The 126,027-nt window shown below is 42.1% G+C and overlaps 2 protein-coding genes across 5 annotated transcripts; both read right to left on the bottom strand.

Moving 5' to 3' along the window:
• Positions 1 to 12,154: 12,154 nt before the first annotated feature.
• On the bottom strand, positions 12,155 to 19,306 carry ATP6V1F (ATPase H+ transporting V1 subunit F). Its single transcript, XM_072147542.1, has 2 exons — positions 19,035 to 19,306; positions 12,155 to 12,517 (listed from the first exon to the last, which is right to left on the bottom strand). Exons 1-2 carry the CDS (start codon positions 19,196 to 19,198, stop codon positions 12,316 to 12,318), a joined length of 366 nt encoding a protein of 121 aa, XP_072003643.1. The 5' UTR covers positions 19,199 to 19,306; the 3' UTR covers positions 12,155 to 12,315.
• A 5,683-nt stretch (positions 19,307 to 24,989) lies between these two features.
• Positions 24,990 to 69,908, bottom strand: FLNC (filamin C). 4 transcript variants are annotated; one of them, XM_072147537.1, is made up of 49 exons: positions 69,046 to 69,908; positions 53,133 to 53,381; positions 51,493 to 51,590; positions 49,626 to 49,776; positions 48,426 to 48,544; positions 48,200 to 48,277; positions 47,318 to 47,480; positions 46,917 to 47,117; positions 45,742 to 45,873; positions 44,738 to 44,875; positions 44,526 to 44,652; positions 44,100 to 44,236; positions 43,810 to 44,003; positions 43,048 to 43,161; positions 42,779 to 42,922; positions 42,557 to 42,680; positions 42,053 to 42,213; positions 41,780 to 41,870; positions 41,425 to 41,594; positions 41,172 to 41,289; positions 40,547 to 40,809; positions 38,992 to 39,589; positions 38,627 to 38,800; positions 38,253 to 38,415; positions 37,946 to 38,106; positions 37,691 to 37,858; positions 37,490 to 37,613; positions 37,252 to 37,408; positions 35,839 to 36,028; positions 35,626 to 35,649; positions 35,282 to 35,529; positions 35,083 to 35,178; positions 34,221 to 34,320; positions 33,942 to 34,082; positions 32,297 to 32,425; positions 31,985 to 32,158; positions 31,287 to 31,448; positions 30,797 to 31,000; positions 30,555 to 30,707; positions 30,188 to 30,310; positions 29,813 to 30,052; positions 29,442 to 29,711; positions 29,203 to 29,340; positions 28,912 to 29,027; positions 28,668 to 28,800; positions 28,408 to 28,584; positions 27,965 to 28,183; positions 27,666 to 27,875; positions 24,990 to 26,038 (listed from the first exon to the last, which is right to left on the bottom strand). In XM_072147537.1, the coding sequence occupies exons 1-49, from the start codon at positions 69,395 to 69,397 to the stop codon at positions 25,851 to 25,853; spliced, it is 8,304 nt and encodes a 2,767-aa protein (XP_072003638.1). In that variant the 5' UTR covers positions 69,398 to 69,908; the 3' UTR covers positions 24,990 to 25,850. The 4 variants fall into 4 exon arrangements, with proteins under 4 accessions (XP_072003638.1, XP_072003639.1, XP_072003640.1 ...); XM_072147538.1 differs by lacking the exon at positions 35,083 to 35,178; XM_072147539.1 differs by lacking the exon at positions 45,742 to 45,873.
• Positions 69,909 to 126,027: the final 56,119 nt, after the last annotated feature.

Here is a 126,027-nt window from a genome sequence, read left to right as displayed (position 1 = left end):
CTCCTTTGTTAGAAGGCATTGAAATATAACAGATACTCCATGCTTCACTGACTGATGTTGCTTCCAGTAAGAACAACATATTGAAGGACAGGCCTGGACATGAGTTATCCATGAGCCCTCTTGTGTATATATTGCTTTTACTGCATATAATCAGATGGCTGAAAACTTCCATCTTGCACAAGGTGCACCTAAAGTGGCTGGCTGTAAAACATGTAATATTAAAAAATAAATTAAAAAGGTGTTAAGTAGTATATTTGGGAGGGATAGGAACGGATTCTTCTAGCACCGTACCACAAAAAGCTGAACCCTTTATATGTTAAAGAGAACCCGTCACCCTGAGTAACAATGTCTGCTAATAAAGGGTTACAAGTCCTCCCCATATCCCCTAAAATTAGCTGCCAGTGGGTCACTGTACCTTAATTACAGATGTTTTTCTGATATGCAAATTAGCTTTTGTGACTCATGTCTGCTGGCTGTGACTCTTCTTTCTCTCAGGTTGCCAGTGAGCCACGCCTTATTATTCTGACTGACAACTCTGTGTCTCTTCAAATTACAACGGCCTCTGTACCCCCCCTTCCCCTATCTTCCAAGGCATACAAACATTTTTCCCCTGGACAACACCTTTAAAGTGCATTTAATTTGTACCTGCACCTTGTTGGAGTTAAATCTCTTTGATCCAGAAAAGGAGCATCAAAATATGTCACACTTCTGTTAGAGCTATATCCTAGTCTCACAGCTGGTATATAAGTGTTGAAATAGTGACAATATTATATCTATTATAAATAGAGATATTTCTGATCTAAGGATGGATGAGACATTGGGGCATATGTATTATCGCATCGGCGCAAAAAAAATGCCTGGATTTTAATTTTTTTTTGGCGCAGAACTGTTGCGGATCATTTATAATGAGTTTGCGCCAGAAAGAACAGATGTTTCCGACTATCCCGACACCTCAGTCAATTTTTGGCGCAAGTGGGCGTTTCCACATTATCCTCCACACTTATGTGTATTTTGCTGGCATTTTTAGGTGCAATTTTTGGCGCAGGATAGACCAGGAAAAAATGAGTCAGATAGCAAAATTAAGGCGTAGTCCATGTAAGATTTTGGCGCACATCTCATTGATGTTGGCATTTTTATGTATAATCAACGTTTATTAGACAAGACAAAGATGTATAACAGTACAGTACAATATAATGAAGAAATAACTGTACAAGGCTGATCACGCAGAATCAGAAATATTGGAAACATTTGGTAATGATAAGTTGTAGATTAGGGGTTGGAGTTAATTAGTATTACAATGAATAAGAAGCCCCAAGGTGACAGCTTGTACAGAGTAATTATCGCAATATGGCCAACATGGTCACATAAAAAAGGGGAATATAAACTAACAAACATGTACAGATAATATAAGAGAAAGGAAACGAAAAGGAGGGGGGGGAGGGAAGAAGGGGGAGGGAAAGGTGCGAGGATTGTAAGACCGAGTTCCAGTGACTGGGGAAGGGCTGTGGCATGTGCCCGCTTATGATAGGAGATCATGAAGTTCCTGAGAGTTCGAGAATGTTTCCCATGGGATCCAGGCTGTGTTTGCCTTGCCCGGGTCTGCTGAGTCATTGGCTACTAACTCCTCCATTCTACGAATAAACCCGAGCTCCTGAATCCATTCAACTATTGTAGGTGGATGAGGGCTCTTCCAATGTCTAGGAATGACTGTGCGAGCTGCGGTTAAGAAGTGGCGAAGGAGACCTTTTTTGATGGTGGAGATGGTACCGGGTATAATCGACAATAATGCTAACTGAGGAGAGGGAGTGGCATTTTTACCGGTAACCTGATGATAGACGTCAAAGACCTTGCTCCAAAATGGCTGGAGGATCGGACAGCTCCACCATATATGGAGCAAAGTACCCACTTCCGCACCACATCGCCAACACACGTCTGAAATCTCGGGAAAAATTCTATGAAGCCACGAAGGACATCTATACCACCTGGAGAGTATTTTATAGTTCTTTTCCTGAGCACTACATGGAAGTGGCATTTTGTGTGAGAATAGAAAGGCCTTATCTAGTTCCTCATCCGTTAGTTCCGTAGAGAGAGCTGTTTCCCAAGCTCCAATGTAGTTTGGCCTACCTGGAGTGGCATCCTCTAGCAACAGACCGTATATGGTTGAAAGAGCATGAGCTGGTGAGGAGGACAATCTGAACAATGCTTCTAGGGCCGTGGGAGACGACCCGAACGCAGTACGATCCGGGTCGGCCGCTATGTATGATGCTAATTGTCTATGCTCCAGCCATGATAATGAAATATCAGGGTGGGAGGCCCTCAGAGACTCCATGGAGGGTAAGGTCCCATCGACCACAACCTGGCCCAGACGGGTGTCAGAAGAGACCTCCCAACAGAGGAATCGCTGTCTACCCACGCCAGGAGGGAATGCAGGATTATGAAATAAAGGAGTCAAAGGGCCCCCCATCCTGAGTAATGTACTCTTGCTCATCAGTCCATCCCACGTGGAGAAAAAGTATGGGGAGAATAGTGAGTGAACGAGGTCCGGTGGCCTAGAGTTAGCCGGAATCCAGGGAAGGTAGTGTAGCGTAGGAGATACTAAATCACGTTCCAGCCGAACCCACTGTTTAGTCTCTGTATTGTAAGTCCAGTCTACCAACCGCTGAACGATGGCCGCTGTATGATATAGCCGTGGGTCAGGGAGTCCCACCCCCCCCCTAACCTTCGTTCGGGACAACACGGAGAAGCTAATGCGACTAGAACCGCCTCCCCAGATAAACCTCCGAAAAGCGCTACGGAGTTTTGAGAAAAAAAGACTGGGGGGTCGGATCGGCAATGTCTGAAAAAGGTACAGAAAGCGGGGCATTATGTCCATCTTTAAAACATTAACTCGGCCGAACCAGGAAAGGTGGCGGCCACGGTACAGGCTGAGGTCGCTAAGGGTTCTCTCTAAGAGAGGTTTGTAGTTCAGGGCATACAGAGAGGAAAGGTCTGCTGAGATGTCAATACCCAGGTAGCATATGTGGGAGCTCTTCCATTTAAAGGGGAATTGAGAGGCCAAATGGAGCGCTTCAGCCCCAGGGAGGGAAACATTTAAGATCTCAGATTTCGAGAGATTTACCTTAAAATTGCTAAGGGAGCCGAATTTTGTGAATTCTTCCAGAATATTGGGGAGAGTAATTCTAGGTTGCGAGACATATAAAAGGAGATCGTCCGCATAGAGGGCCATCTTATACTGGTGGGTTCCAATTTGGAGACCGTGTACACTGGGGTTCCGGCGGAGGGCAACAGCCAAGTGCTCCATAACTATAACATACAGGAGGGGCGATAGGGGGCAGCCCTGTCTGGTGCCATTCCTAATATGGAAGGGATCAGACAGGATACCATTAGTTCGGACCTGGGCCGTAGGGGCCGAGTATAAAGCCTGTACCAAGCCCAGGAAGCGAGGGCCAATGCCCAGCTGTTTCAGTGAGGTCCAGAGGAAACCCCAGTGTACACGGTCGAAAGCCTTCTCCGCGTCCACCGAGAGCAAGCACATCTGCTGTCTATTCGACTTAGCCCTGGAGATAAGAAGCAGAGTCTTATTAGTGTTATCGCGTGCTTCCCTCCCTTGGATAAAGCCCACCTGGTCGTTGTGGATAACGGCTGGAAGTAAAGGCCCCAAGCGGTTGGCCATTAATTTAGAGAGTATTTTTATATCCATGTTAATAATGGAAATTGGGCGGTAGCTAGCGCAGATGGAGTGATCCTTACCGGGTTTGGGGATCACGGAAATAGAAGCCTGTAACGATTGCGGTGGAAGGGGTGCCTGGGAGGAGATGCAATTGAACATACGCGTCAAGAATGGGGCTAATTCAGTCTTCAATATCTTATAGAAGCGGGGAGTAAAACCGTCGGGGCCTGGGGACTTTCCCGCCGGCGTGGTTTTGATGACCTCCATTACCTCTGCTTCAGAGAAGTCAGTCTCCAGGTCCTCACAACCCTCTTTAGTTAGTCTCGGAAGAGCATTATCCTTGATGTACGCTTGTATTCTCTCCAGCTCTCTGGCCCCAGCCGAGTCAGATAATGGGCCCTGCAAGTTATATAAACTTTCGTAGTAGCTTTGAAAAATGTTATTAATCTCGTTGGGGTCGTGAGTCAGTCTGTCTGAGCGGTCCTTAACCTGTGGAATATATGTACCAGTTGTACGGGGGTGGAGGTACCTAGCCAGGGCTCTCCCACATTTGTTAGAATACTCATAGAAGAAACGTTTGTTCCTGTCCACAGACCTCAAGTAGGTCTGGTTCAGTAATTCCTTCAGTTCCTCGCGGGTATTCAAGAGTTCATTCAATACCGCCTGGGACCCACCACTTTTGTGCTCCTGTTCTAGGGTACTAATCCTGGACAAAAGTGCTAGGGTTTTGGCCGATCTCTCCCGCTTCAGACGGGCCCCGTGCTTAATAAATACAAGTTGAAGCATACCCTTGAGGGCCTCCCACTGTATTGGAAGTGGAGGTTGTTGTCCGGAGTGAGTAGTAAGGAACTCGGCAATTTGCTTACGAATGTCCGCAAGACAAACAGAGTCCTTGAGCAAATTATCATTAAGACGCCATCGCCATGGCGAGGCATATGGGCCTGGGATATCTAAAGCGAGAGAGATCGGGGCATGGTCCGACCACAAGGAAGGAGCCACTGACGCTGCGGGCCTCCACGTAAGGGCATGATGGCTCAAAAAGAACATGTCCAGTCGGCTGTGAGACCGATGAGCCGGGGAATAATAAGTATAGTCTCTGGACTGCGGATGGAGGATTCTCCAAACGTCTATTAGTTGTGATTCCCACAAGGCTTTACGTAGCTTCCGCATTTGGGCTGGAGCCAGAGAGGGTCGTGTCACGGAACAGTCAACAGTCGGGTCCATCGGGAAATTAAAGTCCCCCCCCATAATCACTATGCCCTCCGAGAAGTCCCGCAGCCTAGTCAGAAATCTGCGGCAGACTCGTATCTGATCTCTATTAGGGAGGTACACTGAAGCCAGCGTCAGCAGGTGACCCCAAAGTTTTATTTTTACAAAAACATATCTACCCTTGGGGTCCGTCTGAGAGTCAATAACTTCGTGCTGTAGGCGCCTGTGGATAGCAATAGATGCCCCCCGGGATTTAGCCCCAGAGTGGGTGCTATGGAACCAGGTCGTATAGTATCTATCCCTGAGATTGGGTATGTTGTCGGTGCGGAAGTGGGTTTCCTGTAGGAATAGTAGGTCGGCCCTCAGTTTATGCATACGGAACAATATCTGGCTGCGTTTCTGAGGAATATTCAACCCCCTAGCATTGAGGGAGTAACAGGTGATCGGAGCCATAGTCGTGTCTAGTGCAAGGAAATGGGCTCAGTCCTAAGCGGATAGGTGCGCACTGGGGGGGGATAATAATGGGGTAGGGGGACAACAGTAGGAAAATTTCAAGGAAGGTTAAACGATGGGGAAGGGGATTCAAAAGCAACAAATAACACTATAATAGGCGGCTTCAAAGGCCGCTAAGGTTCTAGGGTCAAATTCTGGCAAAAATGACAGAAATTAGCCTATTGGGGTCAGGTTATACCACGAGTAGACCTGCTAGTCGTGGGGCCCACTGGGAAACGAGCTGTCTATGCAGGACGCCCCCGGGGGCCAGGGACCGCCAAGAGAAAAGAACATCAATGTACAATTATCCATGCCTTACTTTAAACAAAACACTGGCAGAGCGAACATGTATATAAGCAATCAATGTAACAGTGCAAAGTTGTAATTATATAACAAGGCAGCCAACACTGGGCCAACATAAAGGATACGTTTGAGGACCGGAGGCACTGTTCCTGAGTAGGGGGGTAGAGACCCAAGATGTCCTGGAGGATGAGTGCAAGTCCAATTAAAGGCAAAGAGTCCTCATCTCGGCTGGGGGGGACCCTGGACGTCGTCTCCTACTCTGTCAGGAGAGCGTCTCCTGCCCCTCCGGCGAGGGAATCTCTGAGGCCTTGCTGGTTGGAAGGGTAGATTGGGTGGGAGAAAAGAGGGCCAGTCCGATATAAGAACATCCGGTAAATTAAGAGCAGCAAGGAATGCAGGGAGGTCTCCAGGATGACGAAGTGCTGTTGTTAGGCCGTCGCGCCTGACCTGGAGGCGAAACGGGAAGCCCCATGAGTAAGGTATATTCCTGTCCTGTAGAATGTTCAGGAGGGGCTTAAGGGCCCTACGCTTCTGAAGTGTTAGGCGAGACAGGTCAGGCAGCAGCTGGATTTCTGCATCCCGGTAGCGTACTCTGCCGGCCTCCCGTGCTCTATTCATAATTTGCTCCTTGAGCTGGTATCTATGGACTCTGCAGATGATGTCCCTAGGTCGAGACGGATCGTTCGGACGAGGGCCCAGAGCTCGGTGGGCTCTGTCGAGCTCTAATGGAGAGTCCACAGGGACCCCAAGAATGTTGTTGAATATGGCTCTGAGGGTACTGTCGATCTGCTGGTTATCGATAGCTTCTGGTAGTCCCCGCACTCTGATATTATTCCTGCGGCCCCTATTCTCGGCATCATCCATCTGCTCAGAGAGGGCCAGGATTTGTTGTGAGTGAAGAGAGATCTGAGTATCATGGGCTGAGAGTCTTTCAGTAACGGTGCGATAGGAGGACTCGTTGGTGGATACTCTTTGTTCAATCTGTTGGACCTCCTCACGCAGGCCGGCCATCTCTACTCTGTACGATTGTTCAAGGCGAGCCACATAACTCTCCATATCCTCTCTGGTTGGGATGGCTCTGATATGGTTGCGGAGGGCCCGTATGTCTGCCAGCACACCTGCTTCAAGCGGGTTGCGTTGATAATTTGAAAAAGGCTGCGGAGAGATTGAAGCTGCCCTTGTGGGCGATTCACCAAGAGATTGATCAGGATCACTATCCTGGGTGCTGTTGTAGTATAAACGCGGGCTCCTTGATAAGGAGAACTCTGGAGGGCCAGGAGACTGTGCCATCGGTGCACTTTGATGCCAGGTACCAGGAGAGTCTGGAGAGGCTCCTGGGGGACCCCTGATGGTGCCAGCAGGTAAGTGTGGGGGCGATGAGCCTCTCTCGCCCCTCAGCGGAGGGGCCTTCAGGACCTTCACACTTGGGTATAACCCTGCATGGGGGGGAGGTGTATCTGCTGCTGACCCACAAGCAGTGGCCCCCTCAGTGCCTGGGGGGTAGAACTCAGGGGTCAAGGGACATAGGTCTATGGCCTTCCCTGGGTGGGTTCCTGTGGCCTCCTGCACTTGTGAGACCCTTATCGGGTCGAAGTCCAGAACCTCAGGGGGGATTTGCCTCTCACCTGTCGCCACTGGAGCTGTTGAAGGGCTGTGCTGTGGAGAGGCGTCACCCCGGACTGGAGTGAGGCATGTGCCGTTCAGTCCTGACCGGAGGGCAACAAGGCCAGGAGATACTGCGTGGGACCTTTCAGGGGGCCGCGGTGGGGCATTCCCGCTCAGGTCCCTCAGCACCGGAGCGTAGGCGGCCTCCTCTATGCCTTCTGGAGCCGGAGCAGGGTCGGGAGAGGATGGAGCCGCACCAGCACAGTGTGCGCGGTGTTTCGGAGGCCCGGCGGAAGTGCAGGCCCGCGTCTGAGTGTCAGAGGAGGCCGCGACATCCGCCATTATGGCGCGCTCACCTTGCCGCTCCGGGCTCCCGGTATCGAGTCCCTCTGCCGGCTGCGGACCATTTCCCGGTGTGCAGGGAAGGGCTGTGAGGATGGACCCTTGAGGTGAGTCGTCGGGGGGGGCCAGGTCAATCAGGTCCCTCGCGTCCGCTGGCGGAGGCCGCATGTCCTGGGAGGCCTGAGGGACCATGTACCGGTCTATTCCCTTCGGTATGGGCCTCGATGGGGTTGGGGCGGCAGGCCCTGTTCCCCTCTTCTTTCTGGGACCCATGTGGGGAGGAATCAGGCAGGATGGGAATGGATTCAGTGGCGGATTCCTGGCTAAACCCGGGAGCTAAGCAAGGTTGCTTCCTTACTCCTCCATAGCCAGGCCACGCCCCTTGATGTTGGCATTTTTATGGCGCCTGACTGATCAGTTCCGTCTACCCATTGATTACTAACAGCCTTGCCCCACTTAAATACATCGGGCTGTGCTTTGCCGACAGATGTGCTTGTGCCACAATTAGTAAATCCCCCCCATTATGTGAGAAGATCCTGCTGATACAGTGCAATGCATGATTTCGATCACAGAGGAGGACGCGTTCAGTGTTGAACTCTCCTTCTCCTTGACTTTATTCAACAAATTTACCGTATATCTCCCTTCAAAGTAGAGGATGCCACCACACTGGGACAAGAAAGAAACAATAACTAGAAGGTGTTACACATCTTGACATCTTTCTTTTCGTAGTTTATTAGGCCAATTCCTGATGACAGATTCCCTTTAATAGCAGCTAGTGGGGGCTTAATTTATTTATTATTGGTGCATAATAATCATTATTGATGGTCTATATAATTTATTTGTTATGCATATAATGCATTCTATAAATGTAATATATTATTAGATAATATCCAATCATTATGGGGGTACTAGATATATTATAATTCAGCAGGAAGGGTTCACTATGCATATTACAATTCATTATATCCACCCCCTCCATTGTTGGGGTGGCACCACAACTGATACTTGTGAAGTGGTAAATCAGGCTTACCAGTTCCAAGCTCCGATTTAGCGGCCCGCCGTCCACTAGGGAGCTAGCTTGCATAGAAGTTGTTGAATTTGCGGTGTGTTAAAATGGAGCAGCCTCGGCACTGGATTTCTAATGCCCAGGACATAATAAGGATGTAATAGTAAATGCAAATTTACATGAAGTCAGACAAATAAGTACATACTGTAACTTGACAGGGGCTGCAAGATCAAAGTGTCTGTTAAATTTTGTATTTCACGCAAATGTGAGCTGGCCTGCACATAACAACCAGATTACACCCAAAAGTGTTTAGATTTCTCAATTCAAGGCATAATGCAAATACCATAAGAGTTGTGCCTGGACGTACTATAAATGGCCTATACTGTGGTTAGTCCATGGAGACTTGATTGGTGGAGAACCAACCCCCAGACAATAACTTCTACACCAATCAGCTGTTAACACAAATCCAGAAACTGTGCAAGCCCCAACCCCAAATCATGAATCTATGGCCTAACCTCAATAATCTGTGTACTGTACATTGGGGGTCTGTAGTGTGACATGTCTCTTGTCTATTGGACTAACCAGCCAAGAATATGGTGCAGACAGACAGCTGGTGGCATTTTATAGAAATGAGGAGGCTCTAGTATCTACACATTACTCAGGTTTTTAGTTGCTTTATTTGGATGCTATGGGATTTTGTTTTGCTAACTATACCCTAACCTTGGTCAGCTTCAGTGAGATTTAGATTTCAGCTAAAACGAGATTTGTAGCTGAATTTTAAGTCTTGATCCTAGACATGATCTTCTTCAAGAGATGACAGCAAGTATATATTTGTGTAGACAAAGGTGAAGGAGGTGGAATAAGCCGGCATTGTCTACTGTATACACACTAATTGTTTTTAGTGTAAATCAAAGTCTATGTAAGATAAAACAAGAACAGACCAGTCATTCCCAGAGTTTGAGTCTCTACTGAAACTGAAGACCTCACAAGGTGAGACAAGATCACAAAATCCAAAGGAAGATATGAGGGGAAAAGTATAATCATAGAGCTGCCACACATCAGATCATTCAGTATACAACAAGTTCTTCTTATAGATTTGGGTCCTTTTTTTTAATTATTATAGTCACATTTTCTTTTCTGAATTTATGCAACATAGCAGCCATTTATCTACACAATAATTTACTTATAAATCAATGCACATGACGATACTTTCCAGTGACAAATGACATAAAAGTCGCAAATGATCATCACACATCCTAAGTCTTAAAGGGGTATTCTCGTCTTGGCATTCACATTAATTAATCTGCCATTAATAAACATTTCTTCAATTAGATGTTATTAAAAAAAATGTTCCTGTGTGAAGATAATTTTCCATAAATGTAGTGATATGGTCCCTTAGAAACGAGATAGCTTCCTCGGATACGGCCACCTTTGCTGAAGGGATTACACAAATAAACAAAAAGTTTTTGTATATGAAATATCTGAGAATTACTACATGTCCCACAGCCGTCCTGTAGTGATGATCGCTGAAGCCAGGTGGTCAGGGAGGGCTCAGTAGTACATGTCTGGCCACTGCTGCCTAAATGTGACGTGGTCGTAACCGAGGAAGCCATCTCGTTTCTAAGGGACAACATGGCTATGTTTATGGGAAATTATCTTCACACAGAAACATTTTTTTTAATAACATCCAATTGAAGAAATGTTTATATATGGAAGATTAATGAAACTGAATGTGAATGCCGAGACGAGAATACCCCTTTAAAGCGGTTGTCCGGGGTCAGGGCGTTTTGTTTTTAATATTAGTCCGGGAAGTATATACAAAAATCTAACATGCCATACTCACCCCTCTCCAGTGCTCCAGCTTCCCCTATTTGTCACTGCTGGTCTCCGTTTGTATAGAGCGGATCAGTGGTGACATCACATTGCAGGTGACACCCGCTACAGCCTGCAATGGAGAGAGGGACCAGTATAGCATATGTGTTATTTTATACCCCCTGGGTCTGGACAACCCCTTGAAGCTACATGCCGACTTTGTTCCTGCAACATCAAGTGCACGTTACTGAAAATGTATTATAATTTATCTGCGGCATACTGACCCATTAGAGCCTAGTGATGACTTTTTGGTGCAAATAGTTTTTTTTTACTTTCTCTCAATGCAGGCAGTCCCTGAGTTACGTACAGGATTGGTTCTTTAGGTTTGCACTTAAGTTGAATTCTTATGCAAGTTGGGACTGTAATTGTAACTACAGACAAAGTGTTTTGTTTTTTTGTCACTGTGAAAACTGCATTTTCAATATTTTGTGCTGTCATGGGAACAGTAAAGTTCATTACAGATGATCATTGCAGCCTGGGATTAAAGTATAGCAGCGGGCAGAGAGGTCTGTCTGTAAGTCGGGTGTCCTTAAAGGAGTATTCACATTTAGGCAATCAGATTGAATTAATCTGACATATACCATATACGCACACACATTTCTGTATTTTATTTTATTCCCAAAAATGTAGCCATGTTGTCCCTTAGAAACAAGATAGCTTCTTTGGATACAACCACTTCCGTACCCTGGCAGTGGTGGCAGCCCATGCACTGTTAAGTATTGCCTGACTATCTGGATTCAGCTGTCATTACCACACATCTCATATGTGGCATATTTATCAAGCTGTCTGAAAGTCAGAATATTCTTAGTTGCCCATGGCAACCAATCACAGCTCCCCTTTAAAATATTCATGAGCTCTGGTAAAATGAAAGCCAAGCTGTAATTGGTTGCCATGGGCAATTCAAAATATTCTGACTTTCAGACAGCTTGATAAATCTGCCCCAATTTGTTTCTTTGGGCAGTCACTCCAGCAGCTGTGGTCGTATCCAAGGACAACAATGTCATTTCTAAGGTACAACATGGCTTCATTTATGGGAAATTATCACCCAGGTACATTTTTCTTTGATAATATCTAATTGAATCAGATTCATTAAATGCCTAGATGAGAGTACCCCTTTAAGTTGGGGACCACCTGTATTTTAAAAGAAAACACTGACAAGCAAAATGCACATATACCAAATGTTGGCAACCATGTTTTTCAACTAAAAATTGTGCAGGTCTACTTGGTACATTAATCAAACAAGTTACCAATCTTTACTTATGATTGTTCTTAAAGGGGTTGTCTGAAGCTTGAAAAACATGCCACGCCTGACCATGGTTTGTGCTGGTATTGTGAAGAGATGAACGGAGTTTAGTTGCAATACCACGCACTACCCAAGGTCAAGAGAAAAGCCGTTTTGGAGGGAACTAATATGCGTTTGTAAACTTTTGAGTTGCCCCGTTGTCAAGTAATGTAGCAGATTCTTTAGAACTACTAAATGAACACAATTACTAACTGTACTAATACATTGTACATAGAAGAAGCAGAAGTGTTACATTGCTGTAGTCTCTTCTTTCCTTCCACTAATCTTCATCGATAAGGCCAGATTAACTTTCATTATAGAGAACTGATCACTACACATGGGTCAGAGTCGCAGAATGATAATAAGACAAACGTCACAGGAGAGATACTTTAATAAGACATCTCTGGCATAAATAACAAAATAAAAAGGAAAGACGAGAGGCGACATTTCTCTAATGCATACAGCACAATGTAGGGAGCAAGGTACACAACAGCATTATAGGACGATACCAGACAAGAGATGGGGTCAAGAAAATTATCGCAAGTCATCCGAGGTGAACATGCCCTTGGCTCTGCGCAGTATAGAGTCCTTGTTGGCGTCATAGGGGTGCTCCTTAGATGGGATTTCAAGCACAGCGGGAATGGAGAGGTTATGTGCATCAATAGCGTGCCGGATCATCTCAGCAATAAACTGGTTGATCAGTATAATGCCAATATCATCACGCTGAAGAAAACTCCTGGAGGAGAAAAAAAAAAAAAAAAGATTTAATAAAAACTACAATATTCCTACAGCTGCCACAGCCTAAACACAATGCAGCCTAGAAATGGTTTACCAATGCAGCTGAAAGACAATAGGAGTTATCATGAGGAGGTGTATTAACCAACATGAGCACACTCCTAGGGAAGACACCCCACGACACTGAACAGAGGCCATCAGCAAGGTGATCAGGTACATGGAAGCTCAAAGTCTTGGTTTACTACTACTCAAACTAGCAGCACTGTACAAAGACCTTTCCCTCCTAACAGCCAGGATTATGGGGGGTCTCCAAGATCAAAGGTTATGACCAAGGTGTTTATAATAACTGTTTGGTCTGTCAGGGCTGGGGCTCCCATATGTATGGTGGTCACATTCATCTCTATGGGAGACATCCTGGTGGTATTATATGATAGCGGTATGGTAATCTCCTTCCTGTTCTGGATATGGCAATGTCCTTCCTGTACTATGACAGTATTATATGATAGCTCTATGGTAATCTCCTCCTGTACTGGGTGCACCTCCCTCCACTATGTACACTATGGCGGTATTATATGATAGCTCTATGGTAATCTCCTCCTGTACTGGGTGCACCTCCCTCCACTATGTACACCATGGTGGTATTATATAATAGCTGTATGGTGATCTCCTCCTGTACTGTGTGCACCTCCCTCCACTATGGCGGTATTATATGCTAGCTGTGTGGTTACCTCCTGTGGTTACCTGTGTGGTTACCTCCTCCCTCAACTATGTATGATAGCTGTATGGTAATCTCCTCCCTCCATTATGTGCACTATGGCGGTATTATATGATAGCTGTATGGTTATCTCCTCCCTCCACTATGTACACTATGGCGGTATTATATAATAGCTGTATGGTTATCTCCTCCCTCCACTATGGCAGTATTCTATGATAGCTGTATGGTTATCTCCTCCCTCCACTATGTACACTATGGCAGTATTATATGATAGCTGTATGGTTATCTCCTCCTGTACTGTGTGCACCTCCCTCCAATATGTACGCTATGTCAGTATTATATGCTAGCTGTGTGGTTACCTCCTCCCTCAACTATGTACACTATGGCAGTATTATATGATAGCTGTATGGTTATCTCCTCCCTCCATTATGCACACTATGGCGGTATTATATGATAGCTGTATGGTTATCTCCTCCCTCCACTATGTACACTATGGCAGTATTATATGATAGCTGTATGGTAATCTCCTCCCTCCACTATGTACACTATGGCAGTATTATATGATAGCTGTATGGTAATCTCCTCCCTCCACTATGCACACTATGGCGGTATTATATGATAGCTGTATGGTTAACTCCTCCCTCCACTATGTGCACTATGGCAGTATTATATGATAGCTGTATGGTAATCTCCTCCCTCCACTATGTGCACTATGGCAGTATTATATAATAGCTGTATGGTGATCTCCTCCTGTACTGTGTGCACCTCCCTCCAATATGGTGGTATTATATGCTAGCTGTGTGGTTACCTCCTCCCTCCACTATGTACTCTATGGCAATATTCTATTATAGCTGTATGGTTATCTCCTCCCTCCACTATGCACACTATGGCAGTATTATATGATAGCTGTATGGTTATCTCCTCCCTCCACTATGTGCACTATGGCGGTATTATATGATAGCTGTATGGTTAACTCCTCCCTCCACTATGTGCACTATGGCAGTATTATATAATAGCTGTATGGTGATCTCCTCCTGTACTGTGTGCACCTCCCTCCACTATGGTGGTATTATATGCTAGCTGTGTGGTTACCTCCTCCCTCCACTATGTACTCTATGGCAATATTCTATTATAGCTGTCTGGTTATCTCCTCCATCCACTATGCACACTATGGCAGTATTATATGATAGCTGTATGGTTATCTCCTCCCTCCACTATGCACACTATGGCGGTATTATATGATAGCTGTATGTTAACTCCTCCCTCCACTATGTGCACTATGGCAGTATTATATAATAGCTGTATGGTGATCTCCTCCTGTACTGTGTGCACCTCCCTCCACTATGGTGGTATTATATGCTAGCTGTGTGGTTACCTCCTCCCTCCACTATGTACTCTATGGCAATATTCTATTATAGCTGTATGGTTATCTCCTCCATCCACTATGGAAGTATTATATGATAGCTGTATTGTTAACTCCTCCCTCCACTATGTACACTATGGCAGTATTATATGATAGCTGTATTGTTAACTCCTCCCTCCACTATGTACACTATGGCGGTATTATATGATAGCTGTATGGTAATCTCCTCCCTCCACTATGCACACTATGGCAGTATTATATGATAGCTGTATGGTTATCTCCTCCCTCCACTATGCACACTATGGCAGTATTATATAATAGCTGTATGGTTATCTCCTCCCTCCACTATGTACACTATGGCAGTATTATATGATAGCTGTATTGTTATCTCCTCCCTCCACTATGCACACTATGGCGGTATTATATGATAGCTGTATGGTTAACTCCTCCCTCCACTATGTGCACTATGGCAGTATTATATAATAGCTGTATGGTGATCTCCTCCTGTACTGTGTGCACCTCCCTCCACTATGGTGGTATTATATGCTAGCTGTATGGTTATCTCCTCCCTCCACTATGGCAGTATTATATGATAGCTGTATGGTTATCTCCTCCCTCCACTATGTACACTATGGCAGTATTATATAATAGCTGTATGGTGATCTCCTCCCTCCACTATGCACACTATGGCAGTATTATATAATAGCTGTATGGTTATCTCCTCCCTCCACTATGCACACTATGGCAGTATTATATGATAGCTGTATGGTTATCTCCTCCCTCCACTATGCACACTATGGCAGTATTATATGATAGCTGTATGGTAATCTCCTCCCTCCACTATGTGCACTATGGCAGTATTATATGATAGCTGTATGGTAATCTCCTCCCTCCACTATGTGCACTATGGCAGTATTATATGATAGCTGTATGGTTAACTCCTCCCTCCACTATGTGCACTATGGCAGTATTATATAATAGCTGTATGGTTATCTCCTCCCTCCACTATGTACACTATGGCAGTATTATATGATAGCTGTATGGTTAACTCCTCCCTCCACTATGTACACTATGGCAGTATTATATAATAGCTGTATGGTGATCTCCTCCTGTACTGTGTGCACCTCCCTCCACTATGGTGGTATTATATGCTAGCTGTGTGGTTACCTCCTCCCTCCACTATGTACTCTATGGCAATATTCTATGATAGCTGTATGGTAATCTCCTCCCTCTACTATGTACACTATGGCAGTATTATATGATAGCTGTATGGTTATCTCCTCCCTCCACTATGTACACTATGGCGGTATTATATGATATCTCTATGGTGATCTCCTCCCTGTACAGAGTGCACCCATCCTAATACAAATCCTATGAAGAAATAATGAGGTTAAACTTTGAGACAACCCCTTAAATAAGTCTTAGTAAAGTGGTAAAGCAAATGCTGAGCAAGTCTGCAATATATATATAACAATACTATATAGGAACGTGACAGAGGGAAATGTGTGGAGGCCATTGTCACAGGACAGATAACAACGGGGGCAGGAGGCACGGGATAACAACGGGGGCAGGAGGCACGGGATAACAACGGGGGCAGGAGGCACGGGATAACAACGGGGGCAGGAGGCACGGGATAACAACGGGGGCAGGAGGCACGGGATAACAACGGGGGCAGGAGGCACGGGATAACAACGGGGGCAGGAGGCACGGGATAACAACGGGGGCAGGAGGCACGGGATAACAACGGGGGCAGGAGGCACGGGATAACAACGGGGGCAGGAGGCACGGGATAACAACGGGGGCAGGAGGCACGGGATAACAACGGGGGCAGGAGGCACGGGATAACAACGGGGGCAGGAGGCACGGGATAACAACGGGGGCAGGAGGCACGGGATAACAACGGGGGCAGGAGGCACGGGATAACAACGGGGGCAGGAGGCACGGGATAACAACGGGGGCAGGAGGCACGGGATAACAACGGGGGCAGGAGGCACGGGATAACAACGGGGGCAGGAGGCACGGGATAACAACGGGGGCAGGAGGCACGGGATAACAACGGGGGCAGGAGGCACGGGATAACAACGGGGGCAGGAGGCACGGGATAACAACGGGGGCAGGAGGCACGGGATAACAACGGGGGCAGGAGGCACGGGATAACAACGGGGGCAGGAGGCACGGGATAACAACGGGGGCAGGAGGCACGGGATAACAACGGGGGCAGGAGGCACGGGATAACAACGGGGGCAGGAGGCACGGGATAACAACGGGGGCAGGAGGCACGGGATAACAACGGGGGCAGGAGGCACGGGATAACAACGGGGGCAGGAGGCACGGGATAACAACGGGGGCAGGAGGCACGGGATAACAACGGGGGCAGGAGGCACGGGATAACAACGGGGGCAGGAGGCACGGGATAACAACGGGGGCAGGAGGCACGGGATAACAACGGGGGCAGGAGGCACGGGATAACAACGGGGGCAGGAGGCACGGGATAACAACGGGGGCAGGAGGCACGGGATAACAACGGGGGCAGGAGGCACGGGATAACAACGGGGGCAGGAGGCACGGGATAACAACGGGGGCAGGAGGCACGGGATAACAACGGGGGCAGGAGGCACGGGATAACAACGGGGGCAGGAGGCACGGGATAACAACGGGGGCAGGAGGCACGGGATAACAACGGGGGCAGGAGGCACGGGATAACAACGGGGGCAGGAGGCACGGGATAACAACGGGGGCAGGAGGCACGGGATAACAACGGGGGCAGGAGGCACGGGATAACAACGGGGGCAGGAGGCACGGGATAGCAACGGGGGCAGGAGGCACGGGATAGCAACGGGGGCAGGAGGCACGGGATAGCAACGGGGGCAGGAGGCACGGGATAGCAACGGGGGCAGGAGGCACGGGATAGCAACGGGGGCAGGAGGCACGGGATAGCAACGGGGGCAGGAGGCACGGGATAGCAACGGGGGCAGGAGGCACGGGATAGCAACGGGGGCAGGAGGCACGGGATAGCAACGGGGGCAGGAGGCACGGGATAGCAACGGGGGCAGGAGGCACGGGATAGCAACGGGGGCAGGAGGCACGGGATAGCAACGGGGGCAGGAGGCACGGGATAGCAACGGGGGCAGGAGGCACGGGATAGCAACGGGGGCAGGAGGCACGGGATAGCAACGGGGGCAGGAGGCACGGGATAGCAACGGGGGCAGGAGGCACGGGATAGCAACGGGGGCAGGAGGCACGGGATAGCAACGGGGGCAGGAGGCACGGGATAGCAACGGGGGCAGGAGGCACGGGATAGCAACGGGGGCAGGAGGCACGGGATAGCAACGGGGGCAGGAGGCACGGGATAGCAACGGGGGCAGGAGGCACGGGATAGCAACGGGGGCAGGAGGCACGGGATAGCAACGGGGGCAGGAGGCACGGGATAGCAACGGGGGCAGGAGGCACGGGATAGCAACGGGGGCAGGAGGCACGGGATAGCAACGGGGGCAGGAGGCACGGGATAGCAACGGGGGCAGGAGGCACGGGATAGCAACGGGGGCAGGAGGCACGGGATAGCAACGGGGGCAGGAGGCACGGGATAGCAACGGGGGCAGGAGGCACGGGATAGCAACGGGGGCAGGAGGCACGGGATAGCAACGGGGGCAGGAGGCACGGGATAACAACGGGGGCAGGAGGCACGGGATAACAACGGGGGCAGGAGGCACGGGATAACAACGGGGGCAGGAGGCACGGGATAACAACGGGGGCAGGAGGCACGGGATAATAACGGGGGCAGGAGGCACAGGACACAGCACTCCAGTTCTGGGCAGATGATTCCTGGGCAGGATCTCTATGTTTTCAGTAAACATGTTCTCTGCTATGAATGGAAACACACAGCCATTGTCTGGACGGAAAATCAGCATTGCTGCCTGTGGTGACAACTTGTGACCGGCACAAAGGGGAACTGAGGAAATACCCAAATCTGAAGTCCTAACCTCAATGTCTCTTCTAGGTTCTCCCATCTGATCAGTTAGGGTCCAACTTCTGAGACCCCAATAATCACATGTACAGATGCGTCTAGGTCTCTCCCTGCTAGATCCCCCTTACCAAATAACTGCATTACAGGTCACTGACTCATGACATGACCCCTGCTCTGACAACCTGGATCTCTTTAAATGAAAACTATCACATGCACTTTTCTGGGTTTATTTTCACACACACTGCTGATTTTTTTGGCAGAAATTACTGCAGCAATCCCTGATGTGTGACTGCATCCTACAGGTGCAGAGGCGCCGCTGCACAGGACACTGCAGCCCTGAGGTCTGTGCTGTCATATAAGGTATGGGGGAGGGGGGAGGGGGCACAGCTCTTGTCTCCAGGAGCCCACTAAATGCTGCACACAGGGCACAGGCAAGACACCCCAGCACCGCACGGCTCCCCAGCACTGCCTCTCACCTGAAGGTCTCCTCAATCTCCGTAACACTCGTCTCCTTCTCCACAACCAGGAAATTTGGCTTACGGTTCTTGTTCAGTTCTCCAATCCCTCCCAGCAGGAATCCGGTGCAGGTGTCCTCATCCCCGATCACTGCGATCAGCTTACCACGTACCAGGCCCGCCATCTTCTCTCTGCGCTATCAGCTGGGAGCTCACACACACACAAGCACAGCTTCCTCAGGCCGAGCTCTGCTGTAGGTCATGTGACTGCGGGTAATATGTCAGCTGACACAGGGGGCGGGTCTCTGTCCTCCTGACTGGGCGGAGCTCAGTGTGGAGGATGTGAAGGTCACAGTTACAGATGGGTGGAGGTGCTGGAGGGCGGTGGTGGGAGATGTGCCGGGCTCTTCTCATCTGTGTACAACGCTGGTTCACACCATGAGGGAGGGCACCCCGTACAGGGAGGAGATCACCATACAGCTATCATATGATACTGCCATAGTGCACATAGTGGAGGGAGGAGATTACCATACAGCTATCATATAATACTGCCAAAGTGTGCATAGTGGAAGGAGCTACACCCAGTATAGGAGGAGATCACCATATAGCTATTATATAATACTGCCATAGTGTACATAGTGGAGGGAGGAGAAAGCCATACAGCTATCATATGATACTGCCATAGTGTACATAGTGGAAGGAGCTACACCCAGTATAGGAGGAGATCACCATACAGCTATTATATAATACTGCCATAGTGGAGGGAGGAGATTACCATACAGCTATCATATAATACTGCCATAGTGTACTTAATGGAGGGAGGAGATAACCATACAGCTATCATATGATACTGCCATAGTGTACATAGTGGAAGGAGCTACACCCAGTATAGGAGGAGATCACCATACAGCTATTATAAAATACTGCCATAGTGGAGGGAGGAGATTACCATACAGCTATCATATAATACCGCCATAGTGTGCATAGTGGAGGGAGGAGATAACCATACAGCTATCATATAATACTGACATAGCGTACATAGTGGAGGAAGGAGATAACCATACAGCTATCATATAATACTGCCATAGCGTACATAGTGGAGGGAGGAGATTACCATACAGCTATCATATAATACCGCCATAGTGTACATAGTGGAGGGAGGAGATTACCATACAGCTATCATATAATACTGCCATAGTGTACATAGTAGAGGGAGGAGATAACCATACAGCTATCATATAATACTGCCATAGTGTACATAGTGGAGGGAGGAGATAACCATACAGCTATCATATAATACTGCCATAGTGTGCATAGTGGAAGGAGCTACACCCAGTATAGAAGGAGATCACCATACAGCTATCATATAATACTGCCATAGTGGAGGGAGGAGATTACCATACAGCTATCATATAATACCGCCATAGTGTACATAGTGGAGGAAGGAGATCACCATACAGCTATCATATAATACCGCCATAGTATACATAATGGAGGGAGGAGATAACCATATAGCTATCATATAATACCGCCATAGTGAACATAAGGGAGGGAGGAGATAACCATACAGCTATCATATAATACAGCCATAGTGTACATAGTGGAGGGAGGAGATAACCATACAGCTATCATATAATACCACCATAGTGTACATAGTGGAGGAAGGTGCACCAAGTACAGGGAAGAGATAACCACACAGCTAGCATATAATACCGCCATAGTGTACATAGTGGAGGGAGGAGATAACCATACAGCTATCATATAATACTGCCATAGTGTACATAGTGGAGGGAGGAGATAACCATACAGCTATCATATAATACTGCCATAGTGTACATAGTGGAGGGAGGAGATAACCATACAGCTATCATATAATACTGCCATAGTGTACATAGTGGAGGGAGGAGATAACCATACAGCTATCATATAATACTGCCATAGTGTACATAGTGGCAGGAAGATATCACCATACAACTATCAAATAATTCTGCCATAGTGTACATAGTGAAGGGAGCCCTACCCAGTACAGGGAGGAGATTACCATACAGCTATCATATAATACCGCCATAGTGTACATAATGGAGGGAGAAGATTACCATACAGCTATCATATAATACTGTCATAGTGTATATAAGGGAGGGAGGAGCTAACCATACAGCTATCATATAATACTGCCATAGTGTGCATAGTGGAGGGAGGAGATAACCATACAGCTATCATATAATACCACCATAGTGTACATAGTGGAGGAAGGTGCACCAAGTACAGGGAAGAGATAACCACACAGCTAGCATATAATACCGCCATAGTGTACATAGTGGAGGGAGGAGATAACCATACAGCTATCATATAATACTGCCATAGTGTACATAGTGGAGGGAGGAGATAACCATACAGCTATCATATAATACTGCCATAGTGTACATAGTGGAGGGAGGAGATAACCATACAGCTATCATATAATACTGCCATAGTGTACATAGTGGAGGGAGGAGATAACCATACAGCTATCATATAATACTGCCATAGTGTACATAGTGGAGGGAGGAGATAACCATACAGCTATCATATAATACCGCCATAGTGTACTTAATGGAGGGAGGAGATAACCATACAGCTATCATATAATACTGTCATAGTGTACATAAGGGAGGGAGGAGATAACCATACAGCTATCATATAATACCAACTTAGCGAACATAGTGGAGGGAGGTGCACCAAGTACAGGGAAGAGATAACCACACAACTAGCATATAATACCGCCATAGTGTACATAGTAGAGGGAGGAGATAACCACACAGCTATCATATAATACCACCATAGTGTACATAATGGAGGGAGGTGCACCCAGTACAGGGAATAGATAACCACACAGCTAGCATATAATACCGCCATACTGTACATAGTAGAGGGAGCTGCACTCAGTACAGGAAGGAGATCACCATACAGCTATCATATAATACCGCCATAGTGTACATAGTGGAGGGAGGAGATAACCATACAGCTATCATATAATACCGCCATAGAGTACATAATGGAGGGAGGTGCACCCAGTACAGGGAGAAGTTAACCATACAACTATCAAATAATTCTGCCATAGTGTACATAGTTGAGGGAGCTGCACCCAGTACCCAGCTGGGGTGTTCAGGGAGAAGATAACTATACAGCTATCATATAATACCGCTATACTGTATAGTGGAGGGAGATGCACCAAGTACAGGCAGTCCCCGGGTTACATACAAGATAGGGTCTGTAGGTTTGTTCTTAAGTTGAATTTGTATGTAAGTCGGAACCGTATACTTTATCATTGTAATCCCAGACAGAACTTTTTTGGTCTCTGTGACAATTGCATTTTAAAAATGTTGGGTCATGTTGGTTGTCATAAGAACCAGGATTAACACTAAAGCTTCATTACAGACATATTTGATAACTGTTACCGCTGATCATTGTAGCCTAGGACTAAAGTACAATAAATTACCAAAATCCAGAGGTCCGTTTGTAATTAGGGGTTGTATGTAAGTCGTGTGTTCTTAAGTAGGGGACCGCCTGTACACGGAGGAGATTCCAATATAAAGTGGGAAAGTATTCAGACCCATTTATATTTTTCATTATGTGTTTCATTGCGGCCAATTGGTAAGATCAAAAATTCTTCTTTTCTATTGTTCCGTAATGTACACTCTGCTCCCCATCTTGAATGTACAGATATTGTTGCTAATTTATTAAACAAGAAAAACTTAAATATCACATGGCCATAAGTATTCAGCCCCTCTGCTCAGTACTGAGTAGAAGCATTTTTTGAGCTAGTACAGCCTTGAGTCTTCTTGGGAATAATATAACATGTTCTTCACACCTGGGTTTGGGGATCCTCTGCCTCTTCCTTGCAGATCCTCTGCACCTCCCTCAGGTTGGATGGTGAATACTGGTGGAAGCCATTTTGAAGTCTCTCCAGAGATGCTCAATTGGGTTTAGGTCAGGGCTCTGGCGGAATGGTCACAGAGTGGTTCTAAAGCCATGGCTTTATTTTAAGCTGTGTCCTTAGGGTCATTGGCCTGGATTTATCAGGTGTAGTGCAAACCGGACTACGTGCAGTTTGTCTGTGGAGTGTGCCAGATAATTGAATACTGGTGCACGTTCTGCAATAATCTGATATGCCCTGCATTGCCCGTGCACCATCTTTTTTTTTTTTTGCTGCACTTTTAACATACAGCGGCAACAATTCTGTTGAGTTGCAGTAAGCACAATGTAGCGCACAGTCCTAATTGGCACCAGAATGCCCTTTGCAGAGTTTTGTGGTACGGTGAACACAGTGCAGCTGCGACTGTGAACTGGCGCAGACACGTTATAAATACATGTGTAAGCAGTTTGCACATTCTTTTCAGTGCAAAGACAGTCAGAAAACTGGCGCAAACATTATATAAAAAAATAAATCAGGGTCATTGTCTTGTTGGAAGGTGAACATTCGGCCCAGTCTGTGGTCCAGAGCACTCTGGAAGAGGTTTTCATCCAGGATATCTCTGTACTTGGCTGCATTCATCTTTCTTTAATTACAATCAATCGTCCTGTCCCTACAGCTAAAAAACACCCCTATAAACTGATGCTGCCACCACCATGTTACACAGCTGGAATTGTGTTTTTCTCCACACATACCACTTAGAATTAAAACCAAAATATTTGTCTCAGCAGAGAATTTATTTCTCATAGTCTGGAAATCCTTCATGTTTCTTTTTGTAAACTGCATTCACGTTGCACTGAGGACGCTGCCATAAAGTCCTGACTTGTGGAGGGCTGCACCATCTCCCTACTGCATCTTTATCTCTCTCACCAAAGCTCTTTTCCAACAATTGCTTAGATTGGCTGGACGACCAGGTTGAGGAAGAGTTGCAGTCATCCCAAACTTTTTTCATTAAGGATTATGGAGGCCACTGCGCTCTTCGGGAACCTTGAGTGCTGCAGACATTCTTTTGTAACATTGGCCAGATCTGTGCCTTGCCACAATTCTGTCTCTGAGCTCCTTGGGTAGTTTTTCAGACCTTGTGATTCTCAGATAGATTATCATACATCTATCTTATAATACCACCATACTGTACATAGTGTTGGGAGGTGCAACCAGTACAGGAGGAGATTACCATACATCTATCTTATAATACCACCTTATTTGTACATAGTGGATGGATGTGCGCCCAGTAGAGGGAAGAGATTACCATACAGCTATCATATAATAACACCATACTGTACATAGTGGTGGGAGGTGCACCCAGTACAGGAGGAGATTACCATACATCTATCTTATAATACCACCTTATTTGTACATAGTGGATGGAGGTGCATCCAGTAGAGGGAAGAGATTACCATACAGCTATCATATAATACCACCATACTGTACATAGTGGTGGGAGGTGCACCCAGTACAGGAGGAGATTACCATACATCTATCTTATAATACCACCTTATTTGTACATAGTGGATGGAGGTGCATCCAGTAGAGGGAAGAGATTACCATACAGCTATCATATAATACCACCATACTGTACATAGTGGTGGGAGGTGCACCCAGTACAGGAGGAGATTACCATACATCTATCTTATAATACCACCTTATTTGTACATAGTGGATGGAGGTGCATCCAGTAGAGGGAAGAGATTACATACAGCTATCATATAATAACACCATACTGTACATAGTGGTGGGAGGTGCACCCAGTACAGGAGGAGATTACCATACATCTATCTTATAATACCACCTTATTTGTACATAGTGGATGGATGTGCGCCCAGTAGAGGGAAGAGATTACCATACAGCTACCATAGAGCTATAGAACTATAATTAAAGATGTAGTTTTTGGAAGAATGGCACGCTTTCAGATGTTGTTATTACAAGAAATGAATCCGATTTCTTTACAATGATGCTGTGGATGAGACCTACAAGTTGTAACGTAATATGGCCCATGCAGTAAGTAAATCACAGTAGACACCAGGCACATTAGCAATGCATTTTTATTTTCTTTAGTATGCACCAATCATTCATCTATAACAAATGACACATGTTTATGATCACCATTGATGCATAGAAAATATCTTCCTATAAAATGCAGTCACATAGTCAGTACCATGTGATATTGGCTCCGCCCTTATAACAGTGCTACGACAACCAATTATATTATTTAGAGACAGTTCTGATAGAGGTCATAGAGTTTGCATATTAATGGTTAACATCTAAATTTGTACGGTTTACAGGATCCTGCATTGGTTCACATGATGAGGATTTCCTGCATGTTTCCTGCAACGGGATGCTACTAAACTCCAATGGGAAGGTGCAACAAAAACCAAAAGAAACCTCTTGGTTGTTGTTTATCAGCAGCTTATGGCAATTTTTAATGCTAGCTGTCAGAAAATATAATCACGATTCAATATCAAAACCTAAAAGCAGTTTCCCAATAACCAAAACTGACCATGATTTGACTCCATGACCTCTATCGCCTACCCTAGACCTTTTACCCAAAAGTACCCTCCCCACAAATAAAAATAGAAAACAAAGCGCATATAAAACAAAACGGATAGCAACATTAGAAAATAAAACATCAACCATAATATATAGGAAGATTTTGTAAAAAGCAGAAAAGACATGGACATTGTGGGTGATGTGCACACTTGTTTTTCCTTTACCATGCCATTATCCTACAGGAAAGTCCTTAGGTTGGATGAACAAAGGCACTTTGTGAATTATTGCTATAACAGTTTTTTTTTATCAGTGCATTTGCATAAAAAATCATAAGAGCCTGTCCCTCACTGGCAAGTTAGTAGGCCTTTTACAAAGCCTATGGGGTTATGAATCATTTTTCAAGGAACAGAGACTTGGAAGGGACTTCCAGGAACATTCTGGTCACCCCACTTGACAATGAGGATATAATCCCCTTTGTCTTTTACAGTGTAGGTCACATTGTACAATCGATTTCCCATGTGCTTCACATATACTTCCTCACATGGTGTCTTGGGACCATGGACTCCTACCATCAGCATGTTGGTGCCTGTGGAATAGAAAGAAAAAAGTCACACATAGAACATAGAAATAAGTCACACTGTGATAAAGATTTTTGGAGCAGATGTATTGTTATAGACAGTGATTTCCTAGCAGTTGAGGTCAATATACTATCCAAAATTTAATTAACTTCTTGCCACTCATTCTTGTAACACATTACAGGAACAGACTTAAACTATAAAAAGTGTTTCTTTATGCCTCTGATGCTGAACCTTTTAGAGGTCGAGTGTCCAAATTACGATCAAAACCAACACAGCGATTTTAAGTGGTGGTCCTGGTAGTAATGTACTAGGGGTTTTGGATTAGGGTCCTTCCTACATCATTTCTCTTTTAAGGCCACCAAGCCTACTAAGCGGGTAATACTGCATATTTTTTTGGTCGCCAAGATTACAATTGCCCGCCAATGGAAATCTAAAATTAACTTTGGTCTGTTTAAAGCTAAGTTAGCCTACCACTTTAACCTACCACTTTAAAATCGTAGTCAGCCTTGTTCTTTTTTTTCATGTAGGTAATTGGGCTATGGGCATGGTTTCTTGTTTTCTTTATTAGAAGCACTTTTGTACTGTTTCTTATATGCTCAGGATTTGTTAAGTCTATGACGCATCTTTGTTTCTTGACTACAGTGTACAATTTTTTTCACTTGTTATAATATGCAATAAAAAGTTAAAGGGGTTGTCCTCTTTCAGCAAATAATTGATATTGTTTCTGTAAGGACGAGTTACACAATTTTCCAATATACTTTCTGTATCAATTCCTCACAGTTTTCTAGATCTCCGCTTGCTGTCCTGCTATAGAAAACTTCTATGTTTACTTTCACTGAATAGAAATGTATCCATGGTATGTGAAGGACAAGCTGTTACCATAAGCTCTGATTATGCCCTGTGATAATAACGTATCACGTACCTCCATGTCCATCACATTACCATGGGCAGATTTCAATCCACTGAAAGTAAACATAGAAGCTTTCTATAGCAGGACAGCAAGCAGAGATCTAGAAGACTGTGAGAAATTGATACATAAAGTATATTGGAAAATTGTGTAACTCGTCCTTACCATAACTTTTCCTTACACAAATTATATCTATTATTTGCTGAAAGTGGACAATCCCTCTGTGAAGTAACTGCTCTGCCACAACTTTCAATTGCATCAACTTTCTGAGGCTAACTATACAGCTTAAAGGAGGGAAAATTTTGATTATAATTTTTGTCCAGCAGTGAACACGGCATGTCCTTTGTTGCAAAAAAAGTGCAGGTTAATGCACTGAGTCTGGCAAACCCTGTGCTAAGGGGAGACAGCCTGGGTGTTTACATCGTGGGCACCGGTGCCATAGGTTTGCCACCACTGCTTTATGCATTCTTTATAAGGTCTAAAACATATAGTAAGCTGTTTTTTTTTCAATATTATGCATGTGTGCACTGAGAAAAAGACACATTTGGCTTATGTTATTGTAACAAGAGAAGGTCAATGGCTACATTACAGCATCTGCATCTGTATTTTTATTATATAAAGGTGTAAACACTGTAAATAGTGACACATTGTTAAACCATTGTTAATAAACTCTTGTTTATGTTAAAGGGGAAGTATTAATACGGCAGAGTTAGTACACTCATTCTTACCTGCTTTGCTGCAGTCCACAGTAAAGGTGTTTTTCTGTCCAACAAAAGCTTTTGAGAGACCAGGTCCTCTAGAGACTACTTTAGATGCATCAGATGCAAATTTGGGCACGGCCATTCCATAGCCTCCTACAGAGGCAGAGGACTTTGTAACAGTTTCTACCAGCACTGTAGAGGTTTCATGTAGACTGTGACCACCAGAGAGCCTTACTCCTATTTAGAGTAAAACAAAAATGTTTTGTGACTGACACATAATTGAGAAAAACTTGTTTTGGCTGAGGGTTTTATTAAGTACCCCTTACCTGTCACGCGGGCTTTGAATGGACTTCCAACTATGTGTTGGGGTCCTCCATATTTAATTGAGATCAGATAATTTCCAGGTGCCATTGGAGTATATGATACTTTATAACCCTCGGGAGAGTCTTGACAATCCAGCTTCACCTTTGAAGGTCCATCAATAGTCACAGATAAAGATCCAGATCCAGCATTCAAAGTATTTACTATAAATTCTGAAGGTCTGCCTGTATAAAGAACACAAAAGAGAAGGTTGGCGAGGATTAAGAAAGGCCAAGGACAATTTTATGATCCTCAAATTAGAACACAGAAAACATATTTTTATTACTCTGGAGTTGTACACCTATAACTACATCTAAGTGACCTAAGTGCTATAAATCTGACATCAATATAACAAAAGTTACAATCATCAAAAACAAAATAACTTTTTTTAATGCACAAAAACTCTTACCAGTGACTCCACCCTCAAGCCCAGGTCCATAGGCTGTAACCAGTCCAGGATCACCAGCCTGACTCTGCTCACCCACACGGATTTTGAAAGGACTTCCTGGAATATGACGTCCATTAAATTTGACATCAATAGAATGAACTCCATTTTCATGGGGAATGAAACGTATGGAGTATTTATCTAAGGATAATAGAAAAGTGATGGTTATTATCCACATTCACATTGTGTCAGGCTAAGTAAGGGTCTTTGCACAGTTATCTTACCACTGTCTACTTCTGACACATAGCATTCCTCTACAATGCCAGATGGTGTGTGTACTTTGGCTTCTATCACTCCACGGGCTCCATTTAACTGTACAGCAAAAGTGGCTGGTTGATTGACCTTCAACCCAGTCTCCTAGAATGACACATTGAAAATGTGGAAAAATTGAATTTTAGGAAAAGACCTCTAACTCTAATAAGAAGAAATTGCGCACAAATGTATTCATTGCAAGTAAGCATATTTTACCTGTAGGCTAGTGACAGTCAGTCTACGGGCATCATCTGAGCGGGAGGCTACTGGTACCACGAAGGGGCTGTCAGGGATGTGCTCATCATTGAATTTGATAGACACTTCATAGTCACCTGGATTAAGGATGTAATTATTTAGAATTGATATTTTAAATGTCTGTCATCAGATGAAAACAACTGATAAATGGAATCTAAGTGTTATCGATGTTTTAAGATATACTACAGAAAACAATAATAAATGTTGCAAAATATGCTCATTTATGTCTGTTTACTAAATGCATGAGCTTACCAGCTTCCTGTACAATGTAGGACACTCCACATGACCCATCCTTGCGATCTTCAAAAGAAATTTCTGCTTTACTAGGGCCTTCAACTGCAATGGACAGGCCACCAGCTCCAGCCTCTCGAGTCCATATGCTAAACTCAGCTATAAGATAAAATTACACACATACAAAAGCAAACTTTTAGGTATCACTTTCATAAAAAGTATTCTTGTACATTCATGTTCACTCTTTCGCGGCTGCTTACCAGGCACTCCGGCAACTCCACGCTCCAGGCCAGTGCCTCCTGCTCTTACTTTGTGGGCTCCTCCTTCACCCATAGGTCCTACTGTGAACTGAAAAGGGCTTCCGGGGACATGTTGGCCTCTGTACTTTACACTGACAGTGTGAGCTCCCATCTCTTGTGGAACAAAGCGAACACTGTATGTGCTGTCTTCTCCATCTATAATCTCTGCATCTGCTGTTTTTCCAGAAGGGCTGGTCACTTGAGCCGTCATATCCTGAGAACCTACTTCGCCTGGAACATTTAGTAATGTTTAGTTACATATATTTAAATAATTAATAATGAAGTGAATAAATCATTTTAGGAGCAATCTTTTATAATTCTGTGACACCTACCTTCTTGTCGGGCAATGCTGCTGAATGAACCTAGACTCTCTCGGCCAAGGAAGTCTCCAAAGACATTGTGAAAAGGGTCTCCACCAACTTGTGTAGATTCCTCCACCCGCACTTCACGCTTTGTTTCACCTCCCCGTGTCTTGCTGATCTCTGTGCGTTCAGTGCGTGTGTATGTATGACTGCTGCGTGTAAACGTGCGTGTGAGGCGTTCTTGGGCAGAGACCATCTGAAACCAGTTACCTAAAACACAACGTAGAAGGAAGATTATTTTTGGTAAAAGCTCATCTAAAAAATTAATTACACTGACATTCCATCAGATTGACTTGCAAGACTTTCAGCTGTTTATATACTATACGGGTCAATAAGACTCCATACCTGGAATTTTGAGGTTGAGATCACATGTGCTACCAATACTGGCAATAGAGGGAGCTTGACGTTTCCTGGTTATGCTTTCTTTTATACGTCCTTCACCTGTCACCTTCACCATAAAAGGACTTCCTGCAAGATAAATGGGGAACATTGATTAGCATCTACTTGTCACTATGATATTATGTATATGCTAGTCTATACATCTGAAGTACTCTTTCGGCATGTTTTTTTTTTTTTATTTAATACTGGGTTTTATCTCCACGCATATATCTTCAAATATCTCAGATACATTGAAATGGTGTGAAACAGGACATGGTACATAGGAGACAAGATATTATTAATGACAAGTATAAATGTTAAGACCTTAGCACACCTGGTACATGTTTCTCTGCAAACTTTATGTTTATAATGTATGTTCCAGGCTCAGTAGGACAATAAGACACTTTACATGTTCCATCTTCCACATCCTCACAGTTTATATCAACTTTACTTGGGCCTTCAATAGACAAACCTAAACCTCCATATCCTAAAACAGAAAAGATACTGTTAATTCACAAAAGATACCAAAAAGCCTAAACATATTAAAATAAATTCAGATAAACATATGAGACATACCTGCATTTCTGGTGTCCACAATGAATTCAGACACCTCAAATGTAATGCCTTCCAGCAGTCCTTTTCCTGACACTTTTACTCTGCTTGCATCACCGATCTCAGACTGTCCAACCATGATCTTGAATGGGCTGTTAGTAACGTGTTTTCCATTCTTCTTTACACTTACCACATGTTCTCCCACCTCTTTGGGTGTGAAGGAGATTCCTGCATGATACATAATTGCCAACAGTCAATATTTGGAATTTATTGGTAAAGCAATGTAGCAGGTAGGAAAATGAGAAGAGTCTTACATGTGTGTGTGAGCTAAAATATGTCTCGGGTCCTCTAATCATATTAAAATTTTATTTTCAATATTGAATATTAATATAATTTAGTGATTTGGGGCACTTTGTAAAAACATCATCATTGTTCTTGTATTAGAATGTTATTGTCAGTAGATCCTTTTATACTTAATTTTCTTTAACTTCCTTTAGGTAATTAGTTTCCTTACCAATATGTCTGTTAGGCAGTCTCTTTAGAAGACATGGCTCTTCGTTGCCAGATGGGGCTCTGATGCTGGCTGTTAACAGGCTTAGATCAGTCTCTGTGATCTTCAGGGACACATCTGTTGAGGTTCCGACATTGAGCTGGGATGTTCTCATGGAATCATCACCTATTAAGAGATATTATACAGTAGGTTTACAAAAGTTAGTCTCATATGAAAAAGGACAGATATACACCTATGTTAGATATTATGATTACCATTTACAGGTGGTCTCCAGCTTAAGGACACCCGATTTTCAGACAACTTCTAGTTACAAACAGACCTCTGTGTCCACTATGACCTCTGGTGAAGCTTTCTGGATGCGGACACTTTACTGAACTTTAGTCCCAGTTGATAAATGGGGTTATTAAAGGTGTCTGCGATAAAGCTTAATCTTTGTTCCCATGATAACCCAAAATTATAAAAAAGGGATGAAAACCCCTTTTTCTAGAGTAACACTTACAAAATATACCCGTACCAACTTACATACATATGTAACTTAGAACAAAGCAACAGAACCTATCTTGTACATGACCCAGGGACCCATTGTATATATAAAAGCTAATAATAAACCCGGAATACTAGAACTTATCAATTACCAATGCAAAATTCTACACAAGTTGTAATAATTTTTCGATTCTTGCCAAACACTCCATTAAAATCACCTGTAATTTTAGCAGTGAAAGGGCTGCCTGGAATGTGCTTGTCATCAAATCGCACAATGATGTTGTAGTCTCCGGGAGCAGTGGGAAGGTAGGATACAGTGCATGTCCCATCTTTATTGTCTTTGCATGTGATTTCAGCCTTTGATGGACCTTCAACAGCCAGTGATAAGCCACCTATGATAGGACAGCAATATATTTGATGATATTTGGATTATTAGTGTACGTTTTATAATATCATGTAACGTGAAATAAAATTGTGATCTCAACATATAGATAATCCAGAATGCAATTACTGCTTAGGGTGTCACTTACCTTCTCCAGCATCTTTTGTAACAATAGTAAATGTGGCAGGCTTGTTGACCATTCCATGACTAAGCCCTGGTCCATATGCACTCACATGGCGGCTGTTAATGGCATCTACATAAAACTGCAATGGACTGCCTAAAAGTAAAGTAAAGTTACATACATTGATGTAAACCTCTAGACTTGACAACATTTTAACAAATTGGTAAGTTGACTTAAAGGGGTATTCTCGTCTGGGCATTAACATTCAGTTTGATTAATCTGTCATTAATAAACATTTCTTCAATTAGATGTTATTAAAAAAAAAGTTCCTGTGTGAAGATAATTTTCCATAAATGTAGTGAATCTAGTCCCTTAGAAACGAGATAGCTTCCTCGGATACGGCCACCTCTGCTGGAGGGATTGCACAAACAAACAAAAGGTTTTTGTATATGAAATGTCCGAGAGTTACTGCAGGTCCCACATCAGTCCTGTGGTAATGATTACTGAATCCTGGTGGTCCGGCAGGACCCTATAGCGCAAGTCTGGCCACCGCTGCCAGAGTGCGACGTGGTCGTATCCGAGGAAGCCATCTCATTTCTAAGGGACAACATGACTACATTTATGAGAAATTATCTTCACACAGGATAATTTTTTTTAATAACATCCAATTGAAGAAATGTTTATATATGGCAGATTAATGAAACTGAATGTGAATGCCGAGACGAGAATACCCCTTTAAGAACATGGCAACAAAAGAGATTCTAAGGGCAAAATATTTATCTATACAGAACAAACACCTTTAACTTCATTGTAATCTTTTATTATTGTACACTAAGGACATATCACTATTTTCATTAGGATATTAAGCATAACTCCAATGTTAGAACAACAGGGGAGATCATGTACCTCACTATTATGTGTAGGAGAACTCTGCATCCACAGCACTGAAACCCCTCAGCTTTGCTAATCCTCTCAGCTACACACAGAGTTGTGATGGGTCATTCATGAACAAGCCGGCTCACGTAACCACACCACCAATAGTGTATCCCCGCCCATTACACAGTGACCAGAACCATTTTAACCCAAAATTGATTGAGTTCAAGTTGTAGTAGATATAGGCAGTTTGACGCCTGAAAATGATTCCCTATGTGAGATAGGGAGCCATTCAGGAGCCAGAAGAGCTGACACTTTTTAGTGTGAACCAAGTGATTGAGCTCACTGAGAATAGCCAGACGGACTTTTACATGACCTCCCCCTCCTTCCTCCTGTGTAAGCCGGAAGCAGAAGCCCCTGCCTGCTACTGCAGGAGTAGGCTAAAGTGAGGTGGATAGCATAGAAACTGCCGGACACAGGTAATCAAAATAATGGGCAAAATTGTTCCACATCCCAAGAGCCATTGAGTTGTGAAAAAAATGCTGGAGTTGCACTACAAGAAAAGACCCTAGTGACAAGTGACCCCCCCCCCCCCCAAGTCATAATGCAATAGTTTTATTCAAGATCTGTTTGTCCTGCAACTATTTCAGAATCATCTGGTATTGTAGTGGGCTGGTCCTGCCCAAACTGTTTCTTACTGTTTTATGTTGTAAACTTTACAGCACAAATATCGGAGAAGACAAGTGTCAATTTCATCTTGCCAATATTAGATTGTAGCTTTTGAACATAAATAATTTACCTGGAATATGATTTCCATCATATTTTATATCCATTTCATGCAGTCCCTTCTCCACTGGAGCAAATTTCACAGTAACTGTACCATCTTTGTTGTCAGTGATATTAGGTCTCGCGGTCTTTCCAGATGGCATGCGAACTTCACCTAGATTTAGAAATAGTGACAATTATAATCTTGCTGTAAATAATATAATTATAGTTATGGCAGCTATATAAATGGGTGTCAAAGTAAATGTTCACTTTTGTACTCCAGGAATGACATGTTATAGATAGATTGTTGTACCTGTTATCTCTCCTTTCTGTACAGTGAAAGGGATGACTAGGTTGAATGGCCGGAGCATGCCGTCCAAATTATCAACAGGGACAACAGGTTCTTCTGTAGCCTGTGGGGAGTCAAATACAGCTATTAGACATCTTTGCCCTTAAATATGTCCAAAATTGGTGTAAATTGGGAAATAGAGGAAAGAAGAAACAAATTAATGATGAAATAGAAAGATTCAAGGAATTTAATACCAAGGATGCATCAGTTTACAAGCTGCTTTTGTCATATATAAATGAATGTGTGTCCAGACATCTGACACTTTACAAAACTATGGAGCAACCTTTTCCTTAAAAAAAGATATTAAAATGAATGGACAAGAAGTCTTTATATACCGTATATACTCGAGTATAAGCCGACCCAAGTATAAGCCGAGGCCCCTAATTTTACCACATAAACCTGGTAAAACCTATATTTTTTTTACTCGAGTATAAGCCGAGTTTAGGGTTTCAGCACATTTTTTGTGCTGAAAAACTAGGCTTATACTTGAGTATATATAATACTTCATTTTGGTTGCTCAGTTATTTGGATTATCTATAACTTCCCATTTTTGTGTGTATAGCAATGATAGCTGCTGTCGCCACTCGTGGGTCTGATCCATATATAACTCTAGTTGTACTACTGACATAGACCACCTAGTGAAAATGGGATTTAGAGATGGGATCTAGAGAACTCCTTTTTTACTTAATTACATAATTATCATACAGTGCAAGCACAGGATAGAATGCAAAAAGTATTAGCTGTATATAGGAAAGTTATAAATGGAGCTTAGAGTTCTAGTTCCATAGGGATACAGCAATAGAGCAAAGAGTTCTCTCTGTTATACCCAGTGAGTTGGATAGCCGGGGAGGTGTGCAGGATAGGGCTGATGTAGCTGCACAGTGTCACATGGCTCCTCTATTATTGGGATGGCATCACAGGCCTGGCAGGAGGGAGGCAAGTTAATAGTAAAATGATTTTGAGGGATCAAGTTAAATGGGAAGTATTGCACATTAGTCTTCTCCCAAAGCTCAATGGAAACTTACCACAACATGGAAGGGGCTGTTGGGAATGTGCTCACCACCAAACCGAATGGTGATAATGTATTTTCCTGGTTCAGGTGCTGTGTAGTAAATGTCAAAGGTGCCATCCTGGTTTTCCACCACATCTACATCAAGTTCTGCCCCATCTGGTGTAGCGACCTTGCAGGTAACTTTTCCCTTTCCTGCAGCTTTAGCATCTACTGTGATGACTGTCTCCTCTCCAATCTGAATGGTGGGTCCTAGGCAGGCTCCTAAACAAGCAAACAATATTATTTTATGGATACAAAATAAACAGTGCTGTAGAGAGTATTTCAGTCCAGAATATTTATATGAAATTGAAAATTTACCTGATCCATGCCCTCCTATGGACACTAAAAGAAAGAAAGAAATCTTAAATAAATAACCATATCTTTGACAATAGATTGTACATTACGTATGTTGTATGTCAATTTAACACTTGTAAAATAAAAGCATTTTTCTTTCCCATTCATTATATTCTGTATTACATACTTACAACTTACATACTGTATTATCTATAGAACTTTTATATTAGAGCTTACCTGTCACTAAGCATTTGCTGGCATCTCCAGTGGGGACAGCATGAATACGGAAAGGAGAATAGGGAATTTCATCTCCTCCATACTTAATGGTAATAGTATATCTTCCTGCCATGTCTGGCACATAAGACACTGTGTAGGTACCATCGCCATTACCCCGAATATTAGCCTTCTTTGGCTTCCCCTCAGGGTCCTGTGGATAGTGAGAATGTTATAAAGTCTTTCAATTCCATATACATTCCTTGAAATTAGGAAACATAATTATACTGGAGAAAACAACATTATACAAGTATATAGATTATGAAATCATAAGATTAAACAATATATATTCCTACTATAAATCTTCATGATACTTTTATACTTATTTATACTTTTTTAGTTTGCCATTTTGGTCACTTTCAAATAAGACACAGTACTAGTACCGCTAACTAATAGCAGCACTTCAACTTCTTCAATCTAGGTCCTAAAGATGGCAAGGTATCCTTTCTGTCTGCAGAATATCATGTATCCAGAGTTGTGTGACTCACTAATGCCTGTGTGAATATTTCACCCGTGCCAAATGGTCACTGTTAGCTGAGGATTAAGTCCTGCATTGACTGAAGTCCAGCTTCTCTATCACATTGCCACCTATTTAATTTAGTGGAGTACAGTATGTTTCTCTATGAGTGGATACTTTTCTATTTCATGTTCAGTACTGTTAAAATGTACAATTTTCTGAAATTCTAATTATAACCTTATTTTATTTCCATAAATATTTATATTGAAGAGTTTAAGTAGTTAAAAACAAAATGTTAAAATATTCCAGATACTTGGGTAGTAACAGAAATCAGTATGAGGAATAATATGACGGGAGTATACAAGTAGTAACACTAAACCGAATATAAGTAGTAAAACTAAACAGATCACATCACATAAATGATTTTAGTTAACTTTATATGTTCACATAATATGCATTAGAATTATGTAGCCAAAGGGATTTTTGTTGTTTCCGTTCTTTGCCTTTTGATCTATTTTGATTTATTCAGTAATTCACATGGAGTCTGAAGAACATATCCTTGCTTCCACTAGGTGGAGGTTTACTGTCACTTTTACCAGGGCTGAAATATGCGTGAGCTCATTCTAACGGGATGTACAAATCTTGCAGCTGCTTGAGAAGCCCTCAAAGGGGTCACTTGTTTTTATAAATATACCATATGGATAGGGATTGTGTTCCTAGATAAGCAGTTTGTCCGCTTTATGGCATTGACAAACTAAAAATAAAATTGTGGATAGAAAATTATCTATAGAATTATAGTGCAGCTGTAGCTACATTTGCTATACTTTATATACTATCTTCTGGCATAATAGATTTCCCTACTATTGGCTCTACTAGGAATTTAGTTAACATAAAATCACTTTCTGATCCATGGTACTCACCAGAATCTGAACAGTCAGAAGTCCTTCCCCTGCATCACGAGCATCGATGGTAAACTCAACAGGCAGGCTGGCTGGGATACCTGCTGTGTTGAGACCTGGGCCACTGGCACGCACTTTGCTTGCGTCATGAGTAGGCAATACCTTGATTTTGAAGGGACTACATACATAAAATGAAATGTCATCTCAAAGTCCATTTACACTATTTTGATAAGGCTTTTATGTTATAAGGCTATCTTACCTTCGTGGTACTTCCTGGTCCGCATATCTTACAGATACAGTGTATGGGCCATCTGTGGCTGGGGTATAGTTGACAGTGTGAGTCCCATCACCATTATCTCGTACATCTACTGGCTCTGCCAAACCTGAAGAGTTGAAAACTATGTAAGCATTTTTTCCCAGATACAGTATCTTTTTTTTCAAGCTTTTTGCTCTTAAATACCTGATGGTCCATGCACCAATACTTCTAGAGGTGCCAATCCAGCCTTGCTGCAGTCTACTGTAAACGTCTGGGGAACATGTGCTCTAACACCAGCTCCCAGCCCTGGACCAGAACATTTCACTTTGGAGGGGTCCACCACCTCCTTTACTGGCACACGGAAAGGGCTTCCTGCAAGGGACAAAACCTTTTTTAAACCCAAGTCACTTCAAACTTTGCTGTCTACATAACGCAATAAGAATATTAAATCTAATGTACCTGGGATTGGTCGCCCACCAAAGGTGATATTGACATCATACTCTCCTGGTGTGAAAGGGATATATTCTACACTGCAGCTACCATCTTTATTGTCTTTACATGACATTTTAGCTTCAGAAGGACCTTCAATTGCAAGACCAAGTCCACCAGTTCCAGCACCCCTGAAATAAGGAAAGAGAGTATTTTGGTATCATATGAGCTAAACTGCACCTCATCATTACAAGCCATTAATGCTACAACCCTCCTAGAAAACTGCACACATGTGATAGTGGCACATTAAGATATTCGAATGTCTGCATTTCCTTACCTTGTTTCTACAGTGAAGCGATTAGACTTATTAAGAAGACCACCCTCTAGCCCAGGACCATATGCGCGTACACGGGATGGATCACAGCCTTCGGTTACAGAGACACGGAATGGGCTCTTGGGCACTGGAACATCATCATATAGTACCTCTACTAAATGAATACCTGTTGATGTATAAGATAGGGTGAAAAAATGCCCACTAAAAAGGAAATTAAAAAAATAACAGAATTTATGGCATTTGTGATACAGATAAAACTGCCTAAAACATAAACTGCCTTAGTTGTGACATCCAATTTTCCTACAGCTAAAAAAAAATATCAGTTTTTGTGACATGCTAGAATGCTTTTAATACAGTCATTTGAAGTTGGACCTTACCATCCTCATAAGCTGTATATTGAACATGATATGTTCCATCCCCATTATCAGCGATAAAGCTTTCAGTTACAGCACCAGAAGGGCTGATGACACGGGTAGTCACATGACTTCCACCAGTTTTGGTTAATGAGCGTGCATCCACAGTAAATTCTGTAGTGACCTCGCGTAATACACCTGATAGAAGAAATACAACACAATTCTGAGTTGTTCCCTATGTAATATTAAAAATATTTGTATTAATGTGTATAGGAAAAAAGAATATGTTATTCTACAATACTTGGTGCTCTACAAATAAAATGCATGTGGCCGCATAGAACTACCTTTGTTATGATTTTTTATTTTAGTGGATTACCCAGCATGCTTACCTCTGGCTTCTACACCTGGCCCATAGACTTTCACTCCACTGGTGTCCACAGCTGGTTCCACGTTAACTTGGACTGGGAATTTTGGAACTGCGTGTCCTCCATATTTGATTGTAATGGTGTAGGCTCCAGGGCATGATGGGATGTATGTAATGCTATAGGTACCATCGCTGTTATTTTGAATAAGAACTTCAGCTTTAGCCCCTGAATCTGAAAGGATCTCAATAGTGAGCTCAGCATCACCAGCTTTGGAGCAATCAACAGTAAAGGTGGCTACTTCACCAGCCTTTCCCCTTTCTAATCCAGGACCACTTGCAGTGACTTTGCTGGGATCAAACACAGGTCTAATGTCTGCCTTGAATGGTGACCCTGGGATGTGGGCATCTGCAAACAAGATGTTGATAGAATATTCTCCTGGCTCTGTTGGGAGGTATGATACTGAACAAGAGCCATCTCCATTATCCTGGCATTCAATCTTGGCTTCACAGGGTCCTTCTACTGTTAGACCAAGACCACCAGTACCTGCTCCTTTGGTATCAATTGCAAATGGGGCAGGTTTGCCTACAAACCCGCCTTTCAGTCCTGGTCCATAGGCACGAACCTAAATGGGAAGATTAAATATATTGTACCGTTATTCAAGTAAAGCTTTATAATACATTAACTCTGAGCTGCTCCCTTTCCACTACATTCTACAACAAATTTAGTAATTTCTGGTCACTTAAATTGCCTCCTGCTTTGCATATGCTTAATGGATTTATAGCTTGCAGACGTAAACTAAATAAATAGACTAATTAAGTATGCCAAAATCTAAACCTACATTTTTCTTCAAGATGCAGTAATAAAACAGTTACATTTGGGTGGAAACAGTTTCTGTGAAAACATACTACACCACTACAGTGGTGATAGTAATAATGCACTATGAACTTTCCCAGTATATCCCTACTATACACAATATGATTACAAGTGTCTTCCATGCTGTCTGTCTTAGCATCTTAATTGCTTAAAAATATCTGCAAGAGGATAGGAAAATTACATTGGGTTACATAGGGGTCTGTTCATCCCATGACGCAGCAATAACACCCTCAAGCCTTCGTGTATCAGTTCATTTATTCTAAACCTTGTCTAATCTGACACTTATGAATCGAAAAATGATCCGTCATAACAAGCTGCCAGAAGTAATAATGTATGGAAAAAGGCAGTAAATGGGTGATGTTTGGGGGTAAACATTCTCAACATCTAAATCCAATGTTTCCCTTGGGCCTGTTTGCATATCTTAACCAAGAATTTATTTTAACATAGATCTGTTTCCCCCTCCTTTTTGGCTGCTCCGGCCTGACACTCACCCTACAACTTGCACACACAACAATGAGAAACATATGGCTAAAAACTATACTTATGCCAGGAGTGAAACAGAGAAAAGAAAATAATTGATATCAAGCCTGAATAAGTTACACAGAGTGGTGATATGACAAATATTCTGAGCAATTTATAGGGAAAATTATATAATTTAGTATTACATATAAAGTTACAACAGAATAATTGAAAAATTTTTAATTACCTTAGAAGGATCAGGAGGCATCACTGCCTCCACAGAGAATGGGCTTCCTGGCACTGGGTGACCATCATAGCTGATGTCCACCTTGTATGGTCCCTCCTCAGGTGGCATATATTTTACAGTGTGAATTTCACTGGTGACGCCAGTCTCCACTTTGCAAGGAATTGGACGACGTGATGGAGATGTGATCTTCACATCTACCTTTCCCTGTCCACCTGCTCCACTTGTATTGATGGAGAATTCTTGATCCTTTCCAACATCCACCTCTGTATAATAGAAGCAAATTATCATTTTTAATGCAATTAAACAGCAGAATTTAAAAATAAGTATACCACACATTCATGAATATAACAAAGATCTTCTAATGATACAACTTCATGGTGTACAGCCATAGCATGTCATACAGTAAAAGGGTGAACTGAAGTCACTCAAGATGTTACCATTACTAAGGACTGTCTTCTTGTCTGATACATGTAGCTATTTCCTTTATACTTACTTTTGTTGAATACTGATCAGTGTAAATAACCTTTAATCCTTTTTCCCCTCAAGTGTTGGATATTTATTATGATTCTGTACCATATAATAAAGATAAACAAAGGGACTATCAATTTATAATATTGTTACTTACTATTGTTAAGTCCCTGCACTTTAACCTTCCCAAGATCGAGGGGCGGAGCCACATTGACAATAAAAGGACTCTTAGGGATGGGATCACCTCCATATGTAACTGAGATGCTGATGTTTCCCTTTTAAAGCAAAAGAAGATGAATGTACAATCACATTTATAGATATGTTTTCATGTGATGCTATCTCTTGAAGAAAATGATTCCCAATCGAACTAAAGAGTAATCATAAACTTAATCTAAGGACAGAAGGCATACCTGCTGCACAGCAGTATACTTCACAGTGTATGAGTAGTCATGGTTGTCAATGATTTCAAAGTCTTGAACAACTTCGCCTTTCAAGGTCCCAGTAAACTGCACATCCAGCTTAGCCTTTCCAGCACCCTTGGTGTACACGGTGAAATGAGTGGGCTTACCAACTTCCACTCCTGAATGGAAAAAAGAGGTGTTAAGTGGAACCTTATTTTTCTAACCAAAAAACAATATATGAAAATATGTACATTTATATGTACCCGGTAAATATTTTGTTCCAATTTGATTATTTCTATGGTTCACCACGACTAAATTCATTTTATATTCCAGCCACCTAGTAATAAGTAATGGTATTCTTTACCTGTGCGGTTGAGCCCTGGACCTTCTGCTCTCACTTTGTTAGCATCGTGTGATGGGTCTACCTTGACTCGGAAGGGGCTAATTGGTATTTCCTGTAGTAAATAAAGATATATATTACAGGTACTAAAAAATACTAATAAAACTCCATTTTCATTTTTAAAATTATACTCTATTTCATTCTAATTAATTTTATTTCATTTATGAAATTATATCAAAGTTTAATTTTAGTCACAATTTCTTACTAAAAATAATTTTTGAACCAATTTATTCTTACCTGGTCAGCGAATAAGACCATGATAGTATATCTCCCGGCTCCTGGTGGAGTGTATTTTACAGTGAAAGTATCATTATCATTTTTAATTATGTCAAAGTCAATATCAGCTTCTGCTGGTCCTACTACACCAGGTGCACATTTGATTCCAATGCTGACATCCCCTGTAAATATAAAACAAATGGAATAATATTTGCAGTTATTTATCAACAATGTTGCCAATATGCGAGGACCAGTGCTTTGTGCTGTGGTCTTAACTACTGTCCTATTGGTCAGAACTGAAATCTACACCAGCCAGGGACTGGCATAAGTTTTGGCTGTGACCTGTGCAGTTTCTTTGGTGCAAAGTATAGTTAGCTATAAGTGGCTAACAAAGAGCAAATGGCCAAAATGTCAAAATATTCAAAGCGTGTGCCAGAAATGTTGTCTTTTTTCATATTTTACATGCTAAAAGACCGGCATGCAAGGCTAATAATAAAATATAAAAATATTTTGTGGATTATTTACCTTGTCCTGCCTCACTGCAGTCCACTGTGAAATAAGTTGGTTCATTGGCTTTTAGGCCTGTCTTTTCAACACCAGGTCCATAAACTTTAACTTTGCTGGGGTGGCTGCCTTCACCCACTGACACCTACATGCATAATATAAGGGTTATGAGATAGCAAGAGATACTTCAAAGAGCTTACCAAGTCACTATAATGCAAAAAACACAGTCTTGTAAAGCCTTACCCGGTATGGGCTATTAGGAATATTAACTCCTCCCCATGAGATGATGATGGTATGTTTGATTGGTTTGATTGGAACATAAACACAAACAAATGTGTTGTCCCCATTATCTTTGATCTTTATGTCAATGGGGGTTCCCTCTGCATCCTACAATAAAATATGAAATGTGAAATATATTATTTGCATTTTTACCACTCATACTAATTTCAGTAGCTTTCTATTCATGAACTTGTGTTTATTATTATGTTATGTGTTGCAAAAAGCTGAGATACCTGTGCATAGATCTTTAGCTCAGCAGTTCCAGCAGCACGGGCATCAATGGTGAATTCAGCAGGATGTTCCACTATGCAACCAGTGGGTTCTAGACCTGGACCATATGCCTTCACCTAAAATATAAGAACCAATCAAAAAGAACCTGTAAATGTGTCCTGTTCGTGCTATAGGTACAGCTTTATATTTGTTTCTTTATGTATTTTTAGACCCATTTCATTAAATGGCCAATGTATATTTTAAGTTATTCAATGTAGGATTATCTTCATTGATCCTGCACAAATACTTAGTCACCTCCTTATTCATGAGCTGGGGATATACTCTCTGTTCCTTTGATGCTAGTAATAGTTTTCCAGTCATATAAATTATGTTTGGAAAGGAACGAGGCATTAGAAGCTGAGCCTATAAAGGTCAGAGCCCAGTAAGACAAATGCCTCTTGCTCACCCTCCCTTACAGATAGTAAAAGAACAGCTGGTGTGAGTGACAGGAAGAACTTTGGAATAGTAGATGAAAAGTTAGTTGAGTGAATAGAATTGAAAATGGGAATTGACATCTTAAACAAAGACAAAAACAAAAGCAAATTTTTTTAATAAAAATTGTAAAAATCTTATTTTAAAAACCTCAAAATTTTTCACTACAGATTAATCGTTGATTCAGTTCAGCTATCAGAACACAAGGCATTGGATACGTATGTACTATATCTACCCATGAAGGGCAATCTAAAGTATGCATGGCCTATATATATATATTCTTTGTCTTTTACCTTCTCTGGAAACGCTTTGTTGTTAGCTGGTAGAATGTGTGCAATGAAGGGGCTATCCTTGATATCTTCATCGTCGCAGATCACATGTACTGCATACTCGCCAGGTTCAGTTGGCCAATAGCGAACGTCACATGATCCATCTCCCTTGTCATCACATTCAATTTTTGCTTGCGAGGGTCCCTCAATGGAAAATCCTAAAGACACAAAGTGGATTTAAAAGAAATCAGGAACTTTGTTCAGACCTAAAGCAATAGCTTTTTTTGTGCTTTAGGAGCCCCTTATACACTTACCAAGTGTTCCAACTTCTGTGCCAATGGCTTCCACTACAAAATCTGCTGATTTGCCCACAACACCAGTTTCCAGGCCAGGGCCCCATGCTCTCACTTTCTGAACTCCTACTTCGGGGCTTATATAGACCTCAAATGGACTGTGTATGATATAATAAAGTGAAAATGTAGACTGGGTGTAAAAAATAAGCACTAGTAAACATCAAACATGGTTCACAAAAAACTAAATTTGGTTAAGATGAGAAAAAGGATTGAGCTAAACTGATGATTGAAAATGCAAATGATCATCAACATTGTACCTTCTTTTATCCAGGGGTATTATTGCTAAATACCAGAAATTAGTTCGGAATATGAATTTAAAAGTAAAAGAGTATTATTTTTAGATTTTTAGTCTTATCTTGACTAAGTTCAAAACTGTTTTAACCTTACCTTCTGGGAATTGCGTATCCACCCCATGTTATCGATACAGTGTACTTTCCAGGTACCACTGGGTAATAGTCACACTCATACACACCATCACCAACATCACGGATTTTTACTGGCTCCTCTGTGCCCTCTGATAAATAGATAAATGCCATAAGTGACTTATAATTGGCTTATGTTTAGTAAACTATTATAGTTATATTAATTTCTTAACTCACTGGGTCCTTTAACTGATACTTTCAACTCTCCACTTCCTGCCCCTTTGGTGAATACTTTAAAATCAGCAATTTCTTTGACACGCACCCCCTTTGGCTGGAGTCCACGCCCCGAAGCTCTGCAGGCATTAGGGTTACAAGCTGCAAAAAATAAATGAAATAAGTTCCATCAATAACTGTTAAGTCAGAGAAAACTAATACAAGCTAAATTGATGTATAATGCAATATTCATTTATTTTACACTGCAACACTCATATAACCAAACATTTGTTTGTTTCTTAGGGATATTCACCATAACTTAACCCTGAACCCCTGCAAATACCCACATGTTATAAAACATGTGTTCATTCATGAATATTGCGTATTTGCATAACAGAATAACTAACAGCCACATGCAAATGCAAACAATAGACATTAAAAATACAGTATTCAAAATGTGAAGATTGTGTAGTACAATCCTCCTTTTAATTCTTCATGGACTCTCCACAACCAACAGATTTAAAAAATAAAACAAGGGTGCAGGTCTATGTTTTCACATGGCTCTTTGGTCTGCATGAAGGAACTGCAACGTCTATGGCCTTTTTCCATTACAATGTGTGGCCTGTGTGCAAACCAGTGTAGTCCGTCAGAGTAGGCCCTAAAACTAAATGTTTGTTTTTATGAACTGATTTTTTTAATGTTATATTGGTTGTACATCTTTTTGAAGTTTTATGAGGATATCAGATCTAAACTGTCTGAAGTTAAGGATTAGTAATATTTCTGTCGTGAGAAAGAGCTCTTTGATTAGGACATGCATTTTCTGCAATTTCCTCAATGCGTCCAGATGTTCTACTAGGCAGTAGGTGGACATTTTTGTGGGCAGGTCATGCTTGCTGCATGCAAGGACGCAGTTGTCACTATTTCTAATACCGGCTCACAAAGCTACTCCCATGCACAGACTAAACTACACTATCTGGGCACGCCATGCTAAGGCTCTTGCCCTTTCACTCTTGCCAGGCCATACTAACTTGACTTGCGTGGTTTAGGTTTGGGCGGAGGTGGGGGAGCAACTTTCTTGGCTTTTTCAGGAGGCGGGATGGCAATAGCCTGAGGGGTGACCTGAAGGGGAGGGGTGCTGAGAGCCAGGGGCAACACTGCAGCTATTGGAAAAGCAAAGAAACATAGGGGAGAGAAAAGTCATATAAAGCAAAGGCAGAATTATGCAGCGCACCTACTAATACAATATAGTGACCAGTTATACAAGCAAACAATGACAAATACATAGTCAATGGCCGACAATGACAGCTTTACATCCATATACATGCAGTGATCCATGCAAACTATTAGGTACAGCATAAGAGTTATGAGTGTTATGCATGAGTTTTCTGGTAATAATTTTTCATCTTGAAATGTATTGAAGTTGCAATCAACTATCAGGCCCATTAAAAACCCATTCAACACCTGCACTGATTTCAATAGACTTACAATGGTTTCTGTTAGTGTCCATTTGCACCATTTCTGTTATTTGAGGTAGAAAAATTAACACTGCAACTTCTGTCCAATTGTACGCTTAAATAACGGGAGCACTAACAGAAGTGGTGCAAACAGACATAACAGTAGGCATTACATTTCCATTTAAATCAATAGACATTTTAATGGATCTGTTAGACTTTCATTATTATCGTTTTAGTAACAGAAGATAATAACGGAGGTCTGAGCGGAGGTGTGGACTGGACCTGAAATCGAGCCAGAAAGCAAGGGCCACTTTTCTAAGATGAAGCAGCTTTAATCCTTTCCATGAAACTATACATTTCCCTGAAAGGGTCATCCAGAGTAGGAGCTTTGTGCTATGCCTCACAGAGAAGAGACCCAAGCAGTTGCCATTTTAAAAGACCATCTTTCATTCAGTAGTTTAGCATGATAAAACAGATTAAAATATGACATCATTGATGAATACATCTAAAGCTCATAATAACTTCTAATATGACTGCAAAATGTCTTTAGGACATGGATAGTTATTGATGCCTGATGAATGGTTGAATAAAATGGTAAATTTTCTATACTATTATGAAATACAAACAATGAAAAAGTAGTATAGATATGCAATGTACGACACATAACAAAAGTTTAGAATACAAGTATGATGTTACACACAACCTCACCACAACGAGATGGCCATATTTGACAGATGATATAAACTCACCTTCTGAAATGTTAACAACATATGGACATTTGGGAATCTGAGATCCAGCAAAGGTAATATAGATCTTGTGAGGTCCCTCCATATTAGGTCTGTAAGTGCAGCGGTAGATATTGTCACCTTTGTCTTCCAGAATAACTTCCACTGTGTCCTGTCGATTCTGAGGATCAACGATGACAACACCAACATCACCAGACCCGGCACCTATGGAAACAGGACAAACAACTATAACTAATATCCACAGTACAATTGTGTATACTAATTTATTGGGAAAGAATATCTCCCAAATCCCTGGTTACCTGATATGTTTATGCCAAACCTAATGTTCTTAATCTTAAAATTTTATGTATTTCTTCTTTTGGTATGAATGTATTACCATGTACTAAAATGACTTTGACATTTACCTGCTGTGTAGATATCAAAGTATGTAGGCTTGTTGGCAACATTTCCTACAGGTTCAAGGCCAGGTCCTCGTGCTGTAACTTTGTTAGCGTCTCCAAGAGCCATTGCTACGTTGACATTAAATGGACTCTGGTTGATGTTCTGACCAGCAAACAACACTGTTACCTATAAGTTTGAGGAACAAATCTCAGTAAATTTATATAAATGCCTAAATAGATGACAATGTAACCTAAGTCTATTATAAACACAAAATGTATTTCCAAATCGCAGACATAGTTCAATAAAATTAAAAAGAAAACACTGGCAGAGTCTGATTTAAACTTGTCTAAAGATGGTTGGTACAAGAGAAAATGTAGCTGTCAACTTTTTAATAATCCAATGATAAATTAAAAATATAATATTATGAATAAAATCAATATAATAACAGAATTTATATATTTTATTTATAATAAATCGATTTTTATTGCAATATTTGGGGTTTATTCCCCCTTGGTAGTTGGTTAATATCCCTGGACAATAGCTCCACAATTTTTGCCATATTTTTTTATCCCCGACATATATGCATAGTGATCCCAAGTTTCTATTTTTTTGGAACCCTTTGGTAATTTCTTGGCTAGCGGCTGCTGAATAACGTCAGGATCCAACATTCCCATACAGGAAGACCTTCGACTATCCTAGTACCCTTCCTGGGGCATTTTGTCATACAACAAGTCGTCACCAGGTGAGCAACCCTATTTAGGGGTTGGTTATATTTCTCTTTCTCTGGAAGGTATCACCCTAGGCGCCAACCTCTGTCTTTTATGTTTTTTTCTTATTTATGCATGTGTACAAAGAGAGGTATCAAAAATTACATTTTCATGTTATGTGATAGCTTTGTGTCTTACCTTGTGGAGCCCAGCCACTTTTGGCACATAGCTGACTGAGTATGTTCTCTTTTTGTCATTGTTGGGGATTACTTTGGCCTGTAAAATACCATACATAATCATATGTTTAGGCATACTAAAAGACATACTTTTGCTACATGTCAGGACTACATGTAATTTGTAGCAATACATATCCCCTAGATAGTTCTTCTTTTACTGGATACAACTAAGGTATTAAGTATGTCACCTCTTCAGTGTGCCCCTCGGGATCTTCTACAAAGACCAGCACTTCCCCAAGACCAGCTTCAATAGTCTCCACTGTGAAAAAGGCAGGCTTCAAAACCATGTTTCCTTGTGGTTCAATACCTGCAAAACATATGACATTGCATTTTACATGCAGCAGAGTCCAACATTCATAGGGTCCATACATTTTATTATAAGTATTTGTATTATTCTGTGACAAGTTCATGAGTTTCGGCATAAACATGTTTCTCTGACATAAATGTGTAGCAAAGAAACAACACAATATAGTAGAGGAAAAAACAACAGGTTGGTAATTCAAGAATATTAGCTGTAACTGTAAGATACCTAATATTAAAGGAGCCCCAGAAGTCATGAGAATAGGGGAACCCAGATTGGATTGGGTTCCATTCATTGTGGTACTTTTTAGAACAGCTATGGCCAAATGTGCGGGACAAGTGTCTTTATAATTTAATATTATTATAAATTATTATTGTATTAAAATATGTTTGTTGGTGCTAATGATATTGATAGTGATATTTTTATGTGAAATTATAAAGTTCTAAAACTGGGACAAGCTTGAATCTGTCCACCTTTTCACGGGAAAAGTTTATATGTGAATCAGCCCATTCTAGCCTAACAGATTTTAATGAAACAAACACCAAATTGATCAGGGGCGTAGTGTTTGCTGTATTAGGGTAATCGTAATCACAAATACACAATATACATGTGGAGCTACTGCACATGTTGTGATGACTTCTGTTATGCTTCTGTTTGAAACATATGTATTCCCCCGGGTTTTATTAATAGCACTCCTCTAGCTGTATCCTCAACAGCACTTCAAGATGCTGGGGCTCAAGAAGGCCCCACTGGAGCTTGTGTTTGGGTCTTGCCTGTCTCCTAATTGTCCACATTTGGGAGTTTTGGCAGCAGGCAGTTTGCTACAGATCAACATATTGTAACAATCGTTACACTGCCAAGTAGAGATGGAGCAGAGCGGATTGAGAGCATGAGCTCACCCAGACATCGTGTTACAGTACGAGAGCCAGCAGAAAGGGAACTGCGGGGGCTACCTGATCTCCCACTTTAACCCTTACCTAACACAGGGGGTGTGTTAAAAATGGATTTCCCAATATACATATATAGAAATATTCCCTGAAATCAATCATTCATTTCACAATTCAAAGAAGCTTCATAGTTCCCATACCTGGGCCATAGGCAATTGCTTTTTTGGGATGCAGTTGCTTAGAACGGAGAGGTGCACCAGGCTTCAGCTTTGCCTTGGGGAACTGGGACAGGTAGGTCATGACTGAGTGTTCATCAACATTGGGATCCACAATTTCTTCGGGAGCAATAACCTACAATACAGAGTGTACATTAAATTGTTGGATAGAGTAAAATTAAATACAGATTAAATTTCATAAATTCTCCCAAAATTATTAGATATAATGGGGGGGGGGGGGAGGCATTTAGAAAGATAACAAAGGTAAATGAGATAGATTTCTGGTATTAATTTCACTGAGGACTAGCTACAAGCTTTTTGTCATGTTCATGCATTTTGGATTTTATTTCCACATATATTAACGGGATAGGATTGAGGCCTGTAATGGAATTGCTGCAACCATCCAATAGATATTGTAAGGGTCCCCCATAAACATATTTTACCCATTAAACTAACAGAACCATCAGGTCAGGCATGAAATATCCTTTATAGAATTACTTTCCAGTTTCCCCATAAAAAAGGCTTTAAGAGGCTGAAGAGGAAGCGGAAATGACTTTGTGGTAACTAGTTGAGATTTCACATAAAAAAGGTAATTCTATAAAGGATATAAGGGCCCTATTAGCTTATTGGGGTCAAATCTGGTGACAGAGTCCCTTTAACCACTAATGGACTAAGTTTACACTAACTATAAGATAGAATTAGTAAATCTGTCCCATTTATTTTTCGATTCTTGACTGTAGATTAGCAGCAAAACGGCGTGAGGTCCTGACAGTAGACAAGTAGGCAAGTTATATAAACTACTTTTTTGTGGTAAAAGACATAATGTTTATCTAACATTATAGATTCATTTGTTTTGTTTTTCATTTCTCATTTCTTCATCTAATTTATACATCTATTGTGATTTTCCCCAGCGTGTCTTGGATTATCTATGTTGTTCTGTGTTTATCGCATGGAGATGAGATCATAACTGATGAAATCTTCCTGTTATAAATATATGTGCAGCTGCTTAGGACTCAGAATGCTACTACAAAACTCATCTTAAAAATGTACGTGCCCAATAACAGTAATTGTGACTAGTACTTAAAGGGAATCTGTCAGCAGTTTTGAACATACAGAGCTGCAGACAGTGATTGGCCCTGGAGAACTATGTAACCACACCTTTGTGTATGTGATTAGTAGCAGCAGGACTGTAAAAAATGCATTTATAATCCTGCAGGAGTGCCTATACATAACACTGTCATTAGTATGAGTATGTTTACAACAGATAACGGAATCCCTTTAAAGTAATAGTAATCTAGGCAGTCAGCTATCAAAAAGGAACATGTAAATGTTTCAGCCATCTTTAATAATTGTCTGTATAACTGTTATATATGTATAAATTGTGTAGTAACAATGGGGGTCATTTACTAAGGGCCCGATTCGCGTTTTCCCGACGTGTTACCCGAATATTTCCGTTTTGCGCCGATTGTACCTGAATTGCCCCGGGTTTTTGGCGCACGCGATCGGAATTTGGCGCATCGGCGCCGGCATGCGCGCGACGGAAATCGGGGGGCGTGGCCGAACGAAAACCCGACGTATTCGGAAAAACCGCCGCATTTAAAAAAAAAACTGTGTCGCGAAAATTTCACTCACCTTCATCCTGGGTAGGCCGGTGTATTTCGAGGCATTCCAGCGGACTTCAGCGCAGCAGCGCCACCTGGTGGACGGCGGAGGAACTGCATTGATGAATCCCGGCCGGACCCGAATCCAGCGCAGAGAACGCGCCGCTGGATCGCGAACGGACCAGGTAAGTAAATGTGCCCCAATATGTTTTACATTTCTTTAGGTGATGCATTCTGATGACACCTCTTACCTGAGGTACACCTAACCAGTCATCTGCTTGCTGCATGGCCTCTCTGGCATTTTCCACAGGCTGGTTGGGGTCCCATGCTTCCCAGTCTGGGCAAAGACCTAGAACAAGAACATTGCAGTTGTGTTGATTGTGTTGCAACTACAATTACTATTTCACAGTTACTATTTCAGCAATTTCATGCTTTCCCTATCCACCAAATAGTTGATAACTTGTTGATCAGTGGGAGTTCAACTGTTAGGACCCCTTATTGATTATTACTTGTACCTCAAGAATTGGAGCTGCTGACCCCCACATGTGTGCCTTTTCAATTCATTTCTATGGGACAGCCTGAGATAATTTAGCTGTGTATTTTGTAAACTAGATTTGGGATTGGCATAAATTGGTTCAATCCCTAGAAGAAAAACTAAATTACTATTATATATTATGATTTTATATATATAAATATATTATAAAGTGTATCAAATGCAATACATTTCTATTACAGCACTGAAAAATATATTGGTTCTGTAAAATGTCAGATAATCAATAGTGAGTAATATAAGGCCACCTAGCAGTGACATATAGAGCAGGGAAAAGGAATGTAGAACTGAAATGTATCTATGTCACTTGCTTTATCCACATTGTAAGTGATTGTGTAAACTGAGGTATATTCTCTGCCTCTTGCCTTATATGAGATTACACACTTCTCTCCTCCACCCTCCCGCTCTTTGGCAGGCAGACAAGCTTCTAAACTGGATAATGTTACAACTGCATTTCTCCCCTGTCAAGGAAAGGAACAGGCAGTAGCATACGGTTATATTGAAAACTCTTCTCTGCCTACGTGTAAATGTACATTTACCCTGACCTGTACCCTTTCAGCAGTAAAACCTTTTTGATAGCGTACATTCACAGGTGTTGGCTGCTGGGTAAAGTAAATAATGACATCATATGACATTGTAGTATAGTTTACAGTTTATATGGAATGTAAAAATAATTTTAATTGCATAGCAAAAGTTTTAGCAGTGGAAATAGCTGTATGTTCCAGTTGTAAGAAAACAATCACTTTCTAAAGCAATACAAAATGTACTGTGGCAACACAGTGATGCTAGTAGTCATTCATCTTCTTAGCTGTCTATGGTACAGTTGAATTTACTGCATACATAAGGCAGATACTGAAAGAAAGCAGGAGCACACATAGCACTGCCTGCAATTCAGTAGGAGGAGAGGTCCCAGGGATATCTAGGAATATTTCTGTCTATGACCTAATGTTTGGATGTTGATCACTGGGATCCAGATCACAGTTGGAGTGCACTTTTTAACCTGTTTATTACCAAAGCAACCAACAAGGTATACATTACTGACATTATATTTCTTACACTCCATATACAGGTACCCGTCTCAGTACGGAGCCCACTGAAACGATATGCGATTAATTTATTAATAAAAATATGTCTCTTTAAAAATGTAGCCACCACAATCTGATGTACAACAGATATGATGGGACATTGATTTTTGTGAGCCAGTGAAAGGTTACAAGTATCTATTTTTTAGCTTAAAATCTATTATAAATTTATATTTTATGAGATATGTTGAATATTCAAATTTTATACACTTGATTTTCAGTACATAGCAGCATTTCACAAAAGGTACTGAATCCCTACCTGGTGCGCAGTTGTCTACCAGTGCACCCAGTGCCTTTCCATCCTGCCAGTCTCTGTGGAAGTTGGTAATAGGTAGTTGTGGTATTTTGTTCTGAATCCACCCCAGAAGTCTTTGCTTTGGTGTTTGTTTCTTGACATCTTCTTCATCCTCATCTTCCCACATAGGCATAGAGATAGAGTAGTGCAGAATAAGTGTCCAGATAAGACCCAGGATCAGCTTGAGGTTTCCATCCACAATTGCTTTTGAATCTAAAAAAAAGTTATGGTAGAATGTAAGAATACTTACAAACATGATTTAGTTCAATATTTTGAATATAAAGTTATCTTTTGCTATGTTTTCATAAACATAAAGAGGTCATAGACACATCAGGATTAGAACCCTTTCACACTAGTGTTTTTCACATGCATGTCTTACACATGTTTTCGATGTGCAGAACTTGCATTGCTCTCTGTCCCATCATTTTCAATGGGTTTTTTCCTATTTCCGTTTTTTCCCACACGTGCAGGTTCGTGTTTGTGTGTTCGGGTCTTATGATCCAATTTATTGTAATAATCACAACAATTAGAAATATACAAAGAAATGCTTAATTTGTATTATTTTATATTATTTTATTAAATTATGGACCAGTTTTAGTATTTTGTACTTAACAATGGTGGGTCCAAAACAAATATTGTTAAGTTAGATGTTACTGTATCATAGTGTACAAAGATGGTATTATTTGGATGTAATGTTATGTAATTATTGTAATACCACCATTTTTTACAGGGTAATAATCATCTTATGGTCTTCACATTGTAATATAGGCACCAACCTGAGTCTTTGACCCAATTAGATCATGTCTGCCTTTGGACCTCTTCTTATCTGCCATCACAAAAAACATAATAATGGAAGACTAAAGGATTTGTTACAATGTCCATTGATTTAATTGGACATGTAATGGCTTCCGTTAGTGTCTGTTTGTATCCCTGCTATTAGTGCTTCCGTTATTCAAACGGAAAATGGGAAGAAAGCTTATTCACGGAAGGGGTGCAGACTGACACTAGGACAAGCTATTAAAAGTCCATTTAAATCAATGGACATTTTTTACAGATCCATTAGACTTCCATTATTATCGTTTTTATGACAGAAGGTAATGAAGGAGATCCAAAAGCAGGTGTGAACTGGGCCTTAGTTCCTTGGTTTACTAAAAAATCAACAAAATCAACATAAAAAACATGCAACTTAAATTCTTTGTGACTATCCCCGTCACATATGTTATATTTTTCAGAACACACCCTGTTCCACTGTACACCCAGATGACTAGATTACAGTATTAGCTGCCATTGTCAGTAAGGAGGAGTAAAATATTATCAGAATATTTTAAATCTACTTGAATCATTTTGGACTTTATATAATTACAATATAATATCTTAATCTATGCATACTGTTGTATGAATCTGTACATTGTATGGCCAATCCCATAATTGTGTGCTACGTAATCTCTTAAATGTGCAAATAAAGCATTACAGCATTTTCACACTGTTCCAGGAACAATTTGTCAAAGTAAGATCAAAATATTTTGTCTAGACAACGTCATAACATCTCATGTGCTGCTCGATCTGAACATAAGAAAGGAGGAAAAGCAGCAGGCAGTGTGTACAGTATAACATATAGGGAAGAGAAATGCAGTTCCTTTAAGCAACTAGTTTGGCGATGTATTTTCATTTCAGAAGAGAAAGGGAAAGTTCTGGTATCAGTTTAAAGCAGAAACTTTTCTCTATCAATATACACAAGACTTGTGGTTTTGTGAGCTACAGAACCAGATATATTGGCAGCTGAAATTATAGTTAGGAATGCAAACTGCAGATAAAGATCTAATTCCGACCTTTTTCTTTCATTGCATGTACCTCTGATTCTGTAGCTGACAGCCTTAAGCCTGATGTGATTTGAAAGATGAGATTCTCTTTTATAACTTAATACTAGAATCATGGTTCTATATACTGTAGAAGGTTTCTGCTCATTTGCATATGACTTTTGAAAATATTTTAACAGGGTTAGATTTCACCCAAAAGTGAAAATACTACAAAGGATATTTCATAACCTACTTGAGGGTGCTGCTAGTTTAGTGGGGTAAGATGGTGACACATTCCCTTTAAATGTATATTGGTATCCCCACTGTCCCATCACAGATGATCTTGGGGGAGGGGATCAGGAATTTCAGGAATGAGTTTCTACATGGCTGATCTTTGTTTGTCAAAGAAGTCATTTCATAATGGCCTTCTCCACTTTGGAAAATGTATTTCCATATTTTGTACACTTTTGCAAGTTAAAAAACACATGCTTCATTAGCTTCAACATTTACTGTACTTAAAATATGTGGGTGCCTCTACATGTAGGACAGATATGGGAACGTGTCATGTTACAGTATTAACATATTTATTAATTTATGTATTTATGAATTATATGTTAGACACATAAATGATACACTTGTAGCATTCCAATATATTTAAAGATCACTAGCAGTACAAGGGTAATTTTAGAAGTATTATATTGGTACATGCAGTTCACAAACTTAACACATTCACACTGGAAGGTAAAATACTGTCTGGAGACAGCTGCCATAACAAAAGAATGCTGTTGTGACTCCAGATCTGCAGACTTTTGTCTTCTCAGCTGTTTCAAAACCAACTGTTGAAGTGGCTGGACCAAGTGGATGACACCTGTTACTGAGCCAGCAAGCCCATACTATCTGCCCCATAGAAATAATCCCACTCCCACCATAACCATAGTCTCTCCTTGCCCCTCATTTAGCAAAAGTGGCAAAGAATGCTTGGGAATACTTGGAACAACCAACCTAAATATACCACCCATGCACTCTTATTACTCAGGTCAGAATTAAGGACATATTTACTTAGCTTTCAAGGCTCATTAATGAGGATTTTTAAAATGTCATGTTTAAAATGTGAGTGACAAGTTGCTACACGTTAAAGAGAACCAGTCATGATGATTTAGACCCATAAGCTGCCACCAACTGTTATCTTTGACAGTGACCAACCTCTGGGACTCACACCTACCTTAGGAATAAATCCTCATGATAGGTTCCCTTTAAATACCATGGCTTATTTGAACAGTGGAAACCAATATATCTCTGGAATGACAAATGGAGGCCACAAATGAGTCAAATTAACTGTAGGATGAGGACAATGCTCACTCTGGGTAAGACAGGTGATCTTTTTTAGATGCAACTGAACAGCTGTTAGTTATGCCACCTGTCACTGCTGCCCTATTGTCAGCTGACTCTCTGCAAGCAGCTGGGCTTAGGTAGAAGCTGCCTGACAGGAGATGGGCAGTACCCTGTGTATACCGTCAGGCCTTTGGCATACAAGGTATTATGCATCTGAATGCCCTTGCATGTATGTTTTATTAATTTCCACTGTGCAGATGTGGATTATTTGTTCACCTGTATGTTATTTTTCAACATTTTGATTTTCAATTAACTTTTAGTGAGCATGATCATAATAAATTATGCATTTGTCAATCTTCTGCAATTTTGGGTGGTTATCTCAAAGAGGTCAAACGTTAAACATGCTTCTGTAAAAGACATGTGGCCTTTAATTTTTAACAGATATTTATAACACTATGACAGAGCATTCGGTTGTACACGCTGAGTGATCTACGTTCCCAAGAAACAGGTGACAAAAAAACAGTTATCTATTTCAGCTAGAATTGCCTGCTGGAAGTCAGATGGACAAGTAATGATGGAGAAATGAGTAGACAGAAATACAAAGAGGTAAAATAACGGTTCCTAAGAGCGCAATGGAAGATATCCAAGATAACAGGCACCTAATAAAAAGAAGTTTTAAGCAGTGCTTGCTGCACCTGTAGCTTTTGCAGGTTTCTGGTCTTAGTGAAAACTCTATTAAATTATATTTTAATCCAAACTTACCACAGGGGGATAATGACTTTCCTGTCAGCACACCTCATAGATTAAATAAATGATTAGATGCCATCATAAGAAGCATGCAGCTCCCGTGTTTTCTGGTTGATCATCTAAATACGGGTACATTCACATGTCAGAGCTCTGGAGAGGACCATCCCTTTCCATAGAGCAATGCAGGGCTGGCGCTGCTCACCAAACAGTGATCGGGCACCATAGGAGTCAATGGTGACTGATATCTGGCCGCAAATGGTGCAGCTGGATATCACTCAGTATGACTTTTGTGAGAATGTACCCTAAATGATATTACTTTCTGCTTAGCCTTGATGGGTAACCACACATGGTCATGCAGGAAACAAGCAAGAAGCCCAGGTAAAACTCGTGTTGGAAGCCTGTGCACAAAGAAGGCCCAGAAAGTGGAAAATAAAAGTCAGGCACCTCTGCCCTGGGTGTCAAAATATGACACCATATTGTGCTTTGGGGTCCACTCCCTTCTATATATATTTTTTTGTATTCACATAGATTATTTTTCATACTGTTATCTACTTGAAGCTGGGTTCTAATAAAACATAGGGGCACATTTACTTACCCTGTCTCTGCGCAATCCCCAATCCGGACTGTCCGACAAGGATGTGCTCTTCTGCTATTCATGAAGATCGTGCGCCCGGTATCCTGCATGTGTCGCTTCCCCGCTCAGGTCCACCGGAGTTCGCCTTCCTCTTCCCAGTGCATGTAAGTGCTGGGCTTGAGACACAATTTTGAAGTTAAATCCTGCGGTTTGTCCAAATCCGTCGGATAATCCGACGGCCAGCCCCCAATTTGTGTCTCATGAAAGCCGGCGTGATTGCGCCAAAAAACCCTTTTAAATCCCTGTCCCAGCGGCAAAACGGAAATCTTCGGGATGTCCGACGAAAGTGCGGTCCGCTGTGCCCTTAGTAAATGAGCCCCATATTGTCCATAAATGTATTTTTGCTGGTCTCTTCTACATGAGATTGTGTCTGTGTAGATTGTTGTAAATTTTGATGCCGTCAATTCTTTTATAATCGTATTAAATAGTAATGAATATATACAATGGGATAGTAAAGTTTTCATCAGAGTCATATTTATACCATGGAGAAATCTTTTGTCACATATTATTTATACTGGATTTTATATTTCAGGGTGTGATATTACATGTCAGTCACTCTAAATTGTTCTTAGGTTACTTGAGCGCAGGGTTTTTCCAAGCCTGACTTTCTCGAACACTCTCCGCTATTTGCTGTGTCACTGGCAGAGTCCTTTTTGTCCCTATTGGCAGCCTCAAGGAAAAGAGGATGAGACTGGTGACAGCTGCCTCCCTGGATGCCAGGGTAGAAGAAAGAAGACCATCCCATTACACTTTTCACAGCAAAGTTAGGAAATAGTCCGCCAAATAATTGTAACTTTTCTTTATAATAATTAGGTATTTCTGAACACTAATATTGTCATACTCCAAGAAATGTTAAGTTGAAATCTCATAAGGTATAATAAAACAATGCGGCAGATTTAGCAAGCTGTCTGAAAGTCAGAATATTCCTAGTTGCCCATGGCAACCAATCACGCAACTTGTGGTTTAGATTCTAAATGCTTTGCAATGCTTCTACAGTGAATTAAGATGTAAAGCAAAACTGACAAAATGAGGCATTTTATTACTTAGCTTTGGTCTTTCATAAATTTCTATTAAACACAGATTTAATCAGCTGCAATTCATACATGTAATTACAGGAGCATAGTGCACGTGTTCAATCTTTCGTTGCATTTTCTCTGCAAAGCATATGTGACTATGGGAAATTAATTATTTAATTTTATTTTAATTATTTCAGATTTTAATAAGTAACATGACCATGCCACTATTTTGTGTATTGTGAGAGAACACATATGTTCTTCATAATATTTGCAATTAAAATCTGTTTCATCACACTAACCATAAACAGCAGGTTCTGGCGTAAACATTTTAGCTACCTAGTAAGCCGCTGTTCTTTGTGTCCATGTCAGAGATGTTAAGATACTAAATGCTGAGATGGCATGTGTTATCATTTTAATGTGTTTGTATTTCTGTTCCCGTTTACATTGAAGCCCTTGCAAATTTAATTGGTATAGTTCAAACATGTCAAGGCAAACATGTCAAAACTATGAAACTTAAATATAAGCTTACATGTAAAATAGAGTAGTTGCCGATACTTTGTACTTAATACATGATATTGTATGTCCCTCAGGGGTTAATGTTCTTTAAGGAAACCCAAGGACTACTATCCCCCCTGGATAAACATATCATTGGCTAGTTGCTAGGGGCGTCTTTTCAGCCACCAATCCGGCAATATATCCAGGTTGGCAGCCCCACCATCGGATATGCACATCTCTACTTGGGCCCCTAAAATCATAGGGGCCCAAAATAAATCTACAGTTTAAAGAAATCACAGAGCAGTGACTCTGTGCAGTGGCTAATTATTAAATGCTCCCTTGACCATTTTCAGAAATACCAATGCCTCTGAAATGCCCCTGTAGATGCAGCCTCTCCCTCATCCTTGCACATTAAATGGAACACTATTCCATGTAGCAGCCTTATAACCTTGCTTTGTGACCTCTGATCTGAAAACTCCCATGCACTTGAAATAGCTGTCAGAGGGGGTGCCCAGGAGATATTTCCCCTGCCTCCCTCATACACACTCACTAGTAGCTCGACTAAAGTGACAACATTAGGAGAAAGTCCCTGTAATGTCTATGGGGCGAAGATGTGAAAATGTACACAGGACCAAGCAAGAAGCAATGAAGGCAATGCAGCTAACAAGCTGGGTCATAAGATCTGGGTATTCTGTTGTTTTGTGAATATTAAAAGGGTTTCCCCACGAACTAAAGTTATGCCCTATCCACAGGGGTTTCTCCAGTGCTGAGACCCCCACAGATTGCAAAAACGATGGGTTCCTCTGACCCCTCGCCGCTCCATCAGACTAATGGAGCAGATGGCCGCACATGACCGTTCTGCTCCATTATTTTCTATGGAGCTGACGGAAATTGCCGAGCGCCACAAAAAGTGTCCAAATCTCAGTTCAGTAAGGGGATAAGGACAGAAGTGTTAGGTGAATTGATCAAATGAGTTTCGTTAAATATGGCACATAGTACGGCAGTGTGGCCCTCATGATTAATCCCTCTTGGTATATCTGTTGCAGACACCTTGAGAGCTCCTGGCCAGAAATTGTACCTTAATCTGCCCATATACAGAAGGTACAGTAGCCCAATACTGATTTATATCACAATTTATCTCCATTGGGATCTGAGTTTTAACACCACACCTGTCACCAGCACACTGTGTACTGGGTCTGGCATCTGTGGAAATATCTTACTAGGGTGTGATTGCAATGACTATCGCTCACTGAGTTCATCTATACCAAGATGCTATCATGTGATAAAGAATTATATAGCAATAAAGGCAATTATCTGGGGAGATTTATCAAAAGTTTCAAAAGTAAAACTGTTCTCTGATTGGTTGCCATGGGCAACTAGAACAGTTCTGCTCCCAGACACTTCTAATACATCTCCCCAATAGGTGCATGTAGGTTTTATCCATCCAGGTCATTGTGATTTAACAACTCACAGGGGAATATATGCAAGGAAATGTTTCCTTTGTTCATTATAAATAATAAAACAATAACACCAGTTATTTCCAAGTAATCACCACTTTGGATGTGAAGATTCTAATCATTCCATGATCATCTAAAAATATTCCTGTTTTCGTAGATGTTAGGTGATAAAATAATGTAATGGAGCTAAGAACTGTTACTTACAGTGCAAACAGAATAATACAAGAAAAAAGTCTCTTAGATGGCTTACTCTTTATTAGCAATATGTATCCTTGTAGTATCAGCCTGAAGCACCTTCCCCTGGGTACCCCGTTACTACAATACCTGGGTGGTCTGTCAATTCAAGATGGTAATCAGATCTGTCAAATATCATTTTTTTCTATAAATGTTCTCCTCAGAGGATTCTAAGAATAACACATAGCCATCTGTTGAAACGTTGGATTGGAATGAATTCTTTGTATACATGTTCTGAGTATAAATAACTGGGTGTGTATGTATGTAAATATGCAATTATAAATACTGGGGACTCACTTAGATCATTTCCAACATGTATATTATTTCCTGTCCTTAGAGAAATAAAATAAAAATAAATCATTTTTATGATTGTCAGATGCCAAAAAATCTAATCAGCCATGAAGGCCTTATCAAGGAAATGCAAGTTTGGTTTACCAAGTTACTTGCCCTATAGTACTTGATTATGCCATAATTGTAATACCAATGTGAAGGAGACTTATATAGAATCACTTTCCTTTGTACCATATGTAGGCAGTTCTGGCAAATTAAGCCTGACTTTAATACACTTGCAGGCTGATTTGCAAATCCATAAAAAGATCATTTTGTCTGCATTTTTAGAAAGCAAACTATTTTCTGCTACTATTAAGGGTCCTTGCACTGCACACCACCATTTTCAGGTTAGGTTTGGATCCAACAGAATACTTACTTACTTTAAGATGCTTCAAGGTTAACAATGCTGTTATAGATGACACCTATGACCACAGTACCTATCGATCAGCTGCACTAGAACACCTCATATTTGCTTAAAAGCTTTTTATAGGTTTAGACTACATTGTTATTGCTATTTTCCAGTAATCTTACAACAATGCAATGATCGTCCCACTCATTCCCTGACATCATCATTCAATTATTTGTAATTTATTAAAATGATAAACAAATCATACATGCAGTGTAAATAAATGATTCATGCAAATCAGTATTGGCAGAGGAGTGCATTACACGCATGGTCAGCGCAGGAATGTTAGTATTTCTGACTAAAGGTCCTGCTGACTCCATATCAGACCAACTTTTACCCCCATGTTTATGTTTACTGTCAGATAAGAAGCTGTTAGTACACATAGTAAACCCAGTCTCCTTTATGTGCCCCCAGCTTGAGGCTGTAGCCTTAACCAGCTTTGTGAGTATAGGGACAGGATACAGAACTGTGTATTTTAGATGGTTGATGATAATCCTGTTAAAAACAAGGATAGTTGTATCTCCACTACTATGGTATGTCTATTTTTATGAGCTTTTTATGAGATCTGATAGCAACGCTATATGAAATGCATCTTATGTCTGTAATATTTCACACATTTTAGGGTTGGGCCCTCTTAGGGTTATAAACATCCAAGACATTTGTATTGAGAGATATACAGGGTGCCATAAATACTGAAAGAGACAAATGCAGGAGGTGCAGAAGCTATAGATGTACATGCACATCTTCTATGCACAGAGCTGCGAGCTTTCTGCATAATGGGCTTTTATTTATAATCACTATTCATAGCATCACATGTAATACTAGCTCTATCGCCCAGTCTTTATTATAGATGTACTGGTCACTAGAGTTTTATGGAAGTTGGGCAATATGGTTTGAAATATACCCATAAAAAAGTAATTTAGGTTTATATAATCCTTTGTACTGTCTCCCTGTTCATTCTGTTCTCACACAAAATGTCAGCTATATCAGTCATGACAAGCCTGCTCTGTGTCACTCACACCTGTCACTTCCCCTCACTGTTGAGGGTGGAGCACAGGCACGACTTATCTCTTTCTGCTCTATGCCTTCAGCGTAATCATTGTAAGATAACATTGATGATACCATCCAAAGCATCCCCACACACCCAACTAATTACACTATTAACAGTACTATAAATTCATACCAGATACATTAGAAATTCCTGAAAAAAATGTCTATTAGGGCACATTCACATGGCCTTCTGCGGGGACGTACATGCGGCCGCAAATTTGCGGCCGCATGTACGTCCCCATAGACAGCAATAGCGGCGTGGCTCTATCTTTTGGCGTGTGTGCGGCCGTGCGCCGCTATTCTCTATGGAGCAGTGTATCAGCACACGGCGGGCATACCGCTGTGTGAATGTACCCTTATATGATGTATATGTGTATTCCCACCAAGTATATCACGTAGGTGAGCAAGTCTCCCAGTTGGATGTGAATCACAATCTTTGGAAATTCCTAAGGTTCTCAAGAAACAAGGTATCTGAGAGTTGGCTCATATCTGAAAACTTTTTTCAGATACACAGGGTTGCAGGTTGCCCACAACTGAGCCAATTTTGTTGGTATGAAAAACCAACATCTTTTTTTCACGGCAGGTTTGCACTAAGGAGAACTAACACATTTAAAATGCATCAATTGCAGCTACTCTTTTATACTTGCTTTTAGTATGACTTATTAAAAGTTACTGATTTTATCCCCGCTTAAGACTACCAATTTTTTTTTCATTATAAAACTGTTCAATTCCCACATATTTGAAAAATGCAGAAAAAGTACTGTCAATGTGTTTCATGCAAATGTGCTCTTACTTATGACTGGTTACAGTACATATATCAACTTCCCTGTACCATAGTCCAGAAACACTGGTGTCTCACACCAGACCGGAAACACCGGTGTCTCACACCAGACCGGAAACACCGGTGTCTCATACCAGTTAAATCTGGTCAATGGATATACAAAAAATCGAGGTGATATGGCCCATTAGAATAAACAAATTTATTTAAGAAACTGAACTGCTTGTCAGATCCTGTCATGTAGGGTCAGATTTTTTGGCATTACTGTTGTGCCCTTTTCATTTTAATATCTAAATAGTATGTTGGCAGCAAGGGGTGAGGTATTGGGTGTGTAGAATTCTCCCAATAGAGGAGAACTAAGTGGTTGGAATTTAAGGAATCCCCGCAACTGGTGTTTGTGAAGAAAAAAAATCAACCTACATTACACATACTTTTATTTGAAATACTTTCTAGTGAGATAGTGTGTAACAGGAAAATTGGATTGTATGATACACTAAGCTTTTTAATATTTAGTTAAAGAGACCGTACACTACTTTTTCCTGTTGGATCAATGCCCCTTGGAGTGCAAGCTGTTTCTTTCGGACTCCCCGAAACACCAGCCTGTTCTTGGGCAAGCATGCATGTGTTCTTAATATAGAAAGAGAAAGTAGTGGTGGAGGGTTATTTCCCTTAAGTACAAAATAATTAGACAGGTTAACACCTGATTTATACCCCAAAATCTTCTGTCAAGAAGAGTTATGGGCATCTCATACATATTAGATATTTAGCCAATCCTGTTTGAATTGATGGCTTTTTTCTGACTATTGCATATGGTCAGTTTAAATGACATGACTTTGCTACATAATATAATAATTAATACTGTTATCCTATATAAGATAATAAATATAATAAATCTTTATTTATATAGTACTATCCCCTAATTCATCCCTGCCCATTTGAAGTGTTCAATCCCTAGAGCAGTATATGTTTAACATCAGCCAACATCTTGTAGCAGCAGTAATAAGAATGAGGTATCAACTAAAGACAGATGGAGCGATTACATTTATGGGTACTTATAAAAGGAGGTGTGTGCAGAAACTTAAGGAGACGCATGCTGAAATATTTATGTTGTTCATCCTTCCATCCTCCCAATCCTCCCACTGATAATAAAATTTACTGCAAACATTTCTGTATCTTGGCTGCCAGAAAAGATCTTTAAAAAGGGAAACTAAATAAATAGATCTCAGGAAAAAATCTGTAGTTTAGGGGAAATTAATAGAAAAAAAACTACTAGCATATATTAATGGCAAAGTAGCTACTAATAATTCTAATCTCAACTTTCTATCTATCTACAGTATCTATCTGTAATCTATCTATCTGTATATCTATTATCTATTTGTCTATCTATCTAGAAATAGAAGAGTAGGCAGCACTCCAGGTTCCAAGTAAAAATTGGGAGATATTTATTGAAAGTGCGTCAAGATCTGTGTAAACCACCTTTGTTAAGCCAAATGTAAATGACACCAAAACAATGCAGCACTTTCGATAAATCTCACCCATATTTTACCTGGAACCTGGAGTGGTATCCACTTTTCTATTTTTGCATACTTTCAAGGCCTGGCCCAGACTTTCATCCTCTTTATCCATCTATCCATCTATCTACCTACCTATCTCTTTACATTGATCAATTATCAGCTGATAGTTTATAGGAACTGTTCGCGATATTCACAATATTAGCGAATCTATTTCCACAATCCTGTTCCACTGATGGCTGATCCCATCCCTTACCACACATTTTCTTTCAAAGTAACCACAACTGAAAACATTTTTAAAAGTCACAAATTTAGGTGCAATATGGCATCTGCCAAAATGTGCAAATGTTTTACACTCAAAAATTGGAAATATAAACAATAGAGATGTATGGCATTAGAAAAAAACGGATACCACCTTTGTAACACCTTTCAAGTTTATGGGCTGTCACTAGTATTGCTGCTCAGCCTCATTTACTGAAATGTGGCCATGATTTTCTAATTTCACAAACCCGTTTAGGATAGTTGGACAGAATGGCTGCAGCCTTTCCACAGTGGTAATTCCATAGCCATTCCGCTGTGACAATAAAAATCAACTGGTTTCTGTTGAGGTTTTACAGCAAATTTATGTTGCAGCGATGGGGGGGGGGGAGAGGGGGTTAGAGCTCAATATTTACTTTTCTATGGTTGAATTCTCAACCCGGATATTCAAAATCTGCAACCAGATTGGACTCTCCTATGAAAATGTAATGTATTAGGGCAATTATTAATTGCTATGGTCAATCTGTGAACCAGGGGCCATGTACTTTCCTGTTTCATAGACCAACCGACACTGCTGATATTTCACTCAAGCCGTCCCTCCTTCCCTGCTGCACAGTTATCATTCAGCACTGCTGTTTAATGGTCCATGAAGTTAATATGGAAGTGTGTTGGGGCCCTTTGGCTACAGATTTTTGTGAAAGAAAATGTAATACATGGCATGTGTAGGTAACCTTATAAGTCAGTCAAGCTCTTGCATTGCAGTTACTCAACATCTGCATTTTCTATGATAATTACAAGTTTGAAAACATGTTTCCCTACAGGGAATAAGAGACATTGCATGTGGATTTCATGGGATACCCAAGATTCAGCTGCTGTCTGGAAAAATCTTTTAGTCTAAATATCCATCTTATGTACAATATATTCCGAGTTAAGACTGTAGCATTTCACCTATAATTGTACTTATTTATTACTGTCTAGTGGAATATTTTGGGACTAACAAACTGTTTCTTTATTATTAGGTGTATATCCAAAAAGCTGAAGAGTCCTTTGAAATCATTACTTTAGAATTAGCACTCCTCCACCCAGTGAACATACGGGTATTATCATTGTGTTTTAGAGTACCATGGTTATAATCCTAAACAGTGTAAGATTTATATGTAGTATGTTAGGTATTTGCTCAATACCCAGAATGTTGGAAAGCCCATCAGCAGCACAATGGTGATAATCTACACCACAAACTGTAATTTTAGTGTTGTCATCTATATCCTATGGTACACCTGATATTTTTTGCTAGGCAAGGTCATACAGTGGATTTGTGCTTAATCCATATCAGTATTGTTGGGCTGGGATTTCAGTGATGATGTCATGTGAAGGCATCTAGTCCATTATTCTTAAGGCTTAGATATGTAATTAGTCAGTGTGCCTTTCCCAAGCATACAAATCCTATGTATAAATCATTACAAAATAGCAGTAGAACATATATGTGTAGTTTTCATATAAATGTCATTCTGGATCTTTCTCTTCTGAGGACAAATTGCAATATCTATTATACTGTATGCGTTTTCTCCCTAAAAATTAAACTGAATGTAATAGTGCACATGCTTGGCCGGTGCTTCATTCACTTCTTTGAGACGTCTGTACATGTAATACACATGAACAAAGCACTAACTGAGCATTCACAATCCTGCACATCCAGATCCTTGTTCTCTAGATGTCTTAGTGGTAGGACATATTTGGTGCATAAGGCTACTTCCTCCATATTTCTCATTGTAAACGCTATCTTTACGGACATAAAGGTAAAGACAAATGCAATACATTTTTCACATTAAAATACAAACAAAAAACTACCTCTGTACTTGACCAGAGATTATAGCTAGCTATTATGACTGAAATTTATGACTGAAGTAACAACCGTGTAACCTTATGTTAGTCTTTTCTTTGTCACATGAAATGTGAATGGTTAGATAGCGACGCGCAACCAGAATGGGGAATTGAGCAAGAAATGGTGATCAATCGAAGTATTCATTGGACCATACATTTCAGAAATATAACCTTCCAATCTTCAGATCCAAAACTTTTGATCACCATTTCTGGTTGGTCCCTCATTCTGGTGGCGCCCAGCTAAGTAAAATGGTTTTTCAACATACCATTCACCATTCTCAATTCATCATAAAACCAATTGGAACGCAGTTGAAACGGCAGCCATGTACAATTAACCATATCCCAGAGACTCGACTTACGACACACTGGTCAAGGTAAGCATAACCTGATTTGGATATTGGTGCATTTTTACCTAATTGTATTACAATAAGGCGTGCCGTGTCTCCTCTGTCACTCTGTACGCACAGTCTGACACTCTCAGTAAATGTTAGATTGGATCGGGATAGACCCAAGCTGTTCAAACTCTTTTTTCATAAATTTCTAGAAGTAACAGCAGAGGAACATCGCAAAACAGATATTTGAATAAAAATGCTCCAAAATTCATAGTTCATGAAGAATCAGAAGTATTTAGGTAACATGTGACTTTTCATATGGCACCAGCCAGAAAAGATTTCAGAAAATTAAATTCTATTATTCTAATAGAGAAATCTCAGTTCAGCTGGGCCTTTTTGTAGTATAGAAGAACAACACCCTTAGGCATAAGTCCTTGGTTTGTCCTCTTCTCTCTAGCCATAAGAGAATTTGTTCAACCATACTTTACTTGTATCAACTCTGTAAAAACTGCTAACAAGAAACAGGGCCTGCATTATAGCTCCCACAAGAAATAAACTTTTGTGCACAACTACTCAACTCAACATCAAGAGGATTTAATCTAGAATATACATTAACTGGTAACTGTCTAGTTATTGTCCTCTGTTATCAGCCATATTACACAAAGAATGGCTAGCAGTACTGCCTAAAATTTTGTGCATACAGTAAAATATACTTATTTAAAATAATAAAATTCATTAAAATGTAGTATTTTGTCACAGTTGATACCAAGTATCTCTGAACAGCTTAAAGGAGTATACCAGTTTTTTTCTTAATGATTACAATGATGAGCATTGGTTTGAAGTGACTGTAGTACAGTGTGTGTCCTCCTCACTTCCCTACCATAACCGTTGCCATCCATTGTACTGTTGCTGTGATTCATATTGTTGTTCAGTCCCATTCATTTGGTACGTGGCTTCAAGCAAGCCATGTTACAAACGGACCTGACGTCATAGGCCAGTGAAGCAAAAGTGGCCAAAGGATTGGTGATCCATAAATATCCTGCAATATCTCTTTATTCCAGCAAAGGAAAATGGTGCTTTCCATTGTGATACAGAATCATTAGGGAGTGAAATGAAATTGAAAAAAAAATGACAGCATTTTTAAAGGAAATTAGGATTTATACCTAAAAACGTATACACCAATAATGAATGTGACATCACCGACTAGCTCACATTATTTAGTCGTTGGTATCATATTCTTCAGTACTCCTGAGCCTTCTTAGGATACTTTATGCATGTAAGCCTAGGAATTCTAGGTGGCACATTGACTGGTCCACTAATCTTAATCTCCCACTCCAGTGTCTGTATGTGACTGGCTCTATAAACTTATGCATCTTTACCAAATTAAATTAGCTTTATGCCTACCATGTTATATAAAGACTATGGCACACACATAGATAAATGGAGAGAACAATATTTTGTTGCTGCTTACTACTATAGCAAAACAACAGTGACCCTTGGATACAGTGTACCAATTTTTTAAAAGCCTCTAAACGTGTCATTGTTTTGTTAAGTGTCAATTGTCACACAATATCTAACAACATGTTAGTAAAAGACATGTTAATGGCCACTGATTTTTACCTATAGATACCAGCTTGATATGTTCTCTGTCCAGGAATTCCAACGCCACTGAGACATTCTCCAGCTTCATCTGCCTGAAATTTGGTCTAGAGTGGTATTTTCTGTACATCTTCTTCTGACTCAGTACCTCTAACAGGGCTATGAGTTTGAGGCCATCACTTAGGTCTTTCTGAAGGTCCCCTATTCGCTTGTTCATACATTTGAGATGTTCATTGCACCACCTTGTGAAGGTGTTCTGCTGGATCTTCTTCCAGGGGGCATCTTCTGCCAGATCCTTTTCTGTAGCCGGCATCTCATCTGCTTCCTCACCTTGGTAGAACTGCTGTTGGTCGTAGTAATCGTTAGTGCTCATGATGACTTTTTATTTGCAGCTTTCTGCTTTTTATATGGGGATCAACAAGGGTGGAGAAAAGAGAGGGTGTAAAACTGCTGGATCCAAACCCACACTGTGAAATTGAGTTCAAACTGCTGAAACAGAGCTCAACAATCAAATTAGTTCCCTTATTATTCGTCCTCTTGTTGGAAACAGTGAGACGTTTCTTGGCAAGTTCTGATTAACCCTTTCACGCCCCCTTTTGTTAGCTGGAAGGCTTTGTGAAAGTTATCACAGTGCAATAGACTTCCACCTTTCTACGCCTTCCTGTCTTCTGTTTCCTTTCAGGGAATCCTTTCTTTGTAGAAAAACAGAGGTGCATAGATAAATAAAGCAGAACTGTGGTAGAGCTGGCAAAAAAACGTAGCAGAAAAGCTGACCCAAGAGATGGAGATGTCCCAGCAAACAGGAAGAGAGAGCAGGAGAGACAGCTGACAGCTGAGAGAAGAAGGATTTAGCAACTTGTTTGAAAGTGTGGAGTACTGGAGGGAGATGGTTTTAAAGAAAACTGATTCCCCCTCCCTCTTTAGACCCCTCTTAACTTCCCTCCCCCCAAACGTCAGAGGCATGGACTCCCAGGAATGCCTTAGCCATGACCATATACAACTAAGATGAGTATTTTCTAATCCCCAGTGAGATAATGAGCAGGGGCTGGATTGGGTGCTATGGATAGCAGGACTTGTGATTGGTTCACATGGACCATGCTCCAACTGCTTGTAACTTCTCAGTATTTTTAGATACCCCATGTCAGTGAGCTCTGCCTGTGAAGAGAGGGGGGTGAGGGACAGGATCTTACAACACAAGTTAACAAAAGCAGCAGATGTAATGCAACGGAGACCACCACCTCCCCAAATGAATCACCACCCCCAAGTATATTGCCATTAATATGTCAGCACTATATGCCAGTATATGGGGAATATATTAAAATAGATTTATAGCTAAGAAAGGCTGCAGTCAAAGAAATCAGTAGAAAACCCTTAATACATTTCACACAATGATACAAATGGGCTTATATACTTTATATAGGAACATTTTACACTACTGACAAAGAGTGATTCTGCTGTGAAAAAAGGAAGACCTCTCCAAAAACTCACAACTGTAATTGTATTATAACACTATCAATGGTCATTGAACACCACACCAAGCAGAATGGCATCTATACTAAACATCATCAAAACTGTGCATCTAAGACAAATGAGCTCCAGTTTTAGGTAATACAGTGTCGTCCAGGAGACAGGTTTCAATGTGTTGATCGTTCCGGAGGTGCTAGATAATAATAATCTTTATTTATATAGCACCATCATAATCTATAGTGCTTTACAAATCATAGTATCATAGTATATAAGGCTGGAAAAAGTCCATCAAGTCCAACCTTTAAGAATTGAACAAATGTTTATTTCCCATAAGCCGTGATATTTCTCTCCAGAAATTGAACATGTACATAGAGTCCGCCATAACAACCTGAGAGTTCCATAGTCTCACTGCTCTTACAGTAAAGAAGCTTTGTCTATGTTGATGGTAAAATCGCATCTCCTCTAGGCGTAGAGGATGTCCCCTTGTCCTGGTCACAGGCCTAGGTATAAAAAGAGAGATCCTTGTACTCTCCGTTCAGGTATTTGTACATTGTAATGAGGTCTCCCCTCAGTCGTCTTTTTTCTAAACTGAATAATCCCAAATTTTGTAATCTGTCATTGTATTCTAATCCCCCCATTCCCCTAATAATCCTGGTTGCTCTCCTCTGCACCCGTTCCAGCTCTACTATATACTTTTTATACACTGCTGCCCAAAACTGTACACAATATTCCATGTGTGGTCTGACCAGGGATTTGTATAAGGGCAAAACTATGTCTTTATCATGAGAATCTATTCCTCTCTTGATACATCCCATAATTTTATTTGCTTTAGCAGCAGCCGCCTGGCTCTGGTTACTAAAATTAAATCTACCATCCACCAATACCCCCAAGTCTTTTTCAGCTGCAGTTTGACCAAGTACTTGTACTTTTTGTTTCCATAGGGGGCATATACAAATAAAATAAGACAGAAATTACAAAGTACAATAAGTCATATGGAACAATAGGAGTGAGGAAGTGGTGGTGACACAAGAGGGATAAGAGCTTATATAATGGTCCAGCCATTCTTTATAAGGGAATGGAATCAAATAATTTATTAAATAAAATGCTGCTGCGTGAACCAGCCATCAGCGGCCATCTTATATACAAAAGCCCAAAGTCAATGGGACTGCAGAGAAGCCCGTATCTTGGTATCTGGTGTTACTTTAATGTAACTTTTAATAAAAATTTTTTAGAAAATGGATTCAATTTGCTCTCTTTTGCAGAGTTTAGGAAGCAGAATGTTATTTTGACACAACTTGTGTCACTCTGACTATTCTATTAAATAAAACACACATAGAAATTGGCTTTGTCATTGTGGATTTGTAGATCTGCACAGTATTCTATAGTCACTCTTCCAGTTACTGGTAAGGTCTTTGCATGAGTTACTATGTTCCAGCATATTCTCCTTAGTAAGAATTCTCCAGATAGAAAGACAGTCATTGCTGCTGAGGCACAATATTGGTGACTTCACTTTGTGAAGTGTCAAAGGGAAGAACACTGACTCACAAAATGTTTCCACAGTTAAACAGAGCTGATGAACATGTTAATGTAGCTCACTATCTGTCTGGGAATGCTGGGAATTAACTGTGTCCAGCTGAATGGGGATGTCCTCTGGACTTAGGATTCCCATTCACCATTTTCACAAACCAGATGTCAGCAAAAACGGGGAAGCGTATACAGATATATGAGCCAAGGAAAGTGTTGTATCACATTATCTTTCAGAAAAAAGAGATGGTCAGTGGTCAAATATACAACCCAATTAATGTGTGTTTATCAGTTAACATATACAGTGAGTTGCAAAAGTATTCATACCCCTTGAAGTTTTCCTTATTTTTATATGTTACAGCCACAAATGTATCGATAGAGAAACACTGAGTATCATGTATCAAGTATTTTTGAGGTATAAAGCAAATAATAACTAATATAACTAAAATAATAATAATGCAATGGAATAAACCATACTGTTGTAGCATTGGCTTTATCTTTAGGGTGCGGTCACACATGCAGCTAGCATTGGCCTGGCCTGATCACATATGTGTTTCCAGTGAAACGCATGCGATCAGTAACCAGCACCCAGTACCTTGCATTTCAACAAAATAAAACACCGGGTGCTGGTTACAAATCATATACGTCTCACTGGAAAAGCATATACGATCCGACCAAAGCCAGCCCGTGGCGGTAGCGTTGCGTTTATGAACTAGTGTTGCGTTTGTAAACACAATGCTAGCAGCACATGTGTCCACACCTTTAGGGTCGCTCTCCTATGCAAACATTAACATACCTCACAATATGAAGTCTTCTGCAGCCTCTCCAGCTGGATCCGTATGTTGCCTTCACAAAGCATATACATTACATTAACATTTTGTTTACATAACTTCAGTGTAAATACAATTTTAACAGAACACGTGGAAGTAACAGGTTTTCCTCCACAATTACCCTCCATTTAGCTCCATCTCATCAACTTCTCATCGGGTAGTTTCCCTGTTCCTGCTGAAGAAAAACATCTCCACTGCATGGCGGATGGTTTGTTCAGGGTGATGTGTATTGTTGTCTCATCCTACCATAGCACTGCCTTCCATATGCTTGCTGTGTCCGCTAACTAACTGTTTTCAGACTGAAACAGAAACTTCTTATGGCTTGCTTTAATTTTTTTTTTATTCCACTTCCATGTTTGGGGAAGTCATGAGTAGTTATCCTACTGAAGGAATCTCCCACCCGAGCTCTGAATCTCAGCAGCTCCTCCAGAGTGAACAGGGGCACACCTGCCATGAGGCGAGTTGAGAACTTCACCTCAGGCGGCGCCTCCTGCTGGACTAGGGGACGACATCATGCAGCAGCGCCTACTCAGCCATCCGGCCCACTGGCTCAGCCACCCAGCCCTCCAACTCAGCCATCCTGCCCGCTGCCTCAGCCACCTGCCAGTCGCCGGCCAATTCAGCCTCCTGGCCCGCCGATTCGGCCGCCCGCAGACACTGCCATCCGACCGGCCGCCTGGCAATTCTGCTACCTGGCCCGCTGGCTCAGCCACCCAGCTGGCCGCCAACTCAGCCACTGGGCCTGCCGCTTGCCAATTCAACCAACCGGCCACCTGGCACGCCGATTCGGCTGCCCGCAGACTCTGCCACCCAGTCGGCTGTAAATTCTGGCGCCCTGCTGGCCCACTGAGCCACTGGGCTAGCCGCTTGCCAATTACGCGACCCGACCCGCCGATTCTGCGACCTGGACCGCCGCCTGCCAATACAGCCACCCGCCCGGCGATTCAGCCACACAGCCCGCCGCCCATGGACTCAGCCACCCACCAGTGCTGACACAAAAAGAGCAAGTAACTTTATTATTTTTGTCTTTATTATTTATTTATATTTTGTATTTTTTATATGTGTATATATACACTCACCGGCCACTTTATTAGGTACACCTGTCCAACTGCTCGTTAATGCTTAATTTCTAATCACATGGCTGCAACTCAGTGCATTTAGGCATGTAGACATGGTCAAGACAATCTCCTGCAGTTCAAACCGAGCATCAGTATGGGGAAGAAAGGTGATTTGAGTGCCTATGAACGTGGCATGGTTGTTGTTGCCAGAAGGGCTTGTCTGAGTATTTCAGAAACTGCTGATCTACTGGGATTTTCATGCACAACCATCTCTAGGGTTTACAGAGAATGGTCCGAAAAATAAAAAACATCCAGTGAGCGGCAGTTCTGTGGGCGGAAATGCCTTGTTGATGCCAGAGGTCAGAGGAGAATGGGCAGACTGGTTCAAGCTGATAGAAAGGCAACAGTGACTCAAATCGCCACCCGTTACAACCAAGGTAGGCAGAAGAGCATCTCTGAATGCACAGTACGTTGAACTTTGAGGTAGATGGGCTACAGCAGCAGAAGACCACACCGGGTGCCACTCCTTTCAGCTAAGAACAGGAAACGGAGGCTACAATTTGCACAAGCTCATCGAAATTGGACAGTAGAAGATTGGAAAAACGTTGCCTGGTCTGATGAGTCTCGATTTCTGCTGCGACATTCGGATGCTAGGGTCAGAATTTGGCGTCAACAACATGAAAGCATGGATCCATCCTGCCTTGTATCAACGGTTCAGGCTGGTGGTGGTGGTGTCCTGGTGTGGGGAATATTTTCTTGGCACTCTTTGGGCCCCTTGGTACCAATTGAGCATTGTTGCAACGCCACAGCCTACCTGAGTATTGTTGCTGACCATGTCCATCCCTTTATGACCACAATGTACCCAACATCTGATGGCTACTTTCAGCAGGATAATGCGCCATGTCATAAAGCTGGAATCATCTCAGACTGGTTTCTTGAACATGACAATGAGTTCACTGTACTCAAATGGCCTCCACAGTCACCAGATCTCAATCCAATAGAGCATCTTTGGGATGTGGTGGAACGGGAGATTCGCATCATGGATGTGCAGCCGACAAATCTGCGGCAACTGTGTGATGCCATCATGTCAATATGGACCAAAATCTCTGAGGAATGCTTCCAGCACCTTGTTGAATCTATGCCACGAAGAATTGAGGCAGTTCTGAAGGCAAAAGGGGGTCCAACCCGTTACTAGCATGGTGTACCTAATAAAGTGGCCGGTGAGTGCATTTGTGTGTGTGTATATATATATATATATATATATATATATATATATATATATATGCATATATATATGTGTGTGTATGTATATATATATATATATATACACTCACCGGCCACTTTATTACGTTAGACGTACTGTGCGTTCTGAGATGCTCTTCTGCCTACCTTGGTTGTAACGGGTGGCGATTTGAGTCACTGTTGCCTTTCTATCAGCTCAAACCAGTCTGCCCATTCTCCTCTGACCTCTGGCATCAACAAGGCATTTCCGCCCACAGAACTGCCGCTCACTGGATGTTTTTTCTTTTTCGGACCATTCTCTGTAAACCCTAGAGATGGTTGTGCGTGAAAATCCCAGTAGATCAGCAGTTTCTGAAATACTCAGACCAGCCCTTCTGGCACCAACAACCATGCCACGTTCAAAGGCACTCAAATCACCTTTCTTCCCCATACTGATGCTCGGTTTGAACTGCAGGAGATTGTCTTGACCATGTCTACATGCCTAAATGCACTGAGTTGCCGCCATGTGATTGGCTGATTAGAAATTAAGTGTTAACGAGCAGTTGGACAGGTGTACCTAATAAAGTGGCCGGTGAGTGTATATATATATATATATATATATATATATATATATATGCATTTATAATATGCATTTTATACAACATGGCGGCACGCTGTATGCATTTTATACTACATGGCGAAACGCTATATCTATTTTATACCACATGGCGTCACGCTGTATCTGTTTTATACTATATGGCAGTATGCTGTATTCATTTTATACTACATGGCAGCACGATGTATGCATTTTATACTACATGGGAGTACGCTGAATGCATTGCTTTATTTTCACACCAAGCCAATATGATGGATCTGGTCCTGACTAGAGATGAGCGAGCACTAAAATGCTCGGGTACTCGTTATTCGAGACGAACTTTTCCCGATGCTCGAGTGCTCGTTTCGAGTAACGAGCCCCATTGAAGTCAATGGGAGACTCGAGCATTTTTCAAGGGGACCAAGGCTCTGCACAGGGAAGCTTGGCCAAACACCTGGGAACCTCAGAAAAGGATGGAAACACCACGGAAATGGACAGGAAACAGCAGGGGCAACAAGCATGGATGCCTCTGAGGCTGTTTAATCGCACCATTATGCCAAAATTATGGGCAACAGCATGGCCATGACAGAGTGACCGAATGAGGCTAGATAGCATCTAAAACATCCAATAATTGACCCTGACACTATAGGGGACGGCATGCAGAGGCAGCGGCAGCAGCGGCAGGCTAGAGAGTGGCATGGCAACATACCCTAAATGGACTCAGGCTTCAAACCAATGGGTGGCAGAGAGGAACCAAAGGAGGTGAGCAAGAAGCGCTCAAATAATATCGGTACATGATAAAAGTTTGCCAGTATATTTTGTGGATTACACAGCAGGGTGGCGACAAAGTTAACATGGAAGCCATGAAAACAATCCAAAATTCTGCCTGGCACAGCTCGTTTGATAAGGGGACCATGTATGGAGGCAGTGAACTAGTAGTAGATTAAAGGTGCTGCAGTTAAAACTATGTTAGTTGGATCTTGGCATGGAGCTGGCGCTCCGCTGCCAGGCGAGCTTTTGCCAATCCAAGCCCATGTCTCTAGGCTACTCCCCAAACAGCACTTCTAAGAACCTTTTGTATAAGATCAAGTGTAGTAGCGTTCTTATAAGTTTGGGATATGGCGGGTGAGGGGAATATAAACATTTGCGCAAGAAGCGCTGAAATAATATCCGTAAATGAAAAAAGTTTTCCAGTATATTTTGTGGCTTACACAGCACGGTGGCGACAAAGTTAACAAGTTTGATGCGGAATGCCCTGTAATAGCTCTTGGGCGGTGTGCCTTTTATCACCTAGGCTCAGCAGTTTGAGCACCGCTTGCTGTCGCTTAGCGACGGCACTGCTGCTGTGCCTAGAGCTACCGACTGATGGCGCCATGCCCACGGAGTAGGCATAGTAGGCCTGAAACACCTGGACCGAGGTAGGCCCCGCAATCCTCTGCGTCGGCAGTATATGACCAGCCCCAGGGTCAGACTCGGTCCCAGCCTGCACCAAGTTAAGTGTAGTAGCGTTCTTATAAGTTTGGAATATGGCGGGTGAGGGGAATGTAAACAGATGCGCAAGAAGCGCTGAAATAATATCCGTAAATGGTAAAAGTTTGCCAGTATATTTTGAGGATTACACAGCAGGGTGGCGACAAAGTTAACAAGTTTGTTGTGGAAGCCATGAAAACAACCCAAAATTCTGTCTGACACAGCACGTTTGATAAGGCGGCCATGTATGGAGGCAGTGAACTAGTAGTAGATTAAAGGTGCTGCAGTTAAAACTATGTTAGTTGGTTCTTTGAAACCCAGTAGTTGTAGGGAGCTGTGTGATCATTTAGGACGATGGTATGGTCAGCTACGTACTCCCTCACCATCTTTCTGTAAAGATCAGCCCTACTCTGCCGAGACTGGGGACAGGTGACAGTGTCTTGCTGGGGTGACATAAAGCTGGCAAAAGCCTTGTAAAGCGTACCCTTGCCAGTGCTGGACAAGCTGCCTGCTCGCCTACTCTCCCTCGCTACTTGTCCCGCAGAACTACGCACTCTGCCGCTAGCGCTGTCAGAAGGGAAATACTGTTTCAGCTTGTGCACCAGGGCCTGCTGGTATTCATGCATTCTCACACTCCTTTCCTCTCCAGGGATGAGAGTGGAAAGATTTTGCTTGTACCGTGGGTCCAGGAGAGTGAACACCCAGTAATCGGTGCTGGAATAAATTCTTTGAACGCGAGGGTCACGGGATAGGCAGCCTAGCATGAAATCTGCCATATGCGCCAGAGTACCAACGCGTAAGAATTCACTCCCATCACTGGCCTGACTGTCCATTTCCTCCTCCTCCAACTCCTCCAACTCCTCTTCTTCTGCCCATACACGCTGAACAGTGAAGGACTCAACAATGGTCCCCTCTTGTGTCTCGCCAACATTCTCCTCCTCTTCCTCCTCATCCTCCTCCACCTCCACCTCCTCCGATATGCGCTGAGAAACAGACCTAAGGGTGCTTTGGCTATCAACAAGGGAATCTTCTTCCCCCGTCTCTTGTGACGAGCGCAAAGCTTCCGACTTCATGCTGACCAGAGAGTTTTTCAACAGGCCAAGCAGCGGGATGGTGAGGCTGATGATGGCGGCATCGCCACTGACCATCTGTGTTGACTCCTCAAAGTTACTCAGCACCTGACAGATATCAGACATCCACGTCCACTCCTCATTGTAGACTTGAGGAAGCTGACTGACCTGACTACCAGTTCTGGTGGAAGTTGACATCTGGCAGTCTACAATGGCTCGGCGCTGCTGGTAAACTCTGGATAACATGGTCAGTGTTGAATTCCACCTCGTGGGCACGTCGCACAACAGTCGGTGAGCGGGCAGTTGGAGGCGGCGCTGCGCTGCCCTGAGAGTGGCAGCATCTGTGCTGGACTTCCTGAAATGCGCACAGATGCGGCGCACCTTCGTGAGCAAATCTGACAGATTGGGGTATGTCTTGAGGAAACGCTGAACTATCAGATTTAACACATGGGCCAGGCATGGCACATGTGTCAGTCTGCCGAGTTGCAGAGCCGCCACCAGGTTACGGCCGTTGTCACACACAACCATGCCTGGCTTCAGGTTCAGCGGTGCCAGCCACAGATCAGTCTGCGCCGTGATGCCCTGTAATAGCTCTTGGGCGGTGTGTCTTTTATCGCCTAGGCTCAGCAGTTTGAGCACCGCCTGCTGTCGCTTAGCAACGGCACTGCTGCTGTGCCTAGAGCTACCGACTGATGGCGCCGTGCCCACGGATGGTAGTTCGGAGGAGGAGGTGGAGGAGGGGTGGGAGGAGGAGGAGGCATAGTAGGCCTTTGAGACCTGGACCGAGGTAGGCCCCGCAATCCTCGGCGTCAGCAGTATATGAGCAGCCCCAGCGTCAGACTCGGTCCCAGCCTCCACCAAGTTAACCCAATGTGCCGTCAGCGATATATAGTGGCCCTGCCCGGGAGCACTCGTCCACATGTCCGTGGTCAGGTGGACGTTGTCAGAAACGGCATTGGTCAGGGCACGGATGATGTTCTCTGACACGTGCTTGTGCAGGGCTGGGACGGCACATCGGGAAAAGTAGTGGCGGCTGGGGACCGAATACCGAGGGGCGGCCGCCGCCATGAGGTTTCGAAAGGCCTCGGTCTCTACCAGCCTATAGGGCAGCATCTCCAGGCTAAGCAACTTGGAGATGTGGACGTTGAGGGCTTGGGCGTGTGGGTGGGTTGCGCTATACTTCCTTTTGCGCTCCAGCGTCTGGGGTATGGAGAGCTGAACGCTGGTGGATGCTGTGGAGGATCGTGGAGGCGAAGATGGGGTTTTCGCACGGGAGGTGTTTGGGCCGTGGTCCTGGGCAGGGGGCTGACTAGCAGATGACACAGGGGAAGGAGCAGTGGTGTGCCCGGCCGGAGGTGAACGGGCTTGGTGCCATTGAGTGGGGTGTTTAGCATTCATATGCCTGCGCATACTGGTGGTAGTTAAGCTAGTAGTGGTGGAACCCCTGCTGATCCTCGTTTGGCAAAGGTTGCACACCACAGTCCGTCGGTCATTTGGTGTTTCTTTAAAGAACCTCCAGACTTCTGAAAATCTAGCCCTCGCCACGGGAGCTTCACTACGGGCAACATTTGGCGCTGATGCACCAGCTCTGGCCCTGCCTCTCCGTCTGGCCCCACCACTGCCTCTTCCAACCTGTTCTGCTATAGGACTCGCCTCCGTCTCAGAAGCACTGTGTTCACCCGGCCTATCAACCCAGCTTGGGTCTGTCGCCTCATCATCCTCCGATCCCTCAGTCTGCTCCCCCCTCGGACTTCCTGTCCTGACAACAACTTCACCACTGTCTGACAACCGTGTCTCCTCATCGTCCGACACCTCTTTACACACTTCTTCCACTACGTCAATAATGCCATCATCACCCACAGACTGCGACCGTTGGAAAACCTGGGCATCGGAAAATTGCTCAGCAGCAACCGGACAAGTGGTTTGTGACTCTGGGAAGGGTCCAGAAAACAGTTCCTCAGAGTATGCCGGTTCAAATGCCAAATTTTCCTGGGAGGGGGCAGACTGGGGGGAAGGAGGCTGAGGTGGAGGAGTGCTGATTTCGGTGACATGGGTGGACTGCGTGGAAGACTGACTGGTGGACAAATGGCTAGAAGCATTGTCCGCAATCCACGACATCACCTCTTCGCACTGTTCTGGCCTCAACATTGCTCTACCACGAGTCCCAGTAACTTGAGACATGATGAACCTAGGGAGTGTAGCTCTGCGTCGTTCCCCTGCTCCCTCATCAGCAGGTGGTGTCTCACCCCGCCCAGGACCACGGCCTCTGACCCCTGCAGTAGTTGGACGCCCATGTCCACGCCCTCTACCCCTAGCCCTCGGGTTAAACATTTTCCAAATTAAAGTGTAAACTTAAAATTTTTTTTTTTGTGTTTTTTATTTATTTTTTTTAAACAAAACAATGCTATCCTATTGCTATGGCTAGTTTCTAACCTACACTGACAGCACACAACTGGATTTTGTGCTGTGCCTGATGACTTTGAGCTATAAAAAGAAATAAAGGTAAAAAAAAATAAATCAGCAGACTCTGCCTAATTCTAATCAAACCCCTAATAAATTGTCCCACTTCGGTGTTTGAGGTGGATATGCGTGTCACTAAGAGCTAAGCACAACGGTCGCAAGTATCCCAGCAAATTCCTCACAATATGGTACTAGCTGCACTACTAATGCCAGCAAGCCCAGCCACAAGCAAACAAAAGAAAGGAAAATATAACGCTATTGTAGGCCTAAGTAAGCCGTTGGGGTTCTCCTATGGCTATTTTCTAGCCTACAGTGAAAGCACACTGCTTTGCAATATGACTTTGAGCTATAAAAAGAAATAATGGTAAAAAAAAAATAAATCAGCAGACTCTGCCTAATTCTAATCAAACCCCTAATAAATTGTCCCACTTCGGTGTTTGAGGTGGATATGCGTGTCACTAAGAGCTAAACACAACGGTAGCAAGTCTCCCTGCAAATTCCTCACAATATGGTACTAGCTGCACTACTAATGCCAGCAAGCCCAGCCACAAGCAAACAAAAAAAAGTTAAATAAAACGTTATTGTAGCCCTAAGAAGGGCTGTTGGGTTCTTGTAGAATCACTCCTGCCTAACACTATTCTAATAGAACAGCCTAACGCTTTCCCTGACCAGCAGCAGCTCTCTCCCTAGCGGCATCCAGACACAGAATGATCCGAGCAGCGCAGGCAGGGGCTAGTCTATTCCAGGGTCACCTGATCTGGCCAGCCAACCACTGCCATCGACGTGTAAGGGTACCACGTCATGCTGGGTGGAGTGCAGAGTCTCCTGGCTTGTGATTGGCTCTGTTTCTGGCCGCCAAAACGCAAAACGGCGGGAGATTGCATTTTCTCGAGCTGGTGAAATACTCGTCCGAGCAACGAGCAGTTTCGAGTACGCTAATGCTCGAACAAGTATGTTTGCTCATCTCTATTTTCTAACAAACATCTAATGCCTACACAAAATGGCTGTCGTTATAGTAAGAATTCATTACAAAGAGATGCACACTTATACTCACTAATTAGGTGACTAAAGAAAGCAACAGATTACTCTCAAATGTACTTAGGGGTATCAGAACACAGGCGGCTGGATAAATATGTACACCTAATTTTCAGGTTTTTTTTAAATTAGCTAAATAAGAAAGCATTTAAAAAAATATGTGATACTATGTACTACAGTTACTACTTAATACACTACCACATGAAAAGAAAATACAGTTAAGTAAAATTGCCTTTCTAACAGAAAACTGGTGGAAATGTTTTTCTTCCCTTGCTGCATCACTTGTGCCTTATTTATGAAGAGGTGAGGTCACAATATTGGTGCTTTTCTGACACTCACAACTTTTTTTGCCGCAAAATTGTGTCGCCGCTTGTGAATCTGACACTTTTTTGGCGCTCCTATTTTTCGGATTTGATTGAGCTAAAAGCTGGTCTAGTGATTACTATTTCACCTTCATAAATGGGGAGACAGTTGTAAACCTTATTTTTCATGTGCCAAATCATTAATCCCTTGCACCACAAATGTACATCCCAATGAAAATTATGGCACATTTCCAACCCAACCTGTGGCCAAATTAATAAATGCTCTCTTCCATGTCTAACCGCACCCTCAAGGGCCTTTCAGAAACTGGAATCTGTTGTTTCAGTGGCATGATAGCTGCCTTGTGTGAAAACACTTCAACAAATCAAACATAAAGGATGTACAATGTACACTTTGTACAATGAGTATAGCAAGAGAAGGCTGCATGAATCTGTCCCTTAAAAATCAGGGGCAGTTGGCAAACATAGAATGATACTGTTTCTTCCAGATGGTGATACCACCTAATAAGGATATGTGAATTAATGGTGCATGTTTTACACATCTCAAATGTTTCCCATTTACCATCACTTAGCTTCTTCTTCTTTAAATTACATGCCCAATTATAAAAATACTGTACTTGGTTTTCTGGTAAATAAAGATGAATTAGTGAAATTTAGATACTGCAGGTCATGCATTTTCACATGACTTTAGAGGAGATTTTATTTATAGGTAAACATGTAAGATTTCACACAAAAGAGCACATTCTAGAAAGGGCATTAAAGCACACATGCCATTGGGAATCTAATTTTTAGCTGGTGACACATTCCAATAGCCTATACTATGCTGATTTTAAAAATGCCTTTTTTCAGAATTCTGAATCGTTTCAATAGTTTATATAAGTTCAATTCACATTACCTGGCCTCCTGCCAGCAGCATATGGTGAGTCTGCAGGGAGGGAGCAGCTCCAGCCTGTGCGTACCTGTGTCAGTCTCTTCTTCTCCACACTCATCCAGCAGGACGGCGTGGAGTACAGGCACACACAGGCTGCAGCTGCTGGCAGGGAGCCAGGTAATGTAACATAAACTATTATAAACTATTGAAATTATTCAGAATACCGGCATTTAAGGGCTTATCCAAGGAAAAAGAATTGTGTACAAATTATAGCTTTTTTCCCATCACTCGGGTTGGTTACTTTTCAATAGATCTCTTCTATTAATCACTTGCTGCAAACCGATGTAATAGTACATAGGCATGCATTAAGGGTTGTATGGAGAGGGTTTTATGTAGCAAACACCCACCTCTCTTGAGCCCTCTCCATACATCCACAGCCGACGCGTGAAATACAGTTACGTCACGCATCGGTAAGGGATTAAACACATAATTTTATCTGGATAATGGTCTGATTGGGCAGAATTGGTTATATATCTGTACATGTAACCATAAGTGTGATAGGAACACTATGGTCCTGATGTATCATACCTAATGCAGCTGTTTTTGGGGGTACAAATCATAAAAAAATTCTAAGTTGCTAGCTCAGACTAGGGAATTTGTGCAATTTGTGGACATGTGTGACACTGCCCTTGCAATTTACTATAACCCTTACAAAAAACTGGCCAGAGAAAAGCTGAAATCTAAGCTGCACTGGACCTAGTGTAGATTTCAATTTTGGTACACAAGTGCTGGGCATGAATTTCCAATCAATCGGAAGCTCTAAGTAATCCCAGATTGTGACATGCCAAATGCCGCCTTAATACATTGGTCACTATATTTTTTTTTTTGGTTGAATCAGCAGCCTTGCATGGGAGCTTCTTGTGTAGCTGTACAGTTAACACATAGCACACCCTCTGTTAAAGCAAAGATCCCTTTGTGGAACTAAAAGAATAGAAAATCAAATAAGTAAAATACAACATGTGTTATAGTTTTGTAAATATTTATTGGTTCAGTAAAGAACATTAATATGACAAAATTTTTACTTGTCAATCAATTCATTAAAAACTAAAAGGAGAACAAAAGTCTAAACGATAAACGTGACCATTAAAAATTGCTAATGCAAAAAAATATAAACTATTTTAAAAGATAAAGGGAACACTTAAAAACACAATGTAACTCCAAGTAAGTCAAACTTCTGTGAAATCAAACTTTACAATCAATTTCACAGGCAATTAGCAAGACACACACAATAAAGGAGTGGTTCTGCAGGTGGGGACCACAGACCACTACTCAATACCAATGATTTCTGGCTGTTGTTTTGGTCAGTTTTGAATATTGGTGGTGCTTTTACGGTCCTGGTAGCATGAGACTCTACAACCCACATAAGTGTATCAGGTAGTGCAGCTCATCCAGGATGGATCATCAATGCGAGCTGTGGCAAGAAGGTTTACTTTGTCTGTCAGTGTAGTGTCCAGAGCCATGGAGGGGGCCATAGCAGGGCAACAACCCAGCAGCAGGACCGCCACCTCCGTACTGCCAAAAGGCCATAAATGTGTATTTGTCTGCACAAATGGTTAGAAACCGACTCCATGAGGATGGTATGAGGGCCTGAGGTTCACTGATGAGGGTTGTGTCCACAGCCCAACAACGTGCAGGATGCTTGGCATGTGCCAGAGAACAACAGGATTAACAAACTCAACATTGTCTCCTTGTGCTCTTCACAGATAAAAGCAAGTTCACACTGAACACATGTAACAGACGTGACAAAGTCTGGAGATGCCATGGAGAGCGATCAACATCCTTCAGAATGACCGGTTTGGCAATGGGTCCGTAATGGTGTTGGGTGATATTTCTTTGGAGGGCCGCACAGCCCTCTGTGTACTCACCAGAGTTAGCGTGATTGCCATTAGGTACGAAGATGAGATACCCAAACCCCTTTTGAGACCATATGCTGGTGCGCTTGCCCAGGGGTTCCTCCTATTGAAGGACAATGGTAGACCTTATGTGGGTGGAATGTGTCAGCAGAACTCAAAGAGAATATTTCATTCATTTAGATCTAGGTTGTGTTATTTCAGTGTTTATTTTTTGAGCAGTGTATAAAAATGTATCTCTCGGTCTTTATTTGTTTAAAAAACACAGCCCTTTAATTAGTGTACATGTAGTATTGCTGCTGTTCCCCACTATAATGACGCCTTCAAGTTTTTTCCAAGTTTTCTGGTACCACCGCTTCAGTGCTATAAACTACCCTTCAAATTTAATATTGCAAAAGATCACATCTCCGTGATGTGGGGCAAACAACACATTTTTGACCCTTTTTCATCTCTGGAACAATCTTTGAGCTGGAAACAATTAGACACCTTTTGTACTTCCTCTGTTTATTATTCTGTAATTCCTGGAACAATATTCTCTGGAAAAGTCCTTAAAACATTGATTTACACAAAGAACAAGTTAGTTATGGTATGATACAAAAAGTGTTTGGAAGGAATTCTTATATTTGGGACCACCATTTGATTGATATCCACTTCAGAGGTTTTTATTTGGTTAGTTACCAGTAGATGTGAAGAATTTGCTTATTTTAGAAGTGATTAAAGTTTAGTGTTTGTGGATTATTTGCCTGTAAAGGGTAACATTTGGTAACAAGCAGCATGTAAACAATGTAAAACATTTGGTGCTTATTACCAACCTCATGTGATTGCTACAAGCCTCTCCTCGTTCTGATTGAATTGCATTTCAAAACGCAATTCATTGCAGACTGAAAGTGCGGTCACATGTTGCAGTTAAAACTGCATCGCAATCAGCTTTGAGGTGGTTTTAGGTGAAATTTAACTGTAAGAGTGAATTTGATTTGGGGGGGAAACCTACTCCACAAATCTCATTCACTCGTTCAGTTCATGTCCTTCACCTGTTAAATTGACAAAACTGCACCTAAAACCACCTCAAAGCTGATTGTGATGCAGTTTTAACTGCAATGTGTGACCGAACCCAGAAAAGTGCTCTATCAATTATGGCGACCTGGCATAAATGATGATAAATCTGGCAAATGCTGATGGTTCTGCTTTTTCTCCGTCCTCACCATGACCCCATCACAGGAACTGGTGAGAGCCACAAAACTCCCCAAAAACATTTTGTGCAAATGGAGTAGAAAAAGAATGAAACCAGGAGGTTTCTAGGCTTAATTCATAATGATAAATGTCCACCAAGCGTCTGTAAGATTTACTATCCTAGAGGAGAGTAGAACTGAACTCAGCCTGTCCCATTACAAATATAAGCTCATTGCAAGACTCTTGGTCAGTGCTCTTTTGCTCCTACTGCACCAGGGCTGAGGTATGCTTCTAAACTCAGGATCCTTAGCCAACCAATGCCACTGCCTTGTGTATGCCTGCAGAGAGGAAAGTTCACAGCCTGTTACCTGCTGCTTTGTTGGGCAATGTGTAATTAAAGAGACTGGGGCATATTTATCAGGACCTCTGCGCACCGCCTGTGACGCAGAGGCCCTTAAATAATCGCAAATGCTAGCTTATTGCTAGCTTTTGCGATTATTTGCCCCAATCCGCCACCTTCACGCCAGTGGGGCGTGAAGGGGGAGCGCGGCTGGACGGGAGTGGGCCGGCGCGGGGCGTTACTGTCCCCGCGCCTGCGCACTCGCTGCTGCCGGCAACTTTTCAGACATGAAAAGTCGCCGGCTGCGTTATTTTATATGCCAGGCCCTGCCTGGATTAGGATAAACGCTGTGCTGCTGGCAGCCCGATACATCAAGAGGCAGAAGCCTCTTGATGTAACGGGCTGTGAATTCGCAGCGGCATACTGTAGCACGGCGGGGACACGTCAGCGCCAGGGAGAGGAGGAAGGGATGAGAGCCGCTCACCCCCGCCCCTTTCCATAGTAATATATGGTGCACAGCGACGTATTCCGGTGAAAGATAGATGTCCTATCTTTCTCCCGGCTACCGAGTGGTACAATGCCGCATGTGTGCTGCACAGTACAGCTCCCGTAGGGCGCCGTCCGCCCATTGCCGTGTATGGGGCGTATATACACCGTATATATGTCGCCCGTATAAACGTCCCCCATGCGTTCATATGAATGTAGCCTTACTGACACTTCCATTTTAGCAGTTAGTGTGTTTTTTGTAGTCACAAGGCTGTAATAGATTATTGTTCTATCTGTGTGACAGTGCATTGATGTATATGTAAGTGTGAAATAATCTACACGTATTATGGAGTTGAGGGTATAAAATGACATTGAATTTATCTCAGCCCTTAGCTGATGTCACACCCAGGAAGTGCCTGCCTACTTCAGGAGAAGCTAAACATGATTTTATAAGAAGGGATGATAGAAACATCAGGCTAGATCTTAGTCTAGGAAGAAGCCAGCAGCATAATTTAAGTATTGTTTGAATTGTTATCAACGGCTCTCTTTAGTTGTGCTAAAACTTATTTTGGCCAGGCAATTTCGAGACAGGAGAGAACTCTTATTTATATAAACATCTCCAGGACTTTTTCCAAGCTGCAACAATTTTCTGAAATGCCCTTCCCCAGACTAATATCCAACCTCCCAATGTGCTCTTAAAACCCATCTCTTTAGGCAAGCCTAACTGCATGACTTTTCAACTCTCCCTTTACTAACCTATCCTGTGTCCTCCTCCCTGTTATCCAGCAAACATCAGATAGACACCAATCTCCAGGCTTCTTTATAGTTGTATTGTAGTTAAACTTCCTTTTAAAAATTTGCATTGTGGTCTGACAGTTTCTCTTTGACTTCTTTTCAAAAAATAAACCTTTAATATAGACAAGATATATAATCTAATACAGACTAAAAATGAGCATAAAGAAAGAACAGTCAGGGTAGAAACTGGAGCATTAGAAAAACAGTGGGGAGAGTGGAGTCTCATATTTCTCCTGTGATCCTGCTCCTAGAATAGCAGATGATGTGTGTGGTCACTGACCAGGATGCATGCAGCTCATGTCTGGAAGAGTGACACTGCCTCTTTACTCTTCAGCTCTGCCTCCCTACTATAGCTGCAGAGTCACCATCACACTATGACCTCTAAACTGACGTTGTCACCTTACCACCATGGTTGTAATTCTAGACTGCTTCTTCAAACTTCAGTCTACTAGTTTTATTTACTGTGCAAAGGGGTTTTATAAAATGCTGTACTGTACACAGATAGCAGTACGTATCAAAAGTGGGGGGCAGTATATATGAAGGCCATCTGCCACCAGCATCAAGTATGGTCAGTGTGCTTACCCTGACATACTGGTGTGTTCCGCCTCTGGCAGGACCCACTCTTTTTTTAAGGAAAGAAATTGACCTAATAAACCGCTACCGGTATGTTGTCAAGCAGCTGAATACCTTCTAGATAATGTTACTTTCATGGTCCAGTGTGGTGACATCATCTAAAAAATCTAATTTGAAGTGAGTATAAATCGGTTGTAAAAAGCCAAGGAATCAGAGATTTTTAACACTGAATTCAAGCTTTCTCTTCCTCAGAAGGCTTCCTTCATTGTAACTGTTGGTCCTACATCCAGAGACATCACTAATCAGATCTTCAGAAGTCCTGTGCTTGACGTCAATCACAGAGGAGGAGGCAGGGAGAGCCTAATTTCCATGTTAAACTCTTTCGCCTCCTTAACTTTATACAACCAATTTATATCTCACTTCAAAGTTGATTTTCTGGGTGATGAAACCAAGCTGGGCCATGAGAGAAACACGATCTGGAAGGTGTAAAGCTGCTAGACAACATACTGGTAACCATTTATTAGACCAATTTCTGATGACAGGTTCCATTTAAGCTTCCTCTGCCCTTGTTTTTAAGAAAAAGTTAAGTCTTTAAAATATGCAAATTAGCCTGAAGGGCTCCAGTTTACATTAACATCTATGTAGGCTCAGGCTCATTTGTAAAATTTTAAAAACCATCAGTCATTTTAAAAACCATCAGTAAAAATCAGTCAGTGTGCTTGGTTTACAATCCCTTATCCTGGTCCTTCAAACATGGGTCATTCAAATAGTACAATGGATAAGACTCAAGATAACTCCAGAATTAAAGGAGGTGTTTATTGAAAGCTAATTACATGGACAATGTTTCTTTATTTCTTTTCTAGGTTTTATAATGGTCCTTTACATCTGTAAAATATGTCTAAAACAACATGTAAACTAAAAAATGGGCCTTTAATTAGATTTTTCTCCACTGATAAAGGCACACTGCCATTGCCAGTCCACAAACCACGGACCATGCAGAGTCATAAGTCACAGACAGAAAAATGCTGCTGGGGACAGAATTCCTTAACTCCTTCTTCACTAAACACCAGCACCAACACTGTACACATGAATACAGTTTAGCAGGGAAGCAGGGACTGCTTGCATTATATATCACTATGAAGTAAGGAGTTTCGCACCCAGTGATGTTGTCGGTCCTTGACACAGGACTCAGCATGGTCTTTGGTTAAGTGACAATGTGAATCTGCCCACATTGAATCAGGTTCAGGTAATTAGGACTTTAATGTGCACTGCAGTGCCACTAATGATGCCACTAACACCCTTTAGAAAAATGTCCTGCTCTATGCTGATTACACATGAACATGTGCATGTAGCATTAGGCCCTTTTCACATAAACCTATGACTTCTCCAGTCCTGTATTTCTGTTCCGTATGAATCTGTATATATACGTGACCTTTTAAATCCTTATTTGCACATATGTCACTGCATCTTACTATATCCGTATAAAATAATGTGCACCTCCCACTTCTGGTCTCTCTGGATACTACATGTATATATGGCAGTATATGGTGCACAACTGCGTGCAGCACGAATGCAACACATACTTTAAACGTTCCCATAGACTTCTATGGGGGATACGGTATGGAAATACTGGAGAAAATAGGACATGCTCTAGATTTGTTTTTTATGTCCCACTCACGGTATGGTGTCGTGGACAATATAGCCATGTCAATGGATGACCATATTGCCCTTAGAAATGAATTGGCCGTATGCTACCCATACCGTACCGTTTTCATACGGGTAGCATACGGCCAATTCATTTCTAAGGGCAATATGGCCATCCATTGACATGGCTATATTGTCCACGACGGCCGTTTTCATACGTTCCTGTATTGACTACATGTGAGGTTACATTACCCCTATTGTTTGTCAGTTGCTGGACTGATATATGATACATAACAAGTGTTACATCATACATATATTCATCATTTTCTAAATTATTTTTTTTGAATGAACTGTAGTAATCAATAGAGGGGTCCTCAGACTTAAAATAGGAAGCCCTAATGGAATATTATATTAAATGTTATTTATTTTAATTATGTAATGAAGAACACGTGCTGTCATACATTATAGCTTGACACAAACTTAAACTCCCACAGTAGTCAGCTCCAAACTTCTCCCACCTGACAGTGGACTGGCCAGCCGCGCTCGGAGTGCCCAAGGCAAAGGCATATACTTGCAAAGAAGAAAACGGAAGAAAACTCCAGCGCAGACTCCTTGGTCTTTATAAAATCAACTTTTCTTTATTCAGCATACAGCATAGATGTACATTGGGTAAAACACAATGGGGCAGATTTACTTACCCGGTCCATTCGCGATCAGCGGCGCGTTCTCTGCGGTGGATTCGGGTCTTCCGGCGATTCACTAAGGTAGTTCCTCCGACGTCCACCAGGTGTCGCTGCTGCGCTGAAGTCCGCCAAGGTCCGACGGAGTTCACGATCCTATTCCTGGTGCAGGTAAGCGTGTGTCCAGCGGCACTTTTTTTTTTTTTAAATGCGGCGGTTTCTCCGAATCCGTTGAGTTTTCGTTCGGCCACTCCCCCTGATTTCCATCACGTGCATGCCGGCGTCGATGCGCCACAATCCACATTTATTAGGCTGATTGCGCCTGTTTTTGACGTGGGCTGCAATTTTTTTTCTGGTTTGCCTCCTGAGACCTATTTATTATATGTCGGTGCCACAACTTTACTCTTTTTTCCAAACTTCACTACTATTTATGAATTTTAATGAAGTCTCTTAATTTGGGGCGCTGCCTTTTCTCCCCAACACTTTCCCTGCACTTCCAGTTTACCTGACATGTGCACAGCTTCTCTGATGCCAGGGAAGGAATAGGGTGCACTGTGCATGTGCACCCCTGCTGCCTTCACTATCTCTCTGTGCACGGTCCCAAGTGCACCGCTTCTCTGAAGCCAGCCGAGGAACAAGAGGCGCTGCGCATGCGCACCCCGGATTTTCTTTCTGATTGGAAACTCCCCGCAACATGTGACCATAACTGCAAGTCATAGTGTATTACTGGCATCACCACTCCAATGATAGGAGCCATCATGATAGTAAGAGATCAAACATATATGTCCGTTCCATGTCCCTCAAAAAAACTGCTTAGTCGGAGTTTGCACAACATTTATTACCGACGTGCTCCACAATTCTGCAGCATGAACAAAGTGCACCAAACAAAAGATGGTGCACACTTCCAGGGGGTGCCAGATTCATGAAGATGAATTTTTGATGTATGTAGCGCACTCTGCACACTCCACAGAGAAACTGCACATAGTACAGACTGCACTAGTTTTGCTAAATGTGGCCCAATGACTACTATAAAGTCCACAAAAATTAAATTCTCAAATTTCTTTCCATGGGACTGCCAGGAAGTGAAATAAAGGTCATGTGAATAGCTACATAGACAATAATCACATATAGCATACTGAACATAATGGGGGTCATTTAGTAAAGGCCCGATTCGCATTTTCCCGATGTGTTACCCGAATATTTCCGATTTGCGCCGATTTTCCCTGTAATGCCCCGGGATTTTGGCGCACGCAATCGGATTGTGGCGCATCGGCGCTGGCATGCACATGCCGGAAATCGGGGGGCGTTGCCGAATGAAAACCCGATGGATTCGGAAAAACCGCCGCATTTAAAAAAAAAAGTGTCGCTGGACTCGCGCTTACCTTCACCCACGATGGCTCGGTGAACTCCAGTGCATTCCGATGCTCTTCAGCGCAGCAGCGACACCTTGTGGACGTCGGAGGAACTACCTTAGTGAATCCCGGCTGGACCCGAATCCACCGCAGAGAACGCGCCGCTGGATCGCGAATGGACCGGGTAAGTAAATATGCCCCAATATACGGATGTATGAGTGAGCCCTTAGATGATTCTCAGCTGTGAAAGATGGAAGTCTTCATCCCTATTTTCATGTCCAAGTTACATTATTGTGGCATCTTTTTTTGAGGGATCCATGAAAAAAGTTCTTAGGTCATGCTCTAACTTAATGGACACATGGTCAGCGTTATGAATAGCTCCTTTAGTGTAGCATTATGCTGTTGTGAGAATAAGGCCTGACTGCTGAGATCACATACTGCCCTTCTGTATACATAGGACAAGAGGCAAGCAGGAGTACTAAATTGTGGGGGGGGGAATAAGATGTTAATAGAGAATGAATAGATAAATACCTTAAAGATTTGCTCATATTTGATTAATACAACATTTATATTGACTGTCTGTAAATCTCCCAAGAATAAACAATCCATTGGCCGAATAAAAAGATCTAGAATAAGAGCCAGCAGCTACTATTCCCTTAGCCTTCCTGAAGTCTTCATCCCAGCTGGAGCCGTCTTCAGGTTCTGTGTCTAAGACATAGGGAATTTTCTAAAACAGTGAACCCATCATAGCTCAACTACCGAATGATATAGGAATGTAAACATGAATCATATGATTAATCCTCTGCTAACTTTCTTCTTTTCCTGAGTTTGCTGCCTTCTCTGTGGTGTCTCTTTCTCAGTTATACAATAGTTCCCAATGTGTGAATGGTTAAGCCATAGGGTTTGCTTGTATCATTCCTATGCACACTGCTCCCTTCAATCTGGTTATAAAGAATGATTTACAGTACCAGGAACATGCCGCTTTTCTTACATCACTTCAGTGTCACAAGGGACTGACCCTTTCACTCATGAAACTAGTCATTCATGACGTCACTTTACTCCCCAGAGGGACAGACCTTTTAACTCATTAAAAATATCAGTGTCGTTAGGTCACTCAGCTCATATTTCATAGGACGGGAAGTGCCAGACAAATACTTCATGCTTGGACTGGAGGGAGAGAGAATAACTGTCCTAGTGTCTCCTTCATAAATAGGCTTTTCTCAGATGATAAAGATATAATAATGGTGTGATAATGAAATAAGCGCTCAACAGCCTTCAGAAGACTGAAATACACGAGTTCTTGCTCATAAATACAATTATGCCAGTTATATGCTGCATAACTTTATTGAAAATTTTTTTACCACTCATAAATATTTGAGCAAGAAGTGATCAAAATATCTTACAGTTGTGAAAACGGTATCAATGAAATTTTAAGCTTATACTGCAAAAAACAAAACCTTACACACATTAGCAGATCCCCATTAGGCAGTTTACTATAGCTAGGTGTATGTGGATATATTGGTCCACACTTATTAAAGTGTTTGCAGCGGTTTTCTGTCTGACTCTGAGCTGAAAAAACCAAGCACATGTATTTAAAAGGTATCTGCACCAGTTTTATGTCACGGCTGCACTGTGACAAGGCAGAAAGAATGTGCACCAAAAGGGGTGTATTACTGCTCAGATTTAGCGCCACAATTCTGCAGCATGAAAAAGTTAAAAAAAATGGTGCACCAGATTCATGAAGAACGTGCACCACAATGGGGCAGATTTACTTACCCGGTCCATTCACGATCCAGCGGCGCATTCTCTGCAGCGGATTTGGGTCTGGCCGGGATTCATTAAGGCAGTTCCTCCGACATCCACCAGGTGGCGCTGCTGCACTGAAGAGCATCGGAACGGGCTCAAGTTCACCGGCCTATTCCTAGTGAAGGTAAGTGCAAGATGCGCAACACTTTTTTTGTTTCGAATGCGGCGGTTTTTCCGAATACGTCGGGTTATCGTTTGGCCACGTCCCCGATTTCCGTCGCGTGCATGCCAGCGCCGATGCGCCACAATCCGATCGCTTGCGCCAAAATCCCGGGGCAATTCAGGGGAAATCGGTGCAAATCGGAAATATTCGGGTAACACGTCGGGAAAACGCGAATCGGGCCCTTAGTAAATGACCCCCATTCTGTACATTGAGGGGCATTTATTAATTATGGCGCAGGGTGGTCCTGGATCAATGCTATGTTTTTCTGTGGAATGTAAGTTTGTGGCACAAGGATTAGAACTCCCTGAACCAGCTTTTAGCTGATCTTTTTTTGCGCTATAAATTGCATGGGAGAACAAGTCAGAAAAATAGAAGCACCAGAAAACTATTAGATTTACAAGTCGCATCAAAATTTTGCGCCCAAAAATAGAACAAATTGAGAGTGGTGGAATACACCAATATTGTGGCACTGACACTTCATAAATTAAGGCAAGAAACCGTGATAGTTTTCCATTTGAAAGGCCATTATAGAAGACCCATAGTACAGTTTGCATTGTTTTTGATAAATGTGGGCCTAGTTTCTTAAATACTGCAAGTCCTTTGATTTTTATCTTTATCTAAATTTAAAAAACAAGGATACCTGCGCTGGCTATAAAATTAGGACTATTAGGTTTGGATAAACGCTATACCACTAACGGATCTACAATGATTTAAACATCAGTGTGCACGATGCACTAACCTGTAAGTGGCACCCCTCCTGTGTGGGAAGTTTGATTCCTTCCGTTTAGTGAGGTTTTGTCCCGTAGGTCTCGTAAATCTCATGTAGAGCAATAATCTTTTCGTGAGGTGTATTTCACTCCGGATAGCGTTTCCAAGCCAAGTAGTAATCCACAAAATGCAGATCAGCACGCGAGCCCCGGCCGGTGGCTTCGCAGTATCTGACTAACAAGGTACCGGTGACGTCACCCTAGGTACGGTCCGTCTGGTGAGACAAAAGGGTTTTCCACCGACGCGTTGTCGAGAGCTCCGGCTCTCTTCCTCAGGGTTGAATTCCTAATCTCACTGATGCGGGTAATCTTATAGGTACGGTGCCATTATTAGGGAGAGAGCTGATCAAGTTCTTGTGGTTGGTCTGGACAAATAGTTTCGTTCTGTTTAGTTTTAAAATGCGTCTTTTTATAATTCTGTTGTATCGCTATACCCAGATAAGGTGCCATTCTCAAAACATTTTTATTAATTTTAATTTTTTTAATTTTATTAATTTCTCTTTTTTTGCTTATTTAAGCACTTTGTCCAACCCATCTACATCTTTGCGCCAGTGTATATCAAAAATACCCCCCTTTATCTAAATTTTTATCAACTTTCTTTTCATTTTTAACAGAGAAAGTAAAACACAAAAGTAGTAGTCAGACATTGCATTTTTACAGAATAGTAGCTGCACATTTCAAAGATTTACAAAATTGTGACATAGCATATATAGAAATAATGAAATAACTGAATTATGCTATAATGTGCAATTCACTCTGAAAAAATCACTCAGAAAAATCCATGACCCAAATTTATCAAAACTAGTGCAAACTGCACTTTGCAGTTTGCCTATGGAATGTGCAGAGTGTGCCAGTTTGGATGAATCTTCATTGATGAGTTTTCATTAATCTGGTGCCCGCTGCACTGCTCTTTTGGTGCACTTTGTTCATGCTGCAGAATTGTGGCACAGAAGGAATTGTAGCGCAGTACTTGTCAGACACAGTGCAGCAACGATACAAAACCTTTCCTTGACTTCGCAGACCTCATCACAGGTAACACAAAATCATCTATTATATTCTCCTTTTTCTAAAGGTACATATTACAAAACTGTGATAATCTTTTGTTTTTTATTCTGGTCTGCATGTCCTTGTGTGGACCCCTCATATAATAGGCCCCAACAGTACCTTTCGAACCCCATTGACTTATACTGGGGTCTGTCTGGGCATCGTTGTGGTGTCTATTTTTTTTGTGGCCTGCAATGCTTGACTGTTGTATGTACATTGCTGAAATATTCAGTGGGGCGAATATATCAATACCAGTGTTTGTCATGCTGATATCTTGATATCCCCCCGAACCCCACTGTAGGGTGCAATTACATGACAAGAGGCATACCTCTTCATTAATTAGGTGCACAGTAGCGGGCTGGAGTCAGTTGTAGCGCACTTTCACATTATAATGAAGTGGAAAAGTTAGTAAATCTGGTCCCCGTCCTTGCCACTCCACTGCAACAGTTTTTATGCAAATGGAGTACAAAATGACAGAGCTTTCTGCCTTTTTTTTCTTTTAAAATTCTGGGACCAATACTGGGACTTCTCGACCAACACTTCTCAAACAGAATTGGGCCCATGGTGCATTTAATCCTCCCCAGGCTTACACAGCAGCTACCTACCTCTCTTCTCTCATCTCAGTCTATCGACCACCCATGCTCTTTGGTCTGCCAATGATCTTAGATTAATCTCTACCTTAATTCAAACCTATCGCGCATCTCCAGGACTTCTCCAGAGCTGCACCAATTCTCTGGAATGACCTTGCCTGGACTAATCAGCCTAATACCCAATCCAACCCATCAATTTAGGCATTTTACACTCAGTAACTGTATGAAATGTCAACTCTCTCTTTACTAACCCATCCTGTGTCCTCCTTCCTGTTAGATCAATGGAAAAATAAAAATGTTGCAGTTTTTAAAACTCAACATTACAAAAATGGAAAAGTATTATAGTGTTTTATAAAGTTTAAAGGTTTGAAGTCTTTTTTGTCTTTCTGTTTGAAATTAGTCATCAGTTTCTTCCATGTCAGTTGATTTATTTAAAAGCCAACAATAAAAAAAAACAGACTGAGGCTGATTTATTATCGGGGGTTTCCTTTTTTAAGCTACTTTTTTAAAGTGCTTCTTTTTGGTCATTCTTCTTTTCCTTTTAAAGTCTGATTTTCTAATTTCAGAAATGAAATGTCGCCGACTGCACAGAGGCCAAAAAAATCGGCAACCCATGAATAAAACTCATACTGCAGTTAATTAATGTCACAAAAAAGGCAAAAAAAAATGGAACATGGACATTAATACATCAACCCCAATAATAATAATCTTTATTTATATTGCGCCTTCATATTCCATGGCGCTTTACAAAACATAGGGGACATATACAAATAAAATAAGACAATACAAAGTAAAAAACATAGTTATATGAAAAATAAGGAGTGAGGGTCCCTGTTAACAAGAGCTTACGGTCTATGAGGGTAAACGTATATAAGAGAGTGTATAATGGTCCAGCCATTCTTTATAAGGGAACAGAATAAAAATAATTTAATACAAATGCTGCTGCTTGAACCCTTCATTAGCCACCATCTTATATACAAAGTCCAAGGTTAATGGGACAGCAGAGAATCCAAGGCTTGGCATTTGGCGTTTTCTGGATGGGAGCAGATTGGAGGAGTACATAGGATGGGTTAGTAAAAAGAGAGTTGAAGTTTCATTCAGTTAAAGAGATATGTTTAAAGGGCAGGATAGTTTGGAGGATTAGTCTAATCTGCCAAGGAAGGGCTTTCCAGAGAACTGTTGCAGAAGTTGTTGGCAGAAGTCCTGGAGACATGCATGAGAGGTTCGAGTTAAGGTAGAGAATAATCTAAGATCACTGGCAGATCGAAGAGCATGGCTTGGGTGATAAGGAGAGGAGAGAGGAGAAGTAGGAAGGTGCAGCATCATGCAGAGCTTTGGGTATGAGGGTTATTATTTTAAACTGTATTCTGAATGGGAGAGGCAACCAGTGTACTGACTGGTACAGAAGAGAAGAATATGTGTAGCATTTGGTCTGAAAGACAATTCAGGCTGCTGCATTAAATTAGATTGGAGAGGAGAGATATTAGTGAGTGGAAGACCAATTAGTTGGGAAAACAGGAGTTTAGTTGAGAGTAAATCAAGCAATACGGTAATTATCGTTTTAGAGGTTTTAATTGTAAGAAATAGGTGTATTCCACAGATGTTTTTGAGATACATGTGGGCTTTTTGTGGTACATGGACACTAAGATTAACTATGATTTATTAGAGGGCGTAGTATTTTTTTTTTTTTATTGAGAGATAAGTAGAAGAATATAATGCCATCATATTCCACAGAGCTGTAGGGTAAATGTACAAACAAATAAGACATTACAGAGTAATAACAAAAGGAATGAGGCCCTGCTCGTTGGGCTTACAACTTATAAGGAAAATGGGATGATAAAGGAGGCATTCTGTAAAAGGTATCAGAAATAATAAATAATGCTGCATTAAAAATTCACCAACCACTATCTATATCTACAGAACTCATGTTGTATGTACATGTACAATGGCAAAAGTGCTAATAGGTTAAGTGGAAGCTTGAGGAGTAAGCAGAGAAAGGGTTGATGAGGTTTAATGTAGATAAATGTAAAGTTATGCACTTGGGCCATGGAAACAAAAAGTATAATTATGTTCTAAACAGTCAATTACTTGGTAAAACTGGAGCTGAAAAGGACTTGGGGGTATTGGTGGATGGTAAACTTAATTTTAGTGACCAGAGCCAGGCGGCTGCTGCCAAAGCAAATAAAATTATGGGATGTATCAAGAGAGGAATAGATTCTCATGATAAGGACATAGTTTTGCCCTTATACAAATCCCTGGTCAGACCACACATGGAATATTGTGTACAGTTTTGGGCACTAGTGTATAAAAAGGATATAGTAGAGCTGGAACGGGTGCAGAGGAGAGCAACCAAGATTATTAGGGGAATGGGGTGACTAGAATACAATGACAGATTACAAAATTTGGGATTATTCAGTTTAGAAAAAACAAGACTGAGGGGAGACCTCATTACAATGTACAAATACCTGAACGGACAGTACAAGGATCTCTCCAAAGATCTTTTTATACCTCGGCCTGTGACCAGGACAAGGGGGCATCCTCTACGCCTAGAGGAGAGGCGATTTTACCATCACCATAGACAAAGGTTCTTTACTGTAAGAGCAGTGAGACTGTAAAACTCTCTGCCGCAGGAGGTTGTTATGGCGGACTCTATGTACATGTTCAAGAGAGGCCTGGACGTCTTTCTGGAGATAAAAAAATATCACGGGTTATGGGGATAAAACATTTATTTAATTCTTAGTCTGATAGCCTGGGGCAGGGCATTCCAGAGAATTGGTGCAGCACAGTACAATTCTTGGAGACATGAGTGGTAGGTTCAAGTTGAGGGTGATTAGTTGTAATAGTAATTATAAAATTGTATTTAGGATGTTGATAGTCTGCCATTGAAACAACTTACCCAGACTGAAGGCATCTGTGGAACTTGTGGAATTAAAGATGAGTTTGGCTGCTGGATCCAGGATAGATTCTAGTAACTGGAACATTAATATGTAGCGATTTACAGTAATGGAGATGAGGGGGACTCAAAGCAATTAGTGTTATAGAACTTTCCATGGTATAGACAGGGCAGATTCTGGAAATCTTTTTGAAGTGGTTGGAGGTGGACGGGAGAGTAAAAAGGCCCATAGTTACTAGATGGTTGGCCATGTAACCCACAAAAGTTTGTAGACTGTGGGCAGTTTTCATCCATTGGGTATGGTGGCTTTAACACTAATTTATCCTAGAATCTGCAAGAGGATATATAAACAGGGGTGTGTTTTATGAGACAGTCCATCTAACTAGCATGCACCTAATGCAACCTTATGTCAGACACCACATTAAACATTTGTAGATTTCACCTGATTTTCCTGAAGTAAAATAATAAAGGTTTAGTGGTTTTGTTGGTGAGTTATAAAAATACATGGGGTTACAAGAGTGAATCAGACAGCTGCCCCCCCTGGGGGGTTGTCAGCTGTGCCTGGAAAACAGGCTGTCCTGGTCTGGATGAGTCAGCGAGCACAGGGGGCTGCCTCACCCTCTAAATCAGGACTGTGACATCTTGACCATCTGACTGAGCCACTGAAAAGAATCATCTTCTAATGTGACCACTTATTTCTAGAATACTGCAAAGACATCTTGGAGTACTCTAAGAGCACAGATTACCACCGTCACAGACTAAGGAAAGGATTAACAGCTACTCTCATACAGACCTGAAGAAGATTTTTAACACCTGAATGACTGGGACATTATTTTGCTCATGCTTTGTTTTCCACATTCAGGTTTTGCGTAAAGCTTTTAAAGCCAAAGCTGTCAGGAGGATACACTAATTTTGTCTTTATGTTTTACTCTGACATTCCAAGTGTGAACAGTGGTTTATGTTTGGTGGTCGTGTTGATTACATTGAGTCACACCCTTATCCTATCAGCAGTGAACCATGATTCTGACATCACATAAAAGGTTCTGGGAGACTTTCCTTACTGCTAGTTATAGTCCTCACTTGATAACTTGTATTCTGCCTGCTTATATATGATATCTCTTGACCCCCTTTGCTAATACTCTGATCTCCCTTTAGTGTATCAATTTGGTACTTTATTTGCTGTTTTTGTTGTGACCTAGCTCTGGTGGATATTCTTATCTATTTGTTTGTTATGTCTTATCTCCATTTTTGCACTTTTGCACAATGAGGCATCATCTTCTAGTTGTCTCTCCACTGCTGAAGGGCGGCCGGGCAAAAGGAAGCAACAGCTGGTAAAGCGATTATTCTCAAGGACCACTGTCTACATCCCTGTCGTTAATCAGCTCCAGACTGGTTATGCATCAGCTTGACTGGTCAAAGAGTTTTCTGTATTATCATGAATATAACAATTGTAGATTCACACTGAAGGCATCAAAACTATGAATTAACACATGTGAAATTATATACAAAATGTGAAACGACTGAAAATATGTCTTATATTCTAGGTTCTTCAAAGTAGACACCTTTTGTTTTGATTACTGCTTTGCATTCTCTTGATTTTCTATTGATCTTCAAGAGGTAGTCACCAGAAAAGGTTTTTTACATCACAGGTGTGCCCTGTCAGGTTAAATAAGTGGGACTTCTTGCCTTATAAATGGGGTTGGGACAATCAGTTGTGTTATGCAGAAGTCAGGTGGATACACAGCTGATGGTCCTACTGAATAGACTGTTAGAAGTTGTATTATGGCTAGAAAAAAACAGCTAAGTAATGAAAAACAAGTGCCCATCATTACTTTAAGAAATGAAGGTCAGTCAGTCCGAAAAAATTGGGAAAACTTTGAAGTGCCCAGTTACAAAGAAACTGGCTCACATAAGGAGCCCCAGGAAAGGAAGACCAAGAGCTACCTCTGCTGCAGAGGATAAGTTCACCAGCCTCATAAATCGCAGGTTAACAGCAGCTCAGATTAGAGACCAGGTCAATGCCACACAGAGTTCTAGCAGCAGACATATCTCTACAAAAACTGGTAAGAGAAGACTGTGTGCAGCAGCCTTCATGGTAAAATACCTGCTAGGAAACCACTGCTGAGGAATGGACATTAGGCCAGGGGAAATATGTGCTTTGGTCTGTTCTGTATGTGGATTCCCCTCCTGATAAACGATTAAGGTGTTTTAAGTACTTATCAAGTACAAGTATATATTGCTAAGAGATTATTAATTACTCTTACACCAGGTGTGAAGAGTGTCCTTCTTAGGACACAAATCACTAGATCATGTTCTCTGCAGACATTGAACCAGCAGGGAAGACATGGAGATATAAGCTTTGTTGCATTCATTTTACTCAGCTATCATTTATAGATTTGGGACTGTCACATGCACAATAAAGTCATATTTCCATTGACTGTGTGAAAAAAAAATTGGTTTAAGCAGCAGGACATATGCTCAGTCTGTTGCTTCATTAGGAGAAAGGAACCCTCTGGATTTGTGGATGCCCTGGTGATATTTTTATGCAAGAAAGCAATTGTGATCACTGTAATAAATTTCCCCCAGAATGTTTACGGTAGTTGAGACAAAATATAGACTAGGGAACACACTACAGCATCCTGTAATTCTATTTACATGCATTAGTACCATGATTAAGAACGGTTAACCCGTTCGAAACGCGTTGGATTGAGAAAGGGAACATCGAAAAACAATGCTGTGGATGTTTGAATTCTGACCAAATAAAGTCTTGAAGTTTTTTCTGGAATTTGGCTGGACTGTCGAGAGTTTTTCTGTATGCAATTGTGACCTCAACAAACGAGGTGAAGCCCGTGCCGTTTCCGGAGTACACAGAGGCTGGAGGTGAGCTGGAAAAAGATTTCTTTTCATTAGTATCTATGCTATGTTCTATTCCATTTATTTATTGAACAGAATAGTTTCTATTGTATATTTCTGTATTTTTAGGGTTAGCCTCATCCTTTAACGTATCATCTTTTTTTCTTTTTCTAAAGTGACAACCAAATTTAAGTTTTTGCAAACCCCTGATGTGGTCCACTTGTGTCCTTTTTGTAGGGTGAGAGAAGGGTGAGAAATCTCAGACTGCACCGTGGCATCCTATAAAAATGACCAGCATAGTAACTAGAAAAATTCTTATCTCCGCAAGCAGTTCCATCATATTTTGAACAGATTAAGGGTGATGCCACACATGGCGTTTTGAAATCATTCTGTTTTTTACCATTTTTGATTAAGATAATTTGTAAAACCTGTCAAAAACGCATTTTTAACGCATGCGTTTTTTAACAGACTGTTTAAAAACGGACCAAAAACGGTTTCAAAACACCATCTGTGGCATCACCCTCAGGTGTTAGGCTTATGGAAATAAGCAATCACCTAATAATTTAATGTTTTTCCAGTTTAGTTTAGTTTTTATGTTTTGATAAAGGTAAATGAATTTCCCATTTCTTATAGAGGATACCAGAGATAAGTTTAATAATGCATTTTAAGTGCCCCAATTACATAATAAAACATATGCACCTTATGACCTCCCATGGGTGTTCCCAGTCTGAGCGGGACTTTCTGAACACATTGGGCCACCGTGTGCCAGTCTTCTATACTGTAATCTGACATCCTCTAATGAGAAAAACAAACTGCACTTCGACATCTGTTTTTACTAGTGGTAATTAATGGCACTAGCTTTGGCGCATTGGTGTTGGTTTACAAAGGCAATGCTAGTGTCTGAAGACGGCCCTATGTGTTTCCATTATTAAAACAATACAAGTGCATTTAAACAATGTAAAGACACCAGGTGCTGGTTACCAATCGAAATGTATATGCGATCGGGGCTGAAGCCCAGCCCTGAGTGCTAGTTGCACGTATGAACGCGCCCATAGATGACACAGAGTAGCCACATAAACACGTAGGTAAAATTTACCATTTTTTTTATTATTGCCTAGCATAATAAAAATATTAATATCTTGTGTAAAATGAGTAACTAATGTGAAGTAGCTCTAAGCTTTTATGTGCAGACAGATACAAGTTACTACAGAGTACATGATTTCATACTCAAAGAAACATTTTTGGTGGGGACCAGAGGGAATTGCAGTAAACGACAGAAAACTCCTGAATACAGCTGCATTAGGAATGTCACTTTATTCATTCATTGAAGAAAATTCTTTTCTGCAGCTGAGAATGGTGATAAGACAACGGGACAAATAGCAAGCATTCACTGAATACCAGACACATGTCCACATATTAATAGCAGGGAATGTCATCTGTCAGACAAACAGTTAACAAGTTTATGGGACAATTCCACTAACAAAGACTTATAACAGTCCTTAAATCACCTATTTATTAGAGAAGAGCCATGAAGTTCACTTGTGTAGTGAATAAAACAACGGGACCTGCCTGAATAAATACTAGCATAACTTTCAAGCAATGTTCTTACTACAAATTCAAATAGGGTCCATTCACATAAATTAATTGTGTCTGGCCACCAGATGAAAGGGGTGGTCCACTTTCAGCAAATAATTGATATGCTTCATTTAGGGAAAAGTTATACAATTTTCCACTGTAAATTCTGTATCAATTCCTCACAGTTCTCTCTGCTCGCTTTCATTCTATAGAAATCTGCCCATGGTCATGTGATGGACACAGTCATTATCACACAGCTCAGATAACTCTCTGTGGTACTAATAGCTCCTGTACATGTGTGTCCAACATAAGACTGGTAGTAAAGATAGAAGTTTTCTATAGCAGGACAGCAATCAGAGATCTAGAAAAATGTTACTATGGGGCATCATTGTAACGACTGGCAACTGCAAGCATTATTTCAGCTACTGGGGCATAACTGTGGCTAATGGCTACTGGGGGCATTATTGTAGCTACAGGAGCCATCACTGTGACTACTGGTTACTGGGGGCAGACACTGTGATTACTGGCTATGTACAGGCTGTGTTCACACATAGCACTTGCCCTGCATTTAGTAATGCAAGGCAAACCCCTGTGGGCGGTGCTCGGGCCTTCCTGCAGTGTTCCACAAGATAGGTGTTGGTTGGGTTTGCAGTCTGGGTATTGTTCACAGCCCAGGTCAAGTAGCTTGGGGCTAGAAAATAAGTAAGGCTGCTTAGGCAGCAGTTTGATGCAGTATCTGTGTAGAGGAGTACACAGAGCCACTGGTCTGGTAGACGGATAGCTCTCTTGGGGGAGGCAGCAGCTGCAGGCTGCTTGTTTCTGCAGACCTTCTCATGTGGACTGGAAGAACACTTGTCCAGAAATATCCTGAAATCCAGCCAAAGGGAATATTTATAAACTTACATTCTGGTGGAGGGAAAGGATAACAGGAAAGGATAACATAGTGTTACATTTAATTGTAGACAATCAAAACTATAACCCTTCTTTCACAGGCAGATCACACTTCAGCTGCAATACTAAAACCAGTGACTAGGAGATAGCATGTGATAAGGGATTAGAATTTATGTTGTTTGTCTGCAGTGTACAAATAAAACACACTTCAAGTAATAAGCCCATATCCAGACTTTTAATCAAAACTTAACTTTTATTCGTCCAACTATATTAAAGGAATGCAGTGATTTTTTTTTGAACATATGTGCAATAAAGTTGCTTAAAATTACAAGTGTCTCGGTGTGTTATTCTTATTTACAGTTTTGATTTATGCTATCTTGTATATAGTATCTAATAATTAGTCAAGGTAGCTATCTGTAGAAAGACTTATATAAGGTGTTTATGTTGGTAGATATGAGGTCAATCGTTTAAGTTCCTCACTCAGCAGTATAATCCCTATAATAAGGGGTAGGTAGTTTAGGGATTGCCTATATTATATACTGTCCCTATAATAAAGGGTGTGTAGTTTAGGGATTGCCGACATAGTATTCCCTGTAATAAAGGGTGGGTGGTTTAGGAATTGTCTACATATTAGTCATATATTTCGGATGTCTCTCACACTGTCCATTCTATCAGATATACCATGCATTCATCGATCAATCAGACCCATACACCTAGGCTATCTCCCAATCCCTCTGCTCGGGATTGGTGTCTCACACCTGAGTTTTCTGCTGTGATGTCACAGGCTAGATATCTAGGAGCTAGTGACACCACTAGCCCAGATCCCCTGATTAAGCCAGTAGGTCTGGCGAAACATGTTGGAGGGCTAGTAGACTAGTGTTTTAACAGTGTCCATTTAGTGTTTGCATATAGGGAGTTTAATACTGCAGATTGAACAAGCCCTAATGGTCTATAAGAACTATTCATAGTCCCGGATTCAGCAGGACAGTCACGTTTTTTAACCTCTATCCCGCCGCCCCGGACGATTGAGTTTGTCACGCATTTTCCCGCTGGGTTTTGCTCTGGCCTGACATGTCCCGCCTCAATGTCCCGGCATCAGTCTGTGTTCAGCCCCGGCACCTGCTTCCTACTTTGGATGGCTGCAGTGAAGCCAGGAGGCGGGGTAGGCATCTTCCCGCTGCTGTGACGATCTGGACTGTCTTCAGCACAGTTGACACCTCCCCTCATCATGACGCTACTATCCCGAGTTTGGCCCTGCCCCTCTGTGTGAGGATATGCCTGCTGTGACGTGGCTGTGTATGAGGACAGCCCAGCATCTCCCTTCAATCCGAGTTTGGTCCCACCCCCCTGAAAGAGCATGTGTCCTCATACAGAAGAAGACATGTGGGCACAGAGCCTAGCAGACTGAGGACTGTGGGCAGCCAGCCAAAGAAGGTAGGCACATTTTAAAAAAGTTTCTCTGAATAATTAGTTTGGTTAACTTAAGGATGCATTCAGACGCTCGCCCCTGCCCCTCTCTATAGAGATACATGGCGCACGGCGCTATAATACGGGGAAATATGGGACATGTCCTGCTCCATGCACCCATCGTTGGCCATATATATGTCCCCCAACAGCAGTGTGAATGTAGCCTAAGTTTAGGTTATGAGGAATCAGGGTTTTTTTTCTGATTCTTTGAAAAACCCTTTTATTAAAGAATGGGTGGTAGGTGGATGTATGGGACATGAGGGTAGCCCTTTTTAGAACCAATCCTTACGTCTCCACTATCTTTTAAAAATCTTTATTGCCCTAATATGTAAATTTTGTAAAGCATCACAGCTACTCCAAGCCCCATTAGCCTCTTTGTTCCTCCTACCCTGACATCTTTGGCGTGCAGTTCCTTGCAGTTGTGCTCCCTCGTCCGAGAAGCCAGAGTTCTGCATATTCGCAAAACATAGGCCTGCGGCTTCTCGGACGTAGCTGCGTGCCGATGATCTCAGGGTAGGAGGAGCAAAGAGGCTACTGAGGCGTGGAGTAACTGCGACGTGTAGCCTCATATCCGGATACTCCATGCCCTAGTAGCCACTTTACAAAATTTACATATTAGGGCAATAAAGATTTTTAAAAGATAGTGGGGACGTGAGGATTAGCTCTAAAAAGAGCTATCCCCACATCCCATACATGCATCTACCACCAGTTCTACCATTATAGGTAGAATCGTGGTGGAGGTTCCCTTTAATGCAGGATTTTTTTTAAAGGGGTTTTTCCAAGAATCATAAGAAGAAAATTAAACCATAGAGCAAAGTTAAAGCCGTGTTCACTTGCTGCTTTTGAATTGCGTTTTTAAAACGTGGGGAGGAATTTCTTCATTATCACGGGTTTCTGCTTCCAAGTCGCAAGGTGTAGGTGTAACAATATATGTGATCGGGAGTAGCTTCTCCTCAGTGCCTTTGCATTGCGTTTCTTGACATAATTCAAAAGCAGGATGTGAACGCAGCTTTACCCCAGCCCCATGGTTGTATCATTAAAACGACAATTTGTCCTACAAAAAATACCCTTGCGGTCTCATACAAATTATTTTTATGTGAGCCGTGATCTGGACACAAAATTGGGGGGCCAGATCACAGCCCCCATAAAAGTCTATCAGGCCAAATTGTGGATTCACATTGGTGTGTGTATTGCATTTCCGTTGCCATTGCATTTTGTCTCTGTTTGGTTTCTGCATCTAGAAAAAAACTGCAGATTTAAGGCCTCATGCACACAAACTTATGGGGACCAGTGATACTGTTGCACAATATGCAGCGGCATCTCAGCCCCCATCTCAGTGACTTCTATGGCAACCAGTCATGGTTTGGTGAGCACACAGGCCCACGTTTAATAAGTGCAATGTCCTGAGTAGTGTGAAGGGGGCACCAGATTCCGGATTTTTGGGGCATGTTCTTCATGAATCTGGCGCCCTCTGCACTGCCCTGCACGGATCGCGCACATTAAAGTGAATAATATTTCTTCCACTGTGTTGGCACCGTAAAGAGCACTTTTTTTTTATTTCTGATGCATCTCCATTTGGTGAGAAGGCAGACATATACAGGAATTATTGCTGTATATAAAATTTTTGTTTTTATGATGGTGCAATATAACCCCAAGAATCAATTATCTATTTGAATACAAGCACATTTTAGATTTTATTACTATAGCTTACACACCCTGACCACAAGTGGACTGATATGGTTGGCCTGTTAATCACTTCAACTCTGTAGAACAGCAGCATCCAACTGTCATCCAGAGAATGGAGTGGTGCTGCTGTTCAGCGAGGCAAAAGCTACTACCTGCATTATATGTAACTATAGCCTCATCCCTGGCATACGTATTTGGAAAACCGCCTTAATGCAACATTGAAACAAATAGGTCTGAATTCATACATTATTTTTTTTTCCTGTATATGAGACAATTTTAAATCATAATTGGCACACAAGTGTTTTATGCTTCAAATGCGCTAACTTGCTTGTCTGTTGGGGTTATGTTTGCCATCTTAACCCCTAACCCCTCTTTTGGCCTTAAGGACGCGGTCCCATTTTTCAAATCTGCCCTGTGCCACTTTAAGTGGTTATAGCTTTGGAACGACATAAGATATCGAGGGGATTTTGAGATTGTTTTCTTGTGACACATTGTACTTCAAATTAGTTTAAAAATTTGGATGATATCTTTTGTGTTTAGTTATGAAAAAAAACTAAATTCTCTACTTTTGAAGCAGATAGTCATAGCACCCAAATACATTCATAACTTACATTTCCCAAATGTTTGCTTATGTTGGCACGGTTTTTTAAGATTCTACATATTTTATTAGAATGTTATGAGGCTCAGAATTTGGGTGCCATTTTTCAAATTTTTGGAAAAATCACCAAAACTAATATTTAGATGGACCTAAATAATAGCTAGAATTGTGAATGAACCCATTATGTAAACTACACCCCTCAACGTACAAAAACCCTTTTTTAAGAAGTTTGTTAAAACAAAATGGAAGTGTGGTCTACAAATTGTAATATTTTTTGACAATACATTCATTTTGGGAGGAAAATTAAACACTTGTAATGGATTAAATGAAAAAAGGCTCCCAAAAGTTTGATACCCAATTTCTCCCGAATACAATGATACCCCATATGTGCTGGAAACCTGCTGTATGGGCGCATGGCCAGGCATAGAAGGGAAGGAGGCGCCATCCAGAGCAGATTTGCTATGTCACATTGTACAGGCTATAATTTTTTTTGTTTTTTTATTGTGGACCTATATTGTGGGCTTATTTTTTTGCCACATGAGACACTTTTCTGGTACATAATTTTAGGGCATCTATAGCTAATTTTATTAACTCTTTGTTGGCGGAGGTAATGAAAATCATAAATTTTTAGGAACATTTTTTTGTGTTTTTTTTTGGGCCCTTAACCATACCGTAAAAATAGTATATTATTTTTATTCTATAGGTCACCACGATTTCGAAAAGACCTCATTTATATAGGGTTTTTAAATTTTTTTCCCATTGTTACTGAATAGAAAGTAATTTGGCAAAAATGTTAATTTTAGCATCACCGACTTTTATATTCATAACTGGTTAGGAGCTTATTTTTGCGAGAAGAGTTGTTCTTTTTAGTGGTCTCATTTTAGAGTGCATAACTTTTGTTAATCACTTTTTAGAGCATTTTTTTAAAGGTATTAATTAAAAATAATCTTTTTTCGGAAAAGTTTTTGCGTTTTTTTCCCCTGGCGTTTACCTGCAGGTCCAGTAACAATTCTGTTTTATTAAATAGATTGTTACGGACAAGGCAATACCAAATATGTGGCCTTTTTTTTGTGTGTTTGCGTTTTTTTATAGTTTATTAAGTGTTTTTATGGTAAAGTGACATTTCAGCTTATATTTTAATGTATTTATTTTTTATTTATTCTAATGTGTTAACTTTTGTGTTTTCACTTTTTTTAACTTATACATAGTTGAACTTGATCCAGCGATGCTCTGTTCAGCAGAAACACCCTTACACGCCGCGGTCATGGGGTTAACAACCGCATTCGGAGCCGGTTCCGATCGCGGGTGTTACAGCGCGATGTCAGCTGTAATAGACAGCTGACAGCCGCTACTTCTGGTACCGGCTCCGTTCGTGAGCCGGTGCCAGAAGCAGGACGTTATAGTGCGTCCTGGTGCGCTAAGTATCTAGCCACCGGGACGAACTATAACGTCCAGGTGCGCCTAGTGGGTTAAACAGTTTCCAGTTTCCATAAAGTTATATCTGCCACATGGCCGAAAAATCCTGTGAAACTCCAAAGTAAAAGGCAAAAAGGCTCTCCCATTTTAAGAATGCATGGATGAAGGAGCATCCATTTCTCAAGACAAGGAAACTCATTTGCTTTTTGTGAACTTTGTGCAGCTGATTTTTCAGTGGTCCATGGTGGTTATAATGATATAACCAGACATATAGCTACAGATAAGCATGGCGGATCAGCCAAAGTCATGGCACAGTCCAAAACAGGGTCTATCTTCTTTCCTGCTTCTGATTCCAAATTAGCTGAAAATGTCATCAGAGCAGAAGTATTATTTACTGTTTTTTTGGTTGAGCATAATATTTCTATTCCAACAAGTGACCATGTAAGATCCTAAGATTTCTGAAAGCTATGCATGTGCAGCAACCAAAACCACACACATTATTCATGGGGCCATAGCACCAGAGGCTCTCCGCAACGTAAAGGATTGTATCCAAGGCCAAAAACAATACTTTGGCATCTCATTGGATGCTAGTTCAGATCAGTTTTAAAAATATTTTCCTGTTTTGGTCACATACGAACATCCTGACACAGGGCTTATTGTCATAGAATTTTTGGACATGGTTGCATATCCATCTGGAAGAGCCCAATACCTTTTTAATGCGGTGGACACCATGTTAAAAAAACATAATGTGTCCTGGAATATGTGTGCTACGTACTCGGCAGATAATGCTGCCAATATGCAGGGAAAGCACAACAATGTGGTGTCTAGAATCAGAAGTGCCCAAAGTTCAAAACAAAAAATTTATGCTGTGGGCTGTCCCTGTCACCTAGTCCATCCAATGGCTGAACACGCAGCTAAACCCCTATCTGTTTGTGTGGAATATCTCATTATAGACATTTACTTCCACTTCCAAAAAAGTGCAAAAAGAGTAAGCACCTTGCAGGAGTGCGAAAGCTTGTGAAGCATGTCATGACCCGCTGGTGAATCTATTGAAAGAACATTATTTAATTGGGATGCCCTCTCATCTTATTTCATCAGTACATTTGAGGAGGATAGCAGCAGTCTTGTCTTGTCCAGCATCCAGAATCCAATGACAAAGGCTTTAATTCTTTTAACTTCTTCAAACAGAAGCTCCAATGGTACACCAATTGTTTCCAGCAATGGTCACTCTTTACAAAGACATTTTGGTTAGATTTGTCCAGCCAACAATTATTTCTAGAGCTGGAAATATTATGGATATTGATTATGGTGACCAATCTGTACAACTGCAGAGGAAGTTCTGATTGACTTTGAAACAAGAAACCATTGGAGGAGGGAGAACTTGATCGACACCTCCGGGTTTCAGAAATTTGCCAGAGAAACCATCTGTTTTTATTGCACAGCTCTGGATTACATGAGGAAGGCTATGCCTCTAGGAGACCCAGTACTTTGAAGTCTCTCATTTGTCAATCCAGATTTGCGAATGTCCTCAAACATTGAGGATATTCACACAATAGCTGAAAGATTTCCGAATGTTATTGATCAGCAGGACATGGACAAAGTTTTAAATCAATTCAGAGACTACCAGAGTTGTGATCTTCCAGTGACAAAAGATCTCAGAATTGACGAATTTTGGCATCAGCTATCCTTAATTAAAGATCCAGTAACTGGACATTATACATATGGTGTCCTTTGCAGGGTTGTTAAGTTTGTGCTACTTATTCCCCACAGCTGTGCCTCGTGTGAGAGACTGTTTAGCATTATTTGAAAGATCCTTACAGATCAACGGAGCATCCAGGGAAAAAAATCTTGATACACAACAGCCAGGTTCAAATGTGTATGAGTCGGCAACATCAGTAAAAAACACCCTATGTGCAATCCTGGCCAGCAAAATTAATATATTTTCATTAACACCATTTTACAAGTGGCAGCCTTCCCCAGAGCTACTGAAAAGAGCTAAATTGGCTACTTTCCTGGCTTTATCCAACAGAAGAGAAGAAATAGCTGGTGGTGAATCTGGCACCAAGAAAGAAAGCACCCTACCGAGCACTGAGCCCAGCACTGCACCTACAGAATGTTCAAGTATCAGAACAGAAGCATCATCTGCTCCTGCCAAGAGACCAGCATCTTTAATAACAACATTTGGAGTTCCAGTGTAAAAAAAACTACAAGCAGTTCTGCTCCAAAGAAAAAGTCAACAGGAGGACAGAAAAAAAGACAACAAGTTGGCTCTGCTCAAACATCCACTTCTGTAGAAAGTAGTCCACCAGGAGCTGCTGCTGGGGACGATGATGCTGTGATCCTTGATTAATAAGCTATTGTTCAACAAAGTTTTTTCTTTCGTGTTTTTAATAGTTACCTACAGTACAGTATAGTTATTTATTTATTGTTAATTTATTAAATTGTTAAATATTGTTTTAAGTTTGTTGGTCACCTAAAATTGCACTTTGAGTAATGGTTGCTACTATTTATTAGAGTGAGCATGATGTTTGCAGTAATATACTGCTCTTGTTTAGGTTTTCTAGTGAGACATTGAAATCAAAATAATATTGTGTAGAACTTTATAGTGTAAAAAATCCTGACTTAAAAAGGATTCTGCCAAAGCTGCTTTAATGTTCTATTGCACCTTACTAGAGATGAGCGAGCACTAAAATGCTCGGGTACTCGTTATTCGAGACGAACTTTTCCCAATGCTCGAGTGCTCGTCTCGAATAACGAGCCCCATTGAAGTCAATGGGAGACTCGAGCATTTTTCAAGGGGACCAAGGCTCTGCACAGGGAAGCTTGGCCAAACACCTGGAAACCTCAGAAAAGGATGGAAACACCACGGAAATGGACAGGAAACAGCAGGGGCAGCATGCATGGATGCCTCTGAGGCTGCTTAAACGCACCATTATGCCAAAATTATGGGCAACAGCATGGCCATGACAGAGTGACAGAATGAAGCTAGAGGGGACGGCATGCAGAGGCAGCAACAACAGCGGCAGGCTAGAGAGTGGCATGGCGACATACCCTAAATGGACTCAGGCTTCAAACCAATGGGTGGCAGAGAGGAAACAAAGGAGGTGAGCAAGAAGCGCTCAAATAATATCGGTACATGATAAAAGTTTGCCAGTATATTTTGTGGATTACACAGCAGGGTGGCGACAAAGTTAACATGGAAGCCATGAAAACAATCCAAAATTCTGCCTGACACAGCTCGTTTGATGGCATTGAACTAGTAGTAGATTAAAGGTGCTGCAGTTAAAACTATGTTAGTTGGATCTTGGGATGGAGCTGGCGCACCGCTGCCAGGCGAGCTTTCGCCAATCTAAGCCCCTGTCTCTAGGCTACTCCCCAAACAGCACTTCTAAGAACCTTTTGTATAAGATCAAGTGTAGTAGCGTTCTTATAAGCGCTGAAATAATATCGGTAAATGATAAAAGTTTGCCAGTATATTTTGTGGATTACACAGCAGGGTGGCGACAAAGTTAACAAGTTTGATGTGGAATGCCCTGTAATAGCTCTTGGGCGGTGTGCCTTTTATCGCCTAGGCTCAGCAGTTTGAGCACCGCCTGCTGTCGCTTAGCGACGGCACTGCTGCTGTGCCTAGAGCTACTGACTGATGGCGCCATGCCCATGGATGGTAATTCGGAGGAGGAGGAGGTGGAGGAGGGGTGGGAGGAGGAAAAGGTATAGTAGGCCTTTGAGACCTGGACCGAGGTAGGCCCCGCAATCCTCTGCGTCGGCAGTATATGACCAGCCCCATGGTCAGACTCGGTCCCAGCCTCCACCAAGTTAAGTGTAGTAGCGTTCTTATAAGTTTGGGATATGGCGGGTGAGGGGAATGTAAACAGATGCGCAAGAAGAGCTGAAATAATATCCGTAAATGGTAAAAGTTTGCCAGTATATTTTGTGGATTACACAGCAGGGTGGCGACAAAGTTAACAACTTTGATGTGGAATCCATGAAAACAACCCAAATTTCTGCCTGACACACCTCGTTTGATAAGGGGACGATGTATGGAGGCAGCTATATGGACGACTTTTGGAGGTAGCAATGGAGACAACGTGTGGAAGCTGCTATGGAGACAATTTAATTTGGATAGTGCCTGTATGTGGCAGTCCAAAAAAGTTTTCAAACCAGAGGAGCAGGTAGGTGGCCCTCCAGAAAAATGAAATAGATTGAGTGCCTGTATGTGGCAGTCCAAAAAAGTTTTCAAACCAGAGGAGCAGGTAGGTGGCCCTCCAGAAAAATGAAATAGATTGAGTGCCTGTATGTGGCAGTCCAAAAAAGTTTTCAAACCAGAGGAGCAGGTAGGTGGCCCTCCAGAAAAATTGAATAGATTGAGTGCCTGTATGTGGCACTCCCAAAAATTGTTTAAAACAGAGGACCGGGTAGGTGGCCCTCCAGAAAAATTAAATGCATAAAGTACTATAGCTAGAGCCAGTGGGCCCTCTCAAAAATAGCCAGTTTCCTCTGCTTTAGTGTACAAAGAGGAGGAGAAGGAGGAAAATGAGGAGGAGGAGTGCATAAATTATTCAGGTTGAGCTTCCTTCATCTGGTGGAGATTGGAAATTATGAGAAATCCAGGCTTTATTCATCTTAATAAGCGTCAGCCTGTCAGCGCTGTCAGTCGACAGGCGTGTACGCTTATCGGTGATGATGCCACCAGCTGCACTGAAAACTCGCTCGGACAACACGCTAGCGGCAGGGCAGGCAAGAACCTCCAAGGCGTACAGCGCCAGTTCGTGCCACATGTCCAGCTTTGAAACCCAGTAGTTGTAGGGAGCTGTGTGATCATTTAGGACGATGGTATGGTCAGCTACGTACTCCCTCACCATCTTTCTGTAAAGATCAGCCCTACTCTGCCGAGACTGGGGACAGGTGACAGTGTCTTGCTGGGGTGACATAAAGCTGGCAAAAGCCTTGTAAAGCGTACCCTTGCCAGTGCTGGACAAGCTGCCTGCTCGCCTACTCTCCCTCGCTACTTGTCCCGCAGAACTACGCACTCTGCCGCTAGCGCTGTCAGAAGGGAAATACTGTTTCAGCTTGTGCACCAGGGCCTGCTGGTATTCATGCATTCTCACACTACTTTCCTCTCCAGGGATGAGAGTGGAAAGATTTTGCTTGTACCGTGGGTCCAGGAGAGTGAACACCCAGTAATCGGTGCTGGAATAAATTCTTTGAACGCGAGGGTCACGGGATAGGCAGCCTAGCATGAAATCTGCCATATGCGCCAGAGTACCAACGCGCAAGAATTCACTCCCCTCACTGGCCTGACTGTCCATTTCCTCCAACTCCTCCAACTCCTCTTCTTCTGCCCATACACGCTCAACAGTGAAGGACTGAACAATGGTCCCCTCTTGTGTCTCGCCAACATTCTCCTCCTCTTCCTCCTCATCCTCCTCCACCTCCTCCGATATGCGCTGAGAAACAGACCTAAGGGTGCTTTGGCTATCAACAAGGGAATCTTCTTCCCCCGTCTCTTGTGACGAGCGCAAAGCTTCCGACTTCATGCTGATCAGAGAGTTTTTCAACAGGCCAAGCAGCGGGATGGTGAGGCTGATGATGGCGGCATCGCCACTGACCATCTGTGTTGACTCCTCGAAGTTACTCAGCACCTGACAGATATCAGATATCCACGTCCACTCTTCATTGTAGACTTGAGGAAGCTGACTGACCTGACTACCAGTTCTGGTGGAAGTTGACATCTGGCAGTCTACAATCTCTCTGCGCTGCTGGTAAACTCTGGATAACATGGTTAATGTTGAATTCCACCTCGTGGGCACGCCGCACAACAGTCGGTGAGCGGGCAGTTGGAGGCGGCGCTGAGCTGCCCTGAGAGTGGCAGCATCTGTGCTGGACTTCCTGAAATGCGCACAGATGCGGCGCACCTTCGTGAGCAAATCAGACAGATTGGGGTATGTCTTGAGGAAACGCTTAACTATCAGATTTAACACATGGGCCAGGCATGGCACATGTGTCAGTCTGCCGAGTTGCAGATCCGCCACCAGGTTACGGCCGTTGTCACACACAACCATGCCTGGCTTCAGGTTCAGCGGTGTCAGCCACAGATCAGTCTGCGCCGTGATGCCCTGTAATAGTTCTTGGGCGGTGTGCCTTTTATCGCCTAGGCTCAGCAGTTTGAGCACCGCCTGCTGTCGCTTAGCGACGGCACTGCTGCTGTGCCTAGAGCTAGCGACTGATGGCGCCATGCCCACGGATGGTAGTTCGGAGGAGGAGGTGGAGGAGGGGTGGGAGGAGGAGGAGGCATAGTAGGCCTGAAAGACCTGGACCGAGGTAGGCCCCGCAATCCTCGGCGTCGGCAGTATATGACCAGCCCCAGGGTCAGACTCGGTCCCAGCCTCCACCAAGTTAACCCAATGTGCCGTCAGCGACATATAATGGCCCTGCCCGGCAGCACTCGTCCACGTGTCCGTGGTCAAGTGGACCTTGTCAGAAACGGCGTTGGTCAGGGCACGGATGATGTTGTCTGACACGTGCTGGTGCAGGGCTGGGACGGCACATCGGGAAAAGTAGTGGCGGCTGGGGACCGAATACCGAGGGGTGGCCGCCGCCATGAGGTTGCGAAAGGCCTCGGTCTCTACTAGCCTATAGGGCAGCATCTCCAGGCTAAGCAATCTGGAGATGTGGACATTAAGGGCTTGGGCGTGTGGGTGGGTTGCACTATATTTCTGTTTCCGCTCCAGCGTCTGGGGTATGGAGAGCTGAACGCTGGTGGATGCTGTGGAGGATCGTGGAGGCGACGATGGGGTTTTTGTGCCAGGGTCCTGGGCAGGGGGCTGACTAGCAGCTGACACAGGAGAAGGAGCAGTGGTGTGCACGGCCGGAGGTGAACGGGCTTGGTGCCACTGAGTGGGGTGTTTAGCATTCATATGCCTGCGCATACTGGTGGTAGTTAAGCTAGTAGTGGTGGAACCCCTGCTGATCCTGGTTTGGCAAAGGTTGCACACCACAGTCCGTTGGTCATCCGGTGTTTCCTTAAAGAACCTCCAGACTTCTGAAAATCTAGCCCTCGCTGCGGGAGCCCTCGCCATGGGAGCTTCACTACGTGACACATTTGGCGCTGATGCACCTGCTCTGGCCCTGCCTCTCCGTCTGGCCCCACCACTGCCTCTTCCAACCTGTTCTGGTCGAGGACTCTCCTCCGTCTCAGAAGCACTGTGTTCACCCGGCCTCTCAACCCAGCTTGGGTCTGTCACCTCATCATCCTCCGATCCCTCAGTCTGCTCCCCCCTCGGACTTCCTGCCCTGACAACAACTTCACCAATGTCTGACAACCGTGTCTCCTCATCGTCGGACACCTCTTTACACACTTCTTCCACTACGTCAAGAAGGTCATCATCACCCACAGACTGCGACTGGTGGAAAACCTGGGCATCGGAAAATTGCTCAGCAGCAACCGGACAAGTGGTTTGTGACTGTGGGAAGGGTCCAGAAAACAGTTCCTCAGAGTATGCCGGTTCAAATGCCAAATTTTCCTGGGAGGAGGCAGACTGGGGGGGAGGAGGCTGAGGTGCAGGAGCTGGAGGAGTGCCGATTTCGGTGACATGGGTGGACTGCGTGGAAGACTGACTGGTGGACAAATTGCTCGAAGCATTGTCGGCAATCCACGACATCACCTGTTCGCACTGTTCTGGCCTCAACAGTGCTCTACCACGAGTCCCAGTAACTTCAGACATGAACTTAGGGAGTGTAGCTCTGCGGCGTTCCCCTGCTCCCTCATCAGCAGGTGGTGTCTCACCCCGCCCAGGACCACGGCCTCTGACCCCTGCAGTAGTTGGACGCTCACGTCCCCGCCCTGGTCCTCTACCCTTAGCCCTCGGGTTAAACATTTTGACAATGAAAGTTATAACTTTAATTTTTTTTTCAAAACCAAACGATGCTATCCTATTGCTTTGGCTATTTTCTAGCCAAGTATGAACGCACACTGCTATGCCAGATGAGATGACGCTGAGTTACGAAAAAATAAACTTAAAATAAAAAGTAAATGGCAGACTGTGCCTAATTGAAATCAAACCCCTAATAAATTTTCCCACTTCGGTCTTTGCGATGGATATGTGCGTCACTAAGCGCTAAACACAACGGTCGCAAGTCTCACTACAAATTCCTCACAATATGGTAGTAGATGCACTGCAGCAAGGACAGCCACCAGCAGATCAACCAGAAATAAAATATATAACGCTATTGTAGGCCTAAGTAAGCCGTTTGGATTCTCCTATGGCTATTTTCTAGCCAAGTATGAAAGCACACTGCTATGCCAGATGAGATGACGCTGCGTTACGAAAAAATAAACGTAAAATAAAAAGTAAATGGTAGACTGTGCCTAATTGAAATCAAACCCCTAATAAATTTTCCCACTTCGGTCTTTGCGATGGATATGTGCGTCACTAAGCGCTAAACACAACGGTCGCAAGTCTCACTACAAATTCCTCACAATATGGTACTAGCTGCAAATAAAAAAAAGAAAATGTATAACGTTATTGTAGCCCTAAGAAGGGCTGTTGGGTTCTTGTTGAATCACTCCTGCCTAACACTATTCTAATAGAACAGCCTAACGCTTTCCCTGACCAGCAGCAGCTCTCTCCGTAGCGGCATCCAGACACAGAATGATCCGAGCAGCGCAGGCAGGGGCTAGTCTATCCCAGGGTCACCTGATCTGGCCAGCCAACCACTGCTATCGACGTGTAAGGGTACCACGTCATGCTGGGTGGAGTGCAGAGTCTCTTGGCTTGTGATTGGCTCTGTTTCTGGCCGCCAAAAAGCAAAACGGCGGGAGATGCCATTTTCTCGAGCGGGCGAAGTATTCGTCTGAGCAACGAGCAGTTTCGAGTACGCTAATGCTCGAACGAGCATCAAGCTCGGACGAGTATGTTCGCTCATCTCTACACCTTACCTTTTGAAAATAAATGTTTTTGTTTTTTTCCCTTATTATCTCTTTAAATTGAAATACTTGAGGTGGGGGGGAGAAACAGCAAGTGTTATCCAAGTTTGGAAAAGTAATGTAACCAAGAGATCTGATTGATAAGGCTGTGCTCAAACAAATATTGAGGAGGAACAAAAGGAAAAAAGGCCACAGGGGACAGCGCCTAGAGTGATATCATCTCAAGCAGTTGGAAAGTATTGGAGAACAGTAAATGTGCTCACCTTATTGCCACTTGGTATAAATGCATAGTATGCCCAACCTGGAGTCCGAAATGGTGTTCCAATCCAATGGTGAGATCCCCGACACTAGTTTTTTGGATGTATTTTAAGCAGCTCCCAAAGCTTAAGATAAACCTGTCACCAATAATGATGCTGACAATAATTTTATATTGTCCTTATTTTGAGAAAGGGTCATAGCACCCGAAACGCATCAAAAGGACCTTTTATTGCTATTGTATTTTATTTATTTTTTTATTGTCTTTTATCTAAATAAAACAGCATCATAGACACTCTTTATTGTTTCTTTGGATTGTTGATATAGCGCCCCATCTATTGCTCATTTTTTCTGTGCACTCAAACAAATATTTTCTGTTGCAGATTTGGAACTCGTCAGCAGAAATTGACATAATATACCACGACCAGAATGTTGTCAAGCAGATGGCTCCTTTCAGTTCATGTTTCTTCCTCATTCAGTAAATCAACTTTGAGATGTAAATTGGTTGTATAAAGTCACAGAGGCTGAGCATTTGGCATTAAGCCAAGATTCAAGGCCTTGCATCAAGCCGCTTCACCAACTGGGCCTCTTGAATCCTGGTTCATGATGTTAATTACAACAGAGGAGGAGTCCTGAGGCAGGGTGAGCTTGACTTTAGTGTTAAACTCTCCCCCTTCCTGAGTTTATACAACTAAAGTTAATATTTTGCATGATGCCACCACCCTGGATCATGGAAGGAACACAATCTAGAAGAGGACAACACACAAGTTTCATTTAGGCTACGTTCACATGTTGTATTTTTTAACGCCAGGTTGCAAATCGGTTTCTACTGTGGTAACGAGAACATGTTTAGCTTTGTTTACAAAGCGTAAACATACCATCAGTCGTTCCAAAATTATGTTATTTACCAGCGTAATATATATATATAAAGGAAAAGATTTTTTGTCAATTTATGTAATTGAAAAGGGGTGTGGTAAGGGGCGTGGTAAATGGGTGTGGCTTACATGGGAAAAATCGCTGCGGCGCACAAAGCCCTTTTGTCCCTCTTTCTCTAACGTGAAAGTTGGGAGGTATGAATATCTGTAATAATGATATTGACAAGAGCAAGAATAGCATATAACATCTAGCTGCTAGATATCTAGCCTGTGACCTCACAGCAGAAAACTCAGGTGTGAGACCCCAATTCCGAGCAGAGGGATTGGGAGATAGCCTAGGTGTATGGGTCTGATTGATCGATGAATGCATGGTATATCTGATAGAACGGACAGTGTGAGAGACATCCGAAATATATGACTAATATGTAGACAATTCCTAAACCACCTACCCTTTATTACAGGGAATATTATGTCGGCAATCCCTAAACTACACACCCTTTATTATAGGGACAGTATATAATATAGGCAATCCCTAAACTACCTACCCCTTATTATAGGGATTATACTGCTGAGTGAGGAACTTAAACGATTGACCTCATATCTACCAACATAAACACCTTATATAAGTCTTTCTACAGATAGCTACCTTGACTTTTTATTAATTATTAGATACTATACGTATCAATCGTAACTGTAAAGAAGAATAACACACAGAGACACTTGTAATTTTAATCAACTTTATTGCACATATGTTCATAAAAATCACTGCATTCCTTTAATATAGTTGGTACAAATAAACATTAAGTTTTAATTAAAAGTCCGGTTATGGGATTTTTCTAGCTTGCCTAAGGCATTTTCTGAATAAAATATAGAGACCCTACTGGGACTTTGGTCTATTGTTCTGGAGTATAGACTGTGTGGGTCCCTGCTTCCTGCACTACAACCGAGCATCTGCCAGAGCAATTCCATACAGTGTACAGTGCACCATGTAGATTGTTATGTTTTTTCCAAGAGTTTTCTTGCATAAGTTGCCCTCAAGTATTTCTGATCCCATAGGTGCACATATAATAATAATAATTCCTTTATTTATATAGCGAACACAGATTACGCAGCGCTGCACAGAGCTTGCCAAGCCAGAGTATATGTTAACATACTGTAAGTTGAATCATGTGTTCTCCACAGCAATGGTCACCAGTCTTACAGATGCACAGACAAGAATTAAGTGAATTACTGAAAAGATTGTATTTTTGCAGGTCATTCATTGGAGAAGACGTAGGTACTCTAAACCATAGTATGCCCTTTATTATCATACACTCAATGGACATAAATTTGCAAGTATCTGCCCATTACATGTGTATGATTATTCTAGCATCCCACTCCAAAAGCTTTGTTACCATGATCATAGAGTTCCAGCTCTCTTATCTTCTGGAGAGGCTTTAAGCAAAATGTTGGAGTGTGTGAGAATTTGTTCCCATTCAGAGGACATGTAAGGTCAGGCACTGATGTCGGAACTTTGGCTCGCATTTATCATTATAGTTTGTCCGAAAGGCGTTTGATGGGGTTAAGCTCAGGCCACAAAGGTTTATACCCACCCAAACTCATTAAATTATATCTTTATGGACCTTGCTGGATCAGACAAGGCTCTTTCTCATTCTGTTATATCAAAGATCGAAGTAAACAATTGTCTAAAATGGCTTCATATGTTAGTAGGGTCCACTTTACCCCTTCAGCTGTGTATGGTGTAAGTCGATAGGAGCAGTCTTAAATGCCTTACAAATCAAGGGCTTAAGACACTTTTATTTATCATCCAGCATTCGATACTTATAAATCTGTAGCAGAATAAGCTTTATTCAGATCAAAGTTTTGCTCTCTATGTATTTCACTGAATAAATTAGCGATGTTAGTAAGTAATATCTCCTTAGTTGACCTGGGTTCACTGTAATGGAGGTATAGTGTCAAAAGAATAAAACGTAACTTCAGCAGCGGGATAGACGTACAAATGAATGTGCACTCAGAGCTCTGTCTCTTTATTTTTTTTTTTATAATTTGAAGAAATAAAAGTTACGTTTTATTCTTTTGACACTTGCTCTCTATGTAGTATACAGAGGGATATGTCCTCCTGTTCAGCCCCTTCCCTTGAAAGCAGAGCAAACATCAGAAGCTGACATTGAGTTGTACGTTCAGCAGTGTATGTTCAGTGGAGGCTGGGAATGGGAGCTATACAGCTGCATCTGGCCCCCTATAATCAGCATTCAGGCCTTACTGGGTGTTCATTAAACGGAGCAAACAAATCAAAAATTTCACATGGCAAAGGTGGCAAGGTGAAAATCAGCGCAAGTTAAATAATTTTATCTGAAATAATTCAACTATAATTAATCGATCAACAGGAAAACTGTTTTGGTTCTGTTTTCTTTAACCTTCTTCTTACTATTTTTGATATATATCCAGGTAGTTTGAACTTAGGCTAGGTTCATACCTCGTTTATGCCATACATTGTAAGGACAAGCCGGAAAGATTCCCGATGTATCCTTACAATGAATGGCACAAACGTTTCCTACTGTATGTGTCACGAACCCCACACATCAGAGTCCAAACATAGGGTGCATATGGAGTCCCAGAATTTAGCACTTAAGCTCTGCCCACTTCCACAAAATGGCATTGTACCGCTAAATTTACTTCACGTCTTCTGCACCTAGCCAATCCGCAGCCACCACCCATGAGTTCCTTATACTTAGAAGGCCGTGGCACCTCAACCACACAGGCAATGCACACTGATGATTCACACAAAACATGCAATCGCTACATATACTATATTAAATAATCTGGTAATGTAATCCCTCAGGAATTTTAGATTCTTTAAGGCTACAAGGCTATAAGCAGAAGCTTATTAAAGTTAACACTTTAATATACATAAAAATACAATACACTCAAAACAAACTTGTCAGATTAAAAAAGAAGAAAAAAAGGAGTTAAAAAACAATATACAATATACAGATTGTGAGTGACAAATTGGCTGGAGGACACAGCATAACTTCGGGCCAGCCTTCTAGTGCATAGAGACTCAGAACTGAACAAGGCCTTGTGACCGTTTCACTGATTTAAACCCAATGGGTTTTTGACCCTGGCCATGATGTCATTCTGAGGAGGAGTTTTTTCTTTCCCCCTCCCATCAAAGAGGTAGTCTCTGTGTCTGGGATTTTATTAAAACCCCATAACTTTTGATTGGAAAATGGCACAGCCATTGCTTCTAATCACCAGGGTGCCTCGCAACCTTTCACCCCATACCAAGCTTGGGGTGTCTAGGCCTAACATAACACATATGCAGCTGGTCTTTTGAGAGAACCTAGATCCTAAAACTCTCCCCTAAAACTGGGGACCCATAATTATGACCCACCCAGGACCCCAAGGCAGAAGGGCTACCCACTCAGTCACCATACTGCCCTAAATTATCACAGTAGGCTTATACAGTGGAATACATCGCCATGTGACACCTTCAGGTGTACAACAGTAGCAGCAACCGAAGACTGGCTGCTGCCGTTGCCCAGGTTGTTTCGCCAGTGAAGTCATTGTCCTTATATGGAAAGTGACATCACCGGTGTCCTCCCATGTCCTAGGTTGCAGGCGCACCCGTGCGTGTCTCTGCAGCCCAAGACCCCCGCCATTTTCCTTACCTTGCCACATTCCAGCGCTGGCTCCAGCGGCCTGGGGCTTGCGTTCCCACCTCCTTGGGCTTGCTGGCTTAAGTGGATTTAAAGGGCCGGCACGCCATTAATTGGCGCAGGCGGCACGCCATTTCTGTTGAATGTCCGGGCCCTTCCTGTGTCCCCTGACGGATCTTTGTGCTCTATTCCTGAGAGAAAACTGTATTCCTTGATCGATTTGCCGTTGTGACCTTGATTCTGTTCGTGACTTCGCTCCTGTGCTGCCTGTCCTGAGCTACTGCTACGTTCCTGACTCTGATCCTGTGCTGCCTGTCTCGACCTTATGCCTGTCCCCGACCACGCTCCTGCTTCACATCTTTGTACTACGCCTTGGCAGCCACAGCGGATAAAGTCGCTTCTGTAGAGCAACATGGTGGTACAATGCCGCAGCAAGTCCAACCTGCTTTGGGGCGGGCTCTGGTGAAAATCAGGTATCACTTAGATTCTGCTCCCAGGTGTCGGCTTTCATCATTGTTCGCGGTGGTCCAGTGGGTCACTACTCTGGTTTCTGACATGAGTGATGTATCCGTTCAGCTAGGCTGGAGGAGGGATGCAAAACGCTATATCCGCTCCCAATAGGTTTTTATTGCCTCTGTATATATGTATAGGTCACCCATGAAGGAGGGAGCAGGAAGAAAACACAAAGGTAATTGTATGCTGGTTAAAACTATGCCTCCGTCTGACAGTTTATGTCAATGGATACGATCAGCGTATATGTCAGGAGCTTTCCCAACATATAGGCTGTGGGTGTATACCAAAAACAAGATGTGAACTAAGCCTTAAAGAAAATCTACCATTTGATTTCATGCATTATGAACCAAACATACCTTGAGAATGCTGTAGCTACACTGATGCAGAATTATATCTTGTTTAATCCCTGTACTGAGTGGTTTTGCTAAAAAAAACTATTATAAAATTCAGGACCTTGAGAAAGCTGGATCCACATTAAACACAAGCTTTCTGAATAGCCAAGACAGGACTAAACAACCTGAGCTGGATCACTCATACACTGCAGCTGGGGGATGGTGCAGCAATTTGTTATTCTGCCTGGCAGGGAGGACAGTGATTACATCATTCTCTGAGCAGTGCATAATTAATGTAAAAGGAAAACTGCTGAGCCCAGAGCTTCATTATCATTATTGTATAATTGTTTTTTCAGAAAAACCACTCAGCTTAGGGATTAAACAAGATATGATCCTGCAGCAGTGTATCTGCAGCAGTCTCAAGAGATGTTTGCTTCATAATGCATCAAATCAAATGGTAGGTTTCCTTTAATGACATCCTGCATTGGCAATGGTTGTCTATGCTGAGCATGGAGCTCTGTGGTCCCTCTGTCAGTTAGCTGCACCAAACAGTTTAAAATATAAATAGTAAAAAATAGGCCCTTATATAGTTTTATACAGTGGATGGGAATGCCTTGTGCAGGGCTTAGGCTAGGGGTGGCCCCAAAACTATGCGTCGAGGCGTCCCCACATGTTGCTGCTCTCCGGAAGGGATGTTAAGCATGGTGCACCCCATTGGGAAATAAGTCCAGAGAGTCAGGGTTTCCTTCTTTACTGAAGCAATTCAGGTAGCAATACAAGCAAATCAAAGGGCTGACTTCTCTAATCTCCATCCCTGGCAAAAGAAGGGTTAATGTTGAGGAAAGGCCTGGGCTACCTGTACCTCTCTTTCTCAAAAGGCTGGTACCCTGGTCACAGACTCTGAGCCCAGGGTCTGTGGCAAAGTATTCCCATCTCAGCTTCTTTTTCTGGTTGCTCAGATAGACTGGTAAACTTCTTCTCCAGGCTAAGTTCCCTAACTGCAAGATACCTTCTACCAGGGGAGGAGTGGTTACATTTTAGCACAAAATAATAGACTAATAGGGGGATATTTATCAGGACCTCTGCGCACCGCCAGTGGCGCAGAGGCCCTGAAATAATCGCAAATGCTAGCTTATTGCTAGCTTTTGCGATTATTTTTCACAATCCGCCACCTTCACGCCAGTGGGGCGTGAAGGGGCGTGAAGGGGGGGCGCGGCCGGCCGAGCGGGGGGCGCGGCCGGACTGGAGTGGGCCGGCGCGGGGCGTTACTGTCCCCGCGTCTGCGCACTCGCTGCTGCCGGCGACTTTTCATACGTGAAAAGTCGCCTGTTGCGTTATTTTCTACGCCAGGCCCTGCCTGGCGTACGAAAAACGCTGCGCGACTGGCAGCCCGATACATCAAGAGGCGGAAGCCTCTTCATGTATCGGGCTGCGAATTTGCAGCGGCGGGGCATGAGCGCCAGCGTATGATAAATATCCCCCATAGACTTACAATGTGTCCCCATAATATTCTATGATAGCAGAGTTCTGAAGTGTAAACAAGTTTCCAGACAGCACCTGTCATTCTGCAAAACAATTTGTGGAAAATTACAGGTTTCTCTAAAAGATAGACATACACAGTCAGAAATGTCTCTCAATGTTCATTAACCTTTTCTACTTGTGTAAAGAGATACTCTAATAATAAACAGAATGTATAAAAAAACATTATAGATTAATGCTAATTAACCCTTGATGTGAAATAAATTAAGAACTACTGAGTTTGCATAGGGGAAATATTCAAATGTCCACAAATGTTCAAAGTTCAATGTTCCTCTGTTACAGGG

The sequence above is a fragment of the Engystomops pustulosus genome, chromosome 4 (assembly GCF_040894005.1).
Source record: "Engystomops pustulosus chromosome 4, aEngPut4.maternal, whole genome shotgun sequence".
In the NCBI taxonomy this organism is placed as follows: domain Eukaryota; kingdom Metazoa; phylum Chordata; class Amphibia; order Anura; family Leptodactylidae; genus Engystomops; species Engystomops pustulosus.
This window is presented reverse-complemented; position numbering and strand designations above follow the sequence as displayed.

What these genes read in the sequence shown, in the direction of transcription:
- ATP6V1F (XM_072147542.1), bottom strand. Translation starts at nt 19,198, where the DNA reads ATGGCGGGCCTGGTACGTGGTAAGCTGATCGCAGTGATCGGGGATGAG. An exon ending in GAGATTGAGGAGACCTTCAG is followed by an intron (nt 12,518 to 19,034) that starts GTGAGAGGCAGT and finishes TTTCTCCTCCAG; the next exon opens with GAGTTTTCTTCAGCGTGATG.
- FLNC (XM_072147537.1), bottom strand. Translation starts at nt 69,397, where the DNA reads ATGAGCACTAACGATTACTACGACCAACAGCAGTTCTACCAAGGTGAG. An exon ending in AGTATACTGCTGTGCAGCAG is followed by an intron (nt 41,290 to 41,424) that starts GTATGCCTTCTG and finishes TTGCTTTAAAAG; the next exon opens with GGAAACATCAGCATCTCAGT. An exon ending in CGCTTCACTGTAGAAACAAG is followed by an intron (nt 38,107 to 38,252) that starts GTAAGGAAATGC and finishes TCCTTATTTCAG; the next exon opens with GGGTGCTGGAACTGGTGGAC.